Below are 144,179 nucleotides of genomic sequence, written 5' to 3'. Positions count from 1 at the left end.
TCTAAATCCCAATAGTCGCAAAGCAGCTTGACAAGTACCAACCCCACGATGATCCATACAGCTTTGTAGAGTATTTTGAGAAAGTTTGTGAGGCCAATGGTCTCAACGACCTGACTCAGCGCTCTCAAGCATTTGGGCTCTGCTTAGGTGACAAGGGCAGGACTTGGTATACAAGCTTAGATGCCGCAGAGCGAGCAAATTTCAATGGCCTCAAGAATCTCTTCATTAAGAGATTTGCCGATCTTGGATACTTCGACAATTTGCTAGTACGATTGATGAATGTCAAGCAGAAAGAGAAGGAGGACATTCGCGATTACGTATCCCATGTGAGGAGCCTCTTCAAGAGAATCCCTACTGGCGAATGACCGACTGAACTAGCAGTTTCAACTGTGTTCATCAGTAGAATTTGAAACAAGGAACTATATAAGGCTTTGGTAGCCAACTCGAGCTTGCAATGAGATGTGCTAGCTAGGGTTTTTGAGGAATCCATCAGAGTTGATGATCAGCTGAAAAAGAGCGGAGCTCCAGGAGCCCCAACTCAGAAGAAGCCAACTCGCGAAGTCAAGATGTCAAGATGGAGATAGTCAAGCTGCAAGACTTGTGGAGACGACCAACGCAACCACATGTCCAATGTGTGTACTGTGGCGAAAACCATTTTTTGGCTGAGTGCCAAGACCCTCGGTCGAGACCTTGTGCTAACTATGGCAGGTTCGGTCAAGACATCGTGCATTGCAGATTGCACAGAAGACTTCCTACTCCCAACCATACGGTCATCCTTACCTAGCAAATAGGCCGCAGTCACTCTTCAAAGGGGAGTCCCATTGGCCCTTGCTGCGCCTAACGACATTAAGCCGGTTGTCCCTAGGGTGGATATAAACCTTACAGGTATACCTAGACCACCTGGTCCCTATGTGACCCATCCACCGAGTGATGCTCTAATCCACTACGTGGAAGAGCCAAACGAGGAAGAGACTTACTTATACCCTTATGTCTCTCACGATGATGAGGGCAACGCAGTCCTTATGGACTATCGACCGGTACCAGTGATGGTGTTGGGGAGGGGATGAGGTAGAGACCTAGGAGGGCAGACGTAGGATCCAATCATCTGTTTGACTTGTGGTCACCCGGGTCATGTCTCGTCACATTGCCCCGAGAGGGAGCAGCAGAACAGAAGCAAAGCTAACCTAAGGTGCGTTGAGTGCGGAATCACCCATCTCTTCGTCAATTGCCCAAAGTAGAAACCTTCTATGAGTTCAGCCAACGTACCATCTGTTCCATTGGGGTTGTTTAGTGTCGAGAACCTTGATGGGGAGGCCACACCCATCCCGTTGCAAGTCATGACCCATGCCCAGATGAAGCAGGCTGGCATATCACTACTGGGACCCAGCAACCTCAATGCAGCCTCGATAGGGAAGAAGAGCCGCAGGAAAAGGAAGAAGAGGTCAGAGGCTAAGATCGCACTGAAAACTGAGAGTGCTACAACTCTTCCTATTGGAAAGAAGGTCATAGATACAGAGGCAGAAACTTCAGCCCCCAATACGGCCAAAAAGGGAAGTGCCAAGGTAGGGGAGTACCCACATCCGAAGCGCCAACTCGAGGCCATGGAGAAAGTGAAGGACTAGGTGAAAGAGGCCCAAGAGAACTTAAGGGATGCTGAGCCCATCCTAGAGGATGAGATTGATGATCTCACCAGCATGAACACGGCGGTCTCACCCCCTTGACCAAAGTCAGGAGATGCAACCGCACCGTAGGCAGCACCCCTTAGGCCAAGCCTTGATGCTGCAAGCCCAAAAATGAGTCATGACTGTTGGCCAGGACAATCCAGTTTAGGAGAGGGACGAGCAGTTGACAGCCTCCTTACCACGCTAGTGACCACCCCTGTGATGTTAAGACTGGGAGACTTACTTAAGCAGTATCCCACCCTATGGCAAGACCTCAAGCAGTGGGTTGAGGGGTCATGAGAACAAGCCACGGATTTGCATGATCATGATGCAGAAACACAAATACTGAGTCTAACGCACTCTGTGCCAAAATCCTTGCACATTAATGCTTTTTGGGAAGGCACCGAGATGCATGTAGTGTTACCAGTCCTAGCCTTAGGCGACACAACAAGAAAGGGGATCGTAGACACGGGAGCTGGGGTTAGTGTGCTGAGCCATGCAGTACTACAGTGCTGGGGAAACCCACCTATTGAGACCTCTCGGTTTAATGTCACATTAGCAAATGGCATGAGAGTGAAGCCATTCTGGGTACTTAAAAACTAGCCAGTGAAATCGCAGGTGTCCAGTTCTCTGTCGACTTTATAGTCATGAAGGGGGTAGACTATGATATCCTGTTAGGCCGACCCTGGATGCGCAATGCCAGAGTTATTGAAGATTGGGGTAACGGCTTGATCTTCTTAGGCAACAGGACGAAAGCTGTGAGGATAGAGATGACACTTGGAAGACCTCGCCAGTTGACTTGGATGCCATCTCCGTGATGCTCCGTGATGCCGCATGATTTGTTAAGCATTGCGATGAGTGTCAATGGATGAAGGTCCTGATTCGCAAGGATCAAATGGAGTTGACCCCAATCATTGCATGACAACCCTTGGAAAAATGGAAAACCGACTTCATAGGACCCATCAGTCCCGCTGCATAGTATTCGTAGGCCAAATACATCATTGTGGCCACAGACTACCTAACGAAGTGGGCAGAGGCAAGAGCAACACGAAAGAACGATGCTCGAACAGCTACCAAGTTCTTGTGGGAGCAGGTGATCTCACGATTCAGATGCCCCATCGAACTAGTCAATAACTAGGGGACACACTTCATCAATGAAGTGATAGCGCATCTCCTATCCACCTTCCTAATTATCCATCGGAAATCCTCTCCATACTACCCCAAGCAAACGGCCACGCAGAATCCACAAATAAGATTCTTGTCAACGTCCTAACTAATGTAGTCTTTGCCTCACGCAACGACTGGGATAACAAGCTGATGGCAGCCTTGTGGGCTTACCACACAACTTATAAAATAGCTGTCGGACAGACCCCTTTTAGGTTGATCTACGAAAATGAAGCAATTCTCCCCGTAGAATTCTTCGTGCCTAGCCTGCGAATTGCACTTCAGGAGCGATTGGAAGTAAAGGAGGCATGGACGCAATGCCTAGTTGAGCTCGAATGCCTCTTGCCTTCTAGCAACTCATGCACTCATATGTGAGAAGGCACGACACAAGAGTTGGTTTGACAAGCATGTCAAGCAACGCGACTTCAAACAAGGTGACTTAGTGCTCCTATACTCAGTTAAGGGGCATAAGCAAAAAATGAAGTTTAGGGGTCTTGGACCTTTCAGAGTCTGTGCGATCAGCCGAATAGGCAACATCAAGCTTGAGACTCTAGACAGTGAGGAAATAGGCTTCTTCAATGGCAGTCGTGTCAAGAAATACTATCCTCCCACGCATCCTTTGCATGAGCCACCAATGTTGGAATCGTTTGTCAAGGTACAAGTAGCCACCATCACCGAAATCGATGATGAGGATGAGAAAACCGTGGACTTGCATACCTGCACATCACGGTCACTACCAAGCGAACACGCGTCTTCAATGCCTTAATTGACGAGGGAGCGGACTTCAATGTCTTGACTCACGATCATTGGACCCAACTTGGCAAACCACCACTACAATCCACTAATGCCAAATTAAGCCTATATGGGGGCCGCTCATACTCACTTCTCGGCAAGTGCAGGGCCGCCATTTATATCGAGTCTGAGACTGTACCAATGATCTTCTACGTGCTGCCAAACGCCAAGGATGCAGGCATGGAGACGCTGCTAGGGCAATCCTTCAAGAAGCAAACTCGTTGCAATGTTGATTATGAGTTGCAATGCATTCATCTAGCCATAGGCAACATTCGCATTGATACAGCTTTCAACAAGGGCTACGTGATCTCACCCTAGTCCGCACGGCCACCAATAGAACTATTAGCAGCCAAATCTAAGGAGAAGGGTAATGCTCGGCCACCACACACCACCTCTCAAGAACCGCTGCTCATGGCAGCAAAAGCTAAATCTCACAGCCTAGTTTTCAATGGAGGCCTAAATAGCCGAACCACCGCCTAGGAGTCGTCGCACACAACCTTCTAACACCCGAAGCTCTAAACCTAGGACACCAAGGCGCAGTTACAGAAATCGGCGCATAATCAAGCAAAGGTGGGCCCCTAAAGCCCTCCTGCATGCACAAGGCTACTATGAGGGGAATGCCTGGATATGGATCCCTAAAGCTCACAAAGCCAAGGGCACCACTCGTATGCTACCCCCAAGCCTGATCACCCGTAGCCCCATAGAACCTCAAAACCATAAACAACAGTGCTCCCCAGGCCCACATCCATCAAGCTCATCCACACACATGCCCAAGAGAGTCGAACAAGCGTATCGGCCCAAACGACAAACATTGTCACATGAGCCATCACCCGCTAGAGCCCATCCGACTATAATGATCCACTCTGAAGGCAACAGTCCATCAAAAGTAGCTACTACTTCCCCAGCCCTAAGCCAAGAAGCCCAACCACAACCTCAAGAACACCTGCAACCACAACTATCCATTGTCAAAGGCTCTAGTGCTATCAAACCCCAACCACGAGCACATCTTAAACCCTCCTATGAGCGGAAATCATTTTTGACACTGGCCTCAGATCTAGCCGAAGATACAGGGGATGGCGTGGTTGATTGCATTAGATGGCTCGATGCCACCTTCAGAGAGCTAGCTCTGAGCTACGATCGCTTGGACTTAGGCTTCTTGCCCGAGCCTTTTGCAACTGAAGTTCACACGATGCCTTATTCTTGGGAGATGTTTGAACTTGCATTTGCAAAGGCAGCAAACTCCACTGCTGTATTGCTCAACAGTGAGATCTCTAAAGAGAAAGCCCTCAAACAGTGCCTCATCATGTCATATGATCAGCGAACCACTTCTGCCACCATCACCGACCAAGAAATTGCAGAATTATCCAAACTTGCTGAGACTGAATCCCCATTCTTGAGGCATTGGTACACTCTTAGGTTGCAATGGAAAGCAGAAGGGTACTGAGTCATGACAAACACTGAGCAGCGCTGTGCAATCAAAACAGCGGAGTATGACCCCACTTATGTCATGCCAACCTCGTATAAAGTGTTAACCACTCTTCGCGACTGCCCCCTGGAAGAGCACATCAAGAGACACCCTTACCTCGATCGCCTACTAACTGAGGAAGAGCTACATATTGCTAGCCGCGTCACCTCAAGTGACTTTCTAACAGATTTTCTCACTTACATTACACACGTGGGCACTCGACCTTTTGATCTAGACCATACAACTTAGTTAGAGTACAACCCCGATTTCTACACTTAGTTCCTACATCGGTAACTCCTAGGCCCATTGCAGAATGTCCTCAACCTCCAAAACCTTCAATCCTAGGAAGGATTCTTCTCGAGCTGGGAGGGGAGGGGAGTGAGGTGAATCAAATTAGAACCAAGGAAAATCAAGCAAAATGCATAAACACGTAAACAACGAGCGAGGTAGGAAAATGGCAAGAGAACTTTGAAGTAAAGGGCAAAAAGTTAAAGTCGGAAGGGAAGATTCTACATTGCATAGGATTTTAATGCTTTTTTTCAATAAACATATAGAGTCTTTCCTTTTAAACTATGACTTTTCTTGAGAATTGTTAATGTGGAAGCACTAATGGAAACTTGGGATTATGACAGGAACAAAAGATGTCGCAGCAAGACCGCGCCCACCGACTTCTGTTCACGGAAGAGGAAAGAGCGCAATACAGAATCACTCTTGAAAGCCACGCCTACAACCAGGTTAAGTTCCAAACCATTCACAATGTAGAGGGTGTGGTGGCCAAGGAGGAAGCGGCCAAGAGAGTCATTGAACAATGCAACTTCACCAAGTACCTCGAAAATTTTTTGCAAGAACCTGACCACACAAAGTGTGTGGAGTTTCGTCAGGTCTTACAATCCTGACAATGAGTGTGGCACCGTCATGGTAGGAAGGGGAGAAAATGTCAAACAAGTACAGGTTCACTTAACCCCTGCCTAGGTGGAGAAGGCATTGGGACTGGAGCCAAAGATAGAGAAGAAGCAGAAGAGGGATGTGTACGCCATGCTGAAAATGAAAAAGGAGGATGTGCTAACTAACGACGGCATCAGCATCTAGGACATCCCTGATGTGGAAGCCAGACTGCAAGCAAAACTAGTACATGCACTCTTCTCTAGCCAACGCTACAAAGCCTTAATGCATCAAATCAGTGTGCCTGTGCTAGAGAACGTAGCGGCTCACACCCTGCATGAAGTCGACTGGAACGGTTATGTGTGCAAAACCATCGACCAGGAGCACTGGCTTTAGGAAGCACACCAAGCAGGAGGAGAGTCCCTAGCTTCTAAGGCCACGAAAAGAAAGAAGGCCTCGTCCAAGGCCTCGTTTATTGCCTATGGAAGCATTTTGACTGCGCTCATCCAGGAGGCAGTGAAAGAGACACAAGATGCAGAAGAAGGAGAAGGAGAAACACCTGACATGTCACCCCCTCACCAGGACCAAGAGAGGTCCAGTGCGATAGGATTGAGATTGATAAGGAAGGGCAGGAATAAGAAGAACAATCGGGCAAAAAGCAGGCCAAGAAACCTAAGAAGAAGACAACACAAAAGAAAAAGAAGCCGGATGAAGGCCGCAAGAAGGAGAAAGAGGATTTGGAAAAGGCAAAAAGACAATCCCTCAAGGAGGCCAAAGAGAGGGAGAAGAAAAAGAAACGGGAAGAAGAAAAAACAAAGGAAGAAGTCAACATGGCTAAAAAGGTGTCAAAATAGGAGGCCAAGAAGAGGAAAATGGAAGAATATGAAGAAAAAGAGAAACTGGAGGAAGAGTACAGGAAAGATAAAGAAGAAAGGCAAAGAAGAGTTGTTGAGAAAGAATAGGAACTAAGAAGGAAGGAGAAGGAGGACTCAGACAAAGCCACACGACGGTCCATTGAGTAGCAGTGCAGGGCTGATGATCCAGGAGCCTGGAGTCCGCTGAGGGAAGAAGGGCCTAGTTCTAGCATGCAGGTACCAGAAGTCACGCCGCCTACCGCCATCTTTGAAGGCAAAGGCAAGGCCCTTCTCCATCCTATCCCCACCCTCATGGTGCCCTCCACCGAACCAACCACCCTCACCCCTAGCATCCCCACCAGCATGGAGGTCTCCAACTTCGTGGCCTGGATGCAATATTTTATCAATAAAGAAATGGCCCAATGAAAGAGCATGGAGACCACGGCCACGGGGCAAAAGAGACCAGCTGCAGATGCTGAGTCGAGACAGGACCAGAAGCGTCCGAGAGTGGAAGCCTCGACCACCCCAACCCACACAACAATGACGCCACTAGCCAGTTATGACGAGTACGTCACTGAGTTGCTCTCCCAATTGGAGAGTGCTAAGGAGAAAAAGAGGATAGTTGTGGCTGAGTTGATGGCAGAAAAGGAGTCAGTAGCCGCTTTCCAGCTTGAAAAAACCCACAGAATAGCCATGCAACAATGACATATCTTTGACCTCAAGCAGGAGTTAAAGGCCAAGGAGGACATGGAAGAAAGCTACAAGTAGCGGCTCGAGGATGAGAATCAAGAACTGGTGCAGATGCAGCAAGAATATAAGCTCCTCCTGATGCAACATGGGAAATCAGAGGCAAAAACCGCCAACGTCGAGCAAATGATGGAGGAATTGAATGCCAAAGAAGAGGAGAGAAAGCAGGAGAGGGAGCAGCAGCAAAAGGAGATCGAGTCTATGACCGATCAACTACACTTGGCAAGGAAAGAGCATGAGAACATGAGCAAGGAACTCAAAGCCCAGGAGCAGAAGCTCGTAACCCTGGCACAGAAGCATGGGGAAAGCATGGAAGAAATGAACAAAAGAGCAAAGGAATGGGTAGCGCAGATTGAAAAAAGGGTGAAGACACTGGCACGACGCCTTGCTTCGGTGGAGAAAGAAAAAATCCTTGCAGAAAGTAAAGTAGACGCCGCCTAGACAGCCTCAGTACCCAACAACATGCCTTCAGCAACACACTACTAGACACGACCTGCCCAGAGGGAAAGGAGTCATTGGAGGTGGTGCGGAAAAAATTGAGCATCGCACGTAGATCCCTGCATGCGGGGCTACAGATGCCACCCCAACCTACGGAGGTTAGGCTGAGCCTAGAAGAGCAACAGAAGTACCTACTACTAGCTAGCCTAACCCCCCAGGAATTGGATGCACTGGGCTTTGAAGAAGGAGCGTAACTAGAAGACTGGCAGGGGGAGGAGACTGACCTTGAATTCGTTATGGGGAGAATCAGAGAAGAGGTAATCCTACAACCCCCCTCGCCGCATGTCCAAGAACAGCAATAGATTGATCCATCTGCGGAAAGACAAGCCGCACTAAGGGAGAGACGAAGAAAATTAGTTGAAGAAACCAGGAAGCAGCTAAGAGCCAAACTGGTTGTGCAGCCGTCCGCACCCCTCTCACCGTGCCCCGATGACCTCCCTGTTGGATTCCATGCGGAGCTAGTGATTTGGGAACGGCAAGAAAAAGAAAAAGACCCATTCACCTTCAGCTTCCTCATACCTAATAGCCTGTGGAGGGTCTTACCGATCAAGGTGATGGAGAAGGTGATCGCGACTGGCAGCTGACTAGGACAGAAATGGCTGGAAGAAAGGGAGAGGACCCCCACTCTATGGGGAAGGAAAGAAGCAGAGTTTTGGCAAAACAAGGTATTAGAAATACCACATATTGTACAGGGCTAAAACTGCCAACCCCTATGGAGGAGGAGAGTATGCGACATTAGCATAATCGCCTGGATGGCTTTTTGTAACACCCTGCCCTATGAGAGGAACGACCCCACATTCATGGCGTATCCTCATAGGGTAGGTGTAGATTTTGTTGCCACCCTCCATGGGCGTCATGATTTCCCCATCATCTACAACTCCAATGCCACCTCCTTCGAACATGCCCTCCTTTTCAACTCGGGAAGCCTAAATGATTCCATGATGCATTTTCTCGTGGACTTCTCTTCATGCCCCGATCGAGCCTTTATAACTACCTATAATTATCTTAGGTTACTTAAGTTACTACTCAAACATGACCCAACCCCACAAGAGCGTGGCCTACCTCCCCTCTTTTTTGACCCTGACGCCATTGACAGCTGTGCCATGGCACGTTTAATGATGAGAGCTAGCCTTCTCCCCTCCTTTTTCCTAGCTCTCCTAGAGGATATGAATGATAGCCAGTTCACTAGGTGCAACACTCCCTTCCTCTCCTCCACCTCCCTCCACGTTTGCATGAACCTCAAAGGATACATGCAAAGCCATCAATTTGCTTGACCTTGGATTCTTGGAGCTTACTTGAGTTATTTATTGGTCTGCTAGAGTTGTATCTTGGGATGTACTTGATGTCTTACATGCTTATGGATGCTACATACGGATGCTCTACTGCCTACATGTTCAGGATGTATTATTGATGTATTGTCTTGGACTTATGTCATTGGCACTGTGTCTTGCCTTGGCTTGAGATTTTGAGCTCATACATATGGATTTTGTGCTAGTGGGAGCATTCTTAAATGCTTATCAGACATTGAGCAGGTGGTACTTTTATGCATTGAGTCGTTACACGCTATTGAGCAGTTAAACAGACACTTGAAACTTTGGGACTTCTTACCTTTTGGGATGATACATCATATGTCTTGGTTCACTGTATGCTTATGAGCTAAGTCTCAGTTTTGGATCCGTATCTTTGTGAACTGACACCTACTTGTGTCAAGTTTTGGTAGTGGCAGGAACACTTTGCCCTGTTGCCTGGGGGGTGTGCCTACTCACTGGCAGAAGTTTGTATGACATACTTGGGTGTTGGATTCATGCTTATCGACCGTCATATGCTTATGCTATGCCCGCATGATGCTGGCTTTGGTCTTGGCAGTATCTGATTGCCTTGGGATCCGATTTTGGCACTATTAGCTCTCTTTTACTAAAATCTAAAATTTATTACAACAAGCATATATGTATGGACTGACATGGATTTTTCATGTTGAAACACTCTAAAATGATGTACTTTCACTAGTACTTGGTGGGCAGCAGCTTTGGTTCCACTTTCTTTGCCATTTTTCCTTGATTTTGGTGATTTTTTGGTCATTTTCTGCAGTAAATAGCAAGCAGTTTTGAACAGTCTACAGTCTTTGAGCCTGCATTATGGTGAGTTCGTCCACTGATCATGCTATTTTCAACATCACTAACCTTGATGGTACGAATTAATCTTATTGGAAGAGCCAGATTTGGCAGGTGTTGGTGCAAAAATCACAGATCAAACCTTTGATGTTAAGCGAGCATCCGCCTGCAACTATGCCAAATGAGGAATGGCTTGAGCTTGATGAGTTATGCAAGTCCACTATTGTATTGTCTCTCACAGAACTGGTTCAATATAATGTCTTTGAGGAAGAACAGAGTGCATGGCAGTTGTGGGAAAAGATAAAAAATCTCTATGATAAGAAAAGTCCAGCGAGTCAGATGTATTGGCTGAAGGAGCTTATGGATATGTGCATGAAGAAGAATGTGACTATGTCTGCTCACTTGAGCCAATTCCATGCTATACTCAAGAACTTGACTTCGCAGGACATCACTTTTGCAGAGGATGTCACTCCTCTTTTCTTGCTTGGTACTCTTAATGAGTCATGGGATGTATTCCGCACTATATTATGTGCCTCTACTGCTACCTTGAAATTATCTGATGTTGAGAGTGCTCTTCTGCAGGAAGAGGTTAACCGTAAGAATTTGGATGTCTTTCTGTGTCTCATGCTATGACAGTTAGAGGCAGGAATGATAGATATGGAAAGCATGGCAGTGGTAATGGCAGTGGACGGGATTCTCAGAAATCTCAGTCCAAGTCTCGTGGGAAGTCACGTAGCAAATCCTGTGGCAAGAATGCAGATGTTACTTGTCACCATTGTGGGAAAAAGGGCCATATTAGGCTACAATTCCATGAATTGCGCAATGAAAGGCGCAAAGATAAGGGGAAAGACAAAGTGCAGGATAAGTCTTCTGATCGCAGCATAGTACCTGCAAAGTCCAGTGTTAAAATTGAAGAGATCAATGTTATGCAGCTTGAGAATGTTGATGATGATGATTATATCCTAGCAACTTCTTCTAATGCTTCACAGATGACAGAGATACACTCTATGTATGCACAGTGTTGGCTCTTGGACTCAGGTGCATCCCTTCATGTGACACCTTGTCGAGAGTGGTTTCACTCATACCGTACTGTTTAGGTTCTGTGCGCTTGGGTGATGACGGCTCTCTTGATATTGTGGGCATTAGTGATGTTAGGCTGCAGTTTCCTTCTGGCAGCAGTTTTGTTATGCAGGATGTACGTCATGTACCTGCTTTGACATGCAGTCTCATGTCAGTTGGACAGCTTGATAATACACGATATCATGTATGTTTTGGAGACTCTGCATGGAAGATCACTCGTGTGGCAGACTTGTGATTGCGAGAGGTGCCAAGGCTGGCAGTCTCTATCCCTTGATTGTATCAACTTCTTCCCTTGATCATGTTTTGTCTGTGGGTTCTATCCCACATATATCTCTTTGGCATGCCTGTTTGGGCCATATGTCTTTGAAGGGAATGAAAATGCTTTGTGCTTTGCATTACTTACTGCCCCTTGATTATGCATGTTTTGATTCATGTGAGCATTGTCTTTATGGCAGGCAGACTAGGTCTACGCATAAGAAGTCTGGTAGGCCATGCATGAGTGAGCCCTTGGTATTGGTACATTCGGATGTCTGTGGGCCCATGCCTTGTCAGTCATCTATGGGTGGTGCAAAGTATTTTGTTACGTTCATAGATGATTTTTCACAAAAAGTTTGGGCTTATCCCATTAAGCTGAAATCCGATGTCTTGGCTGTGTTTCAAAGATGGCTTGCATTGGTTTAGAACCAGTCTGGGTATAGGCTAAAATGCCTAAGGATGGACAGATAATGGGGGTGAGTATGTCTCACGTGCTTTTGAGAAATTATGTGATGAGAGGGGTATTAAGTGTCAATTGACCACCCCCTACACCCCCCCAAAATGGTTTGGCTGAGCGGATGAATAGAACCATCCAGGAGCATGTACGCAATATGCTTAGCCATGCAGGCCTACCATAGAGCTTTTGGGCTGAGGCAGTTAGTACAGTTATGCATGTCATAAACAGATCACCCTCTAGTGGTTTGGATTTCCAGGTTGTAGAGGAGGTATGAACCAGAAAACCTCCCTCTTATGCGCACCTCCGTGTCTTTGGATGTAAGGCATTTTGCCATGTGCCCAGGGACAAGAGAAGTAAGCTGGATCCCAAGAGTGTCAAAAATGCATTTTCCTTGGTTATGGGGATGCAGGCGAGATGGGTTACCATCTTTGGGATCCGCAGGCGCGGAAAGTCATCCGTAGTCATGATGTAGTCTTCCATGAAGACAAAATGCATAAGCAACCTGAGAGAGTTGTTGAGATCCGCAGGGTCATATTTCAGGAGGAGCCGAGAGCTCCCGGACAGCCAGTTGGACAGCCTACAGCTGCAGCAGATACTCATGGTCAGGGTGTTGGACAAGCAATTGGGCAGGCAGTAGAGCCTGCCGTGAGATGGTCTACTAGAGACAGACGTCCACCTGATAGATTTCAGCCCTTGATGCATTATGTCTTGGTTACAGATGCAAGAGAGCATTTTACCTATGATGAGACTATGCGTAGGGGTGACAGTCACTCTTGGAAGAGGGCTATGCAGTCTGAGATAGACTCCCTGCATAAGAATGACACTTGGGATTTGGTTTCCTTGCCTACGGGCAAGAAGGCTTTGCCATGCAAGTGGGTGTACAAGCTAAAAAGTACCCCTGGACATCCCAAGCCGGCATACAAGGCTAGATTGGTAGCAAAGGATTTTAAGCAAGAGAATGGTGTGGACTTTGACGAGGTCTTTTCTCCTGTGGTTAAGATGACCACCTTGCACTTAGTCTTGGCTTTGGTTGCTCAGCTTGACTTGGATTTATACCAAATGGATGTCTAGACGACTTTCTTACATGGGGACTTACATGATGAGAATTATATGGAGCAGCCTAAGGGCTTTGCAGAACCTGGCAGTCAGCACCTAGTGTGCAAATTGAAGAAAAGTCTTTATGGCTTGAAACAGGCACCTAGGGAGTGGTATCATAAGTTTGATGCCTTTATGCAGCGCAGGGCTACAGTCGGAGTGCTATGGATCCGTGTCTTTACATAAAGAAAGCCCGTGATGGTTCTTTATTGATTTTGGTACTCTATGTGGATGATATGTTGATAGCAAGGAAAGCTCATGATGAGCTAGATGCTCTTAAGGCTCAGCTTAAGAAGAGCTTTGAGATGAAAGATCTGGGACAGGCTGCTCACATACTTGGTATGCACATTAGATGCGACAGGCATCAGGGACTCCTCTACTTGTCACAGAGGGAGTACATTCATAAAGTCCTTGAGCGCTTCCGCATGTAGGACATAAAGCCTATTGGCTGTCCATTGCCTTCTTATGTGAAGGTATCACAGGCTGATTGTCCACAGACAGATGAGCAGAGGGCCGAGATGGCCAAGATTCCCTATGCATCCGCAATGGGCAATCTTATGTATGCCATGATAGCCACTCATCCAGATATTGCCTTTGCAGTTGGTGTTGTGGCACGCTATATGGCTACACCTGGCAAGAAGCATTGGGATGTCGTGAAGGGTATCATAAGGTACCTGAAGGGCACTGCAGATATGTGCATATGCTATGGCAGCCAGGATACAAGAGTCATGGGGTACACTAACTCTGATTATGCAAGACATGCATATAGTAGGAAGTCTACTTCCGGCTATGTATTCACCTGGTCGTTTAGTTGCTGACCTTGGTATTGATGCTATCCCTACACTGCATTCAGATTCTATGAGTACTATTCAGTTAGCCAAGCCAAGAATTCGGTCTTCCATGCGAAGACAAAACACATTGAGGTGAGGTATCACTTCATACGTGGGGTTGCTGAGGACAAGTTTGTTGATCTTGTCAAGATCTCAACTGACCAGAATCCTAAAAATCTGCTCACAAAAAGCCTCTCTACAGAGCGCTTTGCCTTCCTCAGGAGGTTGATGGGCGTGGGATGAGATGACGTCTTTCCTCATCCCGTTGTACATGTGTACATGTTGTACTATCTTTTTTCTTTTTCTTTTCACTCCTCACTGGGACAGATTCGCCTTTAAGTGGGAGGTTGTTGGGGGTAAAGGTGCCTCTGCCTAGCCGCCTGTGTATTACTACACTGACAGTCATCGCCACTGCACACTGCAGGTGGCGAGCGCCCGTCACCGTCACTTTATTCTTTATTCTTTTAGTGATAGTTTGAATAAAGGAAGGCTCGGTCACACATTGTGACTATTGGAGTTCCCATTTCTAGTCTCTCCCTTTCTTGCTCTTGCTCTCCCGCCATAGCTCTCAAGTCCAGCCCTTGATCCATCGCTCCCTTTCACTCTTCTTCTCTTCTTCTCCTCTTCTTGCTTGTGTGTGCTCTTGAGAGAGGGAGTGTGAGAGTGTGATGGAGTGAGTGTGTGAGAGCGAGGGATCAAGAGGGTGAAGCTCTTCACCATCTTCTCTTCTCTTCTTCTCTTCTCTTCTCTTGCACGCGTGGCTATGGTGGATGGAGCTTGGAGATGGAGGAGGCTTGAGGATGCTTGAGCTAGCATCTAGGATCGTGGAGCTACCGGAGTGCACGAGAGAGGAGGCAACTCGTTTTGGCATCAAGGTAAGGTCACTGCACTTGTAGGATCGACGGCACGTCAGCTATGTGAGAGGTAGCCATTAGAGCTTGCTTGGAACACTTGAAACACTTGCAACTAACAAAATGCCCAAATCTAGTCCTACTAGTACCCCTCAAGCCTCAGAAGCCCCCTTAGTAGCCATCGTAGCCCAGCCTATTGAATAGGTGGCCAAGCCACAACCTCAAAAGCAACTCAAGCCGCAACAATCTGCTTGAAAAGTACAACCTCTCCCTTAAAAATTAAATGTATAGCCAGCTCAGATTCAAGAGCATTCACAACATCGCAAAGAGGTCGTGACCAATGAGAGGAGGCCACCATGAGGATTGTAAACTAGTGCAACCTCACCAAGTACATTGAAAAGTTCACCACACTAAGTGTGTGTAATTCCTAAGGACATATAACCCTAACAAGGAGTGTGGGACGGTATCTGTGGGAAGCATAGAAGGAATCAAGCAGGTGCAGGTCCCACTTAGTAGGGCCTTGGTGGAGAGGGCATTGGGATTGGAATGAAAAGTGGAAAAGAGGCAGAAAAGAGACGTTAATGCCATGTTGGGGATGCAAAAGTCAGATTGCAAGCCAAGGTGATCCACTCCCTCTTCTCCGACCAAAGGTGCAACTTGCTCATGCATAGGACCAACGTGCTTGTGTTGGAGAGCATGGCGGCTCATTTGCTAGATGAGGTGGACTAGAATGGCTACGTGCAGAAGACCATAGACCAATCCGCTAAAGCACTAGCCCTAGGAATCACACAAGTGGACGGGGAGTCCCTAGCATTGAAAGGAACCAATAGGAAGAAGCCTTTGTTGAGATTCAGACTCACTGACAGCCTCTTTGTATGGAGCTTCAGGGCCAAGGACATGCAGGCTTACCTATCCCATATGCACAGTGGTGCCTACTGCAGTTTCCTACTTTCCTATAAAGCATTGTACTTGCTTCCTTTTCTTAATGCAATGATAGTACTTTTTTCTTATCAGTAAAGTGTCAGTGTCATTGTCCACATACAAAGATTGTGTTTATGAGTCCAAGTCTCAATCTTGGAACCTTATTTGATTGTGTAACAAACAGTGTCTTTGTCTCCTCCATCATGAGTTTACTCTTCTCCTTTCATCCACCATAACTAACTACCATGCTCTAGATCCATGTACTTTCACAGTCTTCATCCAAAGCCTCATTTATAGGGTATGGAGAAATCTTGAATGCCCTTCTCCTCCAAGAGGCACATGGAGGAGAAGAGGGAGCAGATGAAACACCCGATAGGTCAACTCCTCATCATGACAAAGAACAATCAAGTGAGAGGACAATTAGCGAAGAGGAGGGAGAGCAAGAAGCTCAATCCAGCAAAAGGAAAGCAAGGACGCCTAAAAAAAAGACGATGCAGAAAAAGCAAGATGAAGAAAGGAAGAAAAAGGAGGTAATGGACCTGCAGAAAGCCAAGACAGAGACAAAAAGAGCCGAGAAAGAGAGGAGGAGAAAGGCCATTGAACGAGAGGAGGAGTCGAGGAAGAAGGAAGAGGAAGACATTGAGCTGGCCAAACAAAGGTCAATGGAGTAGCAAGGCCAACAAGGTGAGATGGACACCTTAAGCCCAAGGAGAGAGGAGGGCCCGGGTTCAAGCACTCAAGTACTTGAAGGCACACCAACCGCAATAGTGCTGGAGGGCAAGGGCAAAGCCCTCGTCCACCCCAATCTGCCCCTCATGATGCACACCCCCGCAACAGCAATGCCCACCCTAAGCACCCTTTCCATGGTTGATACCACCAACCTTATGGCATGGGTGCAATATTTTGTTAACAAGGAACCAGCTTAGGCAAAGAGCACGGAAACCCCGACTGTAGGGCAAAAAAGACCAACAACAACAACAACAGATGCCGAGTCAAGGCTGGATTCTAAGCGACGAAGGGTGGGAGCCTCCACAACTCCCATCCCCACAACTGTGACGCCACCCACTAACTATGATGATTACATCGCGGAGCTACTCTCTCAACTGGAGAAGGCCAAGGTGGAAAAAGGACATTAGGAAAAAAATGAACTCACAAATGGGCCTTTTAGCCCCCCTCTCTCCTCCTTAAAACAAGGAAAAGATGAGAGACGAATAGTAACATAATCCTCTTCTCTCTCCACTTTTGCAATCTCGTTTTGCCTTTTTTATATTATCTACAAAGATATAATCAGATTCCTTCTCTCTCCTCATTCAAGAAGTCTTTTTCAACCAAATTTTATATTAAAAAAGGAGTTAGTTACGAGAGTGTGGTGCTTCGTTTTCAATGAAAAATGATCAGTAGATACAAGGTAATTGATTTTTTAATCAAAAACAAGGAAAATGAAATTTTGAAAGTTCCTTTTAAGATATCTAGGAGATTTTTTATATTCTAGATTTTGGTCAAAAAACAAACCAATTGGTTGAATTTCGTGTTTTTTTTGAAGTGTTTTTGAAGGTAAAATAGAAATATCTAAAATACGAAAAGTCTTGGACATCCCTACCCTTTGAGCTATTTTCCCCCATATCTATACTCTCTCATGGCTCTATTGTGACCTCTTCTCTGTGTTTATGCAACCTTCATTAACAGAGTGAATTATGTGCACCCTCCTTTCCCTTGGCACCTTTGTGTGCCTCTCTATGCATATCCACTCTACCTCATGTGACAACCAAGTAGGCCTCGTTTCTATTAATAGTAAAATGAATAGGAAAGAAGGAGTTGCATATTGAGGTAGAGATTGAATATGCCCCATTATTCAAAAGAACCCAGCGTACCAATGTCAACCCTCAAGTTTTGCAGAGTTACATGCAAATGGGATTGAAACATGTGGATTTATGGGTTGATGGGGGAATCTACCCGATTGACCCTTTAAACAATAGACCTCCAACTTTCTCAAGAATCACAAATTTACTGAAGTATGTGTGTGAGGGTGAATGGGTTGCTCGGTTACACTAGGCAGATCAATGATCAGGCGTTCAAAGTATTTACAACGTGCCAAGCAATCATAAAAATTTATTTCAATGATCAAGACAAGTGGTATAACTGAATGACACTATAATTCAATAGAATAATCAAATTATTTCAATGTAGGACACTATCCATGATATTTGTATCTCATACGAGGAGGAAAAGGCACAATTGAACGACTTGAGAAAGATCAACAGCAAGCTAACACATGAGTGCAAACGAAAGAAGAAACCAATGAATGAGTTAATTGTGAATAGCGGCCAGTGGAATCAACATATCAAAGCATGTAAGGTAGCTCAAAAAGAGAACCTAGGTGAGGTTGAGGTTGGATCATGCATTAGTAGATTGTTGAAGGCAAGTACATTGGAAAATGCTTTGAGAAATCCTAAGTTTAAGGCTATTAAGGAAAAGGTGATTGTGTGCACATTAAAAGATGTGTCAAATGAGTTCTTAGCTATGGATGCACAATCTATTTGTGACAGGGCCGGTATTAGCACAATGACTTACTCAAAGATATTTAAATGTGTGAAGGCTAGGTTTGGTCATGTGCTAAAGAGAAATAGGATCGTGACTCTTCCTCAATCTTTAAAGTTAATAGAGGCCCGATGGCAACTTAATACAAAGGTTTTGAAGCTAATAGGAGATGCCATGCATGTTCAATGCATGGAAACATTAAAGATTGGGACCAAAAATGCATGTGAGGTGAAGTTCACCGAACTCAATAATTACTATTTAGATTTGTACAAGGTATAGTTGGTAGCAATGGTAATATACTACAATATGTCTATTAAGGAATGTAATGGTAAATTGTAGTTTATTATAAAATTAGATGAAAGTGAGGTCATCAAAAAGGAGTAAAGCTTGAAAGAGTTAGTGTAACCCTGATAAATAGAGCTTTACAATACGACAAGAACAACCCATGGAACTTTAGTGTTCAATCCAAGCGCCATGTGTGGTGGCTCGCTGCATTTGAAGTTTCTAAGGAAACATTTGAGGTGTTACAGCTGTTCTTTATGCACACAAGCATTCCAAGCATCATCGATTGTCAAGAACATGGTGAGATGCTCTCGATTGAAGAGTATGTTCAATACTTGGTTGAATATCATCTTGCAGGAGACTTGAAAACTTTAAAATGCATGTGTGGAATCTCCAATGGTGCAAATACAAAGAATCCATGCCTATATTTCTTAACAGAGAGGGTGGAAGGAAAGGATGGAAAGAAGAACTGGCAAAGCGTGACAAGTGCTGCACCGACGCGCAATAGAGAAGATCCCACTTGGAAGCCCATCTTCAACATTCCATTATATCATATTCACATTTGTTCATTGCATGTTTTTGTAAGAATCATGGAGAAACTTGTATATGAATACATTTTCTTTGCTTATAGGATGAAACTAGAAAAAGAAGTTATTGCAATGTGTAGGAATGTGGAGCGAGTGCTATCAAAAATTGGGCTACACAAGCATCAAGTGATGATTGAAAAAGATGAGAAGAGATCAAGAAAATCTGGTAACTTGCCAAAAAAGCCATGCTTTGGAGGAGCAAAGGCTAGAAAGTTTCTCTCATCACCCATCAATGAGCAAGGGAATGTCATGGTTCGTAGGCCGCAGGACTACAATGGGTGGAAAAAGTTCCATTTTGTAGTTCCTAATCGAAGTAATGGAGGAAAAACAAGGTTGGCCAAAGCTAAGGTTTGGATAAGTCTTAACAAATTGGCTCCCTCACTTCACAAGATGGTGTTTAACAATGATGATAAGCAAGAATTTATCAATCCTGTGCATAGCTTCTATGAAAATATGGTGGAAGCGTGGGACAAAAGCTCTATCACACATTACATGGTGCATACTACTAAGTTAATATTTTAAAATTGTATGAATTGTATAAACTGTTGAGCATAGTTTTACTCATGTGTGATATGTGTCTTTGTAGCATATCCTTGAGGCACATGGGCCATAGTTTGCAGAAAAGGGAAGCATCGGAATTTGGCCCACACAAGGGATGGAAAATCACATTGGATAGAGCATGGTCATACTAAAGAAAAATCCATAATGGTGGAGGGGTGAATGGTAGCAATCCAATGATCCAATTGCTATCTTGGTGGTATAGGATTATAGTAGCGGATGAAGCTAAACTCTCGCAAAAGAGAGCAAATGAAAGTGCTCACGAATTGGCTGTAGAAATTATGGAATCACGTCGTGTCACTAAAAGAGTGTGTTATGAAGCCTCAAGTGCCAAAGAAAACCATGCCAAGTGGCTAGAGACAAGGCTTCGACAAGGCAGAAAATGGGTCCGAAGAGAGCTAAGATAGTAAGATGAACAATGTGTTCAGTGTGAATGCAATTCATAGTTTAAGAGAGAAAGAGAGAGTGTGCATCTATGTAAATGAGTCTTACAGTTTAGGGTTATATAAAAGAGGGTTTCACTTTCTATCTTATTCATTGAGTTCTCACATCTCTTATACAGGAAAGATGTCTAGGTTTAAGGTAGTTGTAAATAAGCTTCCCCTCAAAGGCCCATATTGTGTTCAACCCCTTAGAGCATCTACTAGCTCAGATGCACCCCCTTCTCAACCGAACCTAACTTCCTCAAGCCACCCGCACAAGGGTCCTCCTCAGCATCCCCACAAGAAACGCAAGTGGAAGTCGGGTACAATGGTCTTGAGAGAAATTAGGAGGTATCAATGCTCTTTTGATCTCATCATTCTGAAGTGTTAACCGTTAACCATCAGACAAACAAGGTGGAAAATCTGAAAAATATAAAGCAAAAGATAAAGGCCAAGGCAAAGTGGAACGGAAGAGAAGGCATGCTAAGAAAAATATGGAAACACAAGAAGCGCAAAAAAGTCCTAAATAAGGGAAAAAGGCACACAAGGAAAAGTGCAAGTCAATACTTTTGTAAAAGAGTGCAAGCATATCATGATTTAATTTAAGGAGCGTCGGGCTCTCAACCGTGCAATTTGTAAATGTTGACGTGTGGCAGGAAGGAAGCTAGGAAGATAGGAGGACAATGGGAAAAAGGGCCTAGGCCACGGCCAGCCATGTAAAAAATGGGATAAGGGGATGACCGCCCAAAAGGGATTTAGGGTTTTGTATATAAAGTTGAAAAGTGAATGAGAAGCTCATTCTTGTATGTGGCCAAAAGTGGCTCTCTTCTTCTTCTTCTTCTTCTTCTTCTTCTTGCTTGCTTGAGCTTGTGCTTGAGAGAGAGTGTGTGAGAGTGTGAGGGAGTGAGTGTGTGAGGGTGAGGGATCGGGGAGGAGAAGCTCTCCATCTTCTCCTCTCTTCTTCTCTTCTCTTCTCTTCTCTTGTCTTTCTCGTGGCTATGGAGCTTGGAGCGTGGAGCTTGAGGATGGATCTTGCTTAAAGCTTGCACTTAGATCGTGGAGCTACCGGAGTGCGCAGGAGAGGAGGTAACTCGATCGGCACGGAGGTAAGCTCACTACACCCGTAGATATGGATGGCGCATTGGCTATGCGAGATATAGCCATTAGTGCTCGGCTTGGAACGTTTGAAACAATAAGCGGTCCGTGGGTCTTAGCAATTGAGCGAAAGCTCCCATATTTTGGTTTCGTTGTCGGGACCAATGGATTCAAGCCTTGAGCACTTGCACGCTTTGAATCGAGCATTAAAGTAGGGTTTTCCCTGAACCGATGCTTGAGGTAGATAGGTAGGAAGCGAGGGAGTTTGAAGAGGTATTTGATCTCCTTAGCAAGTAGGTTTTTGTTGTTTTGGACTTGGGAAAGTATGATGGAGTAGTATAGGTATTTTCCTTATGATTTTTTCTTGCATTTAGGAAGGATAGGAGCAAAACATTGGAGCAAACAGTAGGGTTTTTTGTTGTTTTATAACAGGCTGAAATAGGGAAAAGAAGGGCAAGAAATGAAATTTTGGGTTAAATGTTAGTAAGGGAAGCAAGATTAAGGTGAGTGCAGGCCTGGACAAGGTGATAAGGGGCCAAGAGTGGCAAGAAAGGCCACATTGTGCATTGCAGGGTTTCACGAGAGGAGAGAGGAAGAAAGCTTCATTGAGTGGATCCGATTCGATCTGGCCATCCGAGAGTTATTTGCCCAGCCTAGGTAATTCTACACCTTCCCCTACATGAGTAGGTTGGATCTGGAGCTGCTTGACCAATGGGAAGGCCTCCAATGCTCGGCGCGGCAAATTTTGTGAAGTTCGGCGAAAAAATGCGCCGCACTCAGCGTGTCCAAGTGACGGCGATTCTGGGCCGAGTCCCAAAATCGGCCCTCGAATCGCTCGAAAATTTGGCCCTCGGCCCTCCCGACTTGGCCCACTACCACTCGGACCACTTGACTTGGCCCACTACCACTTGGCCCACCTGACTTGGCCCTCGGCCACTCGACCCTTGGACAACCAGACTTGGACTGGCTGAATTTGACATTCGGACCAATTACATTTGGCCCTTTCTACTCGGCCCTCGGATGGGCCGAATTGGGCACTCGGCCCCTACAATTCGGACCTGTTGGGCCGAATTTATATTTTTTCAAATTTTAACCTGAAGTCAGTGAAAATGACCAAGAGACCATATAGAGCTGAAACCATATCACTAGGCTGAAACTTAGAGCAAGTACTTCAAAATTTGGTTATAAATGCTCTTTCAAATCACGTATGGAATTTACCGTAACGGCCCTACGGGCCGAGGGGGATTGCCCCCCCTGGACCCCTACAGAGGGGGCTCTGCCCCCTTCGCACATCCCCCAAGTAGGTTGGAGAGAAGATGTGCGTCGTGACAGGTCCTCCAAATTGGACCCTAGTGTGGTAATGGCTCTACATGAGCATGGATTCTCACTTGCAAAAGAGCAACCAAAAGCCCATACCCGAACAGAGACAAACGGAGACCCTAGAACCTCAATGGGCCAATCTAGCCAACAAGGGTAAAAAGGCCACACTACAAAAACACGTACTTGTTGCATTCGGACTGCATCTGGTCAAAGCGGAAAGCAACAACATCAAGCTACAACAGCGAGGATGACGAGATATGACAGTCCTAACAATAGATGCACCTTGAATAGCACTGCACATGCGATGCAAGACATTAGTGGAGAATCCACATCTGGTTGTGCAATTGGGGACTCAAGGGCATTTGTCAAAAGGCTTAAATTTACAAGCCAAGACCCGGAAGACGAAGACATAGTACCACCTACTTATCTTAGGGTCAAACTCACTGCGAAAAGAGAGTACACTATCGATGCTCTGATTGATGAAGGAGCAGATTTTAATATCTTGACCTATGAAGCATGGACCCTACTAGGCCAATCAGAGCTCACACCGACTAATGCAACTCTTAGCCCTTACGGGGGACACCCACAAGCACTCATAGGGAAGTGCAAAATCCTTGCAACAATTGAAACTGAAAGCTTGCCTATCCTATTTCATGTTCCTCCAAATAGTGCTAATTGTAGGAAGGAAACCCTCCTAGGAAAACCCTTCAAAAGGGCGACCAAGTGTGAGGCCGACTATGTAGCACATAGAATACACTTGACACTACCCTTGGGCAATATGTACTTGGAGTCATAGAAAAAAACAAGGTCCTCTACAAGCTGCTTAGTTGTGCACCTCTCAAAGAGCAATCTATCAATTTCAAGGTGGTAACACTTAAAAGAACCTGTGAAACTCTCAACATTTTGCCATTCATAGCAATCTGAAGGGTATACTTCTATAAATACGAGACAAGTTGTTACATAGATATCATGAAATTTGTCATTCTCAATGAGTTGCAAATACTTACTATTTGCAATGTTTCATTGAAAGGGCATAGTGGACGCAAACTTTTTTTTTTTGCATGAATACATGTTGAATATTATCCTCTGTTACAATGTGAGAATCATTAGGAAAAAAATGAACTCACAAATGGGCCCTTAAAAATAATATAGTTTAAGATCTGGGCCTTTGGATTGTCCAATAAGAAGGCTAGATGTTGACATCCATGGAGGGTGAATCTTCTCTCTCCAAATCTTGGGTTTTCTATTTAAAAAAGTGGTAGTGTGGGATTAAAAAAGGGAGAACGAATAATACACAAAATTTGAGTTTCTCTCACCTCGTATTTCCTCCCTTTTTTTGGAGAATTTTCAATTTCGATTTTTTCCCTCTCACAAAATCAGTTTGACCCAAAAGTTGAGCAACAGACCACTTTCCCTCTCTTCTCTATACTCATGAATCTTCGTCTCCATTGAAGCTCCCTGCTGAGAGTAATCAGGGTTTTGAGCATTCTGTTTACCTTTGCATTTTCTTCTCCATGCAACTCCAGATTTTGGGCAAAACACAGGTGCCCATCTCTCTTTGCATTTTCTCTTGTTTGCTATTTTTTCAATAGGGTTTAATGTCGTTTCTTACTGTTATTGTTGTTTTATTGCAGAGGTTGTTTGGGGCAGGAGACAAAAGTGCTCATCTCTCTCTCTCTCCCCTTTCTTTTCCCCTCTCTCTATGTGTTGTTTCTCTTTTATGTTGTGTTTTCTATAGAATTTTATGTTGGTTCTAATTGTTATTTTCTTGCAGTGTTTATTTGGAGCAAGAGGCAAAGGCGTTAATCTCTCTCTCTATTTGGTTTTTTTTTGTTGATATCTTTTCAATACAACATAATGTTAGTTCTAACCCTTGTTATTATTTTATTGCAGAGATCATTTTGGGTGGCATTGCATAAGTGCTCATCTCTCTCTCCCTCTCTCTTTCTCTCTGTGTGTTTCCTCTTTTCTATTGTTTTTTTAGTATACCTTCATCTAAATACTAACTCTTGCTATTGTCTTTTGCAGAGATAAATTTGGGAAAGATTGGATAGGTGCTCATTTCTTTCTCTCTCCCGTGTACACACACTCTCTCTTTCTTCCTCTCTGCATTATCCCTTTTCTACTATCTTTACAATAGGGTTTGATGCTAGTTCTAACTTTAGGATCAATTGTTGTTGCAGCACTTAACACAAGGTAGAGCAGAGATTCTATAGCTCAATTTATAGGTAATTCTGCCATATTTTGTGGTGCTAAAATTTATTCATTTAATTAGTGACTTTTATATTTGATGGGATTGATGTTTTCTTATGTCCATCATTTGCAATGGGTTTTGATTAGTAATGATTCAATCTTATCCTCAGCAGATCAGCTTATAGGTAAATTGGCCCTGTTTTGTATTGCTTCTATTCATAATTTTTTTCCTAAAAGAGATTCACGCAAGTATTTTTATTAAAAGGGATTCATGCAGGTGTTTTTTTGTACATGCAAGTATTGTACAAGGTTTAGGTGAAGCATATAATTCTCGATCGACTATTTTAATGTGTCATTCACATACCACACATTATTGTCACACTTACACAATCACAAGTACAATACTATGCATTGAATTATGTTAACGTATGCGAATAATAAATATTTATTTATAGGGACAAAGTAAAGTATCTTTTATTCATCAAGAAAAATAAATGTGATGGCTGCTAGTGATGGTAGATACAAAAAGCTAATAGCCAACAAGAACTCTCAATCCTTCCTTGACTTTTTCATTGGTGAAGAGGAGGGGCCAACTTCCGATGAAAATATAAGTTCCTTCTTTGCTTCAAAAATGATGTGCTTCCCCTTTAGCTCTTTCTCTGGAGAAGGTCAAATTTCTAACTACCATATATTTTTATGCGATGAAACTTGACAGTAGGGTGTGTTGAGTCTACTGGAGTCCACTGGTGAAATCTTGGCAAAAAATGATGCATGTAACTACCCTGTCTGAAGTTTGGCATCTGGGGACACTTTCTGGACGCTAAACTTCAAACAGGGCAGCTGCAGGCATCATTTTTTGCCACGATTTCACCGGTGGACTCCAGGGGATCCAACGCACCCTAGCATGAAGTTTCATCGCTTTCTAATAACTCTAGGTTAGTCGCTAAGTATATTGTTTGATTTGACTTTTCCATTCAGGACATACTGTATATAGATGAGTTTGCATCAAGGCAAGGAGGAGCTCGACATGCGGATCAACGGAAGGATTTAGCTCTGAAGGAGTACATTGGCAACCTTGTTGCAAGTTTAGTGGTCTTGCATAAGAAGTGCTCACCAGGAGAATAAGAAATAATCATGAAAATTTGAGCTGCTTTGACCAAGTTTGGACCTTTTCCAGCGATACCTGTGACATCTAGCTTGGAGAAGGTGGTGCTTATTAAGCGGTCAAAGCTTCTTTACTTGTTTGACCAAACATGTGGTGGAGCAATATGTGTGCTTGCTACATTAGGTGACCTTGCTAAAGTGTCAGATATCTTCATTTCCTCGTGTGTCAGGGAGGCACCTCTTTGGGCAGAGGGATCTACAAACTCGTTGCTAGGAAACTGGGGCCTTGGTCCCAACAAATCATGCTGTAGTGCTTCAAATTCAGCATCCGGCACAAGGTAATCTTCTTTAACCGAGGTAATATGCTCATGTGCTGCTATGATGGCACTCACAATACCTAAGCTTGTGCCATCATATCTTCCAATCTCTACCATTTTCGGATGCACATCCATGTAATCATAATCAATCAGGTCTTCCATCGAATCCCTGACTAGGGTGGGAAACAACTCTTCTTCCTTCATTTCCAAGTATTGCAGCACATCTGATATAAGCAAGTATTATACACCATCTACTTCAATGGCCATCAAGGAGGCAAGGCTGGGTTTGTCAACTTGTGGCTGTTTTGAAGAAGATGGCACCATGAGAGCCAACCCTTGCTCTGCCACCACTTGATGTTCCTCTTCAACATTTATGAGCTCTTGAATTGGTTCTTCTCCCGTGTATGCGATAGCAACAACCTCTAGAGTTGTATCTTTATCACTCTCCTCCTCAATGGGTGTATCCAATGCAAGGAGGTAAATTGCCAATACACAATCACACTCCACGAGATCCAAAGGTGATGTACCTAGTGCACTTCCCATGGAACAATGCATACTATGTGCGAATGATCCACATGGGCCAAACACCTATTCACCACTTTTTGGTGATACTTCCCTGCCTGAAATACCATGAGCTTTTCCAAAGGCACCCAAGTCATGTCGGATCCCTCGATGGAGTATGTACAGGTAGCAATGGTGCTCACAAAGTCTTCCGAAACCTGAAGGAGGGGATCCAGCAATGAGAGCACGCTTTCAAGATTGAAGTTCTTAGAGAAAACTTGGAATATCTCATCACCCTGGTTGGCAAAGATAGTCTCGTGGATCCACTCATCAAAGTGTGCACGAGCATCCATCATAGCAGGTAGGAGGAATGTGGTGGATATAAAGAGATGAAGAGAGAAAGTGTGAAATGAAACAATGAAACAAGAACTAAACTAGTTCTACCTTAAAAACCTTAAGTTTTAAACCATTAAGGGTTGCTCGCATACAATATTTAGTTATGGTTTTACTTATGTCTTTGTAAAGTTTACATGCATATGTAAATGTGTTGATATGGAAAGTATATAACAAGTGTATGATTTTACCATAATTTTTAAATATTGCAAGTTTGCAAGCGATAATATTCTATTGACCAAAAAAATCCAAAAATTTATAGGTGTTGGATATTACAACTTGTGGTGTTGGGATTTTTAAGGAGACTCTACAATTTCTAAAATATGTGGAGCCACACACTTTCCACTGGTAACTGTATCCTCAGCTCAGCTTCGAATTTTTCTGCCATCTAGTTTAAAATAGAAGCTAACAGGTGGATTCTGCATTAACATTGTAACATCCTGGCGCATTATACTCAAGGGCCAATCATCCTCCATTTGCAACACTTGGGGCTTGTGGCCCTCACAAATGACAATAACATCCACAGCTGCACTTTCACCTATGTCTTGATCAAGGCACAACCATTTACCCTTGAGCATCCTCCATTTATGATACTTGAACACTAGGCATAAAGCCTGTCGTGTGACAAAGTACTTGTAATTGGAAAGGAAAGTTAGCCAATTCATCCCAAAGTAAGATAATAGTCAACTAAGAGAGAAAAATTTTACCTGAAAGCCATGTCCCTTGTTGTAACTCAACACTCCACTGTGTCAAAACTATGAGTTATTTTTTATGTCCAAGTTTTGCCTAGAATCCTTGTTACATAAACCTCTTACAAAGCAATCTACCAATTTCGAGTTGGTAACACTTAAAAAACCTGTGAAACTCTCAACATTTTGCCACTCACAGCAATCCGAAGGGTATACTTCTGTAAATATGAGACAAGTTGTTACATAGGTATCATGAAATTTCTCATTCTCAATGAGTTGCAAATACTTACTATTTGCAATGTTTCATTGAAAGGGCACAGTGGGCGCAATATGTATTTATTTTTTCATGAATACATATTGTAGAAACGCCTCTGTTACAAGGTGAGAATCAACATTCCTTTATCTAAAAGCTAAAATTTTACCCTTCCAATGCTTTGATACATCTGCAATTGCAAATGCTTTCACCCTGAAAGCTCCCTTCATACTTGGATGCATATATACCCAAGATGAGCAATGATACGTATCAGTGATCCAATTCCCTTCTTCATCTTTTCTATTATATACTTCTATCGAGAGAATGCTGGTTCTTCTCTCAGGCATTATAACCTATGCATTAGATGTAAAGAACTATGTAGTAACCCTTAAATAATAAGCATTTTAAGTCTATCTAGTAATCACCAATATGCCATACAAATCAACATGGCATTAAGAGATGTTTACCCTTTTATAAAAAGACATAAACATTGATATCGAAATACATGTGGATACATACATCAACACAAAGTATAGATTCAATTTCAAGGCATCACTTTAATCATACCATTTACATGAAATATAATGAAAAGAATAGCACAAGAATACTTAGAGAATTTTGCCAAAATAAATTTTATTATAATGAAGAGGAGTCTGATTTGACTCAATACATTGTATGAAATGTGGGTATTATAGAGTAATTGTTACAAGGATAGCAGCCACATGGCATGCAAATCTTAATAGGCACATTGGATTGATACCTGAGATATTCTAAGACTCAACAAATTTTGTGTTATATGGATGATATGATACAAGAGTTTCATGGATCATTGCCAATTGGCATGGAGATGGCAAATGGACACATAGGACCAACAAAATAAAAGGATTTTTGAACCATCGACTTCCAACAGATCCATATTATCCAGCACAAAGGAATCACTCAGCACATCCACATGCATTAACATAATTCAACGTGTAGTACTGCACTTGCGATTGTGCATAAGCAATAACGTAACTTGTATCCGTACGTATTACTACTTTCGATGCATTCATACGTTAAACAAAAATTAAGAGTCATGCGTTTCAAGAAACAAAACAAAACAACTTTACTCAATTATTTGAATTCATTACACATCGCATGAGATATTATGTATATATAAATAAATATTTCAATGTGGCAGAGTATACAAAATTTTTTACCCTTCCAAGATGCTATGGTGCTATAACACTCATTACAAACCTTGCATCATTAATCTAGTAAACTATGGGAGAGTCCCCTTGCAATGTCGAAGCCTAATGATAAATTTCATGTCTTTATCTGTGATTGTGACACGCTTTGCATGGATGGCTGCAAGTTGTGTATCATCGAACAGGTCGATGAGAAACCCCTCTGCAACTATTTGTAGGGCTTCCATAGCTGTAGCAATCCACCTTCCTTCTAGTGGGCCATCCCGCACTCGCGCCCAAAATCTTCCCATTCCTTTCAGCTTCAAGTCTTGCATGACTTTCTGAACAGCCTTACGAAAAGAACTTTGCATAATGAGAAGCTCGTATCCGCGTTGGATTCTCCTTATCTCTCGAAGAGCGACAATGCCCAGTTTCCATCTCTTCTTCTTCTATGGTGGTCCTTGTGCTTTATGGGGAGCACCTGTTGCTACACTAGAGGAGGCTCCACCTTGTGCTCTAGGTGGCGGGCCTTGGCGTGAGGTCTTCCCGGGGCCAAAACGGTGACATACTTGCTTGGTGCGTGCCATGCAAGCTCCAGGAGGGCAAGACGGAGAAGAGACAGAGATTGGGGATGTGAAAATGGAGGAAGCAAAGAAAGCAAGATGTGAAAATGAGAAGAAAAATAAAAATTTTAACCCATTTAAACCCCAAAATCAGTTTAATACAGCTTCATACGCATTGTCCATCATGTGATCGTAAATCCATTACCTTTTATCGAAATACGACGAAACTTCACAGCGTACTCGTTAGGTGGCGAAGAGCCCAAATTATTTTTTTTTGAAAAAAAATGTCTATAGACCCTTGGGTGTTTGGAGCCAGGCAGACCCGTGGTCCGAATTTTGGCGTCTGGACCCACTTTCCTACCAAGAAAGTGGCTCCAGATGCCAGACTTTGAACCAGGGGTCTGCATGCATTTTTTTTTAAAAAATAATTTGGGCTCTTGGCCACCTAACAAGTGCGCGTGTGAATTTTTATCGCATTCCAATACAGTTTAGTATTTTAAAAATTATCCCACAATACCAAAATTATAGATGGATTGATAATTGAGAAATCAACATCGCGACTACTAGCCCTTAGAAACTTTTCACCACATAGACTATACAAAGGCATCAGGAGTAAAGTCTGCAACAAGAAATGGAAAATTTTTGCATGTTTTTCCTATTGAAATTGATAGTGCTAACAAAAACTATAAGTAAGAATTGAAAATAAAGCAAAGATGCACAGTCAAAGTTGAGAGCAAATGACAACTCTAAAATTTTAATTCATATTTTAAGGCCGCATACAATAGTTTTGCACTAGGGCATAGTCATATGTCCAACGCACGAGGATAACACTATGCCAAAAAAGATAACATTACAAACTGTGTTCATTCCATTGGAACGAATGCATCCTTCACTGCTTGAAGATTTCTTACAAGTTGGAAGTCATTAGGAGTTACAGTGATGCGCTTTGCATGTATTGCACAACGTTGAGCATCATTCATCAAGTCAACTAAAAAGGCCTTTGTAGCAGCACACTGTAGAGCATGAAGACATTCTTTTGTGAAGCAATTAGGTCTATCCTGACCTTGTGCCAAAAACCACCTCCTGATTTCTGTGTGCTAGAGGTCTTGCATTATCTCGTGAACAAGTCTCGAGAAGCTCGCCTTCGGAATGATGAGATCAAAAGAGCATTAATACCTCCTAATTTCTCTCAAGGCCATTGTACCTAGCTTCCACTTGCATTTCTTGTGGGGATGCTGAGGAGGACCCTTGTGAGGGCAGCTTGAGGAAGGTGGGTTAGGTTGAGAAGGGGGTGCATCTGAGCTAGTAGATGCTCCAAGGGGCTGAACACGATATGGGGCTCTAAGCGGAAGCTTATTTGCAACTACCTTAGACCTAGCCACTTTCTTGCACAAGAGATGTGAGAACTCAATGAATAAGATAGAAAGTGAAACTCTCTTTTATATAACCCTTAACTATAAGACTCATTCACATAGATGCACACTCTCTCTTTCTCTCTTAAAGTATGAATTGCATTCGCACTGAACACATTTTTCATCTTACTATCTTAGCTCTCTTTGAACCCATTTGCTGCCTTGTCGAAGCCTTGTTTCCACTTAGCATAGTTTTCTTTGGCATTTGAGGCTTCATAACGCACTCTTTTAGTGACATGACATGATTCCATCATCTCTGCAGTCGATTCATCAACATTTTCATTTGCTCTCTTTTGCGAGAGTTTAGTTTCATCCGCTACTATAATCCTATAGCACCAAGATAGCAATTGGATCATTGGATTGCTACCATTCACCCCTCCACCATGATCACTTTTTCTTTGGTATGCACCATGCACTATCCAATGTGAATTTCCCATCCCTTGTGTGGACCAAATTCCGATGCTTCCCTTTTCTGCAAAGTATGGCCCATGTGCCTCAAGGATATGCTACAAAGACAATATCACACATGAGTAAAACTATGCTCAATAGTTTATACAATTCATATAATTTTAAAATATTAACTTAGTACGCACCATGTAATATGTGATAGAGCTTTTTCCCCATGCTTCCACCATGTTTTCGTAGAAGCTATGCACAACATTGATAAATTCTTGCTTATTTTCATTGTTAAACACCATCTTGTGAAGTAAGAGAGCTAATTTGTTAAGACTTATCCAAACCTTAGCTTTGGCCAATCTTGTTTTTCCTCCATTACTTTGATCACAAACTGCAAAATGTAACTTTTTCCACCCATCATAGTCCTGCGGCCTACGAACCATGACATTCCCTTCCTCATTGATGGGTGCTGAGAGAAACTTCCTAGCCTTTGCTCCTCCAAAGCAAGGCTTTTTTGGCAAGTTACCACATTTTCCTGATCTCTTCTCATCTTTTTCAATCGTCACTTGATGCTTGTGTAGCCCAATTTCTGATAGCACTCGCTCTACATTCGTACACGTTGCAATGGCTTCTTTTTCTGGTTGCATCCTATAAGCAAAGCAAATGTATTCATATACAAGTTTCTCCATGATTCTGACAAAAGCGTGCAATGAACAAATGTGAATACGATCCAATGGAATGTTGAAGATGGGCAAAGAGGCACACAAAGGTGCCAAGGGAAAAGAGGGTGTAAGCAATTCACTCTGTTAATGAAGGTTGCATAAACATAGAGAAGAGGGCACAATAGAGCCATGAGAGAGTATAGATATGGGAGAAAATAGCTCAGAGGGTAGGGATGTCCAAGACTTTTCACATTTTAGATATTTCTATTTTACCTCCAAAAATATCTCCAAAAAACATGAAATTTGACCAGTTGATTTTTTTTTACCAAAATCTAGAATATAGAAAATCCCTAAAATATCTTAAAAGGAACTTTTGAAATTTCCTTATTCTCGATTAAAAAATCAATTACCTCGTATCTACTAATCATTTTGCATTGAAAATAAAGCACCATACTCTCGTAACTAACTCCTTTTTTAATATAAAATTTGGTTGAAAAAGACTTCTTGAATGAGAAGAGAGAAGGAATCCGAGTATATCTTTGTAGATAATATAAAAAAGGCAAAGCGAGATTGCAAAAGTGGAGAGAAGATGATTATTTTACTATTCTTCTCTCCTATTTTCCTTGTTTTAAGGAGGGGGGGACTAAAAGGCCCATTTGTGAGTTCATTTTTTTCCTAATGCAACATTCCTTTGTCTAAGAGCTAAAATTTTAGCCTTCCAGTGCTTTGATACATCTACAATTGCAGATACTTTCACCCTGAAAGCTCCCTTCATGCTTGAACGCATATGTACCCAAGACAAGCAATGATACATATCAGTGATCCAATTCACTTCTTCATCTTTTTTGTTACGTACTTCTATCGAGAGAATGCTTGTTCTTTTCTCAAGCATTATAATCTACGCATTAGATGTAAAGAAGTATGTATTAACCCCTAAATAATAAGCATTTTAAGTCTGTCTAGTAATCACCAATATGCCATACAAATCAATGTGGCATTAAGAGATGTTTATACTTTTGTAAACAGACACAAACATCAATATCGAAATGCATGTGGATATGTACAACGACACAAAGTATAGATTCAATTTCAAGGCATCAATTTAATTGTACCATTTACATGAAATATAATGAAAAGAATAGCACAAGTTTACTTAAAGAATTTTTCCAAAATAAATTTTACTATAATGAATAGGAGTCTAATTTGACTCAATACATTGTATGAAATGTGGGTATTATAGAGTAGTTCTTACAAGGATAGCAGCCACATGGCATTCAAATCTTAATAAGCACATTGGATTGACATTTGAGATATTCTAAGACTCAACACATTGTGTGTTATATGGATGATATGATACAAGAGTTTCATGGATCATTGCTAATTGGCATGGAGATCCAAATGGACACATAGGACCAATAAAGCAGAGGATTTTTGAACCATTGACTTCCAGCATATCCATATCATCCAGCACAAAGGAATCACTCACCACATCAAAATAGTCGATCGAGAATTATGTACTTCACCTCAACCTTGTACAATACCTGCATGTACAAAAAAATACTTGCATGAATCCCTTTTAATAAAAATACTTGCATGAATCCCTTTTAACAAAAAATATCTAGATAACTGCATGAATAGAAGCAATACAAAATAGGGCCAATTTACCTATAAGCTGATCTGATGAAGATAATATTGAATCGTTGCTAATCAAAACCCATTGCAAATTATGGACATAAGAAAACATCAATCCCATCAAACATAAAAGTCACTAATTAAATGAGTAAATTTTGGCACCACAAAATATAGCAGATTTACTTGTAAATTGAGCTACAGAATCTCTGCTCTACCTTGCGTTAGGTGTTGTAACAACAATTGATCCTTAAGTTAAAACTAGCATCAAAACCTATTGTAGCGATAGTAGAAAAGGGATAATGCAGAGAGGAAGAAAGACAGTGTGTGTGAGTACATGGGAGAGAGAAAGAAATGAGCACCTATCCAATCTTGCCCAAATTGATATCTACAAAAGACAATAGCAAGAGTTAGTATTTACATGAAGGTATACTGAAAAAACAATAAAAAAGAGGAAACACACAGAGAGAAAGAGAGAGGGAGAGAGAGATGAGCACTTATGCAATGTCACCCAAAATTATCTCTACAATAAAACAACAACAAGCGTTAGAACTAACATTATGTTGTATTGAGTGACGCGCAGATACCTCCGCAGAAAGAAAGGCAGCGCTGTGAGAAAGAAGAAATAAAAGGTGGAGGAAACAAGAAGAAAATGGAACGCCAAAAGAGTAAGGGAACTCCAAGCACCTATCCCACCATGTGAGGAAGATTCCCTAGCAAGCTTCCATGTCGACCTTGTAGTCTAGGAGAGGAAGAAACAGCCAGGAACTCCTTCGACTTTAATTTCCAATTCCCCACCACCCTACATAGAGTTTTGCCCATCAAGGTGGTGGAGGAGGTGATTAACATCCAAGGCAGACTTGGACAAAAGTGGCTGAAGGAGAGAGAGTAGAACCCCACACTATGGGGCACTGAAGATGTAGAATTTTGAAAAAATAAAGTTTTTGAGGTGCCAAGGTCTGTGCCTGGCTATGAATGCCAACCTACATGGAGAAGGAGGGTATGCGATGCCAACATGGACACTTGGATGGCATTTTGCAACACTCAACCCTTCGAGTAGAATGACCCAACTTTTATGCCAAACCCTCAAAGGATGGGAGTGAATTTTGACTCTAGTGTCCAACCACATCCGCTATGATTTTCCAATAATTTATAATCCACATTGTACTACATATGAAGATGCCCTCGTCTTCACACCAAAAAATTTGTATGATACCCTAATCCACTTCATCAATGAATTCTCTTCATGCCTTAACCATGCCTTTGTTATTACCACTTGTAATTACCTTAGATTGCTTAGGATACTCCTTAGGCAAGACCCCGCTCCTCAAGAGTGCAGCCTCCCAGTCCTCCATTTTGATCCTAATGTTATAGATAGTTGTGCAATGACTCAACTAATGATGTGAGCTACTCTAGTACCTTCATTTTGCTTAGCTCTTTTAGAGGATATGAATGATAGCCACTTCACCCACTACAATCATCCATTCCTCTCCACCACCACCCTTCAAGTCCACCTAAACCTCGAGGGGTATCTCCAAAGCCACCAATTCCTTAACAAATCTGTTAAGCCCCCTTCTCCGCCTCACTCTAATGACGAAGACTAATTTTTTCCATGACTATGTAACTTACCCAAAATAAAAAATTAAAAAAAAAACAAAGAGAATGGAAAGGGAAAGATAAATCGTATGAAGACACAACGAGTTGCACATAGATCATAGTCACTGCACCTAAGGGTTCTCAAGTTAGGCGCATCCGGTGGCCTTGGTCAGCCCACTCCGTGTCTAACCCTGTAGCCCTTTTTGATTCCCCACTACACATTCTTAAGGCACATCAAGGGCAAGACATACCTAGGGAGATAACACTTGCCTATGGTTTGTTGACTTGTCACCCTAAGCTACACGCACCGCACCTCCCGTATGCACAAACTAGGTCCTCAAGTGAGGGACAATGCCCAAGCTTGCTTGTGGATTTTGACCCAACTCCCAGTCCCACTAACATGAGCACAATGCACCACACAGCAAACTGAGCACACCCCCAAGTAGTGCACCCTCTTTTCTTTTTGGGTACAAAAAAAGGCCCCAACCACCAGCTCCGGAGGCCCCATCATCCATGCAATGTGCTTTTGGCCTTCACCACCTTAATCGGTTGATTAGTTTCTTCCCAAGATCAGATCCCCTGAGACCCCATCATCATTGACTCACATATCCACCCTTTTAAATCACCAAACCTTCATCTACTCACAACCTCAAGTGTCCTGGAACTAGCACCCATCTAAGAGGGGGTAATATTATACAACATGTTACCCTATAGCCAACACAAAGTAGAAGCAGACCAAGGCAACCCCGAAATAAAGAGGCTCATTTGGAATAGTACAGAAGAAGGCAACCATGGAGGGAAATAAACGGATCCATCCAAAATCATATTCAATTTTAAAGATGGATCCGCCCATCAACCTCTCTCCATGCAAGGATCCGTCCAACACGATATTCAATTTCAAAAACAAATCCCCTCATGGCCAACAATAAGGAGGGACCCACCCCAACTTCATCTCAAATTTCAAGGGCCAGTCTACCCAACACCAACCCCCACAAGGGCTTATATACACACTCAAAAAAGCCACCCACCGGCTACACCCATCCCTCCTTCCTACCACTCCACATCAATGCATGGGACTGGCACTATACTAGGAGGGGGGTAATGTTAACCCTAGCTTGAGATGGAAGAAAAAGAAGTAAAATGCAGAGGCAAGGGAAGAAGCAAGATGGAGAACAAGCAAAGGTGCAAGGATGGCCTCAAAAATCAAGCTGAAGGCAAAAGTGCATTTTTAAGTGAAAGGCACCCTAAAATTTTTGTAAAAGAGCACCAGGCTCCCTCCTATGTAAATTGTAAAAGAGTAGACAGTGGGCATAATCTAAAGAAATAAGTCAAGTAGAAGGGAATGGGAAAAATGACCTTGCCACAATGGTCGGTCATGTAAAAAAGGGAATGGGTGCCCATGGGATTTTAGGGAATGTATATAAAGTTTAAAAAGTGAATGAGAGCTCATTCTTTGGTGTGTGGAAAAGTGGACTCTTCTTCTTCTCTCCTTCTCTTCTCTTCTCTTGCTTGCTTGCTTGGTGCTTGAGGGAGGGAGTGTGAGTGAGTGAGGGTGTGAGTGTATGGAGGGTGAGAGATCTTGGAGGTGAAGCCCTCCACCATCTACTCTCTTCTTATTCTCTACTCTTCTCTTCTCTCGTCTACTGCGTGGCTATGGAGAATAGAGCTTGAAGGAAGAGGCTTGAGGATGCTTGAGCTTGCATCATGAATCATGGAGCTATCTGAGTGCTCGAGAGAGGAAGAAACTCAATCAAGCATCAAGTTAAGCTCACTACACTCATAGAGAGGGATAGCGTGACGGCTATCTGAGAGGTAGCCATAAGTGCTCACTTGAAATGCTTGAAGGAATAAGTGGTCCGTGGGTCTTGGTGGTTGAACGTGAGCTTGCCTCTACAAAAGGTAAAGAAACCAAGACCACACATACAAAGGTAATGGAGACTTGAGCACGTAGAGAGATAGGGCTAAAATCTTCATTTTCCTCTTCTTTCTTCTCCTTCCACACAAAAGAACAAAGTCTACAACATGATAAAAGACTAATATGAAAGTACCATAGTGTATGTACATGCAATCACTAAGTGTGACCCACTAAGCAAAGAAGAGGGGGCATAATGAATGTGCCATAACCAAGGATGGACTACATGAGTATATTCTGATTGTAGAATCATTGGCATATCCTTATGTTGGTCACCTAACATGCCAATGTTAACCCTCAGACGAACAAGGTGAAACATCAGGAAACTATAAAGCAAAGGACAAAGCCAAGGCAAAAGTGAAATGGAAGACGAAGGCACGCCAAGAAAAATATGGAAACACAAGAAGTGTAGAAAAGTTCTAAATCAAGGAGAAATGTACACAAGAAAAAGTGCAAGTCAATACTTTTGTAAAAAAGCACAACACCATGATTTATTTTAAGAGTGCCATGGGCTCCCACCTATGCAAATTGTAAAGGTAGATGGGCAGTAGGAAGGAAGCTAGGAAGATAGGAGGACAATGAAAAAAAGGGCCTAGGCCAGCCATGTAAAAAGGGGATGACCACCCAAATGGGATTTAGGGCTTTGTATATAAAGTTCAAAAAATGAATGAGAGCTCATTCTTTGATGTGTGGCAAAGTGGACTCATCTTCTCCTCTCCTTCTCTTCTCTTTGCTTGCTTGTGTGTGCTTGAGGAAGGGAGTGTGAGAGTGTGAGGGAGTGAGTATGTGAGGGTCAAGGATCAAGGAGGTGAATCTCTCCACCATCTCCTCTCTTCTTCTTCTCTTATCTTGTCTCGCATGCAGCTATGGAGGATGGAGCTTGGAGGTGGAGGTTTGAGGATGCTTGACCTTACATTTGTAGAGAGAGAGATACAATGCGTCAGCTATGTGGGAGGTAGCCATTAGTGCTCGCTTGAAATGCTTGAACAATAAGCAATCCGTGGGTCATGGTGGTAGAGCTTGTGCTCGCCTCTACATTTTGGTTCTGTTTGTCGGGATCAACAGATTCAAGCTTAAGCGCTTGCACGCTTCAAATAGAGCACCGAAGTAAGGGTTTCATCCCCAAACCAGAGCCTCAGGTAGATAGGAGATTTAGGTATGTTAATCATTGGAAACAAGTAAGTATTTTTTGGTTTGGATGTGTGGATGAGTAGGTTAAAGAAGCGTGAATGCTATATGGTGATTTTTTATTGCATTAGGTAGGATAGGATTAAAATAATGTGAGCATAGAGTAGAGTTTTGCTACTGTATAACAAGCTGAAACAGGGAAAATAAGGGAAAAAAATGAAACCCTAGGTTAAATAATGGTAAGAGAAGCAAGATTAAGGTGAATGCAGACCTGGGCATGGCAATGAGAGGCCAAGAGTGGTAAGGAAGACCGCATTTTGCATTGGAGAGAGAGAGAGAGACCTGCTAATCATAGAGGAGCTCACGTATGCTAATTCCGGTGTTTTTGATCGATTCAAGTGTGTAGGGATCTTCTTTACACGCCAATGATGTGGTCTATGGGACCTTACGTTATAAAATGTACCTTCCTTCCCTTAAATAACCCCCCTCCCAACACTCACGTGGTACCATACGATAAACCCTAGTGGACCCCTTGGGCACCCCACACAAAAATTTCTTCCACAAAAGTGCACTAGAAAATGACAAAAAGTCTAATTTTGCACCGTGCAAAACGGAACACCCAGCACTGAGTGTACATAAGTTGAGGGTTGTTTTCAATAACAAAGAGTGCAGTCAGACTTAATAACTCAAGGAACACACCAATAGGAGGAGACCCCATAACATAGTCAGATGCTTTGGAGCCCCATCAATAGGACCTTCGAAAACGGCGGTGGGACCAAAAGGATAGCAAGGTTGAGGGCAAAGCACTACTAGAGCTGCTAGGACTAATTGACAACCTTGTGGAGCAGGAAGCAGGAACGATGTCAAGAACAAACACAGACTAGGGCCAGTTGGACCTGGGTGAATTCCCAATCGCAGGTCCAAGACATGGTTAACGAATATGACATGCTAACCAGGACAGTAGTCCACGGTAGGCTAGTAGAGGAGGTAGTGGCAAGCTTAGAGGAAGAGAGGAAAGCGGTTAGGAGAGCACTACAGGGCATAGCTACCTACAACCGCGAGCAAAGAACTAGGAAGCTACAACAAGACATAGATGTGCCCGAGGCTCGATGCGTGCTAGCCTTAGTCGGCAAAAACAAGGCAGGATGACCAATCACAGAGAAAGAGAAAGCATTGGAGGTAGACCTCATGCTGAGAGAGCTTGTAACCAAGTGCCTCATCGACAATATGGCTGCTAAACAGAGTGCAGCATCATTAGCGACCTTGCTACTCTCATGCCTAGGAATTACTCAGGGGGCAAAGAGCCAATCAAAAATCCCTGCAGTAGCTAAGCAGCTGTACCAGCCTAGTAGTGACCTGTACAGTTTTGTTGAGCAATTTGAGCAATTTTGCAAGGCCAACGGTCTCACGGACCTGGCACAACACTCCCAATCTTTTTTACTCTTCTTAGGCGATAAGGGTAGGACATGGTGCACCAGCTTAGACATGGCAGAGTGAGAAAACTTTGCTCGACTAAAAGATCTATTCATTAAGAAATTCTCAGAAGGGGATACTCTGATAACTTCATAGTCCGACTGATGAATGTCAATCAAAGGGACAAGGAGGACATAAGGGAATACGTCACTCATGTGCATAGCCTCTTCAAGAGAATCCCCACAAATGAGCGACCAAACGAAAGAACAATCTCCACATGTTCATGAATGGAATTTGCAGTGAGGAGTTGTACAAGGCTTTGGCGGGTAACTCTAGCCTGCAGTGGGACGTGCTGGCAAGGGTCTTTGATAAAGCAATTAGGGTGGATGACCAATTGAGAGAGAGAAGCTCTCAAAATTTAAATCACAATAACTCCAGTCAGAAGACCTTAGAGGGGACCACCGCCTCCAGGAAGGAATCAACTCCTAGCACACAGGATAGAGGAAAAGCATAGGAGCTAGCCGAGGTGAGGATGGAGTTCGCACGACTGCAAGAATTGGTGAGGAAACCAACACAACCACATGTCCAATGTATGCATTGTGGCGGCAACCACCTCTTGGCTGAGTGCCAGGATCCTACATCTAGGCCTTGTGCAAATTGTGGTAAATTCGGCCACAATGCCATGCACTGTAGGTTGCCTAGAAGATTCCTCTATGTCCAGCAGTACAATCCATCGTACTTGGGGAACAAGCTACCAAACTTCCTTGGAAGAGGAGCCCAACTGGCGCTTCTAGCACCAAATGATGCAAAGCCCATTATCCTTAAGATAGAGATCAACCTGACAGGCATACCCCAGCCACCAGGACCCTATGTGACCCATCCACCAGGTGATGCTCCAGTCTATTACGTGAAGGAGCCTAATGAAGACAAAGCCTATGTAAGCCCTTACGTCTTGTACAACGAAGAGGGCAACCCACTTTTGATGGACTATCGACCAGTACCATTGATGGCATTAAGTAGAGGTAGGGGAAGGGGATTCACAGGGTTGACCAATCTCATGTTGGACTTGTGGTCATCCCGGCCACATATCATCACAATGTCCAGAGAGAGAACAACTGAATAAGGAAAAAGCCGACCTCAGATGTGTCGAGTGTGGCATCACTCACTAATTTGTTGATTGCCCTAGACGGAAGCCATCCCCTAACCCGAAAAATGTGCCCTTAGTGCCCTTGGGGCTGTTCGAAGTCGATTGTTCAAAGTGGAGACATTTGACAGCGAGGACACACCCATCCCACTGCATGTCATGACTAGAGCATAGACAAAGAAGGTTGGAATATCACTGCCAAGGCCCAACAATGTAGATGCAACCTCAATAGGAAAAAAGAGCTGGCAGAGAAGGAGGAAAAAGACTGAGGCAAGGGTCACTCTTAAGACTGAGGGTGCAACAACGCTAAGTGACCAGCCAAAAGGTCATGGATGTAGAGGTAGAAACTACCGTTCCAAAGACAGCTGACAAAGGGAGTGCCAAGGTAGGGGAGTATCCCCATCCTAGGTGCCAACTCAAGGCAATAGCCAAAGTCAAGGAGTGGATAAAAGAAGCCCAAGAGCACCTTAAGGATGTTGAACCTATCTTGGAGGACATCGAGGACCTCTCTAGTGTAAGCACGCCAATCTCACATGCACGACCAAGGACAAGAGACGCACCCATGCCACAGGCGGTACCACCTAAGCCAAGTTTAGATGCCACGGGCTGCCGACCAGTCAATCAAGACCCATGGCCAAGGAGCACAAACCTAGGAGAGAGGCAAGCAACCAACAACCTCCTCATGACATTAGTGACTACCCAGTGACCCTGAGTTTGGGAGACCTCCTCAGACAGCACCCCATGCTATGGCAGGAATTGAAACACTGGGTGGAAGAACCAATGGAGCATGCTGCCATTGACTTGCAAGATCATGATGCAGTCACCCAGATTTCCAGCTTAACACTACACTCAGTGTCGAAGTCACTACACGTTAATGCCTTTTGGGAAGGCACTGAAACGCATGCAATGTTAAAAATGTGGGATCTAGAGCATGGCAAATTGCGAAAGCTATGGAGGATGGAAGATGAAGAGAGAACTCACGATGACATTGACAAAGAAGACAACATTATTACACAAGTGAATTAGGTTCCAAGATTGAGACTTGGACTCATAAAGGCATTCTTATGTAGTACTGACAATGACAAGGCACTTAACTGAAAGTACAAAGCATCATGACATTGTATTCAGTCTATGTTGAAAAGTGGTAGTCAAGTACAATGCTTTATAGTTGCTGGATGGGTAGCAATCTTCCCTCTCTGTGCATATGGGATTATTGCAGCCTGCATGTCCTAAGCCCAAACTGCCTCATACAAAGAGGCTACATTAGGTGTGATTGCAAATATCTCAACACCCCTCCTCCATCAAAACTAGAAAGTACAAAGCGTGTAGAGGCTTTAGTGAAAGTAACACCTGCAAAGTGTGGGCACACCATAAACATGGCAAAACACTAGAGGTTATCGCAGAAAAGGCTAAGTGTGGGTACCACAAACATGATGGTCATCCAGAGGCTGTAGCAGGGGCCTTACAGAGGCTGTAGTACAAGGCTACATGAGGAGTTTTACAAGCTTATGATAACGATATTTGGGATAGACATTATAAGGCTAAAGAAGTCAGTAAAAAATTGGATCAAGGACCGGCAGGCCCTTGTAGTTTTCAGCATTACTCAATTCATTGTAAGTCTTCTTGTCAGAGTAGTCCAGCTTGCCCTTTTTGATCATGTACTTACTCTTCACTTTGCTTGCCGCTTCAGAGTCTTCATGATTTTTCTCCTTCTTCTTTTTCTCTTTGATCTTTTCTTTATGGTCATCATTTTCATGGACTTTGCTTACATTAGTCATCTGGTTCTTGTCTTTATGGTCCCCCTCAAGCAAAGGTACAATCTTTGAGACAGCGGAAATGTCTTCAAACTTTTGCACTTTCATGTCTTCAAGGTCTTCAAATGGATTCATTGATTTCTCTTTGGTGTAGGCAGCTCCATTTCCTTCTGCAGGTAGAGTAAGAACATCTTCTATGTCATGTAAATAAGCAACACAAGTCATTTACTCTTCATGAAGTGTATCCACATAGAAATATTCTTGATTGTCATTGATATGACCAAGAATCAGCTTCAAATCTGAGATAAATCAGTAAGAGTGTTGTACTTAAGTGTATCAAAGAATACAAGAAGAATAGTGTCAAATAACACTTGATAAGTATCAATAGATACTGTTCTTGATGAGCCTGATGTTGATGCTGGATCTTCTTGAACCTTCTTCTTGTTGATTTTGATAATTTGATTTATTGCTGAAGACTGAGTTTTGGAGCAGATCAGAGTAGCAAAACCTTCAGTTGAGTGAGAAGAGTGAGAAGGATGAGTTGGAAGAGGAGCTTGATGTGGTTGTTGCTTGAGCTGCTTGATTTCTTCAACTCTTTCAAATCTTCCAAGCACAAATCTCCCCTCCTTGATGTGATTTGATGAGAAATCTTTGTTAGAATCTTCAGTTTTAGTCAGATTTGAGTGGCAGAGGATCCTTGAGCCAAAAAATGAAGTAGAGATGAAGCTTTGATGTTGTGGCTACGGCTTCTTGTTTAGGGTTCAGAGATAAGCGACCGTGTTTTCGGCAGCAGCAGCGCACACGCTTGATCATTTGGTCAGATATTTGAGTGGAAGGAGGTTTGAACACTGCTCTTCAAATGCCCTATGGTCGCAAGTTTAATTGCAGACAGTACAGCGCGCGAACGAGGCATACAACCAGTAGGTGGCCAGATCTGGACAACGACGAGCTAATTGCACAATGCTAGGAGGTAGGGGCAGCAATGTCGTGCTGTGATGTGACAGAGAGGAGCGCCTTGAGTTGGGGAAGATTCTCCCAGAAGGAATCGTGAAGAGATATGGTCTCTATGAGGAGATATGAGTGCTCAAAGCAGGGTATGTGCTGTGTAGCTATGGCTGCCAAGCAAGGCAATGAGAAGAAAGAGAAGGAGATGAGGTCCTAGACTTGGCCTGAGCTGGATTGAGCTCAAACTGAGCTAGATGAGAGTGAACTAGAGCTGGAGGAGCAGTGCCATGCCCGTTTGGGCTCTAATACCATGTTAAAAATGTGGGATCTAGAGCATGGTAAACTGCGGAAGCTATGGAGGATGGAAGATGAAGAGAGAACTCATGATGACATTGACAAAGAAGAAAACTATTATTACACAAGTGAATTAGGTTCCAAGATTGAGACTTGGACTCATAAAGACATTCTTGTGTAGTACTGACAATGACAAGACACTTAACTGAAAGTACAAAGCATCATGACATTGTATTCATTCTATGTTGAAAAGTGGTAGTCAAGTACAATGCTTTATAGTTGTTGGATGGGTAGCAATCTTCCCTCTCTGTGCATATGGGATTGCTGCAGCCTGCATGTCCTAAGCCCAAACTGCCTCATACAAAGAGGCTACATTAGGTGTGATTGCAAATATCTCAACAGTCTTACCTATCCTAGCCCTAGGAGATGTCAAACAAAAAGGAATCATAGAGATATCGAGGTGGGAGTGAGTGTGTTGAGCCATACTGTGCTTGGGGAAACCCACTCGTCAAAACCGCTAGGTTCAACATCACTCTAGCTAATAGAATGAAAGTAAGGCCATTTGGAGTCTCTAAAAGTTGGCCAATGAATATTGCGGGTGTCCAATTCTATGTGAACTTCATTGTCATGAAGGGAGTGGACTACCACATTCTGCTAGGACAACCTTGAATGAGGAATGCTCGAGTCATTGAAGATTGGGGCAATGGTCACCTATCGACCTGGAAACTTGGAAGACAACCCCTATCGACCTAGATGTTGTCTCTTCCATGCTCAGAGGTGACACACCAATAAGGAAGTCTCATGCACCCCTAACCAAATACATCCCTTGTCCTGACAAAGAGCAAGATTGGATGCATGTACTAGCAACCATCGATCTCCCATTCTCAGACTAGGAGGAGATGTACAAATAGGCTGCAAAAACCGCAAGTGTCTCAAGGAGAGAGCCTGTAGTGCCACTCTGTATGATGGCCAGAGGAGCTCAAGTAGCCGACCTAGACCTATCCCTTCCCATGTCCCTAGCAACAGGCTAGAACTGCACGAGACCCTCGAGTATCTCACGGACAGGTTGACTGGTAATCCTGCTGCTAATCTCAAGCCCCTCAAAGACCTCCTGAATGCACCTAAGTGGAGATGGACTAAGGTGCATGACCTAAACTTAATGTACAATTGGCTAGAGACGAGAGTCTAGAGGGATCGAACAGGAGGAGCTGATTCTGATGATGAGTACGAGGACTCCTACTCCAGTAGTGAGGAGACTAGGGGGGAGGTAGACACCGTAGAATACGACACTAAAGGAAGGGTGATAGAACATATCAAGGCTGACCCCAAGCCCCAAAAAGGGAGCACTCATAGGATCAAGGGGGTGTCATGCGGATGGAATGTGATCGCTCCTAGTTGGAGCATGTGGGAGTGATCGATTACAAACAAGCAAGGATATCCCAATCACTAACAACATCCTTGCTTAGGACAGATGCACCCACCAAGGTCTGACTACCAAGGGAATCTTCTTCCTCTAGCAAGGATTGTGAGTTTAATTCTAAATCTGAGGTGAGCACAGAGAGCGACCTGGAGATACCCCGATCCTCTAAGACCAAACATACCAAGGGGGACCTACCAGTCCACCTAAGGCGTCGGCGATTGAAGGAAAAAGGAGAGAATAGGCAAAGATGGAGAAGATGGAACAACAGAAGAAACCATAAGACCTACTGAGATGCTTTATGAAGTTTAAGAAGGGTGACAGAGTAGTGGTCTTGTTGGGAGAAAAGAGACAAGGATAGACAAGTGAGATGATCAAGGGACCCGCCAAGGTTAAGGAAGTCAACTTTGCAGAGGAAGGCGAGAAGCCTCAACTGGTGTTTATAGCTGACGCCCTGACCAAGGAGGAAGAGGCTAGTCTTGTTACACTCTTGCAGGAGCATGTGGATGTGTTCTCCTAGTCCTTAGATGAACTCAAAGGCATGGATCCTAGAGTGGTGATGCATAACATACCAACAACCCCTGATGTAGTGCCAGTGAAACAACAACCGTACCCTATGAATCCAAAACATGCCCAGGCCATTAGGGAGGAAATCAATAAGTTAATGAGGGCAAGATTCATCTATGAAATAGAGCACACGGACTAGGTATCACCAATTGTCATAATCATGAAGAAGAATGGGAAGATACAGGTGTGCATGAATTATAAAAATTTTAGCGCTATGACAAAAAGGGATCATTATCCATTACCATACATAGAGCACATGCTTGAAAGGGTAGCAGGAAAAGAGACCTAGAGCTTTTTGGACGGCTTCTCAGGATACATCAACAGGTGCAAGTACACCCTGGCGATAGGCACAAGACCGCATTTGCTACTAAGTGGGGTGTTTTCGCTTACATCGTAATGCCCTTTGGGTTTATGAACACAGCTGCAACCTTTCAACAGCTAATGTGCACAATCTTCAAAGATATGCTTAGACGAGAGCTAGATGTGTTTGTAGATGACCTATGCATGCATTCTAGTTGGGAAGAACACTTGGAGAAGCTGTAATAGTCTTTGAATGTTGCAGACTTTACAACCTATCATTGAACCCCTTGAAATGCCAGTTCTGGGTCAAGCATGGATGCATCTTAGGGTACATGGTGTCCAAGAATGGCATAGCCACTAACTCTTCAAAGGTCAAGGTCATTGTCAACCTGGCACCACCAAAAGACTATAAGGGAGTTCAGTGCTTCTTGGGTCACATAGGATACTATCGGTGCTTTGTGTTGAATTATGCATTGATTGCAAGACCATTGTATAAGCTACTATTTATATTCGAGTGGACTGATGAGTGCCAACGAGCATATGAGGAGTTGAAGAAGGCTCTTACAATTGCACCCATCTTACGCACCCCAAACTAGGACATCACCTTCCACATGCATATAGATGCATCTAAGTATGCTATTGGAGCTGTCTCGTGCTAGCCAGGGGAGCATAATTTGGATTATCCCATGAGCTTTGCCAGCAGACATCTCACCGACACGGAGATGAACTACTCCACCACAAAAAGGGAAGGGTTGGCCATGCTATAAAGAAGTTCCGACACTACCTCCTGGCCACACTTTTCACCTTCTTTGTAGACCATCAAGCATTGCTCTATCTTGTAAATAAGCCATGCGCTATTGGATGCATTGCTAGATGGCTACTCCTTCTAGAATTTTATTTATCTGTGGTCATACACAAGGGCAAGTAGCACTACATGGCTGATCACATTTTCAAAGCTGATCTAACGCCATACTGGGCGGACGATATAGTCCAAGTGCTAGAGCATGGTCTCCCCGATAGACCTATCAAGAAGGCCAGGCTCGGTGGCTTGTTCTGAGGATCCAACCTTACCAATTGATGGTGGCTGGCGGTCAACTCTATGGGCTAGGGCAAGACGGGTTGCTATGGCGGTGTGTGTGCGAGCACAAAATGCATGATGTATTGAGCGAAGCACATGGAGGGATTGTTGGAGGGCACTTTAGCAGGGATATGACAGTCCGCAAGGTGCTGTAGTCTCAATTGTGGTGGCCCACCCTATTCCGTGATGCTGCTAAGTTTGTAAAACATTGTGACGAGTGCCAAAGGACTAAAGTCCCTGCCTGAAAGGATAAGATGGAGTTAACCCCTATCATTGCATGGCAACCCTTTGAGAAATGGGGAGTCGACTTCATTAGACCCATCATCCCCACAGTGCAGTATTCACATGCTAGATACATCATAGTAGCAACCAACTATCTTACAAAATGGGCCGAGGCATGAGCCACTTGGAAGAATGACACTAGGACCATGGCAAAGTTTGTATGGGAGCAAGTCATCTCACGATTTGGTTGCCCTATTGAACTCATAAGCGACCAAGGCATGCACTTCATCAATGAGGTGATTGCCCATCTGCTCTCAACCTTCTTAGTCATCCACACGAAATCCTCACCCTACTACCCTCAAGCTGATGGCCAAGTAGAATCCACAAACAAGATCTTAGTCACCATCCTTATCAAGGTGATTTCTACCTCACAAAGTGACTGGGACAACAAACTTATGGTAGCATTATGGGCTTATCGGACGGCTTATAAAACGGCTGTGGGACAAATGCCCTTTAGGATGACGTATGGGATTGAGGCAATGTTGCCATTAGAATTCCTTGTCCCTAGCCTCAAGATAGCAGTGCAAGAGAGATGGGAGGGAAGGGAAGCTTGGACCAATTGCCTCATGGAATTGGAATGACTCACTGAGACTCGGATCCTAGCTACCCACACCCTAATTTTTGAGAAAGCACATCGAAAGATGTGCTTCAAAAAGCATGTCAAACAATGCCACTTTGAGCAGGAAGACCTTGTTTTGCTCTACTCAGTGAAGGGCCACAAGCAGAAAATGAAATTTCGATGGTTGGGACCTTTTCGAGTGCACACCATTAGTAGGACGGGCAATGTGTAACTTGAAACCCTTGAAGGTGAGGGCATAGGCTTCTTTAACGACTATCACATAAAGAAGTACTACCCTCCCACACACCCACTGCATGAGTCCCCCCATGTTAGAAGCCCCTGCCAATGTTTGTGTAGCCACCATCATCGAACTAGAGGACGAGGATGAAGAGGTAGTAGCACAAGCATACCTATGCATCACGGCCACCGCTCAGTGCATGCATACTTTTGATGTCTTGATTGACAAGGGAGCTGACTGTAACATCCTAACTCAGGTGCATTGGACCCTCATTGGTCAGCCACAATTACAGCCCACCAACTCTAAACTTAGCCCATTCGGGGGCATGTCATATGCACTCCTAGGAAAATGCAAGATTGCAATCTCTATCAAGTCTGAGAGCCTATCCGTCATCTTCTATGTATTGCCAAACACAAAAGGTGTAGGTCAAGAATCGTTATTAGGATGTACCTTTAAGAAATAGGTGCAGTGCACCATAGATCATATGATCTGTAGTGTATTCACCTGGCCATTAGCAATGTTTGAATCGTGATAGCTTTCAGCAAGGGCAGCAAGACTCCATCCAATCTCGCCATGCTGGCAATAGAACTACCTAGGACCAAGCCTAGGGAGGAGGGTCGTGAGCCACCACAACCCACCCAGACTACAAAACTGCCGCCAACTAAGGCCATCCCCAAAGTCCTAGATCCTACACTTAAATGAGTGACGAAGCACAAAAAACAACCTCCCCATAGCTAGCAACCACAACCCCGCACAACTCACAACCATCATTCAAACCCTAGACAACCGACCTGACGCTATCGACATAGGTGCAGAGTCAAGCCGGGGTGGATCACCAAAGATCTGATGCAAGCTCAAGGATACTACAAAGGCAACACCTAGATATGGGTGCCCAAGAAGAAATATGCTAGAAGCACGATTCCCAACCATGCCCATCATGTGGCCCCCCATCTCTAGGAAGCCACGATCCTGCTAATGCAATGAACACTCAAAAAACCCGAGCAGCAAAGACTGCAGAACCCACGATGGCTGCGGTCAAAAAACCCCAACCAACCTATCAAACCACACAGACGTGTGATACCCCGGAATCATCTAAGGCTGGAGAGCTTGGCACTCCAATGGCTACACATGAGGCGGGAAAAGCACCGTCGGTGCCCCTGATGCCACCCTCAGTACCCCAAAGCAACATTGGTCCCACCGACTAGGCTAACGAACTACTTGTAGACATACCACTATCATGTCATTCCCCCCTCGAACCATTAATGTCTAGCTCACTTCCACCTTAACCACCAGGCCTTAGGCCTTCTTACGAGTGATGTTCATTTCTATCAATTTCCAAGGACCTTGCTGAGAATATGGGAGATGACTTGCTAACTTGCATCAAGCCCTTGGAAACCACCTTCACCACATTCGCTAGGAACTACAAAAGACTTGACCTCAGCTTGCTTGATGAACCCCTTGTCGCCGAGGTTTGTTCCTTATCCTACACTTGGGATACGAGTTTATAACTGCCCGTAACATCCCCAAAGTCTCAAAGGAGTTGATCGATAATGGTGAAATCTCAAAAGAGTATGCATTCATCAGACGATTAATAACATCCTACCGTAAGCCCCAACGGCCTACATCAACCATTGAGATTGAGGAACTTACTTGCCTCGCTGACTTTAACTCCTCGTTCCTACAAAACGGGGTTGCCAAATAATGACTAATGCTGAGCAGCGACGTGCCATCAAGACAATTCAGTATGACTGACTAATGTAGCACCAACCTCGTTTAGGGTCTTGGACACTGCTCAATCCAAACACCTAGATGACCAGGTCTTGGCCCATCCTTACATTGATCGTATCCTTACGGAATAAGAGCTACATGTGGCTAGCCGCATTGACTCGAGTGACTTTCTAACCAATGTCCTGACTTACATTACCCAAGTATGCATTAGCCCTGGTAATCTTGATCATCTTGCTCAATTGGAATACAACCCTAATTTCTATAATTGGTTGATGCCCAAGTAAGTAGCACCCTATGGTGCTCAAATGTCTTGCCTCTCCCATGTCCAATCCTAGGAAGGATTCTTCTCATTCCCAACCTATGCATAAAGGGATTTTTAATTAAAGAAGTTGTTTTTATATGTTTCACGTAATGTGGTAGGTAATTAGATAACTAAGAAACTTCATAGAGGGAAGCAAGTGGATGGATTCTCGACAAATCCATTCCTATGGTAGGGTGGTCTCAGTTAGCCAAGAGGTTTCCCCAAAAACAAACACTAGGAAGAAACTCTAGGAAGGGTCGATTTGCTGACTTACCTAGGTTTGGGTCTCAGAACTCAAACTGTAAATTATCTTAGGGGAAAGATATGGCAGTTGTGCGAGAGCACTGCAAGGGATTTCATAAATCCTTACTCTGCTACTACTGGAAAAAAGCATTGTACTCCATGAACCAAGGGTAATGGCAGTCACTCCTTCTAGACAAGAAGCATCTCAAAGGAGGACACCTCTGGATGTGAGCTAGTTTTTGATAGGTGATTGTTAGGTCAATTAAGAACCTTCAGGTCGGCAGTCCTCCGTGGGTAATGGCAAGATGCTTCCCTTGCAGGGTAGACCTAGGGTTAACTAGCTGGACAAAATTCAATCATTCTAGTTAGAGTACGGATGGAGATGGCTGAAAGGTAAACTCTGGGCAACTACTAAAAGGTTATCCGTCACGTAATCAAGGCGGGTATGTTACAATAACCATACCATCCGAGAAACAAAATAGCATCCCTGAAGCATTAAATATGCATTATGGAATTTGTTATTTATTGTCCAAACCAAAACTATTATATTTTATGTGAAATAGAGAATATAAAACATGCACAAGATCAACTCTATAAGTGCTTAGATTTGTATCTCTCATTGCATTCTTTGTTTCTAGCTATAGAATGCCTAATCTGATATCATATGCAAAAGTTATGGCCAAGATACAAGAGTACTATCAAACTTCCATAGTTGTCTATGACTTATATAGGATTCTTGGTTGGAATAAGCCAAGAAAAAGGAAGAATCAATGCATACTTGGAGGAAGAAACAATGGTTTGCCATGAAACCTTGAGCTAAAGCTTTAAAATTGAGCTGAACCAAAGGATGAAAAAGCTCCTTGAATGGTTGGCTTTGATACCAATCGAAAGGTAGAGCTTGAATGAAAGCACACAAGTAGAAGTAAGAGCAAAGCAAGAGCTATGGCGAATGGAGCAAGAGAGCAAGAGAGAGAGACACACTATATGTGGGAATTCCAACAGTCACAATGTCCCAAGCGATAATGATGAGCACCCACCACCTGTAGTATACAAGTATACGGTCAAGGTATGTGAAGTAAATACAAGGTGGCATAAGCACAGGTGCCTTTACCTCCAATAAATATGCTTTGTTGTTACGTATGTAATGCTAGCATACCCCTATGCTGGATCCAAGTATGATAAAGCTCTAATGGTCGACAGAGTTAGTATAACCAGTTTGTACCTGTGGCAACCACATTTGAAACTTGGATCCGATTATATGTGGTGACCACACTAATCTTTCCCATGCACATTAATTTTCATATGCACGTGCTTGCAAGGTCTAGGAGGACATCCAATTTGTGTTCTCACAACAATCTAAGCATGAGTAGTGGCATCGAATTCTAGCTCCTAAGAGAACTTCATTTCTCAATGATGATATTTTTCTAGCAAAATACTCCACTCTTCATCCCAAGAAATAGTGCTCGCGCTCTATCCCTAGACCTCAAGATATACACCTTAGTATCTACAAATTACCCCTATCATGCCACTAAAGCTCATATGGCGATTGTTTGTGTTAAGTCAATAAGTAGTGGTTTTACACATTCTACCTTGTGGTATCCCAATAATTATTTAGATGCTCAGGCACCATTTCCATTTCTGAAGTTTGTTGGCTCATCAGATGAGGATCCAGATGTCTTCCTAGTGTCACTTTTGTGAACAAACCACGAAGATCTATGGACCACTTATTGCTTGCATAACATTCAGCACTATGCTTAAAAAGCTTGTTGTTGGTCCAACATTCCTATCTTGATAGGCCCGGATTTGCTCTTCATGCCAAGAAGCATTCACTCTCAGAATGGGCTAGCCACAATAAGCCGTCTTTGACTTTGTCCTCATTCTTGGCTACTTATTCCTCTATTTTATCTTTCATTTGCTCTAGCCCTGGTTTTATTTTCATTCCATTAGCCAGTGTGACATTGAACCTAGCAGCCTCGACCGGTGAGTTACCCCAAGTTTGGAGTTTTTAGTATAGCCTGTTCATGGAGAGTTGTGCTTGAAGTTGGTTGTGCAGCTCTACTAGCTTCTTCATGGTCTCTTCATCTCTTTGAGTATTTACCTCATGCATCTCTTTCCTTGCCTCCTCTCTTTGCCTCTTCAACTCATCCTTTTCCTGTTCTCGAGACATCTATTTTCCTTGGAGTTGAAGGTGCACATTTCTTCTAGGGCTATGTGGTTGTCTATTTCCTCATTGCATATATTTTTCAAGCTTTCTTTTCCATGTCTCGCATTTAAGGCATCTTTCAATGCAATCATCTCCCTATTGATGACGGTCATCACCCTCGTTTTTTCCACCCTATATGTTGCAAAGGCGATCTTCTCTACTTCTAGCTCTACAAAAGTGCGGCATTTTTCTCCTTAGTAATCTTGTTGAGTGGGCTTTGAAGCTCTTTTACCAACGCATCATAATCTTCAGTGTTATGCATGGCTGAAGGCATCGAAGTAGTTAACACTTCCAAACGTGGTACCTTCGGCTCTACATAATCGGGTGTTGATGGCCTATTTGTTCCTACAAGGGGGTTTCTTCACTAGGGACAGGTGTAATTTCTTGCACTTTTCTCACTAAATACTACACCGAAGCCATAATGTTGCTTTCATTGACCGCCCTTTAGTAGTTCCTTAGGTCGAGATGATTATCGGGGTGGCCATGACTAGTGGGATTACGTGTAGAGGGGCTTTATGTAACATTTTCCTCCCCCCTCCTTCCCACCATATGACCCCCCCAAAATGAAAATTTTTTAATTGAAAAAATAATTAACCCCTGGTTACGCCACCAACTAGGGGACGGCATGAGGGGAGGGGGCTATCGTTTCGACAGACCAAAGAGGGGGGGGCTGTCGTGGCGTCAATAGGGGCTGCTGCCACGTGCCATGGAGGTGGCAGGGGGGCTACTGCCACGTGCCCTGGAGGTGGAAGGGGGGCTGCTGCCGCGTGCCCTGGAGGTGACAGGGGGCTGCCATTACTAATTTCTCCCCCCCCCCCCAAGACCCTATAAAAAGCTTAAGCGTGGGGAGATGGGGACCCTTCATGCTAGCCAAAGTGAGAGAGAGAGAAAAGAGAGGGAAAGGGAGAGTAAGAGGAGAGAGAGAGAGAGAGAGAGAGAAGGAAATTGTTTTTTTCCCTCATTGAAGAACTTGGAGCACTCCGTCTCTCTTTCTCCCCCCCCTTGGAGAAGGTCATCGTAGACTAGTCCCTTCCATGAGGAGTCGTCTCTCTCGTAATCTGGGTGCGTAGCCGCGAAGCAAAAGCCAAATCATACGATGCCTCCCAAACGAAGTAAGGTCCAACTGAACCCAAATCCCACTTCAACCGATGGAGCCACGAGGCAAGGAACCGCATCACTTGGTAATCATGTGCATTCATACACCCTACCCTGATGGGAGGTCTTAAGGACATATGCCGACTTCATTGGGAAGGGAAAGCTATTCGGTGAAAGTCTATCATAACTAACCACCATTTAGTTTACATCATTTTATCATATTGGAAATTGTGCTTACTTGCACTCTGGCATGTTTTTGAACGAGTAAATTTTACGGGAGATTTTGCATTCATGCACGCAAAAAGAAGAATCCAAGACCTTATTGATTATGCTCGTAATACTTTAGATTATGCACTAACATTAGCATGCTTAAAAATGGATTGTTAAAACGCTTATGCATATTCATCGATTAAGCAAAAATCATGCTTTTTTTTCTTTGCATCACAGAACTTGTGAAATTGGAAAGGTAGAAGTGACCGTTTGAATCAAGTACATGAAATTCCTAAATTGCTATGATGACATTTAAGTATATCTAGGCCATTGCAATACTAAAACAGGTATTAGGCCCCTATAAACCTTCAGAGGGGAATGCTCGCTTTTGCCTTAGGACTAATAACTTCACGTCCTCCACCCAAAAGAAAAAAAATACAAGTTTCTATTTGTGTTTTGCATAAGTGCGTCGAAATGAATTCCCAAAAGCAAAGGCCTACATTGCAGCATTGTATTGTCTAGGAAAGATACGCCTCCAAATTGTGTGGCATCATGATTAGTTTTAGTTGTGCTACTAGGGATTCATCTTGAAGACAACTATAAACCGCACTTACGAAATACTAAAATTTGTCCAAGAGCCGTTCAATAAAAATGAACCCTATACACGCAAGGATAGGGCTCAACTCAACTTATTAGGGTTTTGAAGAAATTAAGCCAATCTATGGTTACTTCATAGGGGGATGGAATGAAGAAATCCCCTACCCTTCGAAGGATATTGGAAATTACCGCTAAGGCAAGAAGGACAAACGTTAGGGTCAAGAGAGGGACCCCACCTTAGCAGATGTCTCGAGCATTCACCTACACCTTTGTTTGTGCTTGTAAATTTAGGAACACTGCTTCTTCTTTTTTTTTTTAAAGAGAGATTTTGTAACCCCAAACTCATAAATGAGTATAGTAAATCACGTTGAACTTTTGGAGGGTGCGCCAAACCACCCCCAGGTAGCCGCCAACCCTAGCCAAGGGGATTCTTAATAGCTGTGACAGGAACATGGACCGAACCCACCACGAGAGCTCTGGCTGTAAACTCCCTACCTCTCCGGGTCCTACTCAAACGATCAGTGTGACTTGGGATAGATTCTTGAGGGGCCTTTATTACTAGTACAAGGCAGAAACTTGTGGAAATAAAGTGCATCCTTACGGATTGCAAATATTGTCCCTTTTGAACAAGATTTTTATCTCTGATAATTTGCTAATATTAAGTACTTCCAGGGAACCTGTTTGAATTTTTTTTTGTGTCAATGCTATAAGATTACATGAACGAACCCTGTTCTCTAAAAAGGCTAATTAAGAAAGCTATTTTTACATGTCACACTTAAAAGTGATAGGGCTAATTAAACAACTAAAGTACGCCAAGTGAGGGAAGCGGGAGGGAGGAACCCCCAATGGGTCTGTTCTATAGCAAGGTGGTCCCAAAGAACTGGGAGGCTTATCACAAGGTTTTACTGACGATTGACGCTTAGAAATCGTTAGGCTAGAATCCCGACTCATGCCATTTTAGGGGACTGGAATGGGACTATGCCCTATGGGCAGAGAGGTGGAGTGCCACATCCCTCTCATTTCCCATTCTCTTTGAACCAAGTGTGGCATAGGTCTACTTTGCCTGTCCAAAACCGATGCTAGAATGCTGTCAGGAGACCTTGACCACTAGGGACTCAAGTTTCAGGTCGATCCTAGTGGGTTTGGCCGCAAACATTCCATTGCAAAGCGGACTCGAGAAACCCTAGGCGAAAAACCCCGTGACATTTCCATGGGAGTGCCAAGTGGCGTCGCTTCGACTCATCTCTCGATGGATCGCTAAAAACGTGCTTGCATGTTACACTTTACCCTTGCCTTTCACCACTGGTCTTGATTCTACCTCTTCTGCTATATTGCACTTGTGCTTGGCAATAGGCTCATCATTGCCAATTCATGAGATCAGGAGGGTTGCTCCACTAATCTCCAAATGGCCAAGGCTATCTATTCCTCCTCCTGTTGCCTCAATCCCTCTTTCTCCTTTTCTTGTTTCTTCCTACACTCCTCTTCAAGCCTTTTTTATTCCTCTTTCACCCTCTGAAATTCTCTATTTTCTTTAGAGGTGGTTCAAGTTCTTCTGATGGGGATTTTAAGAGTGATCTTTCTTCTCACACCCTGGCTTTGACTGCTCTGAGCTTTGGTTGTTCGCTGACTATCCTCTCACTCAAAGTTTCTAGTGGGTCGATTAGCTTCCCTCTCATTAGCAGCTCTTTCTATTTTGTCCTATTAATTCCTATTGAATTTTTCCTCCCCCTATTCTTCTACCAAGAGCCAAGAGTGAAATATATAGGCTTGATGGGGTGGGGGAGTAATGCTTCTCTTGGATCGATGATGATTCCAGGGTTTCTTCCACCACTTCTTCTCTTTCCACCTTCCCTAAGGCCTCCTAGATTATGGCCATTAGTACTCCTCCAAATCCTATGGTTGAAGCATTGGAAGCAGGTTTCATCCTTTCTAGCTCCACTATGGTAGGTGAAGACTCTCCCCTCCCCCCCCACCCTTGATGCCATTGCTAGTATCTTTGCTAATGTTTGTATTGTCTTTTGAACATAGATGTTCCAATTTACATCATCTAGTGCATTTGGTGCAAAGCTCTTCAGTAATGGCACTCCTATTCTATTCATGAGAGCATTGTATCTTTGGCTTGAGAAGAGGTTATGGACCATTTTTTCTTGCAGTCGAATGGTGGGGTCAAAAATGTTAGCCAAGTTGATCCCATCATTTGTGTAGACTTTATTTTTATCCATCCCCAGCATCCCATAGATGTCTCTATTTGGCCTTTTCTCTAGCTTATCTACTAATCCCAAGGCCTTCTCCACAATTTTTGGACTAAGGGCAACTTCCACTCTTTGCTACCTGATGGTTACTGTGCTAATGTTCCTTTGGGCATCAAAAGTTCTTAGGAACTCTGTGCATTTGCTATGGTTGATGTCCTACCTCACCTTCTCCAAGTACTTGGCAAGATTACATTATTCTATCATCTGCTCAATGGCCTCTTCAAATGTCACCAATCCTTCCAGATTATGGATACTGTCGTATTTTAATTGATTGAATGGGTGTATCTCCATGGCTAAGCCATATCTTCTATGCTCCTCCTTCGAGAAGGGGAGCTTGTTGGCTTTATCCTATTGACTTGCCATTTTGATTCCTCCCCCCCCACTCTCTCTAACATATGCTTAGTGTATGGTAATAGGTAGTTGTCTCTATTTGTAGTTGTGTTGATCTTCTTATAATTTACATACACTCGAATCTTCTTATTCTTCTTCATGAGGATAATTGTGGGTGATACCCAGTCTATGTGCTCTATCTTGTAAATGAATCCTATCTACAATAGCTTATCAATCTCTTCCTTTACTGTGTGTGTATGCTAAGGATTCATTACATATAGTCATTTCTTGACTGGTATTGCTTTGAGGATCATGGGAATATTATGGGTCATGATACTCGGATCTATTCCCTTCAGTTCATCTAAGGACCATGCAAACACATCATCAAATTCCCTTAAGAGATTTAAGAGATCATTCTCCTCCTCCTTGGTTAGGTTGTCCACTATGTACACGGGTCTAGGCTTGTCCTTCTCTCTCGCCAAGTTGACCTCCTTAACTTTGGCCGATGGGTTCACTTGCTTGCCTCTTCCGTTTGGCTCCTACTAACACCACTATTCGATTACCCTTCTTGAACTTTGTGAAATGCTTGGATAGGTCCTGGGGTTTCTTTTTCCATTCAACTTCTAAAGACCTTGACTGTTTTTTTTCTCTCCTCATATGCCTTAGGTGGACTGGAAGGTCCCCCTTGGTGCATTTGCTCCCAGGTGGTCAAGGTATTTCAGGGTCACTATCAAAGTTCACCTCCTCTGACTTGGTGTTGTACTCGTCATCCTCACTAAAAGAGCCTATCTATCCTAGTGGTTGCAACTCCGAAACTAACTCCACTCCAAATAATGGTGTGGTGCAAGGCTAAACTAATTCCACTTGCTCATAATCTACCACCTCTAGGCACTCTAGCCAAGATCTATCGTAATCTACCTTGGTAACTCCTTTGCTCACTTTAAACGTGTTAACCTCTTGGTCTCAGTATCTGCTCTCATTTTCTCAATCACTCTTCCATCCTTGTCATATATTCAATGGTCTCTACTTCCTCTTTGCTTTCTTCACCGATGGAACAACAATCATTGTACTCATCATTAGAATCCTTATTCTTGGACCGTGCATTGCTTGCTATTCTCAAGCTTTGTCATGCTTGTCCATGAGAGTCCAATTATTTGACAAGTTTAAGTTGTGAACCTTAGTCTATTGCCACTCTTTTCTCTCCATAATATTCTTGAGGGGCTTTAAATTGGTAGTTGGGTTACTAGCCAATTCACTTGACAGGTACTCGAGGGTTTTGCGAAGTTTCAATTTGTTAGTTGGAACGCAATAGGTGATTGGGATTGGTTGGCTAATGGGACTCTCGGTCATCATACACAAGGGCACTGTGGGTAGTTTAAAAGTGATAGCATTGTTAAGTTTTCCAGTAGCTTAGTCTATAGCTTGCCTATATTCATCCTCATCCTCCGAGAATGGGAGATCAACAGTTGCTGATACATGCATCCAGTCATGCTCATCTCCTTAAGACAAGAAATGTACCTTGTTATAGATCCATAATTGCTTCTAGCCCTTGAATCACCTTTTAGCATGGCAACGATGGCATCTAGGTCGACTAGTGAGGTTTTCCAAGTGTCCATCTCTACTCGAACTGCTTCTGATCTATTGCTTATGAATATTAGGCTATTACCCTAGTCCTATCACTCTAGATTCCTCATTCAAGGTTTTCCTAATAGGATATCATAATCCACTTCCTTCATGACTATGAAGTTCATGGAGAAATGGATTCCTGCTATCTTTAGAGGCCAATCCTTCAAGACTCCAAAAGGTCTAACCTTCATCCCATTTGCTAGAGTGACATTGAATCATGCAGTTTCCATTGGTGGATTTCTCCAAGCTTGCACAACTTTGTGGCTAAGTATACTAACCCCTGCTCTTATGTCTACTATCCTCTTTCGTGTAGCATCTCCTAGGGTAATGACAGGTAAGGCTACATGCATCTCCATGCCTTCCCAAAAGGCATTCACTTGTGGGGACTTAGACATGGGATTCAACGTTAGGCTTGGTATATGTGCCACAACATTGTGACCTAGCAAGTCTCGTAGTTCATGTTTATTACTTTGTTCTACCCCATCACTTCAATTCTTGCCATAGTGAGGGGTGTTGTTATGAGCTCGTTCTCAGCTTTGATTTTGCCTTCTCTCTTCTCATGTACCTCTGGACTCGTTCCAACGCTTGCCTCTTTATTGTGTCATTCATCAGGGGGTTGGCTTCAACCAGTTGATCTGGACTCAACAGGATAGTGTCAGAGGGAGCTTCAGTCTGTGATAGATTCTCTGGCCAACATCTCCTCTACTTTCTTCTTTTCAACATCTCTGAATTTAGCTTTCAAACCACTACAGAGGGGAAAATATTCTGTTCTAAAAGTATCGAAACTCATTCCTCTTAGGATCGTTGTTACGTCATTATAATAATGCCAGCTTCTAAGGGTTTCAACAGTGTATGTTGTGAAAAACACTCTGTCTACCAACTTCTAGTGGGTTGCTAATTGAACAAACAGAAGATTATCAGTACACCAAGCATCCCATGTATCTTGCTGTTGAGCATCCACGAACAAATTCCAACTTTTTTCCTTCTTGTCTTCGTGAACCTCTACAGACCAAGACTCCTAAAGCTTCTTCACAATCTCCCATTTGATGATGTCTTGAAACTTCTCAATGAATGTCAAATCTTCCATGGATGGTCATTCTCTCTGTTTCTACTCTTTAGTTTGTTCCCAAACAGTTTGCTACCAAGATGCAAGTTTCTGCTGCTTCAACAGGAAGAGGAAACAGTCCACCACATAGAGCATGCATCATGATGGTGATGTGTTTCCACCATTGTGGGATGAACTTCTTGTGGAAAGTGGCTTTGATAATGAGAAATTCCAACTCTTCAGTGGAAGAAGGAACTTTACAAACATCCATTTAATTCTTCTCTTCTTGGCAATGCCATTTCCTTCATTTTTAGCCTCTCCTAGTGCTTGTTGATGGCAAGGTTCCCCGGCTGTGTCTCCTAGTGAAAATTTCACCATAGTTGTTATTAGTGTGGCTAGCAATTTTCCATCCATCTTTCCCTCCTCACCCTCATGGGCTCCCTACCAATGCTCTTGAGTCATTTGCCTATTCATGGTATCCTCACTCTACCTATGCACCTATTCAATGGAGTTGTCTCTCCTGATCTTAGGTATGTGGGAGAGACTGGTGGGCTTATGGTTGAGAGTTCATTGATCCCATCCTCAATGACAAGTTCAACATCTTGCAAGTGAGCTTGTGCTTCCTTTTTCCATTCCTTGACCTTATCCACAACTGCTAGCTACTGGTTGGGGTCAAGGTATTCTCCATCCAACCTTTACACTTTCCTTCTCTCTTGTCTTAGGAGAAAATGTTTCTATTTTTGCATCAACAACCTATTTTCCTTTTGTTAACATGGTCTCACTCTCTGTCTTGAGCATTATTTTTTCTCATTTGTCAACTCTTCTTTCCTATAGAGGATACAACCAGGTTGCTAGGTCTAGGTAACGAGATGTTGGCTTGCTTTGTTTGAGCTTGTGTCATGATGTTTATGGGGATAGGTGCAGCATTTTTGACAAGTGACTTGACACAAAAGAGTTTGAGCAGCACAGATGGCACAATTGTCAAGCTAATGGAGAGTTTTTTCCTAAAACAATTGGCAAATAGGTGTGTGACTCTACATTCAGGACACATCAAGTCGGCCTTCTCTCATTTTTCTTGCTCCTTTTTAGGGCAGCAATATAAGATATGCCTTGGAAAACATGTTATAGGCTCATGGTTTTGAGCTCCTCCTAGGCCTCTACCTCTCCCTCTGCCTAAGGCCATGACCAGCACAAGTCTATAGTCCATCAATATGGGATTATCTCTTCATCATAAGAGGCATAAGGATTCACATATGAATCTTCCTCTAGTAGTTCCTCCAGAAAGTGCAATGGAGCATTGCTTGGTGGATGGGTCATGATAGGTCTTGGTAATGTAGGGATTCCCGCAAGTAGAGCCAAACAGACTGCTCTTCTGAAGTATAGTTCCCTAACTCTTGGATAGTATGGCTAAGTGTAAGATTGATAGTAAGGCAACCGTCTTGGCAATCAACAGTGCATGGTATCATGCCTGGAACTTCCATAGTTGGTACAAGGCTATGATCTCGGATTAAGACATTCAAATGGCAGGTAGTTCCCTCCACAGTACACACACTACATGTGAGGTCATACTAGCCTTTGCATTGACTCCTGTAGTTTGGTCAGCTTTGATTTTAGATTAGTTATAGCTTTGGGTCTAGTCAATGCTCTTTCCTTTTTCTTGTTTGTTGGGGGCTGCTCATTACTAGTTGTTGTAGTTCTCTTGGCCTTTCTAAATGTGATGATCCCTTGCTGCATAGCACAAGAACTTCTCTCCTTGAGCAAGCCATCCACCTATATGGCCTCCTCAAAGTCTCTTGCAAGCACATCCCTTTGTTGCAAGTTTAAATTGCTCACTAGTGCCTTATAGAGTTCTTCATTGTGGATACCGTTAATGAATATGGTAGAGATCGCCCTCTCATTGGATCGCTCAGCTGCTAAAAGTATCCTCTTATAGAGACTCTCCACATGTGTGACATAGTCTTGTATGTCCTCTTTGCATTTTTGGGTAATATTCATAATCTTAACAATGATTTTACCAAAGTATCCTATCTCTAAGAATCTCTTGATAAAGAGATTCTTCAGCTAAGTGAAGTTATTGCATTAGACATTGTCTAGACTGGTAAACCAAGTCTGTCCCTTGTCTCCTAAGCAAAGACCGAATGCTTGTGCTTGTTGAGTGAGGTCTGTGAGGTTGTTAGCCTCGCATACCTACTCAAATTTCTCGATGAAGCTATAGAGGCTATTGCTTACTTGGTACTTATTATTGAGTTGCTTTGCAACTATGGATATTTTCATTTGGCTCCTGGTATTTGGGGTGACCCCCGACCACTAGCAATGATACTGCTAAGGCTGCCCCACTTTGATCAGTGCTAGTATTGTCCAGCAATCTTTTCGTGAGGAACTCGCTCACTATAAGGTTGATCTCTAAGGCTCTCTCCCTATCGGCATTGCCTCTCCTTCTGTTCCTACCTGAGATTGCTAGGATCCTGTGAACCTTGTGGATCTCTCTTTGTTAAGGTTGAGATTGTTCTCATTCAAGTTGATGGTGCTTTGCCATGTTAAGGTCAAGGTCAAGATCAAGATCATTCCCATTTGAGGTGGTGCTTGCCATGGTGGTTGTATCTTGACCACCATTGCTTCTATGAGGTCAACTAGGCTAGTTAAATATGTATCCCTAATCTTGGCTAGTCTTTCCTTCCCCCAACAGCAATCTAATGGTTCTATCTTCTCTAAGTCTTTGTTTCTCGTGTCTTGGGTCACTCGTCTGATTCTTGGGATTGCACTCCTACTGGTGGGTTTGTTTTTAGCTTAATCCCCCTTAGTGTGTTCCTTTTTAATCCAATAGTTTGCAAATATACAACACTTATATGCTAGCAGTACAACTCGATCTGTGCGAAATTAGGCTTTTTAGCTTTCACATCTATTTTAATGTCTACAATGCAGTGTGTAACCTTTGATGAAGTCAACTACATCCAATCAGTTTCATGCCATTGCTACTTTTTTGATTGGGTTTGATTACTCCTAACAGTCAAAATTGGGTCTTTTATGGGTTGTGACCACGTGGTTTCAGCTGAGTGGGTCAACTTAGGTCTCTATCCAAGGTAGTGAGTGGCCAATGGTCAATTTTTTCAGTCATTAACCGATTGCTAGGTCAAGGTTTTTTAGTACACACAGTTCTATTATTTCACCTACTAGTCCATATTCCCCAACCTAATTGCTGGTCAGTTGTTGCTACTGGGGCAGTAGGCCCTAACAGGTCTGAAAGTGGCACAGGAAAATCAAAAATAGGGTTCTAGACAGCTTGTCTAAGTCCTAAACTCGGTCGTCCGAGTCCCAGATTCAGTCTCTGAGTGGGCTCCTAAAGGTAAGTGGCTGTCCGAGTGGTCAAACTCAGACTCTGACAAGGGGTGCCCATCTGAGCATCCAAGTAGCTGTCTACTAAGGCCCAAATTTGGTTCGAGTCTGATGGTAAAACTCTCATTTGAGTCGAACGTCCGAGTGGATCAACTTAAGTGGCTCGGACCTCCGAGCCAAAATTCAGCCATTCGAGGCTTGCAATTGCTGTCCGAGTGACATATGAAGACACGGGGAATGGTACAAATATCCACTTTAATGACTTAATAACAATATCCAATGCACCCAAGGTTATGAAGCAATGCAACAATCAGCAATAAGGACTCATAGCATACTTGGAAGGCCTAAATGTGTCAATGGTAAAGATTGTAGATGCCACTGCCTATGGACTTGTCACTTCCTGCATCTCTCTCAATAGCTCTCTCTCTCAATCTCACAAAGTGCAAAGGAGCTCTCTCTTCCCCTTTTTCACCTTTTGTGTTCTCTCTTTCTCCCCTCACACTCTATTCTCCAAATATTTTCCCTTTCTTTCCTTATTTCCCTACTCCTTCATCTTCCTCTTTCCTTGGGATTATCTTCCATTTTTTATTTTTTGACTTTTTTTCTTGGTCCTCTGAGGGTGTAACACTTCCTTAGCCAATTCAAAATGGCATGTATGGTCAATTTTTCCACCAAGTGGATCTACCCATAAGGTGGCTGTATTTGAGTCATTGATGTGGAAAGAGGTGGTGGCTTGCTCACAACAACAAAAAATAATTGAGCAATGTCTAATGATGCTTGAAGCATTCTATTACTTATTCCAACTAGCCAACCATACCAATACCCAAAAATTAAAAAGACAAAATAAGGTAGTGCCACAATTCAAAGCTATACATCTCGATTTAAAGTCTTGAGAGGACCAATGTCCAAGACATCCGAACCCAATGGCAAAATATTGCATTCTCTGTATCTACAAGACCTAAATAGGGAAGTTCATTAGGATTTAGCTATGGAAGCCTTATTTGCTAACAAATTGGATTACTTTTACTAGCATGCACTTCGCGTTGAGATATTTTTTGCCAAGGACACATCTGAAAAAGTGAGGAAATTGGTCAAACTCGCTAGCAAAACCCATCATATGGAATCCAATGACTGTAATATAAATTCAAACACCAAGGAAAAAAGTTGTAGTGAGAAGGAGAACTCTAAGGAAGCAAATGCCAAACGCCAACTAAGTCTAGGAGAAAGGACAAGGCCTACAAACCCTCAAATGGAGCTTTTAAAAATGCAGTTAAAACCCTTTGGTGTACCAAGTGTAGCAATCTAGGTCACTTGGCTACCAAATGTGATCTAAATCAATGATGGTGTGGCATTTGTCATACAACCATACACAATACCAATGTTTGCTAGTATAATGCCCCCAACTAGATGGAAAATGCAAGGACTTGGAATGCACAAGGGGAGCATAGTCAACCAATTAGAATCACCTCATACCATCTACTGCTATGGCCCTAGTAGTGTCCTATATACGATATGGCTATCCATCTTCTGACACATAGACCATGGATGAGGAGCAAATTGAGGAGGCAAAGCAGGATATTATCACCCCCCAAATAAACATGTTTCTTTTCTATATAGGAAGACCATTGGAGATTCGAATGTATCAAGGCTCAAAAATATAATGCTCAAAAGTGGCAAAGTTAGGACTAGACTCCCTTGCCATCTATCAACATAGTGGAAATCAAAGAGCTCCCTGAGCCATAGATCAATGTGATTATCCGGTCATGCAAGAAGCTAAAAGGCAAAGAGGGTAAGGCTACAAGAGTTTCTTGGGCAAAACATTAGGAAAAAAAATGAACTCACAAATGGGCCCTTAAAAATAATATAGTTTAAGATGTGGGCCTTTTGGATTGTCCAATAGGAAGGCTAGATGTTGACATCCATGGAGGGTGAATCTTCTCTCTCCAAATCTTGGGTTTTCTATTAAAAAAAGGGGTAGTGGGGGATTAAAAAAGGGAGAATGAATAGTACACAAAATTTGAGTTTCTCTCACCTCATATTTCCCCCCTTTTTTGGAGAATTTTCAATTTCAGTTTTTTTTCCTCTCATGAAATCAATTTGACCCAAAAGTTGAGCAACAGACCACTTTCCCTCTCTTCTCTATAGTCATGAAATTTTGTCTCCATTGAAGCTCCCTGCTGAGAGTAATTAGGGTTTTGAGCGTTCTGCTTACCTCTGCACTTTCTTCTCCACGCAGCTCCAGATTTTGGGCAAAACGTAGGTGCCCATCTCTCTTTGCATTTTCTCTTGTTTGCTATTTTTTCAATAGGGTTTGATGTCGTTTCTTACTGCTGTTGTTGTTTTATTGCAGAGGTTGTTTGGGGCAGGAGACAGAGGTGCTCATCTCTCTCTCCTTTCTTTCCCCCCTCTCTCTATGTGTTGTTTCTATTTTATGTTGTGTTTTCAATAGAATTTGATATTGATTCTAATTGTTGTTTTCTTGCAGAGTTTATTTGGAGCAAGAGGAAAAGGTGTTAATCTCTCTCTCTCTGTTTGGTTTTTTTTTTTGCTGATATCTTTTCAATACAACACAATGTTAGTTCTAACCCTTGTTGTTGTTTTGTTGCAGAGATCATTTTGGGTAACATTGCATAAGTGCTTATCTCTCTCTCCCTCTCTCTTTCTCTATCTATATTTTCTCTTTTCTACTGTTTTTTCAGTATACCTTCATGTAAATACTAACTCTTGCAAAATTGTCTTTTGCAGAGATCAATTTGGGCAAGATTGGATAGGTGCTCATTTCTTTCTCTCTCCCGCGTACTCACACAGACTCTCTCTTTCTTCTTCTCTGCATTATCCCTTTTCTACTATCCTTACAATAGGGTTTGATGCTAGTTCTAACTTAAGGATCAATTGTCGTTGCAGCACTTAACACAAGGTAGAGCAGAGATTCTATAGCTCAATTTATAGGTAAATCTACCATATTTTGTGGTGCCAAAATTTATTCATTTAATTAGTGGTTTTTATATTTGATGGGATTGATGTTTTGTTATGTCCACCATTTGCAATGGGTTTTGATTAGCAATGATTCAATCTTATCTTCAGCAAATCAGCTTATAGGTAAATTGGCCCTGTTTTGTATTGCTTCTATTCATGCAGTTATCTAGATATTTTTTGCTAAAAGGGATTCATGCAAGTATTTTTGTTAAAAGGGATTCATGCGTGTTTTTTTGTACATGTAGGTATTGTACAAGGTTTAGGTGAAGCATATAATTCTCCATCAACTATTTTGATATGGTGAGTGATTCCTTTGTGTTGGATGATATGGATCTGCTGGAAGTCGATGATTCAAAAATCCTCTACTTTATTGGTCCTATGTGTCCATTTGGATCTCCATGCCAATTGGCAATGATCCATGAAACTCTTGTATCATATCATCCATATAACACAATTTGTTGAGTCTTAGAATATCTCAGGTGTCAATCCAATGTGCCTATTAAGATTTGCATGCCGTGTGGCTTCTATCCTTGTAACAACTACTCTATAATACCCACATTTCATACAATGTATTGAGTCAAATCAAACTCCTCTTCATTATAATAAAATTTATTTTGGGAAAATTCTCTGAGTATTCTCGTGCTATTCTTTTCATTATATTTCATGTAAATGGTATGATTAAAGTGATGTCTTGAAATTAAATCTATACTTTCTATTTATGTATATATCCACATGCGTTTCGATATCAATGTTTATGTCTATTTACAAAAGTGTAAACATCTCTTAATGCCATGTTGATTTGTATGGCATATTGGTGATTACTGGACAAACTTAAAATGCTTATTATTTAGGGGTTAATACATACTTCTTTACATCTAATGCGTAGGTTATAATGCGTGAGAGAAGAAAAAGCATTCTCTCAATAGAAGTACGTAACAAAAAAGATGAAGAAGAGAATTGGATCACTGATACGTATCATTGCTCGTCTTGGGTACATATGTGTCCAAGTATGAAGGGAGCTTTCAGGGTGAAAGCATGTGCAATTGCAGATGTATCAAAGCACTGGAAGGGTAAAATTTTAGCTCTCAGACAAACGAATGTTGATTCTCACCTTGTAACAGAGGCGTTTCTACAACATGTATTTATGCAAAAATAAATACATATTGCGCCCACTGTGCCCTTTCAACGAAACATTGCAAATAGTAAGTATTTGCAACTCATTGAGAATGAGAAATTTCATGATACCTATGTAACAACTTGTCATGTATTTACAGAAGTATACCCTTCGGATTGCTATGAGTGGCAAAATGTTGAGAGTTTCACTGGTTCTTTTAAGTGTTACCACCTCGAAATTGGTAGATTGCTCTTTGAGGGGTGTACAACTAAGCAACTCGTAGAGAACCTTGTTTTTTTCTATGACTCCAAGTACACATTACCCAAGGGGAGTCAAGAATATGGAACCCTTGAGTCTATGCACATATCAAATCTCAATAGCATAGAATGGACATTGTGTAGTAGCGACATTTTGCACATGTGTAGCACAAAAATTTCAGCAGACATATTGAATTCGATGAAGCCAAGCACCGGCTCTAAGAATGTACATCTAAGCTGGTTCATACCAATTGCAATTTTTGCACACATGTTCAAGGAATGTAAGGGTTTGAGACGTACCAAAAGCATGTACGTCATAAAAAATACATCAGAGGATTATGTAACAAGGATTCTAGGCAAAACTTGGACATAAAAAATAACTCATAGTCTTGACACAGTGGAGTGTCGAGTCACAACAAGGGACATGGCTTTCAGGTAAAAATTTTCTCTCTTAGTTAACTATTATCTTACTTTGGGATAAATCGGCTAACTTGCCTTTCCAATTACAGGTACTTTGTCGCACGACAGACTTTATGCCTAGTGTTCAAGTATCGTAGATGGAGGATGCTCAAGGGTAAATGGTTGTGCCTTGATCAAGACATGCGTGAAAGTGCAGGTGTGGATGTTATTGTCCCCGAATGGCAATCAACACTCGAAAGGAAGTTGGTGCCACATAGGTTGGATCTCGTTGAGACCGCCATTTGGCCAATCGCTCCTCTGAGACTGTCATGATCTAGGCTCCTAGTGCAGCCATTACAACACGGTTTTCATACCAACGTTGTTCAAATTGACTTCGACCCTCTGGTAGTCGCTTTAGTTGCTCTATCTCTAAGAGATTTGGTTGGCAGAGCACATCATTGAATGTGACAGTTAAGCGTAGTTTGTCGGCTTCCTCGTCAGAGATGAGTCGCATGCATTCATACAGGAGCCTGTTATAGTGCTCGTCAAGATGTTCGTGCTCTTACCAGGATAAGGGAAATGGCAAGTATTCTTCAAGCTGCTCTTTAGGGAATGCGCCCATGTCTGCCAGGACATAGACACGTGCAAACACTTTGAGCTTAGCATCCAACTCGATTAAGCATTCTGTGACACTTCTATGTTCAACGAGGGCTTGCTCGGTTGCTATCTCATGCAAGGTTCTAGGAGTTTGCCTAGGCTTTAGCATAGCTAGGGGCTCAAGCCTAGACGAGCAGGTTTGGCCAACGCTAGGATTTCTTATGCTCTCGGGGTTTCCATGTTTCTCCTGAGGCTTTGTTATTGCGTCATGGTTCTCCTTGGACATGACTGGTATAGATTTGTCACCCTGTTGTGACAACATTGTATCCACTCTTGATTGGTCAATGCGAGTTCTGTCGTCGGTGGATTGAGTGTTGTAAGCAACTGTTGATGGTAACGACTGCTTCAATTTTTCAAAGCACATGGATGTGTCTGAGATTTCACCGCTATTAGGAGAGGCATCAATGGGGTCATTGGTGGGTGGACTCAATGCTTTATTCCTCAGCTCTCCATCACTCTTGGTGTCCATGTTCTTGGGGTCCACAACCACCTGTAACTGCTCTTGTTTTCGATGTTTTCTCCTCTTTTTCTTGGTCAGTGAAGGTGCATCTCTCAACGAATCAGGACCTTGGACTAGGTCAACCGTTGATGTGCTTGGTTGGGCCTCAGCAGTTTCTCTCTCTGGTGTGTCCTCATGGGACATACCCGTGGCCTGCTGCATAGCCTTGGTAGCTTGTGAGGGTACAACTACCTCTCTTTTTGGAGAGTCTGGCTCTTCAGCCAAATCCCTTGTGTTTAACTCCTCCAACCTAAGCTTTAGGCACTTTGGAAGTGCTGGAGTTGTCAAGGAAGTTGGTTGCGATACCTCCTTCATAGGTAAACTACTAAGGACACGTTCCACAAGGGGCATTGTCATAGCCATGGGCTGTGACTACTGTGATCCCTGATTGGATGTAGTAGCAGCTAGTCTAGTGGCCTGGCTACTCTTGGTGGATTGCGGTGTCAGGTCCCTAGGGTGATCGAAAATGGTCGTGTCTTTTGTTGCCCTTTGAGCCTTCATCTGTGTAGATCGAGCATGAGTTGAGATTTAGTCACATTAGGTTGCACCGGCATATCCTTGGGTCGAGAGATATGGCTAGTGTCATGTCCCACCTCTTGGACATTTGGAAGCTTTGATGGAGATAGAGTTTGGGAGTGAGCAGCCGCCATTGACGACCGCTGTTGTGCTTCCTATGTCCGTTTGAAAAAAGAGGGTGTAGGAGATCTAGGACTCTTAGGTGGACTTGGCACTAGTTGAATGATTTGCTTGAGGCTATTAGACGATTGCGCCATTTGCTTTGTTGAGCAATCAGCCTTGTCATGAGCAATGTCGTGCCTATGATGCATGTTATCCTCTTGGGAAATCAAAGGCTCTTTGGGCACTAATGACTTTTGTGCACGCTCAATGGCTACATATGACATCTGCTTATTAAGTATGCTAGGCTGAGGCTCTTTCTTTCGAACACTCATGTCTAGTTTGTTGCCTCGAGACCTAGAGTTTCTCTTAGATTTCCTCCTATGCTTCGTTGCTTCTGATGCAACCTGGCCTTCAGCTGATAGAGGTGGTTTAGCAGGGGATTTTGGTACCCAAATCCATCAGTTACCTGCGTAATACCCTTGAGCACGTAGCAACGCTTTGGATATCCATCGCGGCGTTGTGCTGACCCTCCATCGATGCCTTCGTCTATAAGGCTTGGGCTTCTTTTGGGGTCTTCTATGATATTTGTAAGTCCAAAGCTCGTCCTTGGCATTGTCTCTTGACCTTCTTGTTTCAGGTATGGTGTCACTCAACTGGTTCTCGTTGTTCGACATGTGCTTGTATCAACTCTTCCACCAAGTCCTTGCTCTTGTTAGCAGGCTTGACTGTTATGTCAGTACTGTCCTTGCCTTTCCCTCGAGGTTTGATGAGGTCACCCTTGCTAAAGGTTGTGACTATCCTCACACCCGGTAGTGTCAGGTGTATCCTCTGTGCTACATAGTCGGCTTCACACTTGGTCGCCCTTTTGAAGAGTCTTCTAAGGAGGGTTTCCTTCCTGTAACTAGCACTATTTGGAGGAACATGAAATAGGATAGGCAAGCTTTCAGTTTCAATTGTCGCAAGGATTTTGCACTTCCCTATGAGTGCTTGTGGATGTCCCCCGTAAGGGCTAAGAGTTGCATTAGTCGGTGTGAGCTCTGGTTGGCCTAGTAGGGTCCATGATTCATAAGTCAACATATTACAATCTGCTCCTTCATCAATCAGAGCATCGATAGTATGCTCTCTTCTCGAGGTGAGTTTACCCTAAGATAAGCAGGTGGTACTATGTCTTCGTCTTCCGGGTCTTAACTTGTAAATTTAAGCCTTCTATCAAATGCCCTTAAGTCCCCAACTGCACGACCAGATGTGGATTCTCCACTAATGTCTTGGGTCATCTGTGCAGTGCTGCTCAAGGTACATCTCTCGTCAAGAGTGTCATGTCCAGTCATCTTCGCATTTGTAGCTTGCTGATGTCGCATTTTGCTCTGACTAGACACGGTCTGAACACAATGTCTTTGTGTTCTCGTGATGTGGCCTTTTTGCCTTTGATGGCTAGATTGGCCTGTTAAGGTTTTAGGGTCTCTTTTTGTCTTTGTTTGGGTGTGGGCTTCTGTTTGCTACTTTGTAAGTGAAGATCTATGCTTGTGTAGAGCCATTACTACACTAGGGCCTAATCCGAAGAACCTGTCACGACGCGCGTTTTCTCTCCAACCTACACCATGCGCAATTTGGAGGATCGTTTATAGCCAAATTTTGAACTACTTGCTCTAAGTTTCAGCCCAGTGATGGATCTGTGATGTGCCTTTAGCTCTACGTAGCCTTTGGGGTCAATTCAGGGTTTAGATGCGTCAAAATTTGTGTTCTAAATACCTATCTGATTTTGACAGTTTTATGTCTGATTCTCAGATGTTCGATTTTAAGAAGTCCGATTTTCAGAATCAGACGTCCAATTTTGGTTGGTCCAATCGGCCAAGTGGTCCGATTTTGGTCATGTCTGATTTCTGGAATTGGACGTCCGATTTTGACAGGTGTCCAATTATGAGAGGTCCGATTCCTTGTGTCCGATTTCCAAGGTCCGAGTGTCTGATTTTCGAAATCGGATGATCAATCAGACAAGGGTGATCCGATTCTAGGACTGTTGTCCGATTCTGGGACTGGTCTGATTCTGGGAATCGGATTGGAAGGGTGGTCCCATTTTCAGAGTCGGACGGTCCGACTCCAGAGATAGGGCAATCCTATTCTGAGACTCGGATGAATTGGTCCGACTGTGCGGCCGACGGCCCGCGAGTTGCACGCGATGCCTCTAAGCCGGCGTCTACTTCACCAAATCGTGCCGTGCCATCTAATTAGATGCAAAGCAATAGATAGAAATGCCTGGCGTACTTGAAAACGGTTGGGCACTCGAATTGATCAACATGTCAACGATCTCCCCACAGCTCTTTGTCTCTCTCGCTCTCTCCCTGGCTCTCAAGCTCGCTCTCTTCTCAGAAGGCAGGGTGTCAAATGTGGTATTTCTTGATTCCCTGGGCCTCTTATTGCCCCATCCCAGCCTGCTGTGACCTTAGAAGTTAGTCCCTCATACTCTTCCAGCCAGAAGTCTGAATCTATGCCCCTAGTCCCCTGTTTCAGCCTATCATACAGCACAAAAAACCCTATTATTTGCTCCAATGTTTTGCTTCTATCCTTCCTAAATGCAAGAAAAAATTATAAGAAAAATACCTACACTACTCCATCATGCTTTCCCAAGTCCAAAACAACAAAAACCTACTTGCTAAGGAGATCGAATACCTCTTCAAACTCCCTCGCTTCCTACCTATCTATCTCAAGCACCAGTTCGATAAAAACCCTACTTCAATGCTCGATTCGAAGCGCGCAAGTGCTCAAGGCTTGAATCCGTTGGTCCCAGCAATGGAACCAATATGTGAGAGCTTTCGCTCAACCGCCAAGACCCACTGACCACTTATTGTTTCAATCGTTCCAAGCCGAGCACTAATGGCTACCTCTCACATAGTCGACGTGCCATCCATATCTACGGGTGTAGTGAGCTTACCTCCACGCTGTTCGAGTTACCTCCTCTCCCACGCACTCCAGTAGCTCCACGATCCAAGTGCAAGCTTCAAGCAAGCTCCATCCTCAAGCTCCACACTCCAAGCTCCATCACCGCGAGCAAGACAAGAGAAGAGAAGAGAAGAGAAGAAGAGAGGAGAAGATGGAGAGCTTCTCCTCCCCAGTCCCTCACCCTCACACACCCACTCCCTCACACTCTCACACTCCCTCTCTCAAGCACAAGCTCAAGCAAGCAAGAACAAGAACAAGAACAAGAAGAAGAGGAGAGTCACTTTTGGCCACACACAAGAATGAGCTTCTCATTCACTTTTCAACTTTATATACAAAACCCTAAATCTCTTTTGGGCGGTCATCCCCTTATCCCCTTTTTTACATGGCCGGCCGTGGCCTAGGCACTTTTCCCCATTGTCCTTCTATCTTCTTAGCTTCCTTTCCACCGCCGTCCACATTTATAAATTGCACAGGTGAGAGCCCGGCACTCCTTGAATTAAATCATGATGCGCTTGCGCTCTTTTACGAAAGTATTGACTTGCGCTTTTCCTTGCACGCCTTTCTCCCTTATTTAGGACTTTTCTCCTTGTGCGTCTTTGTCTTCCGTTTCACTTTGCCTTGGTCTTTGTCCTTTGCTTTAGCTTTTCCGGATTTTTCACCTTCGTTCATTTAAGGGTTAACAACTCCAATAGTCATTATGTATGAGTGGCTTTTCCTTATTCATTAGTCACTAAAAGAATAAAGAATAAAGTGACAATGATGGGTGTCTACTACTTGTAGTGTACAAGTGTGCGAGTACTATAAGTGTAGTGAATACACAAGTGACATAGGCACAAACTCCTTTACCCCCAACAACCTCTCACACTTAAAGGCAAATATGCCTCTAATGAGGAGGTAACAAGAAAAAAAGGTGAAAAAGTACAAATGCACAAAGTACAATAGGATGAGGAAAGACAATATCTCATCCTACACCCATCCTCTTCCTAAGAAGGGCAAAACATTTTGTTGAGAGATTTCTAGTGAGTAGATCTATATAGGATTTTGGTCACTCGAGATCTCAATAAGCTTCTCAATGATCTCTCTGATGAAGTGGTAACACACCTCAATGTGCTTTGTTTTCGCATGGAAGACTTGATTCTTGGCTAGTTGGATAGCACTCATAGAATCTGAATGCAATGTAGGAACCACATCAGTAATACCAAAGTCTACCACTAGACAACCTAGCTAGAGAGCCTCCTTGTAAGCCTCAGTAAGGCTACGATATACTCTATCTTTGTAGTAGATAGGGTCATGCATTTTTGCACCCTAGACATCTAAGAAACAACACCTCCAGCAAGATTGAAGACATAGCTAGAGGTAGACATCTTATTATCTACATCTCTTGCATAATCAAAGTTAGTGTATCCCATGACTCTTGTATCCTAGCTACTTTAACATATGCACATATATGTAGTGCCCTTAAGGTGCCTCATAATACCCTTCACAACATCCCAATGCCACCTACCAAGTATATTAATAAAGTGTGCAATAACTCCCATTGCAAGTGCTATGTTAAGATGAGTGGCTATTATGGCATATATCAAAGTGCCCACTATGGATATATAAGGGATCTTGTCTATCTCGGTCTTTTGCTTGTCACACTACAAATAATTCGTTTGAGTAACATTCACATGAGAAGGTAAAGAAAAACCACTAATAGGCTAAACATCCTACATATAAAACCGCTCAAGGACCTTCTAGATGTACTCCTTCTGTGACAAGTAAAGGAGCCCCTTAGAGTGATTACCCATGATACACATTCCAAGAATATGTGAGGCATGTCCCATGAACTTCATCTCAAAGCTCTTCTTTAGCTAACTTTTCAAGGCCTCTAGCTCATCATGAGCTCTCCCAACAATCAACATTCATCCACATAGAGTACTAAAATCATAAGGCTGCCATCACGGGCCTTCTTCATATATAAATATAGATCCATATCACTATAGGTATATCCTTGTGAGTGCATGAAAGCATCAAACTTGCAGTACTATTCTCTAGGTGTATGCTTAAGGCCATAAAGGCTCTTTCTCAACTTGTACATTATGTGTTCCTTACCTTTTTCCTTAAAGGCCTTAGGCTACTGCATATAAATCTCACAATGTAAGTCCCTATCATGCTCCTGCTTAAAATCCTTAGCAACTAATCTAGCCTTATATGCTGGCTTGGGGCATCCATGCATACTTTTGAACTTATATATCCACTTACAAGGCAAAGTATGCTTTCCACTAGGCAAAGAAACCAAATTCCACGTGTGATTTTTTAACAGTGAGTCGTACTCTAATGGTATGGTCCTCTCACAAGAGTGATTCTTACCTTTGCTCATGATCTCATTATAAATAAGAGACTTACTAGCATCTACCACCATAACATAGTCCATGGAGGGCTCAAACCACTCAAGAGGATGTCTATCTCTAGTAGAACATTTCTCTTGAAATATCACCTTATGTATCTCAACTACTTTCTCATGCTGCTTATGCATTTTCTCTTCATGGAAAACATCATGGCTATGGATGATCTTCTGAGCCTATAGATCCCATAGGTGATAGCCCACCTCACCTACATCCCCATAATGAAGGAAGATGGATTTTACAAAGTTTGGATCTAGCTTATTACATTTGTCCTTGGGAACATAGCAAAAGGCCTAATAATTAAAGACACACAAATGAGCATATAATGGAGGTTTTCCAGATGATACATCCTCTACAACCTAATAGCTACCAATAGCAGTGCATAGGGATCTATTAATCAAATGTATAATAGTAGTAATTAACTTAGCCCAAAAATCTTATGGTAAGATTTCATGGCTAAGCATACTAACAGACTCTCTCCTAAATCCTCCTATTCATGCGCTCAACCATACCATTCTAGGTGGGGTGTGTTGAGGCAGTCAACTGATGCTTAATGCCCTTCTCATCAAAGAACTACTCAAAGGCTTTAGATATATACTCACCCCCATTGTCAAATCATAGGCATTTTAGCATATATTGAGACAAGTTCTCAACAAGAGCAAGCCAACGTTGAAACGTAACCAATAAATTTGAATTTACTTTATGGGGTATGCCCAAACCTTATGTGAGTAATCATCAATGAAGGAAATAAAATACTTCATGCCGCCCAATGACTGACACATCATAGGTCCACAAATATCAAAATGAACAAGAGTTAGAGGCTGATAGGCTGACCAGTGTGCATAATGCTAGACTTCTATGCGAACTGTGTATTTGCCTACCATAAAGATAATGATCATAAGAATCAAATTATTTATAGTCAAGGAGTGGAAGATATTGTATACAGGTAAGTATTTGCATTCCTTTTAATGATATATCCCCAAGGCGATAATACCATAATGATATATGTAGTACTGTAGCCATGGCCAAACATGTGGGAAATAGACTTATATACAAGTAAGGGATAAAGTAATCTACACCATACAATATGCCAATAGAAAATATGCTTTTAGTTAAAGTGAACATGGCATACATCACGCAAAGTAAAGATGCTGCTTGAAGCAAATTGCAACCATACATCTCCAATACCAACAATATACAATGCCAAGTCATTACTCAATCTGGCAGATCTTGTCATGTTGCGATAGGAATGGAACCATTTTCGATGAGGAGTAACATGAAATAAAGCCCCTGAATTAATCAGTCAATACTAAGCATAAGCAAATGAGGCATCAATCAACTATGAAATATCAGGAGAATAAGCTAAATGCGAGTATGCAATCATCATTCGAATCAGTCTACACTACGTTAATCTCTTCAATCTTGATGATGGACTTATTGGGAACAATACTGTGATCATCATTCTTTTCTTACACTTTGCTCTTTCTCTTTTCCTTGCACTTGTCACATCACACATTTTATGGCATTGTGGTCGGATATGACTTGGCTTCCCATAATAATAAGTCAATGCCAACTTACAGCCATGGGGCTTATTGTGAGACTGTCCACGTGACTGAGAACAAGACTTCTAAGAGTCTCTCACATGGCAATCATTACCACTCTTAGCATCCTTACTACCTTGAACTATCAAAGCATGAGAGCTACCGGAAGCATTGACATTCTTTTTGTTAACATCTTCATTCAATAATGCACCCTCTACATCTTGCAATTTCAGCCCATTATCAAGCATATTTGCACATGTAGTAGTATGGAATGTGTCCCATGATTCAGGTAATGTAACTAGCAAGAACATTGGTGGAAGATTCTCCTTAAAGGAAATCCCTTGTGAAGATAAGTTGTTGAAAATAGAATGAAACTCATTTAAATGAGTGGACATGAAAGTTCTCTCTTTTATACAAAGGTCTATGAGTTGCTTTAGCTAATATATCTGAGAGGTAGGACTTTGCTTAGACCTTTACATGCGAAGGTCTATGAGTTGCTTTAGCCAATACATCTAAGAGATCGGACTTTGCTTATCATAGACATTACGGATCTTCTTCCATAACTACCATGCATTTTGCCCTTCAGAGACAACATTGTAGAATGCCTACTTATAGAGTGACAAAATGATTGTAGATTTATGTAAGTCATCCAATTCAGCCCAATCCTCATCATCAAAGTTGTTAGCTTTACACCCTTGTGTCTCAATGGTTTAATCTGTAATTTTTTCACAGAAACTTGCCATATGTGTGCCTTCCAATAGCTGCAATTAGTGCCATTCAATTTTTTATTTTAAAGATAGAACTATCACTTGATCCACCAACCATCATGTCACCAAATGAAAGCATAGAACAAGAAAATAGGTGGTTGTAAATGACTGCAAATCCATCCCAAATCATAGTCAAGACAAGGCCTAAATGGAAGAAAACACCAAAGTGTAGGGTTGTCTACTAATTGCTCATAATGAATTGTCAAATCAAAACATTTGTTGTCATTAAAATACATAAACTAGCAATTACAACACTGATGTACTAAATGCAACAGTAAATCCAAGATCAATTGTGGGTAATCAATCTGGAAAATCCAAGTTCACACTACTAGGCACATCTTGCAACAAATAGGATATGTCACAACAACTAGTAGTGAAGATGCATACAGTCGGTACCAAGATTTGTCACAACATCAATGTGTCAATAAACCCTACATCCAATAGGCATAGGCATCATGTATATAGTAGGTCTCCATGGTAATAGAAGAGAATTGCCAAATGCATAACCAATTGACCAAAAGATAATGTAGCTTAATACATAGGCAAGCAGGGTGTAGATATCATTGACATCACTCTAACATAAATAGGTGTCAGGTCCAAAGCACAAATCAAATCATCCCATTGAAGAGTAACTACATTCAAGAAGCTTCAAGAGAGTATATACATATCTCAATGAGTTCCACTATCTCAATGGAAGAAGCTAAAGCTCAATGCAAATATCCAAGTGTCAAGTGACTCCCACTGGAACAAAATTGAATGCCAACTAAGCAAGACAAGCTCAATATATCATATACATGACATTTGAGCATCCAAATTACATGAAGCTTAAGCCAAGAGCATAAAACCCAATGAAATCTTCAAGCCCGTACGTAACAATTAGTGTAGCAGCTAAAGCTCCAAGACATGTAACTGAGCTTAAATGCGAAGCTCAAAGATTTTACGAGCATAGCTGGGTGCATATATAACAACCAAGTATCAATGTATCCAAATGATATACTTGTGTAGCATCAAAGAGCATTAGACATAAACTTTTCCTAGATAATGCATGTTACCCTGTTGATTATAGCAATAAAATAACCTCTAAAATCTGAGCTATTTCAGATCAAAACAGCCCACAAAGCATCTCAAGACATTGCCCAAGCATCTTAAATAATCCCTATACCAAATAGGCATCAAATTGAGCATGAATAATTATCAAACACTAAGAGTATGTTGTCCCAGACCTAATATATTACAACAAACACAAAGGTTGGGGAGCTCACAAACAATGCTTGGGAGCAAATGTGCATGTTGGGGAGTCTCCAAGATGGTTGCATTTAAGAGTGTCACGAAGCTCCAAAAGTGGTCGATTGGATTAAAAATGGGACCAACAACATGTGCAATTCACGGTGTTGTTGCTACTATAGATGGAGTAAATGTGGCACAATGAAGCTCAAGGGAAGCTCAATGAAGCCTCTGCAATGCCCTAAAGAAGGCCTTGGTTTAGCTAGGAAGTGGGGAAGATCAAATGCATACCTTGAAGGTGAAGCCATGGCAGCCATGAATGAATGGATTATAGGTATTCGAACCAAGCTGAAGCAATGGCGGGTGAAGCTTTCTAAGCTCAGCTTTGATACCAATTGAAGGGAAAAGCCAAGTGGGAGTATGAGCAAGTGGAAGCAAGAGAGGTGCAAGCTATGGAGGATGAAGCAAGAGAGCAAGAGAGAGACTCAAGATGTGGGAACTCCAATAGTCACAATGTGTGACCAACCTTCCCTTATTCGTTAGTTATTGAAAGAATAAAGAATGAAGTGACAATGATAAGCACCTATCACTCGCAGTACAAGTGTACAGGTACTATAAGTGTAACGAATACAAGTGGATCTGTAAGTTAAAGGTTACAAGTGATGCTAAATCAAATTACAAGGCAATGTTAGTAGCTGAAGGTTTTAAGTAAGAAAAAAGTATGAACTTTATTAAGATATTTTTACATGTAGTAAAATTGACTACTCTTTGCATTGTGCTTGTCTTGGTGGCTAAAAATGAAATGAACCTTACACAAATGGATGTCAAGATAGTATTTCTACATTGTGATCTTCATGATGAGATCTACATGCACTAGCCAAAGGATTTTGCGGGACATGGTAAAGAAAAGCTTATCCATAAGCTAAAAAGGAGTCTCAATGGATTAAAGTAGCCCACATGAAAACCGTACAATAATTTTGATGCATTTATGCAATCTCATTGGCTATAAGAGAAGTAAGATATTATAATAATTACTAGAAAGGCTAAAAATGAGATTGGTGCCCTAAAGAAAAGGTTAATGAAAACCTTTGAAATAAATAATTTGAAATATGCAAATCACATTGTTGACGCATGCATAACCAAGATAGGTGTAGCGTGTCAATATGGAGAGAGAGAAGGGAATTAGTATTCAAGCGCAAAAGAAAAATTCATGCTATAGCTTGCAAGAACTACTTATATAACCCTTGTGGCTTTGCTATTTTCATCTCCTTGCCTCCTAGCTAATGACATTGAAAAGGAAGCAATGGTCCTGAGGCTTCCATACTATTGTTTGAAACATTGGCTAGTTGATTTGATCATTCTCCTTTTTCCAATTGTTTTGTGTTGTGAGGCAACCTACAATTGTCATAGGGAAGATGATGATCATAACGATGGATCATGATGGCCAGATGACTACTCTTGATTGTTGCTCTCGTGGTTTATGCAGCTATAGAACATGACTAGTTCTCAAAAGTGCATTTTGGATTGTAGCTACTCATCTTATCTTCACTTCTTTAGTGGCTTAATTTGTAAGCAAGGTAATAGGAACAATGAGGAGGCATAAGCTTTTTCTTCCATGTTATCTTCTCATTTATTTGTTATATATGTTATAAGGTTGTTTATCATTAAGTTTTTTAATTAAAAATCACTTGAACCCCTTTTTCACACACATTGCCTCCCATGCTTGCTTACACACACCCATACATGCTTCGAGCCACATCACAATTGAATTAAGTCTAAGCATTAGGGTCCTCAGTTTAGCTTGGAACATTAGATTTTAGTTTTTTATAACCAAAATAGATAACAAATTCTATTTTCAAGGCATAAAAGAGAAACTAGAATGAAAATAATGCGATACAAGTTTTAGGTTGAAATTGTGTGTTTTTTTTTTTAAGGAGAGAATTTCTAGGGGAAAAACTGTCTTAAGTTGCACATGTAAATATACTCTTCCTGAAAGGAAGGTAATACCATGATGCACTGTGATTCCCTGAATGCCAGTGCAGATATCCAAATAGGCATTCCAGAGGCTGAACAAGGTTCCATCGAGATATTATTCACCACTTAATTGTATACAATTTATTAATTAACATAATTGGTGGATCTATACTTCCGATTTCATTGGAAGAAAGCCTTCACCGTTAGTAACCAGGAAGGCCAAAATGTTGAGTCTATATTGTGCCCTCCAACTTGCAGTAATCATAATACAAAAATATGTGAATGTTACTTCAGAGAATCCCTCTCCAAGATTGCTTGCATGTAAGCAGAGGACTTTTGATTCTTTGCTTAGCCTCTGACAGAACTTCATATGTATATATTTCATTGAATACAATTATTAGGTCCATGCCATTGTGTACAATCACTGAAAATGGGGATGGCAAGTACTTGTAGAAGGATTGGATAAGGATCTCTCTACTGATTTTGACTAAACATCAACAATCATGTTAACTCGTAACAACAATAAACTGGGTGAAGCTGGCACCCACACTCTATATGCTTTCCCCAGAATCCTGTCAGCTTCCAGCACAAGTACAGAAGGCATACCACCTTCATATTTCTGCACAACCACCTCCCCAGATGATGGCAAACAAGAACAAACACCATTCCAAGCCACAACATACACTCCATCGCAGAGCTTGTCACCTTTCACAATGAACTATTTTGCTGTCACTGGAATGAAGAGAAAAACTTGATCGTATCCTCAAGGCCTTCAATGAAAGCATCCACATCTGCTTTAGTATTGTAAAAGTATAAACTTGCTCTAACACTAGCATTAACGCCAAGGTGCCTATGAAGAGGTTGTGTGCAATGATGTCCCGATCTTACTGCAACTCCATGCTATATAAAACCATCCAAGAATAAAATCTATGAGATAACTCAAATAGCACAACTGTTTAACAGCTGATCTCAAGCAATAAAGTTCTGCATTGTCGTACCTGTTGGTCAAGAAATGTTGCAATATCAGTTGCATGAATCCCCCCTACATTAAAGGAGCACAATGCAGCTCGTCCACTGTCATACTCCAAGGATGGTCCGTAGATTCGTACTCTTGGGACTGCTGATAAACGTTGATATAGATACTGTGATAGCTCCATCTAAAAAAAGAGAGCATATTAATGTATCAGTAATAGCAAGTCAATCCATGGTATATAATACACAGGACTCAATTAAGGATTTTACTTCATATTCATGAATCTTTCTAGCATATTACTTCATATTCATGGATCTTTGTCATTCCAATATTTGAAAGGTAGTCGATTGCAGCACCAAAGCCAATGGCCTCTCCAATGGCAGGAGTACCTGCTTCAAACCTACCTTCGCATAAAACAATAGTGAGATTTTGCACAATATTTTTTTTTTAAAGGCAAATAATAATTGACAGAATCCAAGTCAATAACAGCAAAGTTGAGTAAGATCTTGCATTAGCACAATTAAGTGAGACTTGGCATCTGTTTTTCATCATGCACCCAGGCAGAAGTATATATTACAGCAGTTAGTAGACTTTTCTAACGAAGAGCTTTTATATATTCACACAACTCCGACATTTGGCATCAAAGAAGAAATCTGCATCACAGATACAGAGAGGGTTCTGACCCAATAACTACAACTGACACTAGAAGTGGAGGATGGGAAAATGTGAGAAACAGATTGGGAAAAAGGACCCTTCAGAGGGTACAATGGAGGCTAGAAAGGTGCATATAATGGACAACGACAGACAGAAGGATGGTGGGCCTCCTCATCTTTCATCCATCCAGTATATTAAACCCCCACCCCCCCGCCACCCAAAAAAAAAGTAGTTAATTAATGTCTAGACATACTAAAAGGTTCCCCAAAAGGTTACAAAAGTTGCCAATTCGGTGAATACAGTCAGCAAACACAACATTCTTAACTGGCTGTTCTAGAGGCTAGCATTCTGGTACAAAAGGACCGGGGTGGGGGGTGGAAGCCGAAATGGTGATATTTAAAGCCAACTACACTCCTTTGTTCTCTGTCACATCCCTAAGCCAGGGGGCAGTCCCAGCATCCCAGTCTCCAGCTGATATCCATAGTTATCCTGGGGTCTTTACCAAGATCTCTAAAGGAAATTCATGAATGAGTCCTGATACTTCATAATAAAGAGACACTGAAGTTCCTCCAATGCTGGCCATTTAGTTCATCCTCCCTAGACAGGTGCAATGCAGGAAGGTCTGCTTAGAGCATCTGGGACTAACTCTCACCAAATCTCCCCTCCCCTCTCCTCTCCTTTTCTTCTCTCTCCCATCTTTCATTCATCTCTTTCTTCACTATCTCTCTGGCCCCACCTTTTTTTTCCTTACATCTTCTATTCCTCCACAACTCTCCAACACCTGCACGCCCTACTCACCTGCAGCTAATTTTTTCATTCATATCTTCTCATCTTCCCCCCATCTCGCTGTTTCCTTATTCACATTGTTGCCTTCTCTTCTGCTCCCCATTGTGTACTTGTTATTAAGGGCATTCCTTTTAATGGGACAATTTCCTTCCTCCCAAAGCACAATCAGATCAAAACTAGTTCATCAACTCAGGTGTGCTTCTGTTGCACCACTCCATTATAACTGCCAAATTTTCAACTGCATCTTTGTCAAGCTGCAATTTTTACCTGCTGAGTAGAGCCCCGGAGTTAAGATAACTTGGATGGACACACACAGTGGTCAGCTATAGTCAAACAGGTTGACGTATTGCATAATCTAACCACTGAGCATTTGAACTCGTCATTAAGGCCAAATCTGATCTGTTTACTGCTTAGAAACCCTTTTGAGCTTATTAGACCCATTCTTGAAGCTTTGGACCTAGTAGAGTTATTGAGCTTAGTTGTTTTGCAATGCAGTGATCAGGCAGGCATGATTTAGCTATCTTTGAGCTTTAACTGTCAATGATCATCAAGCTCAAGAGAAAACAGCCCATTTTTTCTTCGAGCCAGTTCTGGGAACGATTCAAGTCAATCCAATTACATTTGGAATCAGTTAGACCCTCTCTAGTGTTCATAGGCTTATTAAACACCATAATTTCACAAAACAGTGTTTTGGGGACTCCGGAACAGTATGGTCATTTCTACCAGAAACAGCCATACCAGAACGCCATATCATGGAGGCTTCTTTCCCCCTCTTTTCCTGTAGCGCAACTAGATCACGTCTTTTTTTTTTGGTGCTCTGTTCTATGCATGGCTGCTCTTGTGTGCAGCCATATAACACCGTACACACAACCCAACCAATTCCCCCCCGCCCGCCCCCCCAAAAAAAAACCACACACACAAAGCTCTCTCTTTCAAGTTTCCCCAAACCCAACCACACACACATTGCACACACTAGGACAACACTACCACTACTACTACCAGCACCAGCACCACACACACACACATGTTAGATGATGTTCTTCGACTTGCCACTCAGCATCATTAGTTTCTTGACATTATGTATTTGGGATTTATCATTTTGATGTTATGTATGATGTAGTCCTCATATTTTGATGGTATCATGGTTTATGTCAAATTGACCATGATCTATGCTAGTATGCCTTTTCTTTGCAGATTGCAGCCTTTCTACTTATTGTTTGTTCTTCAATCTTGTAATGAGCATGCATGATGTTCATGTGAACATGAACACTTGAACTTTTGTGTAAAACTCAAGTAAATGGGTCATGTGTATTGATATATTAAAATACCTATGCATGATTTTAATGTTAAAATTCAAAAATCGTCCCCCCATTTCAAAAATCTGAAAACTCCGTTTTTTGCCATTTCCATCCCCGATTTTTGAAACTCAGTGGAACTATGTTAGACACATAGTCGCACTCTGATCATTTGCAAAGCCCTGTAATGTAAACAAATCCAGACTTGGGCTAAAAATTGAGGGTGGACCTCAAGGATCGACAGTGAATTCAGTTTAGTAGGTGCAGCACCTCTGAATCTTTTCATATCCAACTTGACGATCCTACCGGACCTAACCAGCACACAGAGTGACCCTAGAGGACCAGTACCTTGAGTCTAGAGCTTCAAGCCCTCTCTACTAAGACAAAACTCCTCTTGAGTCATTGCAAGCTTGACTTAGACCCCGATTATCAATGTCAAGAGACAGTAGTAATATGACCACAAAGCAGACCTTCAAGCCATTAAAGTCAAGCCAAGGCTTCTGATCCTTTCAGTGAACATAAAATGAAAGGCCTATACAAGAGTGGTTTATGCATTTGAGAAGCAAAGCTAGTATACCATAACTTGGGCCTCCTAGGACTTAATTTGTTTTTTTGGGTTCCTAACCTGCAACCTAATCTTTCTCTAATCTCTGTCAATCCATTTCCACTTCCTGACATAGCCAATATAGTTTCGCAAAGCTATGCCTTCTGAATAGAGAATAGAGCACTACCCAATCCATCCAAGCAACCCTAGCTTTCCTAATCCTCCAAAAAGTGAGAACATGAGCACCATGAATCAGTGTCCCAAAAGTAGAACCAAAATGTTGCGCTCAGACTAAATGTGCACAAGATGCAATAGATGCATATTATTTCATGCCTTCTCCCCCATCTACGGCTCACTTGTCTCTCACCTAGATAGCCGGCTTGTACTCTAGCTTTGGCCTTTTCTACTCCCTCTACTCTTTTCCCAAGAATACAAGAAAGCAAGAGAGAGCCCAAAACTCAAGAAGGAGAACTCACTGTTACTTTGATCTCACTTGTTGTAGTCTATCCCCATATGAGAAGCTTCAATGGTTTGACAATAATGGAAGCTCCACAATGCACACGCTCCTTCATGCCCTCAATAGAGCAAAGTGAAGACACAAGTAGATGGGAGATTCCTCTCTCACTCACTCACTCTCACAAGCTCTCTCTCCCTCAAGTTCTATCTATCACTCAGCTATGGAAGTGGAAGGAGAAGAAGATAAGAAACTAAAGCACTCAATGTTGCATACAAAAGAAAGAGAGATTTCATTAGTTTTCAATTTTTCATACATATGTTTTTATGGGCAATCACCCTCAACCCTATTTCTCTGACCATGACAATTACAACACCTATAGGCCTTTGTGGCTTCCCACGGGAATCTACCCGGCCACAATTGTCACAGGATTTCTAAATTTGCCCGCAGGTTTAGACTAAATTTAAAAGGCTCCCAATTTACCTGCAGGGACTCTACATTTAGCCCACAGATAGTTACAATTTGCAGGGGAGTGAACCCGATGCTTTGAATTTTACAACACTCTACGTACACTAAGTGTTGCTTTGAATTTTACATACCTCTATGTGCTGCAGCACTTTCAATCTGACTGCAGATTTCAGATATGGCTTGAGTAATCAAGAAAATGCACAGCCCCAGAAGCAAGCATGGGCAGGCTACAAGGTGCCAATTTCAGCATCCTGATCCTCTTCAGTTGCAAGCTTTAGGCGACTTGAACTGGTGTGATTATGATGCAAATCAGGACATCAATGGTAATTGTTCATGCATCAGTTGGTTAAGTAGCAACTGATAACTGCTACATTCCAGATGTTTTGCTTAGCAGACTTACTGCAGATTTTATGTAGGGCAGCAGCACACCATATCTGCTACTAATGAAATATGAAACAGCCACATGCTGTGCATGGCACCAGTTGGTATTGAAAGAACTTGAATTCACATATCTTATTGCAACCATATCATATGCGTTTGAATCATCAATAGCATTACTATATTAAACAAAATTGATTTTTGTCATTTTCAAACGCGACAATTGTCTGTCTTCCGGCACTTTCAAAACATTTAAGTAGTCTTGTTAAGCCCAAGCACAAACCTTGAAGGTGGCTCAGCATATGTTGAATGATCAAGGAAAACTTCAGAAATCATCTCTCCACCACCTGAAATATTCCAGGAATTATACATTAGACACATGCACAGGAGTTAGATGACATATGGTGTTATCCTTCAAGCTATTTCTAGCAAGGAGACCTAAGCCAATTAATGCAGAAATCTTGGTTTCATTTGCTGATAGAACCAATGTTCTAAATCTGCAAGGTTTCATTTGCTGATAGAATGAATCAGGTGATCCAAACCCTCACTCCCAGAAACAGGATGAGTATACAAAGACCCTAAAGAAGAGCTCAACCCTCTCCAAAACATCCCTCACAAGCTAAGATGGGAAAGAAACACAATACAAAGAAGCAATAACAATGTGTTTCAGCTGACAACACCCCAGCAAATCCTTCCAGATTCCCTCTCCACGCTTTTTTTGCTATCCAATGCCTTTTTCATTTTAATAGAACTCCCATTAAAATAGAAAAACAATTTAACAGATTGACAGTCCTTTTGAGCCTTCCTCCAGATTCTCCATCTTGGCATTTGCCAACAACAATCAAACTTAAGGCCAAGTTGAAAGAATATCTGAAATATGGAGGATGTACAAGTGAAATACTCGGTTGCATGTGCATGTAGGTGCTAAACCACTAGATAATGATGTGTTTTGAATGTGAAGCAGAATTGAGGCTAGATTTCAACCTTAGGGCTCATTAGGGCATACATGTGTGCAAATGCCCTACCTGCTATCATATGGAGAAATGACATCATTAACTGTAGCACGTCAGTCAACAGTACACAGTTCCATACTTGTCTCAGTGCATAAAGGTGTGGCCATCAGTGAGATATGTAAGCATTTCAGCTTGTAAACATCTCAACATTGATTCTGTCACAATGTGACCCCTGTTCCCAGGCCTTAGATGCATCAAATGACTTATTGCAACTTTTAGCCTTGAACAAACCCATAAAACTGCAATTTGCTTGTGGATCTACCTTTGCATTTGCCGGCAAATTTCTGCACAAGTGAGTGTGTAGCATTCTAAGGCATGATTGCTTGTTTTTGTGTGATTTTCTACATTTATAGGTGCATGTGTCAATTGCGTGCCACTTGGTAGAAATGCCTACTGGCTATCAAGGTTGGATTTCATCAATTTGACATGTCCTGTCCAAACTGAACATCAAGTGGAAAATTCGAAAGTGTAATAAAATGCTTGCCTTCTCCATGTTTTTGAACTCCTTAATCACTCTATACTAACCAACTCTTCGCCCTTATAGTAAATAAGTGTAAGTAATGCCTGCCTTCTCTATATTTCTTTGTTCCCTAGCTTTATCAACAGTTGAAATTCATTTGTCCCCCCCACCCCACGCACACAAAAAAAAAAACAAAAAAAGGGCCCCAAAAGCAAAAAAAAAAGGCCAAAACTTCTGATAGTTTTTCACATTCAAACTTTTGAAAAGAGCATTTGAAAAGTTCAGAATTCTTGAAAGTAATGTTACTGCCAAAATTACAGGTAGTACTGTTTCCCTATGATTCGTGGAATGTTGAGAAGCAGAGTCATGGATGTGGCATTACCAAGAAAAGGAGGTAGTTCTTGAAGAATATCAATTTTTCCATAAAGGAAACCAATGCCCGTCGGTCCACACATCTGATTATAAATAATCAATAATCATTTTATCAGTACCAAACCCACAAAAAAACTTCACATGAATGTAGCTACTTGTCTTACTATGTGAATCTTGTTGCCTCTATCAGTGGGGAAATACATTTTCCAAAGCCAATTCAAAAACAATATGCTCCTGTGTCATCTTACCTTGTGTGAAGAAGCTACCAAAAAATCAACGCCAAGGTCTTGAACATTCACAACCATATGTGGAACACTTTGACATGCATCGACGAGCACTTTCGTCCCATACTTCCTCGACCACTCTACTACCTTTTCAACTGGGTTGAGAGAACCTGCAAACCTTTCTATAGATTAAAAAAGTGTTTCATGCCTTTGTTTTTTGAATTTCTAGAACCATCCCCTTTCATGCCAAACAATTTATCCTTGCTCAAGCCTAATGACCACTGTAACCATATAAGTAATCATCAATACTGTAAATGTTACTTCTAGCTCCCTGGAGGTGTGAACGCATATCCATTAACCTTCAAATGAGACTTTAATCCACAATCTACCAGACCTCTAAAGCAGACAAATCTTATGACAGAAATGTTGTGATACTCAAAGGACAAAAAGCATAGCAGAAAGAATGTACAAGTCAGATATATACAAATGTTAGGAGATTAGAAACAATTCAAAACAAATGGCTTGAGGGACATTTTAAAACAGTAAAATGCCGGCTGGCTAATCTAAGCCTACTTGCAGCTGATTCATAGGCTTAGCAGCTGGTTCACTTTTCCATTTTCAACACTCTGATATACCCATATACACTTTGCCCTTCAAAAGGTTTCACTTCTTCTTTTCCATGGCCAGGATAATGAGAACAAATCTCAGCCTTTGTTTCATGACCTATTCCATAGTCATGGGATGTTTTCATACTTTGACTGCCATGTATTTTAGAGATTTACAAACCTTTCTCAACAAAACATGGTGCAGACGTGATCTTGTTTGCAATAGGACACATAAATGAGCCCTTAAGAGACACAGTGGTTCAAATAGGATCCCAATCATAGAGCTAATGAGTTTCAAGCATCAGGTTCATCCTACACACAGTACATATGGCTACACTGAGCATTCAACACAACACCAGTCTTAACAAAGTTTGGAAATTCAAGCAGACAGGGCAGGTAAGCAAACCTACACCGGAGTGCAAAACACACACACCTAGAACATTTGAAACATGGTGCAGTGCCACAAGCCTAGTTCTTTTGTTCATCAGACTCTTCAACTGATCCATGTCTACCACTTCATTTGGCAAGAGAGAGACATATTTTAGAGTCGCTCCAGTTTTCTTTGCAACTATCTGCCAGGGTACAATCATGCTGTGATGCTCTGCAATTGAGAGAATGATCTGTCAAAAGAAAAGGACAAAATGACAGTCAGATTTACACTTCTTTTTAGTAGCTTATGAGACAAAGCGTGCATACTACAAAAATTCTAAATATTTAGCTGGAAAGCAGGGGATTGCCTAAAGGGCATCATTGTGAAAGTCAAGCTCATTCATAATTGAGATTACACGCTGTTAACTAAGAAGAGGTTGCCCATATGTGCATCTTCAAAACTTTGCATGCATTGCATGAGGAAAAGGTCACAAGATAGATGATATTAATAGGTCAGAACTAATTTGCACTGTGCACAGAGTTCATCTGTCCTTGTTTGTACTCATTTAGGCCAGGTAATTGCAACCGTTCTGTTTTTTTCTGCTTGTTATTGTTTGGATCTGTTCTGACATTTTCTGTTTGTTATTGTGGAGACACTTATACTGGTACTGGCTAGTTCAGTCATATATACATAGCAATGACTATTCTGAGTCTGGTTTGTGAGGATTTGGTATATGAAGCACATGGTTGAAGTCACTGATGTCGCTGCTCTTAGCTTGTAATGACAACTTCAAAGTCAAATTCTTGGCGCTCATGTCTGACCTTTGAGCTCTATGCTTGAGAGGTTAATTAAAGCAAGCTCCAAAATACCAGCTGCCCTTTCCACTTTCTAAAATCAAAACTATAATCATTAATTTCTGTCAAAAATGGCATATAGAGGCTAGATGTGAATTACTGTTACACTGTTCCATCTCATAAATCCTATGATCTTGTATGGGTATTCAATGTTATCTCTTACTCAAATAACTGCCAGTGACTTGCAACTGGTTCTTCAACCACAAGATTACCACAAGCGAAAGGAGACCCCCCCCCCCCCCCCGCAGTTTTCCCAGAGGCACCTCCAGAAAGCGTGTCAATACACTCTGGTAGTTCTATGATTGGTCAAATGCCTGTTCCTGGTGAGCCTCCAGTCCTCATTATTCTGCATCAATATTGGTTCCTGCCCAGGCCATATATGAAAGAGCTGACAGAAGGCACTAAGATTGAGGAAGTTTGCCATGGTACCTGTCCAGATTACAAGCAAGCTCATCCAAGGCAGGGTCAACCTCCCAGCCAATGCGCCACTCGTGTTAATTCCTATGTGGATCAATCCACTAGGGCTTCCCTCTCAGAGAAACCACTTTGATCCTCCTCTAGCATGTAGAGGCACTAAAATTGAAGGCCTGCATTAACACAAAATTATTATGCGTTTTGGTCTAGTTTTAGTCCACAAAAGCAGCCCCAAAAAAGAGTTAATTATGGAATGGGATTGGATTTTATTTTTCAGCAGTAGGGCAGATGTCTGAAAAATGCAGTTGGCATCCTACCTCATCCCTCATTATTGCTTTTTCATCCATCAGCCACAGATGACTCCTCCAGCCAGCCACGGCCTCTCTAGAGCCATTGCCCACTTTAAGGAGCAGTCGCCTGCTGCTCAAAGTGCCACCCAGCCGTGCTACCACCAATTGAAGCTGTTGTCAGCCTGCCTGAACCATTGCCAGCCATCTATAGGTGCTGCCCAGCCTGTCCAGCTGCTGGCCTGCTGTTCTAAACTGTCACCATCACTCCTGCAAGGCTGTGTTTCATCCAGCAGACCTTGTGTTTTACTGCCTGGACTCTAAACCAACAACCTGCAGCCCAAAGAACTGTGTTTCACTCCCTCCACTGCTGCCCACATCATCGTTCCCAATGGATTGCTGTGTCAGAGTGCTGTAATGCAGAAGCATATGATTGGACTGAAAGAAAACAGTGAACACAGAGAAGACAGAAAGAGAAAGAGACAGTAGAATGCTCAAGACTGCAGAAATCTGAATGTTGAATACAGAAGGCAATATGCACACAGAGTTGTGAGAGTATGTACAACCAAAGAGAATGCTCAAGACAGGAAGAGAGAGAGACAGTAGAATGCTCAAGACTGCAGAAATCTGAATGTTGAATACAGAAGGCAGTATGCACAACAGGTTGTGAGAGTATGTACAACCAAAGATCTCTCTATCTGCACAAAAGACAAGTGTCAGAGACTGGGGGACAGGAGGGTATAAATACCCTGAAATAAAGGTCGGCTAGTAAAAACTGGCCAACTAGCTGCTGTAGCAGCTGACCTGCCACATGGCAGGTCTGTCCTGCCCAACTGCTGCCTGTATGTACTGCATCCTGCCATGCTGACCTGGTGCCCCTATCTGCTGCCCACACTGCCCTGGCAACTGCCTAAACAGTCCAACCTGCTCCTGAGGGCCACAATGCTGCCTAAACTGCCCTGCCCACCCATCCTAGAGGTGACCGAATCTCTAATACACTCTCTCAGATCCTGGATGCAGCATGAAGCTCAAGGATATTAGAATACTAACAAAGAACCACCTCAAGAACGAATCTGCCAGATTATCCTTTGTCTTACGGTACTCCACATCAATGGTCCCATCCAAGATCTTCTCATGAATGAAGTGATACTAAATCTTGATGTGCCTTGTCCTCGCATGAAATATGAGATTCCGTGCCAAGACTACGCGACTCTCGTTGTCACATAGAAGTTTGGTGGCTTAAGATTGCTCACATCCAATCTCACCTAAGAATCTCCAAAGCCAAACAATCTCAAAAGTGGTAGAAGATATCACTTGGTACTCGACCTCTATCAAAGATAGGGCAATAGTAGGCTACTTCTTGCTACTCCAAGAAATAGTTTCCAACTTGCTACTCTGTTCTTTCTATCCCTTCTTCTGTTTGTGTTTGAGTTTTCTTGCTTTCTGTGTCTGTGTTTGTCTCGTTGTGCTTCTATGGTGATCAAACACTCTATGTTTCCTCAATGCAAACCCTAGCCGTGCCTCCACAATCTTCTTCACACCCACCCCCCCAAAAAAAATTAGCAGCCTCCTCCAACAAGGAGCAACAACCCTCCCACACCCTCGCTAGCTCTTCTCGGCTACAACCTAGGACCCCCCCTCCCCCCACCGAAACACATCATCACTATTTTTGTGGCAGTGCCAGCTCCCTGCACCTTCCCTCGCCAAGCACAACTTATGCTAGCGGAGTTCTTCCGCTATGGCCCATAGCCATACATGAGAGTGGCGGGACATGCATAGTTTCCGCTTCCCTTGGAGGTGGGGATCTTTGTGGTCTGCAAATTGAGGGGTGGCAAAGTCTAGCTACTAACACCACCAGATGGGCCAAACTATGTCTTCTTTCTTCAGTCTTCTCACTAAAAGGCCTGGTCAATATGGTGGATAAGGTCATGAGGGACTAGGTAGTAGACCATGTCTCTCTATAGTTGGAAGAGGCAGGACTAGCACTACTAGCAGAGCAATGGCCAAGATGTCAGATGGACATCATCTAGCAGCATGGGGCAAAGGTCCTGCAGCTCAACATCATCTTTGGAGCCTCTACTAGTGGATCCTACCAATAGATATAATCGAGTGCCCACTTGCCCAAGCCACTTGATTCTATTAGATGACAAAGTCTAGTCTCCCAGCTGGGCCCATGGATGCCTAATTGTGCGGACCAAAGCATTTATTACCCCCTTTGTACACCTTAGGTCTACCATAGTTCCTCTAGGCCTGCGGCAAAGCGAATGCACAGGCCCCATAGTTCCCTCTTTCTCGACTTCTTCCATGCTGAACAATGCTATTTGGCAACTACTAGCCCTATCCATGAGTTTATACCTTGCATCGTGGAATGTGAACAGCCTCCACTATAGTGGGATGCGTGGTCCCAAGAAGTTAATTGTCATGCAAGGGCTGCAGCCAGCTCTCGCCAAACAGATTTAAATCTTACTTCTTTAGGACCACAAGCTTTCCCCCGCCTAGGCTAGCAGGGTGCGAAAGGTACTCCCAAGGAGATCACACACCTATTAGGAGTACTCCATCAGTGCCCATGGCGAGAGTGGAGAACTTTGCACTTCTATTGGTCCGAGTTTATTGGCCTATGTGCAAGACCATGGGACAATTGTGGTAGGATGGGTCCTACAGGTTAGGTTTGACGTGTAGGATGGGTCCTACAGGTTAGGTTTGACGTGGAGGACTCTTGTCTTGGGATCCTCCACATCTATACTCCTATGAAGGTTCATGCATGCACTAGCTTCTAGGTGGAGGTTGCAGCAAGTCTCCCCATGGTTGACTCTTGGATTGTTGGAGGGAACTTCAACAATCTAGAGACCTTAGAGGATCAAGAATGCCATGGTAGAGATTTCCATGGCATGGTGGAGGAGAAGCAAGAGGCATGGGAGGTTTCCTTGCTTGAAGTGGGCATGTGAGATGCTTGGAGAGGCCCCACCTTATATAAGCAAGACTATTCACTAGAGTTTTCTTGGGGTTACAGGTGGCTAGGTGATACCCTCTTGGAGTGGTTGGACAAGTTTTATGTTGAGTACAAGTGCTCCAGAGGAGGGCAGGTTGGGCAATTGGTTGGGACCACCCTCTCTGATCACTTGCTCCAGTCGCATTCTAGATTCAACCTATGGACGGGAGGAGGTGAGAAGGCGAATTGAGCAACTTCAGACCAAGGATTGGGTGAGGGGTGACCAAATTGCATAGGAGGTGGCAGAAGTCTTGGGCTACCGTCTACATCGGAGCACCCTATTTGATATTGCCTCCTGCTTGCTAAAACAACTATCTGTAGAAGACTGTAGTGAGCTCCATCAGCTCCTTTGGACAAAAGTGAACCCTCCCATATTGGTCATCAAGACTTTGGATTTGGCCTCCTGATGTGTGGCTGATGCACTTGGAAGAACTCTCTACACATCATGTCCCCCTTCCACGCCCAAAATGTTGCTAAGGTGCAGAAGGAGAACTCTAACCTAGGTGCCTCTTGGAGCAAATCTCTAGATGTTTGCCACCCCTTGTGATTGAGCTGATGGAAAAGGCACTCCTTGAGCCATTCACAAAGAAGGAACTAGCTAAGGTGTTCCACAAACAAGATGGGCAAAAATGCCCCAAAGAGGATGGGTTGTCTAGAGCCTTCTTTACTACTTATTGGAAGGTGGTGAAGGACCCCCTGCTCCAAGCCTTTCAAGAGATCTTCACCTTAGGTCAGATGTTGGGTAGCCTGTTAGCAAGACTAGTCAATCTCCTCCCCAAAGGGGGAGATCGCTTGGAGCTGTCCTAGTGGTGACTGAACACCTTGTTGTCAGTGGCTTATAAGGCCTTGGCCAAGGTGATTAGCAAAATAGGCTTCGCCCAATCTCCCAGACATCATCCATGACACACAAATAGGTTTCATCTAGGATACGAGTATCCTACATAACTTTACCTTCTTTGAGGCCACTAAGTGGCCTTAGCATAGCAGCCAAAGGATGACAATGCTTCTATTGGATTTCGAGAAGGCCTGTGACAGGGTCAACCGAGACTTCCTAGAAGGCACTATGGTATGATTGGATTTCCCTTAGGACTAGATTAGAGGGGTATATGCTCTGTGCAACTCACCCACCAACACAGTACTCATAGGAGGCAAGAAGGGGAAATTTTTCATTTGAAAAAGTCAGTCTAGCAAGGCTGCCCCCTTCCCCCCTACTTCTGCCTACTCTTTGTGGAGTCAATGTCCTACTTTCTCCACTCGAGAGTTGGCACTGGGCCCTCTGCAATAGGCATTGGGTGAAACACAACATTACCGAGGCCTTTCGATGGATCTTTTGGTGGCACTTGTGGGATAGCTAGAGGCCGTAGAGAGTGTTGTATTTCCTATGGCTACTAGCACATGGAGGCTTGGTAATTGTGAGTTGGCTAGTTCAGATGCAACATGATGGAGTCAGCAAGCGCTGTCCACTACAGCGCTTGGAAACTCCGAAGCATTGCCTCTGGTCTTGTGAGGCAACGCAATTGGTGTGGAGAGGAATATGTTGCATACTTTGCCAAGTGGAGCCTAGCCTAGGTTTCATCTCCTAGAGCGCCATCTACTGGTAGGTGGTTAGCTAAGGCCACCACCTAATGTATGAGGCTAAGATGCATGATACCGTTCTTCTTATCGAGCCAAGATCCTGTGATGTGGTCAACTTGAAGGCACTACCCATCCGGTAGATACTAGAGCTAACAGCAACCAAGCAGTCAGTGTTATGAAAGATTATTCCAAGCCTCACAATTTGGCACATCTCAAAGGCACGCTATTAGTTGGTTCTGGGTAGCAAGTGCTTGTCTACATATGAGACCTTGACAGAGCTCTAGACCTCAATCATCCACTCCGTCCACGACCGTTGGAATCAAGTGCAGGGTGACTCTCGAGCTGGGCGGAAAATGGAAGGTGAATGGAAAGCACAAAAACTCATGCTCAAATGAAATAGAGGATGACAAATTACCTTGAGGAATATCTCTAAACATAGAGTTTTCTTCAAACCCATATTGTATTAATCTAGGTCTCCATATGACGGAAGAAGCAATATAGACAAAATCAAACTCACACAAAAATGGATTATACAAACTTGCCACTGGGCTTAATGGTGAAGAGTTTGAACTTTCAACGATGTCCCAAGTGGATTGTCTGTCCTCAATTGAGAGTGATCGGTCTCGTCAGCAAAGCGCTCCAATTACGATACACCTTGTAAAGAAGTATGAGGCGAAGAAGAGTTGGGCCTCAATGAGTGATCCTTGCAAGAAAGGTTAGCAGGAGCGTTCTCCTCCAAATCTATAATATTCCCGCCACAGCACTTCATATCAAGAAACGAATTCGAGCTTGAGGCGTTTTAAAAATTACTCATCGAGCTATCACATAAGTGACCGCACGTAATTTTCTTAATATCGAGTTTCACATTAAATCAATTCCACAATCCGACACGAGAAGATGCCTCAATGTTCCCAGCCAACAAAAAGCAAAGACCTCTCGTAAATAATATTACAATTGCTTGATCATATAATTTTTCCCGCATTATATTTGATTTGGCATTCTCGATTCCAATCAATACGTCAAAGATCGCATTGATTTTTTAACCGCAAGACAAATCGCAAAAGCATTAATCGGTAGACAAAGAACGCGCAAGAACGAGCATGATATTAAGTAAGTTAAGTATCAAAGAGTTTATAAACTAGATAAGTTATGATGTAACTTGGCCAAAAAACACCAGATGAGGTCGTTTTGAAGAAAAAAAGAGACGTTTTTTGAAAAAATTGGTCAAAATTCATGATGTTGTAGACACCTAGAGGAAGAGAAAGCATAAAATAATCATCCCCATGCCACTATCCAACAGATAGGCAATCAAAATATATTTTTAATAAAGCTCAATTAGCTCTTGACAAGCAGCCAAAAGAATGAGTCGACTGTATGCTCCCCCTCATGTCTATAAATACACCCCCTTGTTAAGAAGACTACTAGGGTTTGCACTGAGGACAACACACAGAATATACGACCACGACAGAAACACAAAGACACAGACACAAACACAGAGGGCAAAACTCAAACCCTAAACACAAAACTCAAAACTCAAACACAAAAACTCAAACACAAACAGAAGAAGGGAGAGAGAGAACACAACTCTAAAGTGAATGAATGTTGTAAATGAATGTAAGAGTGTACAGTGTGCTCAAGGGCAGAGCAATGTCAGAGTGTGACGTCCACCGAAGACGGATCCCAAGTCTGTGACCACCAGTCGGAGTTTAGGAGTGTTGAATAGTGAATGGCAGCAGGCTAGTCACCAAAATGCAGCAGTCTGGAGGCTGGAAACTGGTAAGCGCAACAATGTACCACCGATCGGGGGCTGGAAACTGTGCACAGTCTGCTGTAAACAGCAGGCTGAAACAGTGTCTGAGAGTGTTAGGGCCTGCAATGCTGAAAACGCAGGCTGGCTGACCTTAGAGATGATGGACAGCAGGCTGAACAGCAATCTGGGACAGCTTGGAGCAGTCGCCAACAGCTGAGAGCTGTCGCCTACAGCAATGGACAGACTGAAGATGATGTGGCTGCAGTCGATGATGACTGGACAGCAGATGGCTGCGGGCTGCGGGCTGCGGGCTGCAGGCTGGAAACTGGGCACCAACGACAACAGAGGGTGTGTGAGTTGCTGTAACCTACAAAACAAGGATGATGGCTGAATGGTGGCAGCCTGTCCATTTATAGATGTGGAAGGGCGCCCCAAAAATTAGGGTTTCCACTAAACTTTCTCGAACCACTCCCCGTTTTAGGGTTTCCATTGAACTCTCTCGAACCGCTCCCCATTTTAGGGTTTTACTCTAAAATAGCATTTTTAGTGTGTTTTGGGGCTGTTTAAGAGGCTAATCAGCAAGTAATGCATATTTTATCTCAACACCCCCTCTCAGGCCCAAAACTAAGCCGAAAGGTTAGGCCAGCCATGGTGATGTTTATGTACCCCAAGGCGTCCCACCCCAAAGCAGCTAAGGCATCGGACAAAGGGTGCACGTTGGCTGCCCAGTGGCCTACCAAGCCCTACAAAGGCAAATGGAACTACATGGAACTTTTGTGTGTTTTTTTTTTTTTTTTTCCGAATAAGTGTGGTAAATTTTATGGGATGTGGCCGATTGAGGAATAGTGACCCAGAAGACGGGAGTAGGGAGGGTACACCCACCACATCACAAAACAATACAAGCTAACCCATCCACTTAGGGTGTCGATGACGAGGAAAAGTAGGTGATGAGGTATCCATGTGATGAAGAAGGATGATGGTGTGGTAACAACAGCCGCCAGTGGAAACAGCTTAGGATCCGCTCAAGTGGTGCTCTGCACAATGAGATGCAAAGTATGCTACATGCTGAAGAATGCTCATGCAACAAGTGCCACTTGGACAGTGTCCCTTATGGAAATTTGTTCACTTGCCCAAGCGCCCTAGTACAAAGATGATGAAATCATGCAATGCAAAGGGTAAGATATAACAGGGGGGAGAAGCCGATGCCGAAGACAAAGTGCTGAAGCCTGTAGAATACCAAGAAGGGTAGGAACCCCCTCTCAACCTGGATGTAGATGCCGAAGAAGGAAGAGGAGCCTGATGTCGGTCTTCATGTGGTGTCGAGAACCATAAGGAATGAAGAGGAGGAGGAAGCATCCCAGCTGGAAGAGCTAGGCAGAAGTCACCATCATGATAGAATCAAGAGAGATGCTACACGATCCGCCTCGAGAGGGGAAGCCTCCATGCTGGTAGAATAGCAAACTCCAAGGATGATGAAACCATGAAGGAACGGCGCGTATCCCAAGTCTCCAGCCCAAGTAGGACTGGGCAAACCTGCATGTTAGCCCTACACTGAGAACAAAACCTGCAAAGGAGATCAAAGTCTCCAATCACAGAATTCAGTAGTGAGATGCTCCAAAAACAAAACAAAACCAAAATGAAAAGCTAACTAAAGGAACAAGTGCAAAGATGCAAACGTGTATGTGTGTGTGAGTAAATGCAACGGAAGACTTAAAATGTAGAGACAAAAATCCTATGGGCCCGACTTTAAGAGTGCGAAAAATAAATGCTAGACTGACCTAGGGTATCCGAAAGAACCTAGAGACATACTAGTCTAAGAAGGTGGCCACCATTGCGTACGTCCAGTAGCAGGGCTCTGCCAAGGGAACGCATGACGAGGTAGGGAGGAAGCTAAGATAGATGCATGAAGTGCAACGGGATCGGAACCTGCAGACCAATCAACCAGTCCCTTAGGGGTAGTGAAAGAGATGGGCTACTGAGGCTGTACTCAAGCCACATGTCCAACAGCAACAACAGGTGCTGAAGGAGCAGATGAAGCAGGAGCGGAAGGCGTAGCCCCGCTGGACTATGGAGTTGCAGCGGCCTGCTGAGGCTTTTTAGGTGAAAGACCTTGAGCCTTGAAGCGACACTCCTCATCCACATGGCCTACTCTCTGACAGTGTGTGCAAAACCGGTTTTTCTTAGGGAGTTACTGTCAGATAGGTCTTGATTCTTTGGTTCCATCGGAGGAAGAGGAGTCACCCTTTAATTGGCTTGCCTTCGCATCTAGCGAGTTATTGCCACTGGTGGTTTTCCCTCCCGAAGAAGAAGCAACCAACCCCCTCTGCTCTAAATAAGGCTGTGATGAGGATTTCTTGTGGACTTGATCATGTAGCCTTGCGTAATGCAAGAACTGGCACTCAAACTCGTAGAAGGTTGGCAATCGAGGTTGGGAGATGATGTGTTGAATGAAATTGAAGTATTTTGCGGGCAACTTATTCAAGAAGAATGTAATCTAATCGTCATCTGACTTTGGAGAGCCAGTAGTGGCGAACTCGACAAGTAACCGCCTATAGTTAGCTAGCTTGACTTTCAGATCATCCCCTTCCTTAAGAGAGAACTCTTGAAGCTGAAAGTCAAGATTGATGCACCGAGTACGATCACGAGCCGCATAGCGGTCGAGAAGGCGACTCCAACGCTCTGACGCGTGCGGGAAGTGCTGCAACTGAGAGTGAAACTCAGGAAGCAATCCTTGCATCAGCTCAACATTGGTTGTAGCATTGCAGACTCTCCATTGACGGATGTAGTCAGGGTGAGCTAATCGAGGGTCCGACATAGGCTCTAGACCAATAACGAGGTCCCAAAGACCCTTAGACTCAAGTACTTGTTACATGAAATTCGACCAAGTAGTGAAATTTGACCCGTTAAAATGTGTCTTATCTGTGAAGGCATTCTTGGCCGTTGCAACAGGAGTGGTAGTGCTCGGAGATTGATAGTGTGAAAAAGTGTAGTGGGGGTAGGATGGGGGAGTGGAGTACACTTGGGAATGGGCCCCAGAGTGCCCACCAGGCATGCGGGTAGTGTGCAAGGTGGATCATAGGTAGGGATGGGCTGACTAGGCATGGGCATGGTAGCCACATGAGGAACCCAAGGAGGTGGGATGGGAACACTGGGAGCAGAAGATGGGAATCCCTGCGTAGGTGTAACCCAAGGAGAGTGTGAAGACACACCATAAGCTGAGAATGGAAACCCCTGCGTATGAGTGGTTATGGGAGATGTGAAGCTGGGGATAGTGAAGGGGATACCCATCATAGTCGACCCAGGAGTTATGGGTGTGCTCATTTGCTAAAAGGTGAGAGGTACTGTGTTAAAGGGTGGCATTCCTCCTAACAAAGTACCATGGTGCAAAGAGGTAGAGAATGGGGTGGAGAAGGAAAATGTGCTAGGAGCGGAGATGGTAGATCCAACCCCTAGGGTGTGTGATGCAGATGTGAAGTATAATCCAAGATTTTGGAAAGATAATGAGAGATGATAAAGGTGTGATATAGAAGAGGGTGGAATGGGAGGGAAGTGAGAAGTGTGTAATATGCTCAAATGAAACAGAAGCTGTAGATGTACCTGAATTTCGTCTGCTTCGTGAGGCCCCTCTTCAAACACAAAAAATCAAACACAAACAGAAGAAGGGAGAGAGAGAACACAACTCTGAAGTGAATGAATGCTGTAAATGAATGTAAGAGTGTACAGTGTGCTCAAGGGCAAAGCAATGTCGGAGTGTGACGTCCACCAAAGACGGATCCCAAGTCCGTGACCACCAGTCGGAGTGGAGTGCTGAATAGTGAATGGCAACAGGTTGGTCACCAAAACGCAGCAATCTAGAGGCTGGAAACTGGTAAACGCAGCAATGTACTACCGATCGGGGATTGGAAACTGTGCACAGCCTGCTATAAACAACAGGCTGAAACAGTGTCTGAGAGTGTCAGGGCCTGCAATGCTGAAAACGCAGGCTAGCTGACCCTAGAGATGATGGACAGCAGGCTGAACAGCAATCTGGGACAGTTTGGAGCAGTCGCCAGCAGCTGAGAGCTGTCGCCTACAGCAATGGACAGGCTGAAGATGATGTGACTGCAGTCAATGATGGCTGGACAGCAGATGGAGGCGGGCTGCAGGCTGAAAACTGGGCGCCCACAGCAACAGAGGGTGTGTGGGCTCGTGTAACCTGCAAAACAAGGATGATGGCTGAATGGGGGCAACCTGTCTATTTATAGATGTGGAAGGGCGCCCCAAAAATTAGAGTCTCCACTGAACTTTCTCGAACTGCTCCCCATTTTAGGGTTTCCACTAAACTCTCTTGAACCGCTCCCCGTTTAAGGGTTTTACTCTAAAAGAGCATTTTTAGTGTGTTTTGGGGCTATTTAAGAGGCTAATCAGCAAGTAATGTATATTTTAGCTCAACACCCCTCTCCTTCCACAAAAAAAAAGCAAGAAGGAAAAGCTCCTAATGATGGAAAATTTTTTCTACTTTTCTTTTCCATTGAAGCTTGAGCCTTGAAAAAGAAAAATACCCCCCTTTTACCTCATTTTCATTTTCTCTACCCCCTCGTTACACCTTCATCCCATACGACCATACCGCTAAGCGAAACGCTGGCAAAATTTTTCTAGACAACCACAAACTCTCCTTGAACTACCACGTCAATTTTGCCTAACATCCTATGGTCGCAAAAATTCAAAAAGCCCATTTGAAGCAAGGGAAGCAAGGAATGCGGCCGATGGAAAAAATGACGTGGTAAGAATTGGCAAAACCCCCGTTACAGCAAATCTGAGAGAGGTAGCATCTCGTCGGTTTGGAAAAAAATAATGTTTTATAAGCTTATCGTTATATTTGGCTTTCAACGATTATAAACGCGTTTTAAAGAAAATGCATATGAATTGTCACTTAGAAAAATAACCTAAGTAATATAATAATTAGCTATTCATTGAAAAGAATCTTTCACTTGAAAAAAGATTATATGCCTGTCATTAAGAAAATATCTTAATTATGGTTTATTTCGCAATATTTATTATTATTTCATTAATGACGCATATAATCATAATAACAAAAAAAAATAGACATTGTTAGGGAAGGGAATATTTTATAATTTTTCCTTGAAAGTGACTATCTCTATTTTATTTTGATAATGATAAATAGACGCATATGAATTTTATAATAATTTATGAAAAATCATTTAGATAATATCGTCAAATAATCAATGTATTAAATCAACAAAAAATTGTATAGAAAAATATATACTAAACGCATATAAATTAGATACGTGAAAAAATAACTCAATATTTGAAAGATTTTAAAAAAAATTGAACTTATGATTTTTGCATTGCTCAGAATAAAGTTTTCAAAAAAAACAATCAACATTGCACTTAGGACATAGCTAAATGAAAATTGATCTTTCTAGATAACATTGAAAGTTTGACAAATATCAGACATTGTCGATTAAACCATAGAATATGAGTAGAATAAAATAAAAATTATTTTCTTGTTGAAAACACACGTAATGTTAATATTAATGATTATATTAGCAAGAGCGTCAATATCATGAGTTGACCCACGTATGAATCAATGAGAAAACCTAACCTAAAACATCGAGAATGTTGAAGGAAAAACAACTATGAAATACTCAACAATCTTGAAACTATCAATATCAAAAAATTAAATAAATATCGGAAGTCTGTAGTAGAACTTATTGGACATTGATAGGAATTTGTCGATACAAATTCTAAAGTCTAAACAGTCTTGGAAAAACATTTGAAATCCTACTAAGCACGGGTTAGGGTAGGGCCGTACTTGAATTGCCTGCCATAGGTATAAATGCCCATATTATCTTTTAGAGAGAAAATAAAAAAAAAATTCATAAGGATAAAATAGACTTCAGATTATCGAAATAACTTGCGGATCCCGAAAAGAGTTGCAAGTAGGAAGGGAAACCCTAGGAATAAGGTGGGACCTTAAAAGAGAAACCCTAGATTTGGGTGGGGCTACTTCCTATGCTAAAAACCCTTACTGTTGTTTCTTTTTTATTTGTGCATGCATTGATGGTTACACAAGAAAGATTAATTGTGCTTACAGCAATTAGATCTAATTGTAAATATATAATCAGGACATAGTAATAGGGGACGGAGGGGACGGCAGCGTGGGACGGGGGGATGCAGTCCCAGGGACGGGACCGGGCGGGGACCTTACGGAACGGACGGACGTCTCGTCTCCGAGTGGGGACGCCAGTGAGCCAAGCGGGGACGCACACATGCGTGTCAGGGATGGCCTAGGGAGCCGTTGGGCCATTTTTGAAAAAAAAAAGATTTGACTGTTTGGCTGCCAACGGCCATTTCCGCCATGCTCTTGCCAATGTTTCCTATATAATGCTCCACTCTCAAGCTACACTCACACTCCAAGGCCAAGAGTCTCGACTCTCAACTTCTCAAGGCTCTTTCTCTCCCTCTCAAGTCTCAAGTCTCAAGTCTCAAGTCTCAAGGTTAAAGGCCGGCGTGCTCAAGGCTCTTTCTCTCCCTCTCAAGTCTCAAGTCTCCACTCTCTCCTCCCTTGGGCCTCAAGCCTCAAGGCTCAAGGCTACCCTCTACATTATACAAGCTTTCTCTCTCTCTCTCTCTCCCCCTCTCTTTCTCTCCCTCTCAAGTCTCTAGAGTCTAGACTCTACTCTCCCTCCCTTGGGCCTCATAATTCATTGCTCAAGCCTCAACTTTCAAGGCTCAAGGAGTCAAGCCTCAAGGGCAAACTTCAAAGGCTACTTCTCATCAAACTTTCAAAGTTTTTATTATCTATGGCATCTTCATTGGCTTCCCCATCTACAAACCAACCCACATCTACCGCGGCATCCACCTCTTCACAAAATGATAATCATGAAGGAACCACCAGCCCCACTCAAAGAAGAAGACCCGTGATACATCGATGGTCATGGTGGGATGAGGTTGATTGCCCTATGTATGGAGAAGAGGAACCGCCTTGGAGTGCATCGTGCCAATGATTTGGTCTTTGTGAGTTCCAACTTGCGAATGTTTTGCAAAGGCATGGTGAAGAAAGAAGATTCATTCACCGAATGGGAGCAGGCACAACACGATCTAGAGGTTGACCCACTTCACATAGCTGAGATTTTGGAGGACCTTGAGGGCATAGGTGAGGAGGAGCCAAAGGTTGTCGAGGACTTCACAGAGTCCGTGGACATTCCGCTTCATCCCACTGTCCGACCCACTACTTAGTCTCGACTCTCGACTCTCTAGAGCACTCTAGACTCTTGAGCCTTACGATTTACCCTCATACTTAGCATTTGCCATTATGTCATGTGGCATTTTGACATTTTGTATTTATTTTTGGCTTTAGTATTTACACTCTCCTCCCATCTTCTATGTACATTTGTCATTGTAGTTTGAGCCTTGGCTATTGACTCTTGAGTAACGAGTGGTCACGAGTCTTTTGGATATGCTCTATTTTCTTCTATTTGGTGCAAATGTGTCCTTCAAACGTTCCTCTCTTAGAGTAGATTAAGTATGATTTTAAAGTACTTTTAAAAATAACTTTTTAATTGCCGTTTTTTCCCCCGTCCCCAGGACAGTCCTTTACCCAACCCCATTCCCATTCCCCGTCCCTGTCCCCGTTCCCATTCCCATTCCCCGTCCCATGTTACTATGAATCAGGATAATAAGAGCAAAGATCGCACTATGCCTCTCTCACGGCTAGACGCGGAACCCTGCTCCAAGGGGGATTGTTTTGTACCGCCGTGAGGAGCTTTGGACCGGCCTCGATGACAAGAGGTCGCTCGGTGAGGAATCTGTTAGGTAGGAGGAGGCGGGAGTGCCAGGGGGGCTCTAGCCGTAAATCTCTCAATTGCTCCTAGAAACTGTCTGATCCTCGCACAAATCAGGATGGGATCTTGGAGTCCCGAGTACTAGTGAAGAAACGGAAATCTTAGAGGGTTTCTTTTCTTCTGCGCAGACAGAAGGGATTTTCCGGTGAACGGAGGTTTATTTTCTGCGTAGGCAGAAGGGGAAAATCATTGTAAATAACTTTGTGAAATAATAAATAAATATGTTTTGCCAAAAGACTATTTTCTCTGTCTTTGTGTTGTGCCATAAAATTACGCGAATGAACTTGTGATAACGAGTTAATTAACGAAGTTGCTTTTATATACTATAACTTAATGTGATAGGTAATTAGAAAACTAAAGAAAACCATTTGTGGAAAACGAGTGGGCAAGATTCCCGACGAATCCGTCCTATGGATGGGTGGTTTCGATAAGTTGGGAGCTTCTCTCAAGAGATTAAACGAAACGTTAATTAGGAAAAATTAGGTAGAGCAGAGCATTGACTTACCTAGGGTCAGGTCTTAAAACCTTGATCAGAAATTATCTTAGGGGAATGGTGCGGCAACTGTGCCAAAACTCCATTAAGGTTTCCTAAATCCTAACCTATTTCTGAAAAAAAGCGTTGCACTCCATGAACCAACAGTAACTACAATCGCTCCAGTCGGACGAGAAGCCCTTGTGGAACACCTCCGATGAAGCCAATTGATGTATTGAGACCTCAGTTGTCAAATTAGGACCCCGAGCTTGCAGGTTGATCCTCGTAGGGACGGCCGGTACCTTCTGTTACGCGGTGGGCTCTAGGAAACCTAGACGATAGACCTCGTGCATTCTTGTGAGTGCCGGGCGAAGTCATCTAGAATAGTTTCCCGATGGACCACTAAAACGTGTTGCCAAGGAATTGTTAGGCAAGCACGTGATGACATCAAGACTATAATGTTTCCTCAAGCCCTCCATTGAAAGAGTAGTTGAAGAAAGCATCAGAGGATCCAAAGATGGAGTCGTTTGAGCGATCGTAAATCAATTACCTATTGTTCATGTATCTCACACAACATCAAGCTCTCCACAACAGCCACAAGATACTCTTTAGAAGAGCACCCCCTCTAATACCATGTGAAGATATGCTAGGGTTTGCACAAAGAAAACACACAATGTAAAAACACTACTAATACACAATAACTCAAATAATAATGCAATAAACACAAATCCTAAATGCAAAACACAAATACAAACAAAGGAAAAACTGAACTCTAAAGTGAATGAATCAATGTTGTAAATGAATGAGAGAATGTACAAAATGCTCAAGGATAGAGTTATCCAATAGCTTGTGGCTCTCATGAGAGTGAGCTGAGACAAGTGTTGATGTGTGTCATCTACCGAAGACAGATCCCAAGTGTAGTAACCACCAATCGGCAGAGGTTGATGAAGAAAAGTGCCGAAAACACAAAAATGACCTTTTGCAGATGCAAATGCGAATCAAGCCAATGTTGGAAATGGAAGGATGTAACATGCCTTCCTCCTTGGATAGGGTGGTAAATCCCCGATTACAACTTATTACAACAACAAACAATAAATGCAAATCTGCAAATTACAAATTTACCTACTGATCTTGGACAATGCACACTTGATTGGCCCAAAATTAGCACCCCTTTTGGTATTTCTTTAGCTTTATTGAAGAAAAAGTTGATTTACAATGGGATTCTCCCAATCCCCTTCGCAATCCAAACTCCCCTTGCTGCCCAAAGTGACCAGCAAGTCTTCAATCTGATTTTCCCCTTGATTCGAGCACTTAAAATTGGCCTTCACCCACTTCATAGATGATGGAAATGCCCCAAATTCAATGGCTGACTAGTCCTCCACCTGAATTTAGCTGAAATTCACCTTCAGCCCTAAAAAATCCAAGTCTTGGAGCTTCCAATTTCTAGCACACTTCCCGAGGCTGTTGCTAAACCCTAATTTCTGCTACAAATTAGAGTTTACAGCAGAGAAATCTGAAATTTCTTAGCCTCTGGTGATCTCAATGCTGCAATCTTTGGAGCAAGGCTGTAGAAAGACTGGGAAATGAGAGAGAATGCTAAGGAGAGAGAAAATTCAGACTTTCTTCACGAAAAATTGAAGAAAATCTATCATTTATTGTTGTTGTCCTGTCTCAACAGCTTGTAGATGCAAAGAACTGAAGAAAATCAGTCATTTACTGCTGCTGCCCTGTCTCAACAGCCTGTAGATGCTGTCACCTGCCTATTGATTGGTCTTCTCCTACACCTGGCTGCCTCAGAAAGTCCTCCAATGGCTGCAAATCAGACCAACAGCATCTCCTCCCTCTCTCTTGCAAGCTGAATACACTTAAAATGCCTCTCTTCAGCCTCTAAAGACGTTTTTTAGTCTCGCATGGGCATTTTTAACAAGTAGCAGCCTTCCCAAATGGTTTTTCCAACATTATCCATAATTAAATATTAATTTTCACTCTTTAATAACTAAAAATTAATCTAGTAATTATTTTAGTGCCCTGAAAAATAATCTGATTGACCAATAATTAAATTGGCTAGGCATCTTCCACTCTCAAGTGTCTGCATCATCTTTGACCATCAAATTGGCATTAGATACCACTTCTCTAGTGTCACCAACTCACACTTACGGCCAAATGGATGACCTATGCCAACATCTGGTACCAAATACCACCAAGTACCTATGCGGCATAACTTATAGCAACTTTTGCCTTTGATATCCCGTTATTTCCTCAGGTCCCGGGCTCATAAATTTACTCTAACCCGAGTTGCACCTCACCTGTGCAACATTTACTTAATCATGTGATTAAAAATTAATCCACATGTTAAGTGAGGTTTCAAAAATACATGTCCTCATGACAAAGGGTAGCAAGCTGGAAACCAGATCGTAGCTAGGCAATAGTTGTAGACAATGTAGCAGTAGTCGCTAGTAGGGACTAGACAGCTGAATAGTTTCACAAATAATCACTCTTATCTCAAGAGATGTAAAATGATATGCACATGATTTGCATGTTCCTCAAGAGACTTACTAGAGAAAGACAACTATTCACTTTCCCGAATATGGATGAAACAAACCGTCTATCATCTATTGGAAAGTTGTGTAAGCATTTGTCAGCCCAAAAGGCAAGACACACGCGAAAAGCAATTTATAATACATCCTTAAGAGACAAAAAATATCCGTGTTTGATGATATCCCGACCTAAGATCAATCTCAGTGAAGTACTTTACACCATAGAGTCAATTAATAAGGTCATTCATCCTAGGTAATCATTACTTGTCATAGTCACCAGGGATGGGGGGGGACGGGGGACGAGGGACGGGGGACGGGGATGGGGGACTAGGACAACGGGGATGGGGATGGGGATGGGGATGGGGATGGGGATGGGGATGGGGATGGGCACCTAAAAAATATATGTTTTCTAGACATAATAGAAATATCTATGAAGAAACTAGACAAATACAATAGCTTAACTCAAAAACCTTCTAAAAATATCCCATAAAAGTTTCAAAAAATACATGAACCATGAAAGTTAAAACATAAATAAAGAATGAATAGTCAAATTGAAGAGTAAAATTGTCAATGCCAAATGGTGGCTGAGAAATGTTGTGTGACTTAAAGACTAAAGTCCAACAGTAAACACTAAACGAGAAACAATACAAACTGAGAAATATACTAAAAGTCAAAACTAAGGAATCATAAATGCCATATGGCATAAAGACTAAAGTCCAACGATAACCACCAAATAATGAGTCCTCAGACTAAAGACTACAAGAAACAGTACAAGTTGAGAAATAATAAAACTAGTGGACTAAAGACTACAAGAAACAGTGCAAATAGTACAGACCCTATGACACATGGCATCCACTGCGTCCCATCCGACACGTCCTTGTCAGAGATCATAGCCTGTTTTCAGGCAGGCAGCAGCAGGCAGCAGCTGCACAGTCCAGCTGCACAGTCGGACTGTGCAGTCGGACTGCCACGTGGCAGTCCGACTGCCTGCAGCTGATTTTTATCAGGCTGCGCCCTATTTTGGCGCCCCATCCTAGGCAGATTTTCGCCTATTTATTGCTGACGTTTTCAGCAGTCTGGCATTCATTCTCTGTCGCAGATTACAGACCGGTGCCGTGCAGATCTCTGTCTCTGTTCGCAGATTTCTGACAGCAAACAGTGCAGACTGCAGCAGACTTCGAGGTGGACAGCAGGTCGCATCGTCGAGGTGGAGACACGCAGTCCAGCGCACTGCGCCCGTGTATATCTTTGTATTCAGCATTCTTTATACAGCAGATCTTCAGTGTACACTGTCTCTTTCTCTCCCTTCTCTCTCTGCGTTCTCTCTCTCTCAGTCCTACGCTTCCGCACCGCTGCACTCTGACATGGTATCAGAGCAGTGTTTGAGGGCTGACTGAGCGCAGAATCAACCTGAAGAGGAGTTTCCATCGCGACACAAATTTGCGTTTTTTGCGTTTAAGGGCAGACAGGAGGGCTGCGCCTTGGAACAAGGCTGAAACGAGTGTGGGCGCACAGGAAAGGAGTACAGGTGGTGGATTTGCTGCTGTTTACTGCTGTTTGTCGCGGAGAAAGTTTGAGTTTTCAACCTAAAAGTGCAGGTTTTGCTCTTTCATCGCCTCCGGCGGGTGAAGAAGCTTCGGGACGCGGAAGAGCCTTAGCAGGCTGAGTGTACCCAGTCAAAGGGGGCTGCTTTTGCGTTTGAGAAGGCATTGCAGGTGAAGATGTCTACAGAGATGGACTTGGAGTTCCAGGCGATTATGGACCGGAAGGTGCCTGTCCTACCGGCTCTTCCTACAGATCAGAAGCTCGACGGAGACAACTACCGCATTTGGCGCGTTATGATGTTGGCCATTCTGGAGTCCTATGATTTGGCGGAGTTGGTACAGGAAGATATTGACCGGCCTTCGGTAAGAGATGAGTCCAAACTCTCTTCCGATGCTCGTGCGGAGTTGGCCAGGGCCCAGTCTCATTGGGACAAATTGAATGCCAGGATTCGATCCTTTCTCTTTCTATCATGCACTACAGCCGTGATCGCTCACATCGAGCACTTGACGGTGGCTCGTGAGATATGGCTGGAGCTTGATCAAATGTACAATCGGATGACCCTGATGAAGAGGGTTTCTTTGGAGGTACAGATGCGGACCTTGTCCGTCAATAAGTCTTCTTCGCTAAGGGAACACATTAACAAGCTAAGGCAGCTACAGATGCAGGTTCAGAATGCGGGGAAGCCGATCTCCTCCGAAGACATGGCGATTACACTCTTGTCCCAGTTGCCGCCACGATTCGGTACATTTTACTCTGCCCTTATTGCTTCAGGGCGAGAGTCTACTCTTCGGTGGGAGGAGTTGGTTCCTATGGTCTTGGACCAAGAGGAACAGTTAAAGGGACAGAATGCTTCCAAGACGGAGGCGTTGACAGGTCAAGCCTCTCAGAAGAAGGGGAAGGACCAAAAGAAGAAGAAGGGGGATAACAAGTCCAAGAAGGACAAGGAGAAGGACAAGGACAAAGACTCCACATGCCATATTTGTGGAAAGACTGGCCATTGGAAGAAGGATTGCCCTGACAAAGACTCGAAGGACACCAAGAAGAAGGAAACCAAGGATTCTGGAGCGGTGGCTACACCCTCATCAGCTGCATTTCTACATCTAGTTGTCATTGAGGACGCTTCACCGAATGCTTCTGATGCTGCGATGGCGGCTTCCCAATCTCGAGAGTGGATTATTGATAGTGGTGCCTCACGGCACATGACTCCTTCATCGGATGGTGTTGCCCAGCTGCGACCTTCGCGTGGGTAGGTTCTCATTGGAGACAGCTCTTCAGTTTCTATTGCAGGTCGGGGTAAGATGCAGCTTATTCCGGATGGACGAGGTGGCACCCATACCTCAGAGGTTTTGCATGTACCAGGATTGGGGTACCATCTCCTTTCAGTCCATAAGATTTGCTCCCTTGGTCTTCTGGTGGAGTTTGACAGTTCTACAGTGCGAGTCCTTGATCGTGAATCGAGGAAGGTTCTATCATCTGGATATGAGGAGAACGGCATTTACAAACTGAAGTCTTCCACTGCCCTCTCTACTCTTCTTCTTACCTCACAGTCACAGTCTGAATTATGGCATGCTAGGTTTGGTCACCTAAACTATGACTATCTTCGGCAGGCGTCACGGGGACAGCTTGTTCGAGGGTTGCCGGATATAGTGGTGAGCCAGCAGCCATGTGTCTCCTGCATACGGGGGAAGCAGCATAGAGATGCCATTCCCCATACCGCTTCGCGGCGGTCTACTTCACCAATGGAGTTAGTATCTACGGATCTATGTGGCCCTATGAGGAATGAGTCCCTGCGTGGGAGCTCGTACTTCATGCTGATCGTGGATGACTATAGCAGGATGACATGGGCCTACTTTTTGGCACTAAAATCAGAAGCTTTCTCGCACTTCAAGGATTGGCTTCTCTTTGAGGAGAACCGATCAGGCCGGAAGTTGAAGACCTTGCGATCCGACAAGGGAGGTGAATTTGTCTCTAATGAATTTGCTCGGTTTTGTGCAGATAGAGGAATTCACCAGGAGTTTGCCAATACGAATACTCCACAAGAAAATGGTATTCTCGAACGGAAGAACCGCAGTGTGATCGAGATGGCGCGCACCATGATGGAGCACCGACAGACCCCTCAGGTTCTGTGGGCCGAGGCTGTGGCTACTGCAGTCCACATCCTTAACCGATCTCCTACTTCGGCCGTGGAAGGGATGACTCCATTTGAGGCGTATTTTGGATCGAAGCCAGATGTTTCTTACTTTCGGGTCTTTGGGTGTGATGCCTATGTTCACATTCCCAAAGCTCACCGTGACAAATTCGAAGCGGCTTCCCGCAAACAGGTATTTGTTGGCTACAGCTCCCAGTCCCAAGGCTACCGACTCTATGATCCCGTCAAGCGGGATGTATATACTAGCCGTGATGTGCGGTTTGTGGAGGTTCCGGCTTCTTCAACGGGTGAGGAGCATCCCGTTCTTGGAGATCCAGGGGAGAGTTTGGCTCCTTCTACAGTTCCACTGGAGCCTGTGCCGTTTGATTATGATTCTGTTTCTGACACAGAGTCTACTGTTCCACCGGATCCTTCTGAGGAGTTACCACTGGTGGACATTCCAGAGTCTTCTACTGATGGAGAACGACGAGGGGAGGTTCGGCCTCCTCCTCGCTGGGCCCGTGACACACTCCGTGATTCAGGGATCGAGGGGGTTCCTGAGGAGTGGGGACCGCAGGATGGTCCGTGGCGGTCACGGAGGCACCAGGCACATTCTTCGGAGCTTGTGTGCTCCAATTATTGTTTGATGTCCCGTGTTATGCAGGATCGAGAGCCCACCTCCGTGAAGGAGGCTTTACAGTCCGCCCCATGGAAGAAAGCTATGGAAGCTGAGTTGGAGGCTATTGAGAGGAATGGCACTTGGTCACTTGTGCCACGCCCCCCGAAGAAGAAGGTGATTGGAGTCAAGTGGGTCTTCAAGACCAAATATCTCAGTGATGGTACTTTGGATAAGCACAAGGCTCGCCTTGTTGCTAAGGGTTTTGCCCAGCGCCCAGGTATTGACTGTCATGACACCTTTGCCCCTACAGCTCGTATGGCAACCATTAGAGCTGTTCTTGCTTTGGTTGGCCATAGGAGATGGCCTGTTTATCAGCTGGATGTGAAGTCGGCCTTCCTGAATGGTGATTTGAAGGAGGAGATCTACGTTGAGCAGCCTCCTGGCTTTGGTTCTTCAGATGGGAAAGTCTACAGGTTGAAGAAGGCCCTGTATGGTCTCAAGCAGGCCCCGCGAGCTTGGAACGAGAAGATTGATTCGTTCCTCCAGACTCAGTTGGGATATCGGCGGTCCAAGGCCGATCCGCAGCTGTATGTTCACACTTCCGAGGCTGGTTGTGTGCTGTTTGTATTATATGTTGATGATTTGATTGTCACAGGTGATGCTGCACAGCAGGTCCAGGAGACAAAGTCAGCTTTACATCGGACGTTCGAGATGACGGATTTGGGGCTACTCCATTTCTTTTTAGGACATGAGATTTTTCAGTCTCAGAGGGGGATCTTTCTCTCCCAACAGAGATATGTACAGGAGCTCTTGGTGTCTTTTGAGATGGAAGATTGTCGGGCCCTCTCTACTCCTATGGATCCGAACTGGAAGGCCACTTCCCACTCAGCTTCTCCTTTGGCGGATGCTTCCCGCTATCGACAGTTGATAGGGTCTTTGATTTGGCTTCTCAACACCAGGGTTGATCTATGTTTTGCTGTTGGGCTCTTGGCAGGGTTCATGAGTGAACCTAAGACGGTGCATTGGCAGGCTGCTCAGAGGATACTTCGGTATCTGAGGGGGACGTCTGATTTGGGGATTCATTACCCCGCAGGGACAGATGGGTCAGATCTTGTACTTGCAGGTTGGAGCGACTCGGATTGGGCCGGTGACGTGGACCACAGGCGGTCTACAACAGGTTACTGCTTTACTTTGGGTGCAGGTGTTATTTCTTGGAGTAGCAAGAAGCAGCCCACGGTAGCCCTTTCGTCTACTGAGGCGGAGTATCGGGCCGCGTCTTCCACCACATGCGAGGTTGTGTGGCTTCGGAGACTGTTGGAGGAGCTTGGGTACCCCCAGACTCGTCCTACATTGCTGCGATGTGACAATGAGAGTTGCATTGCCTTGGCGAGGAATCCTGTTTTTCATGCCCGGACGAAGCACATTGAGATCCAGTACCACTTCATCCGAGAAAAGCTTTTGGATGAGACCATCACTGTGGAGTATTGCAAGACGGAGGATAATCTTGCAGATTTGTTTACGAAGGCGCTTCCTCAGGCTCTACTTCGGCAACATTCCAGATCCCTCAGGCTTCTGCCCTGTCCAGGCTCTGAGAGGGGGTGTCAGAGATCATAGCCTGTTTTCAGGCAGGCAGCAGCAGGCAGCAGCTGCACAGTCCAGCTGCACAGTCGGACTGTGCAGTCGGACTGCCACGTGGCAGTCCGACTGCCTGCAGCTGATTTTTATCAGGCTGCGCCCTATTTTGGCGCCCCATCCTAGGCAGATTTTCGCCTATTTATTGCTGACGTTTTCAGCAGTCTGGCATTCATTCTCTGTCGCAGATTACAGACCGGTGCCGTGCAGATCTCTGTCTCTGTTCGCAGATTTCTGACAGCAAACAGTGCAGACTGCAGCAGACTTCGAGGTGGACAGCAGGTCGCATCGTCGAGGTGGAGACACGCAGTCCAGCGCACTGCGCCCGTGTATATCTTTGTATTCAGCATTCTTTATACAGCAGATCTTCAGTGTACACTGTCTCTTTCTCTCCCTTCTCTCTCTGCGTTCTCTCTCTCTCAGTCCTACGCTTCCGCACCGCTGCACTCTGACAGTCCTCCCCCTCGTCTCAAGATGCATCCCCTTGTGATGGACCACTGCATGGAAATGTACCCTTTTCGAGATGCATTGGGGATGGGTCCACTTTTCGGGATGGGATTCCTATGTTCTCGGCCCACATCCCCTACATCCCATGTAACTATGATACTTGTTCTTGATGTTCACCTTATTGAGACCTCTATAATTTACACAAAAGCACATCATGCCATCCTTCTTTTGAGTGAGAAGAATGGGTGCATCCACGAGGATTTATTAGATTTGATAAAACCCTTTGTAAGATAGTCGTAGAACTACCTAGTTGCCTAGTCCTTCTCTTTCAAGCTAAACCTAGGGGGTTTGCCAAGAGATGAGATGGCTATTGAGCAACGTCTCTATCCAATGATCTAGTGTTCCGCAAGATGTTGGACTTTCATCTAGTAACTTGAATGAAAAGACATTACTAAATTCATGCAATAATAGATCTAGATAAGTGGACAATGGAATTATTATTATCAACATTTTACCACATAAAAGAGAATTACATTGTAATAAAGAACCACTGAACTTTTTTAATGAAACACATGTAAGTTACAACATCTAAATTAAAGATAAATTTGCTCAATTCCATTGTTGATGCATCACATCAAATTTGATGGTGTTAGAGGGTAGACAGCCCTCAACCACAAAGAAACAACCATCAAATAAAAAAAATATTACATGAGATTTACAGCTTACAAAGAGAGGATGATTTATCAACGAACCACGGCATGCCAAGAATGGCAAACATGGCCTAGACACACAAGTCAAAAGTCCAAGGCTCTGTGGTACTAGTAAATCCTAAGATCCATTTGCATCACTAAAAGGATGTTAAGCTAAAAAAGGTGCATTACACATTAAACATTAGTTCGCTCATTGAAACAGCCCCAAATTCAGAAATTACCAAAGCTTTTGTGTCCCATAAGCAAACACCCAAACTTTGGGAGGATCCATATTTATAAATAGGAGCCTACACAACCACTTGCTCCATTCCTTGTTTTGCAAGTTATCCTAGTTCATTCCCTATCATTACATGGCTGCAAGCTCCTCCGAATGCTGTTGCCCACTCATTCCTCGTCATCTCCAGCTACTACTGTAATCATCCAAAGGCTGCCCACACTTGTGTTTGGTTCCAGCAGCTGCCGCTATCACTCCAGCCTTCTATTTGATTGCTGCAGCTCCTGTTTTGAGTGTTCTCAGCTGTTGCCCTAGTCATTAGGGCTTGGTGGACTGCTATGTTTTCATCCCTGCATGCTGCCTTGCTGTTGTTCGTCATCTGAGCACTTTTCAGCATCAGCCTAATCTGCATTTGCATCTGCAGAGCACGTTGTTTTCACATGTTTCAGCACTTTGCTTCATCAGCCTCTACACCGATTGATGGTTACTGCATTCTGGATCCATCTCCCGTGGACGACACACAACACCTCCCTCAGCCCGCTCACACAAGAGCCACCCGCTGTCGGACAGCTCTCCCTTGAGCATGGTATCCGTTTTCTTCATTATATAGTTGTCTTCATTTTGTATTAGTATTTAAGCTCATTGTGTTTCATTCATGGCCGTACACTCTATGTTTTCTTTTGCAAACCCTAGCGTATCTCCACATGATGTCAGAGCTTGTGCTAGTGTAAAAGGTTTTTTGTTTGTGTAAATCTTTTGGACATTCATTCAGTAATTGAGGCCCAAGGAGCTGCCACTCTATGGCCTTGGAAAACCATCATTGAGCGTCAAAAATTGTTATGAATGCACGTAAGCATTTTGAGATTAAAGCACTAATATCGCAATGAGAGAAAAAAATGTGTTGATGTGAGTGAGATCCATGTTGAGGAGAGAGAGACAAAGAGAGGGTGTTGAAGAGAGAGGAGGAGGTCAATGTAGAGAGAGAAAGAAGGATTGTTGCTAGTGGTCTTGCAAAGCACTTAGGTGGCTGAAATGGTTGTGGACAAGGTGGCTGGGGGCTCATTGCATGACCAAGTAAGCACGAGTACCAAACGAGAACTACATGTCCCATTGCACCTACCACCTACAATACATGCCTCCCAGGTTCGCTCCTCTCATCACTGGTAGCATCCCATACTACCCTATTTGAATTAAAAGCAAGACTATAAGGTAAAGACCATCACGGTCCCAAGAGCAAATAGTGGTTTTGTGGATGTTGTTGAATCTTGTGCCAAAAAACCCAAGTTGATACTCTAATATCAATGAAATGTCCCCTAGCCTCCAACGTGTGCACAAGACACAACACAAGCTGTACCCATGACATCTCAAACCAGTTTGTTGGGTGTTGCAAGAGGGGAAACACTTGAAGTGTGTGTGACTTAAGAGACGAGAAATCTCAGACAATACTTCTTCATATCTCAATAGCAAAAAAAATTGGGCCTTTCTGTACAGGCTAAGATTCCCATTTGTACCTTTGACCCTTATTCAATGTAGGAGACAGTGTGTATTCACACGTCCACTCTACACTAACACCATAAGATGTGTTCATACATAGGAGGATACATACTAACAAGCTCTTTGCTCTAACTATTACCATCAACATAAAATAATTAAGTGCATGAGAAAAGTCTAACACCACAACTATAAATGGTGTTTCTGACAGCATACAGTAAACCTACTCAATTTATACCATAGATTTCAAGCACATATGTTGTGGGAATGAATCACACTCTTGCAAGCCCTCATACATTACATATACGCAACTCCTATGAAAATATTCCACCATCTCTAAGTTTTTGTTAATAAAATGAGTCATGCTTTATTATCTTAGTATGTAAAAGAGTTTCTTTTCAAAACTAAAAATAAGATACAAATCCTCACCTCATCACCTTGTCTTAAGTGAGTCAGACCCCAAGTGTATGCAAGTAAGTTTATGGCTTCAGTCGCATTGCGAGTAAAAATCACTTCTCGAGTACTCGCTGCATTTATGAATTTCGCAACCTTCTTTCTCGCTGCTTCATATTCATCTGTTGCTTTCGCACTGAAAAAATTCAAAATCAATCTTTTGCATAAGTAGCCACGATGACCTTAGAAATGTTATTGAATTATTGCATATTGTTAATAGCCAACAACTAGGAATACAAACAATAGTCCTTCATGGCACTTGTTCTGTGCTTTCCATTTTACAAGTCTTTTAAGAGGATAATTTAGGGTTCTAGTGGCAATTGAACCCAAGAACTTGGCAAAGGCTAACTTTGGAGGTCACAGTTGGAGGATAGCCTAAATCGAGTGTCATTTGAAGGGAAAAAAGCTCAAGTTTATACTAATTTATCATATATTATTCAAAGTTCAAGAAGATTTGATTGCAAAAGACTGTGCAGAAGTCAAATTCCTTTCAATGTTCATAACCAAGAGTTTCAATGGACTCATATTATTCAAGCATATTCAAACTCCTCAACGAGCACAAGAAACATCAAAGTCACAAAGTAAAAATAAGCATCCCAAGAGGAGACCAACAACTCCTCTATGTGAAAGGGAAGAAGAGCATAGTCTGTGACTTCTGTAAGAAAACTGGGCATATTGAAAAACTTTGCTATTCTAAGAAAATGTCTCAAAGAGCATATCTTGCTACAGTCAAAGAAGATGAAGACAACATTGAAGAAGAAGGAAAAGAAGAACCCCAAGAACAAAAGGATAGGACTCACCAGTCCCTCTTTTATAGCTCATTTTCTGATAGACTTTTTTAAGTTTAACATGTGGACTTGCCTAATATTCCCACCATAAGCTCCTATACTCCTCATGTAACCTCTACACACTACAGCCTCTACACACTTAGTGAGGCCTTGTAACAACCTTTAGCTTTGTATGGTTGGTTCTTTCCATGTCTACCCTTAGCAAGATTCTACTCATGACAGCCTATGTATACTTAGTGTCTTTTCTTGGTTGTGATTGAGGAGGGGTGTTGAGAAATGTGCAATCACATCCAACATAGCCTCTTTGTATGGAACAAACAAAGCAAAGAAACATGCTAAAAATAAAGCCTTAGACTAGGTCATGTATGCATGGTTTATTAAAACCATGGTTGGTGATTACCATGGTCCCTTTCCACCTTTTTTCCACCTACCAACACCACCTACTATAAGCCTATAAAAGGCACTCATCCCCACACTCATTCCATCAATCATTATCATTCAATTGTACTTGCATTATGCTTGGATAATATTTATTCTTCTTTGTCAATGCTTCTGCCTCATTATGATTGTCTATTTGCTCATTAGTGATCCTCCATAGCATGCATTCTCAATATTTTAACAGATGTCAACAACGTTTCGTGGCTAATATTTGGAGGGGATGCCCCTCCCCCCCCCGCCCCCAATGGGTATTCTTGTGTGCGAGTCTAACAAAAAAATGTAGACCATCTCATGGGCTACACATTGATGCCCTTTGATCTATGATCCATGCTCCTTAGGCATTTCAACTATCATTAAATACACATGTTGCCCCTAGTGTGGCCTACAAAAAAAAGAATGATCATTGAAACAAGATTCCTCTACATCCATACCTCAACCTCAACGAGAGCCAAATCTTCAATAGAATACACCTCATATCAACAAAACTCAACCAAATTCTAGCATATTTCCCAAAAGTAAAGCATGGATGGCCTCAACTAATGAACTCGACTAATGGTTGCAAAACATTTGGTTTTGTGAAGACTACAACACACTCTTTTCAAAGCTATTCATCTTTCTAATGGGTCCACAAACCAGCTTGATTATCTCTTTTATTTCTAATGCATTAAAAGGCCAACTGAATTTTTGAATTTCCAAGACTAATGACTGTTGGAAACTCATTTCTAGAAGCTAAGAACTGCATTAGCAAGTGTGCCACTTGGCACATGGAGAAACAACATGCCATGCAAGGCAAGGCAACCTATGGGGGTCAGTTATGGAAGGTGGAATCAAAGATAAGGACCTATATGAGCAAACAACTGCTGTCCTAGGGTTTGCAGCAGCAACAGTGCAGCCATTTGGAGCAAGCGACACCAAATCATGTGTGCAACAAGACATGGGCAGCAGTTTTCTTCTCTGCCACGGTGAGGTGTGGCAGTAAAAAAGGAGGGCTTACCAGCCGTACTAGCTACACTACCTCGCATGCATTTTTTTATGATGTACGTGCTTTTGGTACATCTCAAACCCTTACATTCCTTAAACATGTGTGCAAAAATTGAAATCGGTATGAACCAGCTTAGATGTACATTCTTTGAGCCGGTGCTTGGCTTCATAGAATTCAATATGTTTGCTAAAATTTTTGGGCTACACATGTGCAAAATGTCGCTACTACACAATGGCCATTCTATGCTATTGAGATTCGATATGTGCATAGACTCAAGGGTTTCATATTCTTGACTCCCCTTGGGCAATATGTACTTGGAGTCATAGAAAAAAATAAGGTCCTCTGCAAGCTGCTTAACTGTGCACTCCTCTCAATGAATCTGAAGCAAATCAGCACTGTCTTGCTAGAATTGGACCTGATTACTGTTGTAATTATCATTTCTCAACTATCTTGGGGATTGTGTCCTCAAATTTCAGCCTTGTAACTGAGGAGCTGTAAATTGAAGAGATTGCAGCAGGTGTACAAGGGAATGCCCATCTACAATTGAGAAGACCTGCATGGAAATGTTCAAGACCCAATTTGTGCTCGAATGTGCATCAGAACAAGGACAATTTGGGTATTTAAGCTGTTGGTCATTTGTCACAGCCCTTCATTCCTAAATTTGTAAAAAAATTGACCAATTGGTTCACAAAAAAGGGATGTTTGGAGAGCAATCCCTCTCAAATCAAAGGCAAGGCTTGAATCTTCTTGGGATTGGAGCTCAATCTCAATGTATTACAAGATTTAAGGAATACAATCTAAAGAAATACTGGAAGGGGCACCAGCTTTGGGGCCAATGGGGTATCAGCCATCCACGATTGATTGGTAATAGTGTTTATTTCTTTTTCATTCGATGTATTGCTCACTGTAATAACTAGCTAATTAGATTATTTACCACCCTTTCCAAGGAAGAAGATTTATTAAGCTAAAAACAGCACATTACATATTAAACCTTCGTTAGCTCATCACCAAAACTCAGATTCACTCAATGTAATGTCCCATAAGCAAACTCCCCTAATTTTGGTTGGTTCCTCATCTATAAAAAGAGATTGTGCTTGGTCACTTGTATCACTTGTTTTGTAGGTTCCATCTGTTCTAGCCATCAGCCTCTTCATCCAGTGGCTGTCTAGCCTTCAGCTGCTGCCTTCTCCCATTGCTGCCCCACTGTCAGGCAACCTCTCCCTCAGCTGACAACTTAATTGCTACTGCTCCAGGCTGCTGCACTTTCAGCTCAGCAGGCCACCCTACTGCCTAGCATCACCAATATCTATATACAGCCTGCATTTTTCTGTACTTCAAGCTGCCCTACACTTTCCCGACCAACCATATGATTGTGACATTCAATAGCGTCTGATTAGTTCTAACCAATACTAGTATAGTACTAATCAGACTAATAAATCTTGGATGTACGTCCAATGCCAAAAGATTCTACGTATATTTTTAAGGCCTATACATAATGTTCATTTAGAGTCTTTACACTAGGAGTTTACATAGGAAAGCTTGAGAATTGAGAGGATAGAGAGCTAGAGAGCTTGAGGGTGGAGAAGCTTGAACATAGAGAGGATAGAAAGGGTGGAGAGTTTGAGGCCGTAAGGGGTAGAGAGGTTGAGGAAAGAGAGTTTGAGAGAGGAGAGCTTGAAATTTGAAATTGAAATGAGAGAGAGGAAGAGGGAGAGAATCTATTGTGAGAAGGTTTTTTTTTTTTAGGGGTGTGCACGTTTGTTATGGGAGAGGAAGCCTAAACAATGCCTACTGATAGAAATCAAGCTCCCGTATCTTTCGTATCTCTTATGTCAGTGTGTGAGATCGACTCCAACTAGATACAGCTGTTCATGTGTGTGTCATTGAATAAGTCGGTGTAGGGTTAATCTAACTATAGTCAGATGATTGGTTAGTTAGATCTAGAGTAACACTTACTCTTATCTTTCAGTCTTGTAGACCTAGTGTGATATAATGAAGAAAATGAATGAGAGCTAATACTCTTTGGTTCTGCTCCATTCCCTATCTCTCTCTCCTTCTCTTTTTATATGGTATCAGAGCCATGCTAGGATGGGCTCTCTGGAGCAGGAGGAAGTCAAGAAGACTTGCAGGAGTTGATAAATTGTTTTCCTTGAAGACAAGCAGGCTGCCATTACTTTTCAAAGGTATGCATTGTTCATCAAGGTCTCCATTGTACATGTCAGTGTTTGAGGCTTGTTTGGAGCCTTTGGGGAGCATCATTGAGCATATATAAATGCTCATATTCATCATTATCATCAACTTCGAGCTGCTGCACCCCAGATCTGATCTACGTGAACTACGCCTGTGTCTGGGCTGATATCATTTGCTGGAAATAATCAAGGAGATCACTTGCTGACTAATACAGAGCTTGGGTGAACCCTCTGGAAGGCATATGAAAGCTTGGAAGCATCATTTTCTGGTTAGAGCTCACATGGGAGCTGAAAGGATTGGTTGCAGATCTGACATGAACAGTGGCCTGCTGTATACTGGCATTTCACAGTATGTATGCACCTCTGATTTGAGTCTGGAGCTCTCAAACTTGCCCAAGAGTACCATTGGAGCATAGATATATGCTGGGAAGTCATATGTACTTGATGTCATGCATTGGAGCTGAAGCTTTATTCTGAAAATATTCAGATCTGGAATTTTTTAATGGCTGGAAACTGTCATTGACTGTGGGCTGCGGGCATTGTATCTTGTTGAAGCATTACATAACATTTGGTTGGCATCTGTCATATGTATGACATGGGATATGTCTGCTGAAGGCTCTAGGGATTGAGATGAACATTGAGTGCTCATGAAAGCTGAAGGTTAAGGCTGGAATTACTGCAGTGACATTGTCTTGGCTGGTTGCTAACTGTAAATGCAATCTATGACTTGGATTCATGAAGATAGGATGTCTATGGTAACCCGAAGGCTCATGTATTGAACCTATCACTTCAAAGTAAATGTATGACATGATTTGAGGCTGTTTTGGAGCTGGATAGACTTGGTTTTACTGAGCACTTGCTGACTGCAATCTATGAACAGGAGGTTTGACACTTATACTTGATGTCTATGCACTGATTTGTGCCAGTATAGTTATGTTTGGACTACTACATGTACTGGCAGATGCCTATGAAGGTTTGGGACATGTATGACATGTATATGACTCAGTTTTGTCTTTGAATAAGCTGTTGGTCCAGTTTACAGTTTTCAGACTGCATGTATGTACCCTGACAGTAAGGCTGCATGTTACAAACTTGAAGCAACTACATAGCATATGTATTGACAAATGTACCTACAGGTGGGACCACATGTTCGTGGATGTTTTTGAGTAGTTAAAGGGCTGAAATACCCTGGTTTTGATAGTAAATTTGTTGCAGAAAACTGTCATAAACAGTCAATAACTGCAACGAGTCAAGGACACTTGTTGGCTTGCAAGAAGTCAGGTATTTGACAAACATAGTCTGCTGCACCATGGCTAATGCACAGGGCACCAACAATATTACCCAAATCATTGGGATAATAAGAATTTTGCCTTGTGGAAATTCAAGATGAAGAATTTTTTAGTTGGCAGAGGTTATTGGGACCTATGCACAGGTGATGAGGCTGAACCTGAATTGCCCGAGAAGAACCCAACCAATGATCAAAAAAGGGCTCATAAGCTATGGACTGAGAGAGCATGCAAGGTGTTACACTAGTTTTCATTATGTATAACCCATGCTATGGCAATACAGATCACTGGATGTGAGTCCCCGAAAGATGCATGGGACATACTCATGAAGAACTATGAAAATGTGACACATGCATGTAAGATTCAGCTGAAACAACAGTTCAACAACATGTCTAGGAATGGCGGGAACATCTAGGCCTATACAACAGAGATTAAGACCATAGCTGACCAGCTTGCCACCATTGGATCACAGGTATCTGAGGATGATATGATTGCTTTCACTTTGAATGGACTTGGCAAGGAATACAAAGCATTCGATACATCTATATCTATTAGAGCTGAACCCCCTGACTGGAATGAGCTGGTTGCTTCGCTGTTACGTGAGGAGGTAAAGCTTGGATTGAACACAAGTACTAATCCGTCTCAGAGTAGAGACACTATTTTGTACTCTAGCCAGCATGGCAGAGGCAGCAGAGGCCGTGGCTCGTTTCGAGGTCGTGGTGATACTCGAACCACTTATGGGCAGCAGCAGCAGAGTAATTGGCATGGCATAAATACATAGGGCCAGTGTGAATCTGGCGGGTTTAGAGGCAAGGGGAGATCAATCAGAGGCAGAGATGGTGGATCTAGATCATGGCAATCGAATGATCAGTCGAACAGAGACAAGGACTATCATTACTGCAATAGGTATGGGCACATTGCAAAGGATTGTTACAAGAAGCAGGGAGATATGAAGGCAAAGGACAAACAGCATGGGCACTACGCATCTTCTAGCAGTGCTCATGATGAGTAGGTTGACAGATTGTTTACCATGTAGCATGTGTCCAAGAATGCACCTAGACAAAACAGAGATGAGAGATGGTACATTGACTCTGGAGCTTCAAACCACATGACACCTCATGAAGAGTGGTTTGATGAAATGGTTGCAGGCTCACATGGTTATGTATGTACTGGGGATGACACCCAGCATGACATTAAACACACAGGAGTTATTCTGTTGATGATGCCTAATGGCAAGAAGAAAAGCCTGCATGATGTATTGCATGTACCGTCAATAACCAAGAATCTTTTGTCTATGGATTAGATGGCAGAACAGAATCTGCACGTGAGATTCAATAAAGATGGATACTTCATTGAAGAATACAGAAATGGCTGCAAATTAATTACCAAAGGCAGAAGGGATGGCAAGATGTTTGCATTGGATGCGACCATTCCAAAACTTAAAGCAGCCATGTTTGCACATGATGAGAGTGCTATTCGAGATGTTGAGATTTGGCACAAGAGGATTGGCCATGTCAATGTACAAAAATTGAAATCTATGTAGCAGAAGGAAGTGGTACTTGGATTACCCAAATTCAAGTACAATTTTGGTCATGTATGCCCTGCATGTCAGTTTGGAAAACAGGCACAATTTCCATTCATGAGGCATGTAAAGAATAGCTCGCGACCTTTACAATTGCACTCTGATGTTTGGGGTCCGTCGCATAATGCTTCGTTTGGAGATGCACGCTACTATGTATCTTTCATTGATGATTTCAGCAGGTACACTTGGCTTTACATTCTGAAGTATAAAGATGATGTGTTTGATGCATTCAAAGACTTCAAAAAGCACGCTGAAAATGAGTTGGGATATCAAATTTCATGTCTACGATCAAATGGAAATGGAGAATATGTCTCTAATTACTTTGATAGATATCTTGCTAAATATGGGATCAGACAACAGTTAACTTGCAGCTATACACCGCAGCAAAACGGTGTTGCAGAGAGAAATAACAGGGTCCTGATGGAATCAGCTAGAGCTATGCTGAATGAGAAGAGTCTGCCAAATGGTTATTGGGCTGAAGCAGTGATGACTGCTGTCTATGTGCTAAATCGAACCTCTACAGCAGGGATTCATGATGTTACACCTTATGAGAGGTTGTATGGTCATAAGCCTGACATTTCGCACTTGAAGGTATTTGACAGCATTGCATATGTGCATATACCAGATGAAAAGAGGAAGAAATTGAATCCTAAGGCAATAAAGAGCGTGTTTTTGGGGTATACACAGGACCGGAAGGCTTATTAGTGCTATGTATCGTCTACACAAGAGACGTTGATAAGCAAAGAATTGTCTTTGACGAGTTAGCTTCCTGGTATGGGAATTCAGTTACAGTATCTACTAATGAATCAGCCAATATGAGTAATGCTGAAAATACCCCTGCAGTTAGTACTTCCATGAGTGGTCAGATAGGTGATATATCATCTACAGTGAATCCTTGGAGATTGCACAGTCGCATTTCTATGTCCACTGACATGGACATGTCAATGAGAAGGAGAGCAGATAAGGAAAAAGAAAAAGTGTTTGAGGATGTAACAGGACCACTTGTTGCAGGTTATGAGTCGTCCAATAGTGATAGTTTGAACAGTGAGCTGGGGATTCCGTCTGTCATGACACCAAGTGCTAGGCAGAATCATTATGTGCCACCTCATGAGAGGCAAGCTCAAGGTGAGCCACAGATACGGAGGTCTGAGAGAATCAGAAAGTTAGTTGATACGTTGACTTACATTGGATATTCAGCCCGTCATTATGCTTAAATGACGAAGGTGACAGTTTTTAAAGAACCCACTAAGTTTGATGAGGCAGTTGCAGATGAAGACTGGCGTGCTGCCATGGATGAGGAGTATTTAACTTTGGCTGAAAACGGAACATGGGATTTGGTCCAATTGCCCGATAGCAAAATCCCTATTGGCTGCAAATGGGTGTACAAGGTCAAGTGCAAATTAGATGGGTCATTGGAACACTATAAGACCACGCTAGTCGCAAAAGGGTATGCGCAGCAGTATGGTCTAGATTATGAGGAAACTTTCAGCCTTGTGGCAAAGATAGCAACAATTAGAATTGTCATTGCATTGGCAGCAGCTAAAGCTGGAAGTTATAGCGGATGGATGTGAAAGGCAGAAAAATGCCTTTCAGCATGGTGAGTTGCAGGAGGAAGTTTATATGGAGCAGCCTAAAGGCTATGTGCATCCAGATTTTCCAACACATGTATGCAGGCTGAAAAATGCATTATATGGGCTAAAACAGGCACCCAATGCAACCAGCCTTCCTTCTTGGAATGGGTGTTGATAACCTGATTTAAGAGTTAATTACAGCAATAAATAAATGCACATAAAATGAAATACACACTTTACCATAACATTCTTGGACAATAGACACCCTATTGGCCCCAAAATTGGCGCCGCTTGCGGTATTTCTTTAGCTTTCATTCAATTGGAAGGAGTACAACTTGAGATTCTTCAATCTCCTCCTACTAACCAATTGCTCTTGCTGTCATAAATGTCCAGCAAGCCTTTTGGGTCATTTGCCCCTTGATTCACCCAGGACTTCTTCTTCTCCAATTTGACCCTTGGCTGGTCAAATGCTGCCCCAAATCAATTCGGGATGGGCTGGCTCTTGAAATCCCTTGATAATCTTCAATTATCAGCTGCTGATTTCAGTCCCTTGAGCCTTCAATCTTTGGCACGGATCCCAAGGTGTCTGCTAAACCCTAATTTCTGCTGTAAATTAGGGTTTACTGCAGAAATTACAGATCAGCCCACCAAAAATGGCTGAAATCTCCTCCAAATGGCTGAGAATTGCTGAGAATGGCTAAGCATAGGCTGAAGGAGATGAGAGAATGTTGTAGAGAGAGAAAATTCTGAGATTTGTTGCGAAGAACTGATCAAAATCAGCTGCTGCCCTGCTATACCAGTCCCAAACGGATGCACCAACAACAATAGGAGCATCAGAGACTGTGATCTTCAGGAGAAAGTGCATCAGCAGCAATTGCCAACTTCCCAAGGTCAAGAATATGCAATCTCCATCACCAAAATGGTCTCCAATGGCTGGGAATTGGCCCTAAAAGCTGGCAGCAACAGTCCAACACCTCTTTCCAACAACTCCAAAATGAAAAAATGAGATTTCCCTCTCCCTTCAGCCCTATTTAGCCTTTCCCCCACTTGCATGAGAAAGTTTTGCCAAGTGGCAACTTTCTTAATCCATTTTCAGCAATTTCCAATCATTTGATTAATTTTCAGAATTAATTAATTCTGAAAATTAATTCAACCCTTAATCCATGCCCAAAAAATTGACCTTGCCCATCCAAAAATTAATTGGCTAGGCCATTTGCAACCCAAAGTGGTCCCATGCATTAATTGACCCTTGGACAAGCATTAATCCATTAATTAATGCCTAGTCCCTAGTGTCACCACTGACACTTAATGGCCAATTAATGGTCCTAGGGACAAACTGACACCAAAATTCACCTAGAATCTAACAAGTGTAACTTGTTACAACTTTTGCCTTTGACACCCATCTTTTTCACAAGGTCCTTCGGCCTTCAACTGTGAAAAAGTAGCTTGCACCTCACATGTGCAATACATGTGCATCTTTTAATTACACATTTGATTAATCCTTTAATCAAATGTCAATTAAACATAAGCAAAGCATCAAATTTTCACGTCCTCGTAACACTAGAGCTTGGAATGCTCGAATTAGCAGCTATTTACAGCAGCATGGGTTTAAATTGGGTGATGCAGATCATAGTTTGTTTGTGAAGAAGACAAATCATGGCAATGTGTTTCTGGTTGTCTATGTCGATGACTTGATTATTATTGGAGATTATGAAAGCGGGATTGTTGAAATAAAGTCATGTTTACAGGCTGAATTCAAAGTCAAAGATCTTGGTGAGCTGAAATATTTTTTGGGAATTGAGGTAGTATTGACACCTCAAGGCATATGGCTACTACAAAGGCAGTATGCTCATGACATATTACAGAAGTATGGTATGACTGATTGAAGGCTATGGATACACCTCTAGAGCAAAATGTCAAGCTGCAAATTGATGTTGGACATGAGATAGAGAATGTAACTATGTACAGACAGATGGTAGGCAGCTTGATCTACCTGACTATTACGCGACTTGACTTGAGTTACGCTCTGGGGCTGATTAGTCAATTCATGCAGAAGCCTCGCAAGCCACATTTGGATGCAGTCATGAGAATCATGAGATATGTGAAGAGCACGACTGACTATGGGTTATTTTATGCATATAGGAAACCCCTTGACTTGACAGGGTATACTAACGTTGACTGGGCTGGTTGTGCCTATGACAGGAGGTCAACCAGTGGCTATGCATTTGGATTAGGCAGCAGCATAATCAGTTGGCAAAGTAAGAAGCAGCCTACAGTTGCATTGTCTAGTACAGAAGCTGAGTACCGTGGTGCGGCCTTAGCGGCTTGTGAAGCTGTTTGGTTACAGAAGTTACTGAATGACTTGGGAATACACTTGGACAGCAAAGTCAAGCTGTATTGTGATAATCTGAGCAGTGTTATTGCACGTAATCTTGTCTATCATACAAGATCGAAACACATTGAAGTTCATTATCATTTCATCAAAGAAATGGTACTAGCAGATCAGATTGACCTGATGCATGTGAAGACTGAAGACCAGGTAGCGGACATCTTTACCAAGTCACTTGGTAAAGATAAGTTCATTTATTTTAGGCAGCTACTTGGAGTATTGCAGATGGTTTGAGCTTGAGGGGGAGTGTTAGAAATCAAGCTCCCGTATCTTCCGTATCTCTTATGTCAGTGTGTGAGACCGACTCCAGGTTGATACAGCTGTTCATGTGTGTGTCATTGAATAAGTCAGTGTAGGGTTAATCTAACTATAGTCAAATGATTGGTTAGTTAGATCTAGAGCAACACTTACTCTTATCTTTCAATCTTGTAGACTTGGTGTGATATAATGAAGAAAATGAATGAGAGATGATGCTCTTTGGTTCTGCTCCATTCCCTATCTCTCTCTCCTTCTCTTTTTACACCTATAACAACCCCAAAAGTAACCCCAAATGGTCACAAATGGGCAATTTAAAAGGGTCACATAGTTTGGATCGGACGCCTCATGTGGTCAGACGAGTCATTCTGGACAATACAAATCAGGCTATTCCATCCATCCATCAAACATGAACAACTATGCCAAGCTATACACTGCTGCAAGTGATCAGCTGCCCTCATGTTCAGGCAATACATTGCTGCATTTACCAGCTCTAACATCAGAGACTGCTGTGTTTTGGTTTCCAGCTTGCTACCTTTCCATTTTCAGTATCATCTCAGCTTTGACTCATGGTTACAGCCCTCAAGATCCGTCCTCGGTGGACATCACTCTCCAACTACTCCCTCAGCTTGCTTCCACAAGTCATTGGTTGTTGGACAGCTCTACTTTTGGGCATCTTGCACATTCATCCATTTATGTACAACACTCATTCATTCACTTCGGAGTTATCTTTCTCGTTTGTTTGCGTCTTTGCGTTTTTGTCTAAGTTATTGTGTTTTAGTCATGTTGCTACCAAGACCACTGCTTCTTCCTAGCTCTTCCACGTACGGTTTTTTTTTTCATCCTTCTTCACATGATTCTCGACACTACACAAAGCCTAACATCTGAATACTCCTCAAATATTGGCATCCATGGTTGAGAGGGGGTTCTTGCTCCTAATTCAGTACCTAAAGGTTTCGGGATTGTCTTCTTGTCCTCAAGCTCGGCATCCCTTCCCCTCTTAATTAGCTTTGCTTTGTTTTTCTTTGGTTGGTGCTTCCATGTTGGGTTTTGTATTTCAATTAAGATCTACTGTTGGGTTTGACTCATGCCTACGCTCCCAAAGCAATGTCAGTGATCCACAGTAGGACACTTGGGCATTTTTTTCTCTCCGTAAGAGAGGTTTTTCCCCCCAATCACATTAATCTCTATTTGTGTGTTTATGTTACACAGTTCGGTCACTTATGCTTTACACACTTTCGGGTGTGAATTCACCTTAAGGCACTTACACAACCCTAAGGTCTAAGGGTTGTACTTTGTACTTGACTTACACTAGTGAATGAATCGTGTATCGAGCTGTGTCCACTCTCTCTCTATATTGTCTACACTGTGTGTTGAGCCAATAACTGCCATCTCCATCTTCAACATTTGGTATCAAAGCTGAAGGCTCGCCAAGCTCCTCATCAGCCCCGCTGGAGGTTCGATCAGGCAGCAGCTCCCACACCAATTCCAACAACAGCCACAGCTCCGTGACTGTAGCTCCACCACCCAGCCACCCTACACAGCAGGCTGCCCCGCCTGCAGCCTACCCTGTTAGTAGCTGCTACGCTGCCTATCCTATGGCCACCACCACCTCCCTGTCCAGCAATCGCCACCCCCTACTCCTCCTATGCAGCACCTCTTCCAGCTCCACTGCCAACTCTATTCGCTAACCTGCTGCCTCTTTGCCAACCTGCCACCAGCTCATCCAGGATACCGCTCACCAACTCAAGCAGTCTCACCTGCATTTCCGGCAATCACACCTCGTGTTCAGCTCATCTTCGGCTTGTTTTCAGCCATCACAAGTATATCTCATTTATTTACTCAAAAAATCAGAGCTACAGCAAAGGGCTTCCACACAGCAAGGTGCATTTCTGCTTCAACAAGTGCTTTTGGGCACAAATCACAGAAATTTCATGGAATTCGGGTCAAAATATTTGGGGCTTTTGCATGATTGGCAAACATTGTACTGAAGATTCAGTCTAAAATTGACTGAAATTTTGCACGTTTAACAGTTAAATTTTGGGGCTTTTGCATTTTTCATGCTGCTAAGCACTGTTCGTACATTGGATAGCATGCTACTTACTGAAATCTGTAAAAATTTTCAGCACATTGGGACAGTAGTGGTCAAGTGTGACACAGCTTTGTTAATTATAGCTTGGTGTTTGCTGTAATTTCTGGAAATTTGCATATTTCCAAGTTATTCCAGCTTTGGTTATTACTCTTGTGCCTTTCGGAAGAGTGACATTTATCATGGCCAATCAAGGACAAAGCAATTATTCACTTCTTTATCTAAAGAGGATAGATTGGATGGCAATAACTATTCTCTATGGTCCTTCGTGATGAAGAATGTGCTCGTTGTTAAAAATCCTTGGGAATATGTTAGTGGTGAAGAAGTCCGTTCTAGAGTTATGGCTCTTGCAACTCCTCCCCAAGGAGAACATGGTCAGTGGCCAGCTCTAGCTCAGCCACTTCCAAAGAAGAACTACACAGAAGGCTTAAGACACTCGGGATGCCCAAGCATTGTCACTTATTGCATTGGTAGTTCCACGATCCATAATCCTGCGTATACGATCTGCTACTTCTTTACGAGTAGCATGGCTTACACTTGAGCAAATGTTAGCTGAAAAAAATGAGATACGCATTTCTTTCTTGAAAAAAGAGCTTGAAAATGTGAAGATGGACAAAGGTGATGCTATGCAGGATCATCTTAACAAAATTCAAGACTTGCATGAGCAGTTGATAAAGGTAGATGAGTATTATTCTAATGCATAGATTATCTCTACTACTTTGAATTCCTTGCCACCTTTTTATTTGGCCTTTCACACGGCATTGAATCTCACAATGAGAATTTCTCCGCAACCACTTACCTTTCTTCAATTGGTTAGTTTGTTGCTGGAAGAAAAGCAAACAAGGAAGAACAGTGAGGTGGATGTTGTAGCCTCTGGACAGGCTTTTATGGTAAGATAGAAGGGTAAGGGCAATCAGTCTAGGAATGCTCTGCAGAGTTTTAGAAGTTCAAACACTTCACAAAACAACAAGAAGCAGGGAGCACGCAAGCCAAGAAGGGCAAGTGCCATTATTGTAAAAAGCCAAGTCACTACATCACAGAATGCAAGAAACGCATTGCCAAGGAGAAAAAGGAGTCTGGGATGCCTATTTCTTCTTTAGCAAAATGTGGAATACAAGTCACGTTTGATGATGAAAAATGCATGGTCAAAGATAAAGAATTCTACTTAGTGGCACATTATGTCATGGACTCTATGAGTTGGATGCTCATTCGATTGATTAGCCAATCTATTTGGCATCTACTATTACTCCTACTATGTCACAGGCAGAGTTATGGCATGCTCGCATGGGGCATGTTAACTATGGCAATTTGATGTTGTTGCAACGTACTTAGATGTTAGATGGTTTCTCTCTCTTGGAGAGACATCCTAAGCATATTTGTGAGGGATGCATTTTGGGGAAAATGCATCGGTTCTCTTTTTCTTGTGATGTTGCTTTTAAGGTAACGGCCAGGTTGCAAATTGTGCATTTGGATGTATGTAGACCTATGCAAACAAAGTCATTGGATGGATATTATTATTTCCTCATCTTCACTGATGACTTTACTTGCTTTTGTTGGATCTATTCATTGGTCATCAAGTCAAAAGTGTATGATACATTTTTTGCTTTTACTACACTTGTGAAAAACCGATCTAGCTATAAGATTAAGACTCTTTCTTAGGACCAAGAGGGGGAATACACGTCTTCTTTGCTGAATAATTTTTTGAAGCAAAAAGGCATTGTGCATCAGTATACTACTGCATATGCTCCACAGCAAATGGGTTGCAAAAACGAAGAATTGGTCACTCATGAAAATAGCCAAATTTTGAAGAAGTGCCCTACTAAGGCATTGAAAAATGTCACGCCTCTTAAAGCTTGGAACAGCCGTAAACCTTCAATTGGTCACTTTCGTACTTTTGGGTATCTTGCATATGCTCATATTCCCAAAGTATTAAGAAAGAAGTTGGACAATAAGGCTATTAAGTGCATATTTGTGGGGTACAACGGTGAGAGCAAAGGGTACAGATTGTACAATCCTATTTCCAAGAAAGTCTTTGTCAATAGGGATGTGATTTTGTTTATGAAAAATCAGAATTATCTCTTGCTAGTTTTGGCACATATCAGGTTGCAAATGATGTGTTTGAAGGATTGCTGCCTATTTCTTTTGATGGTACAACTAGAGCTTCATTAAATGAACAAAATATTCAGTCAGTGGCTCCATTAAACAATGTAGAAATTCAGCCTATGGCTAATCTAAATATTCAACAAGATGCTAAACTTGAGGTTCATCAAAAGCATGTACATAACCAAGAGGCTAGACAAATGCCTAGATGGTACTTGCAAACTTTAAAAGACGGTCATTTGAATGCTCCTCTTGCTGGTCATACTAGAAGACAAGCACGTTTGCATGATCATGCTAATACAATCGAATTTATTATGGCAGCAAGCACACTTGATGATGTATTCAATCTATTCATGATGCTAGAGGCATCAGATTGTCACAATCCAGATATACAAGTTGTTAGCCATTTCCTTCATGATTTCATCTTCCTTTGAGTTTTGTTCTTCTATTGGCACGGAGGCTTCATCTCTTGAGGCGGATCTTCAAGTATCTCGTATTGCTTCCACAATTGTTGCTTCTCCTTGGCTCTTCCAACTAGGGTACTTCCTTTTCATCCTTCTTCACATCTTCACACAATTCTGTGTACCACACAAAGCCTAACATCAAGCTACCCCTCCTATTTACTACCCAAGATCACCTTGGGTACAACCTCCCCTACTTTTTTAAACCGACGGGAAGAGGGTGCTTCCCTGCAACTTTCCCTTCCAGTTTGAGGGTGGACGGCTTTCTCCTCTTAATAGTGATAGGTTGTTTATACTTTTTTTATTTAGACATTATATATATTGTGCTTCGAATCTTCATCCATATTGTCAAGATGACCATGATTATAAAAGGGATCTTGGCCAAGTGAACACTTCCCTTGTAAGGATTGTCCAAGTGCATCGTTGCATTGCATTTTGCATAAGCATGATTACATCTACATTGCCTCTTACATAACTCCAATGCTTTGGTATTCTATTCTTGTAAACATGCATCTATGCGCATTTATCCCTTTTCAATCTTTCGAGTGATCGACTTTAGATCCACCATCTTTGTAGCATTGCACATGGTAGTCTCCCTTGCTTGCTTAGCTTGTCTAGCTTACTTTCCACACTTCATTTTTGCCTCTCCACATACCCACCATAGATGTTTCCCCCCACATAGCTTATTTTCTTTGTCATTGACACCCAATAGTGGTTGGATAGGTTGGTTTGTTTTGAGAAGGTCATGAGGCTAACCATCCCCATCTCCCCTTAGGACGCTATTACACAATCAACTGAAAATTTTTTGAAAACACTCACTTTGTGAGAAATTCTTTTAAAAACAAAACAAAGGCCCTTTTAAAAAAAACAAAACAAAAAAAGATAATCTATTGTGTTTTCATCTACCTTTGTAGGACTTAGTAGGCCACTGGCAGCCGACAAGCATCCTTTGTCTAATGCTCTATCCTCCCTAGAGTGAATACTTGGGCTCCCTTGGTAAGATAACCATCGCCCTTGTAGTCTTGGTAGGTCACTAGGTAGCTAACGTGCACCCTTTGCCTCATGCCCTAGCTACTTTGGAATGGGACACCTTGGACAAAAGAAAAGTAAAGGGCTTGGGCTTGCTTGCAATTCCTTTCTGGTTCCAGTTTTAGGCCTAAGAGGGGGCGTTGAGCTAAATTACTATTATCTTTCATTAAACAGCCCCAAAACTCAAGCTACTTAATGAATTTTAACCTTTCTTTCAAACTGGGAGCAATTTGGGAGAGTTTCAGTGTCCCATATGTAAACCCTAATTTGGGAGGCCCTAAAGTTTTTATAAACAAACAGTCTACCCTCCCATTCACTCCAATCTCATTTTCGCAAGTTTTAGGTGCTAGAACTTTGCTACCCACACCCCCTTCACGGGAGGACATTTTAATCGAAGCTGCCCCACCCAGCACTTGTTTCCAATTTCTACCTTGCAACCCGTGCTACTTCCTGTGTTTTGTTGCAGTGTTTTCCTACTCCATTTTACTGCTTCATCTGTCACATATCTGGCATGTTGAGCTAAAAATGCATTAGCCTAACTTAAACAACCCCAAAATATGCTTAATTAATGAAGAAACCTTATTATTTTAAAATGAAATGAGATCCTAGAGAGTAGCTATGTCCCACTTGCCAAACCCTAATTTGGAGATGTCTCTTTGCTACCCACACCCCGTTCACAGAGGACATCACAATCAAAGCTTCCCATTGCTCTCTATTACCATCTTGCACCTGATTCCAACCTCCATCGCCCATATCTTATTGTCGCTTTGCTGACCCATCACTGCCAGACTTGCATTTGCTGCCAGGCGTCCATCTTCAATTGCCGATGTCATCATTCACGCTGCATTTACTGTCATCAGGGCCTTTTGGAGCTATCGCCATCATCTAGGTGGTGTCACCCACATCAAACTACCTGTGTTTGGTCTTCTCTCTCTCTCCTCCACTAGGTCATCCTCACTCTTGCCTACGCTCTGCACCCTATCGCCCACATCATACTGTTTATATTTGCCTCCTACAACAATCGCCAGGTTTGTTTGGATCATTTCTTCACACAGCATCTACTATTATGTTTGCTACTACCAGACATCTTTGGAAGTTGCCTTGCTGCATTTCAAGATCCATCAGAGTGCAATACACTCTCCAACTCATTTTCTCGATCCTCGATCCTCGAGACACGAGAGTTCGGGGTATGATATTCATTCTTTGCACAGTGTGTTTGCTATGAGCATTGTATTATACAAATTTATTCATTTTAGATTCTTCCATGTCTTCATTGTCTCTAAGTTACGTTACTGCGTTTTGTGTTTTTGCATTTATTATGTTCTTGTTTGAGTTCTTGTGTTTTAGCCGCGTTCATATGCTGTATTTTCTTAGTGCAAACCTTAGCATCACTTCACACATTCTCCTTTGCATTTCGTAGCATCTTCTATGTAGGCCATTGAGCAAAGCACCCTGGTCATTTCGGATTCTGAGCAATCTCCACCTCTGATACTTTACCTATGTACCTCTTTATACTTCTTCATGGACTCCCATGTGGTGGCTATATATATTCTCTCTTTTCTGTAATTTGCAAGCCATACTTTGCTTGGTGGTCCCTCTTCACCAGTTTCCAGCCTAAGAAGGGGTGTTAAGCTAAAGAAAGAGCATTAACATTACACCTTTTATAAAGCTCATTAAACAGTCCCAAAACTCAAATGCACAAGGGTGCTTCAAGTGTCCCATAAGGAAAGTTGTAAAATGTGGTTGGTCCCACTTTTCTATGAAAAGAGTGTGCACTAAGCAACTTTAATCCCACTCAAGTGATTCTTCACAGTTGCACCATTCTCCATCATCATCTCCTTCAGTTTCCATGTGTTATATCCTTGGACATCCACCATGGCTACTTCAGCACCTACCCAACACTCTCCAGTTGCTGCCATCTTTGTCCACGACAAGCTAATTACTCTATTGTTATTTGATCAACCAACTTTTGCTCAACTATTGGTGGTTATCTAGATGGGTTTGCATTATTCTAGTGTCGCCCTACCTACTAGTCACTCCTAATGCCTCTCAGCATCATCACACCAAGCTGTGTTTACCATTTCCATCCCTTCCTCATCCTTGCCTAGCTGCTAAGCTGTTTCCGAAGACTACTGATCCCTCAAAACCAAGTATACTCAATCTTGGGCCGCTAAAATCTGGGAAAAACCACCAAAACATGACTTAAAACAAGGTAGTCAATCACCTCCTACAAGGAAAACAATATCCTCTTGCAACTATGCATCTACCTATCCCATTGTAGAGCCAATACAATCAAGACCATCCTCCAACAAACAAATATAGCTCTATACCTCTTTATACTATTGTGTAATGCTCCGAGATCAATAAATTTCACCATAGATGATGTCCAAAAAGGCACCATGCCTAAATCTCTCATAAGAACTCAAAGCTCTCTAGAAACTTACACCTTCTCATTTGGCACAAGCACTCATGAATGTTGTCAACAAAGAGGGAAAACAAAGAAAAGAACTTGCAAGGCAAGAGGTAGAACTCCAGCTATATCATCTCTATAGGGTAGAAGGAGCATTTTAAAAAGTGAGATATGAGCAAGGTTGTTGAAGAAGACATCACAACTCAATGCAACCTCTCACCTATCAAGAAGGATGAGCCAATATCTTTCAATCACACAAAAGCGATCAACAATACTAGGCCATGAAGAGGAAGAGTCAAATCTTTGATGCTAGGCCTTTGATGTGCCAAGGAAGGCTTCCTCCAATGGATAGCCTTGTATAACATTGAGTCTAGAAGTGTTCTTGTAAGAGATGTGTAAACATCATAAACAGATTCAACAAAACATAAGAAACCTCGTGCCCATGGCATATGGTCCACACCAACTCCTTTGCAGTATAGTCCTGCTGCTTGATCACATCACTCTCCAAAGAGTATAACCTCCTAAGAATGCCACAAAGGCACAATACTAGGTGAAATTCAAGGAAAGTAGATTAACCACCCTAATCAGCTAAGAAGAATCTCTCTCTCTCTCTCTCTCTCTCTCTCTCTCTCTCTCTCTCTCTCTCTCTCTCTCTCTCTCTCTCTCTCTCTCTTTGCACCTTGGTCCTGCCGCCTCTAAAGAGGGAACCCATTCCTAACAGAGCATGATCATGGTATTCTTGAAAATACCATCTCCTCCATGACTATTTTCCGTCCTCTAGATTTTTGAATTGTTATATATTATTACCCCATACAGCAGCAACCCCTAAGGTATACCAGGCCTTTACTTCTTTATTTTATATTTTCCCACCCAGAAAGGAGGATTTTGGAAAGGCTGTCAGTTACAATGTTTGGGAGACTTCATCCAATATCAACTACAACCTTCCACTTATGCGTTGCATCAACCTTGCCCATTAATAACTTGTATATGTTCTAAAGAGGAAACACAAAAACTCACTTTCAGACTACCAATATAGTGCTACAACACAGCATGCAAAGCCCCATGGCAAAAATAATGAACGTCTCATATCAAATTACCTCACACAAACTTCAGTATGATGATTCTAACCTTAATGCATGGATGCCCCGATGAACATTGGAATTGAAAGTCTCATAATACTCTCTTAGCGCATCCAAGACAGCTATCGGCTTTTGAGAGGTAGCTGCATTGTCTAGGTATACCAATTTGCAACCATTCACTTCCTGTGAGAACAAGCACTATTATGAAAACAATAAAGGAAGGAAGAAACAATCCAAAATGCAAAAACCTTGAAGAGTAGGCAGCAGCTGAGTTATACATAGAATGTAATTGGATCCTTTTATTAGCTCCACACAAAGGTAAATGAGTGAGTTTATTAATACTTAAATCAATTAAAGAGCTGAATGCTCTTTACAATCCCAAGAATGCTATGAAAAGCCAATTAAAGAGTTGTGTAGAGCAAAGCCATTGCACAGAAACTCAGAACACAGACTTGTGCATCCTTGATCAAAAACAATATATATCTTCACATGCAAGAAGGCATATAAAGGAATTGGCATATAAAAGAAGCCTATGCACCTGGTTAAGAATTGGAAAATCTAGTCGTATCAAGTCCCCGAGTGCTGTATCCGAAGAACCGGTATTAACTGGAGCAGATACGACAGCCTTGACAAACATGGTCGCATGGTATCTCTTCCTTACGGCTCCAAGCTTGCAAAACTCCAAGCTTCTGAAATTCAATGGGGATGGAAGCACAGGAGCCTCCCTAAAATGAGGCGCAGAGAGACGCAATCTGTGTCTCATCCCCAACTCAAGGAAGGTAGCTGATTGAATTGCTGCGGACATTCTGACTGGCCAAACAAACAAACGAATGAACATCAGTACTCGAGACAAAGACTACGAATTGTAAACTCTGTGATGAGATGATCAATTTGAAGCGTCACATACATAGTTGGAGCTGATGTAGAGAACTATGGATTCTCTGCGGACCGCAGCTTCGTATTAGCCTTCACTGGCGCGACAACAAATCCATAAGCCATCGGCAGAAAACTACTTAGATTTTATCTTTACGCATTTGCAGCAAATGATGACGATGATGATGGCGATGGTAATTGTGATTGATCATTACTTCACACTAGTATTATCATCAACATTTAAAAATGTCTATTATTATTATTATTATTACCATGATTACTATTATTATTTGTACAAATCAAATAGTTTTACATGTGCTGTTTATTATATTATATAAATAATTGGCCCTTACATATAACAAGGTTTTGCCACTTTGTTGGAGCTTTTCCCTATCTTGGGTTTTTTCATGAAGGCAGGCAAAAATTAATTACAAAAAAATAATAATAGACTTACTTTCTTTCACTGAAACTTCATTTAGCGTGACGTAAATCCCAAACCTTTGTTAAGGGACACCATTATGAGTAGGTGGCTTGGATTAGCCAGTGGTAGTGAGTGATGTAATATGGTGTGGGAAGGCAATCGCAAAAATGACACCATTTAGTTCCCTTCGTTTAGGTGCCGTGACAAAATGCCTTGTGGGAAAGTCCCCTTAGCCTCTTAGCATAAAAATGTAAATGTGTTCTTGTAGGTTTGTGACATAAAGTCTCTACATATAGATGGACATACTAATTCTCCACATTAATATTCCACCTCAAGAAAGAAAACATTCCCCCCTTTCAGCACCAAAGGGCTTATTCTCAAATGTTTCCACGTCTAAGACCTATGAAATGGCTCACCTACCCCATTAATTGATTTCAACACTAGCAAAAATATTAGTCGTTAAGAATAAAAATTGCCAAAAACAGTCATTGTTGAAGTCAAAAGTGAGGCAACTTCCAATACTAAAACTAGCAAGTGGTGACTTGCAAATGGAAATAGTAGGAATAGAGGAAGGTGGAACCAATAGAAAAAATAATCATTTTCAAATATGTCTAAGGCCCTACTGTCTCTTTGAATCGCATTCCTATTCACATCCTTTGTCCCCTAACTACCCTAGAACATATTAGAGTTAGTTTTGGAAAGCCTAAAGCACATGAGAGATACATTAGAATATCTCAAACCTAGTTGAACAAAAGATTTGTTTACATGCATTTTAAAATCTTGCAAACAAGCTACAAAGGCTTGGTCTAAAGATTGGGCATTTTAAGTGGATAAGGTAGGGACAAAAGGGCTAGGGGTGCCCATCCAAGGAGACACCATGTGCATGTAACGTGTGAAAATGAATAGAGAGCTCATTCTTTGTTGTGCAAACTTTGGAGAGCCCATCTTCTCTTGTATTTCTCTTCCAAACTCATAGTTTATGAAAGTGAGATAAAGAGTATGAGAGAGTGAGAAAGAAATCCATTGTTTTCATTTTTGTTCTCCCTATGAGAGTGAGTGAGAGAGGAATCTACTATTTTCATTCCTATTTTCCCTCCTCTCTTCTTATTCTCCTCCTTCTTCTCTTCTTTCACTCACAAGAGCAAGGAAAAATGGATCAAGAAAGAGCAGGGGTTTAGTATTCATTGGTTTTGCAATACTATATGGGCCATGACTAAGGGTTAGTAGGGTTGGAGTATGGAAATGGGCACTCAAAGTTGAAGGACTATCTATGTAAACATGCCATGTTCAAGTATTAGCATATATGAGGGTGTATATGCATGCGATGTTGGTAAGCATGTGAATGTTGTTGTATCCATATCAAAATAGAATATCTATAGCAACATCCAATATTCATCAACTTCTAAACTTGAGTGTTCTATATTGCAAGAAATAGGGGGCCTTGATATAAGATTGTTACACTATATATGCATGGCACGTATACATGGAGAAAATATGTCAAGCATGGGACATGGCAGTCTTGCTTAAGATTATGTAGATGCAATACAACAGGCCATGTTACTCATGTAGAAGGATTTTGTGTGTTACTTGAGGGAACAAAATAAAAAAGGTTGTATCAAGAATCAAGTCATTACGAGGGAAAAATAATAAAAAGGAAGATTGTCATAAATTTGATGGGGTAATAAGGTTAAAGCAAGCTACAAAGGGTGCAAAATTGGCTAAAGTAACAACATGATGTAACTAAATTAGTCTAAAACACGTGAATTGTCAATTTCCAATGCCTTATTTTGCAAAACCCATTTTTCATGAAGCTTTTCATGAGCAATCAAATGTTGTCAAAGGTTGACTCTACATGATTATTTGAGTAGAGAATTGGCCCTATCAATGAGATTATAACTTTATGGGTTTGTTCAATTGGTCTATTACTTGCCCATTGGATATAATTGTTACAAGCAAATGGAAGCTTCTTGTTTTTGTCATAAGTCTTTATGATGGTGAAACCATTTTTGCAAGACAATTCCATATTGAGGAAATGTGTGGAAAGGAGATGAAATGCCCCATTTTCAAGAGGGAAAATGTGTTTTCAATTATGTTGAACTCGAATGGTGCCCCTTTGCAAATAACAAAGGAGAAGTTAAGCTTGGTTTTCATGAAGAGTGTAGGGTTGGGTATATTGATCATTACCAAAAGGTGTGAGTAAAGTGTTTGAGAATATCATATCTATTGGTTTGTGCAAGGTCTTTGCACAAATTGTTCTCAAAGTATGCGAGAAAACAAGATGCACCAAAGGGGTGAACAACCAAATCCCATCGGAATACAACAGATTTTCCTTTCAATTTTCTCTTCACGAGTGATGAAGGTATTATTTATAATTAAGGAATTGAGATGTATACAATCTTAGAGTGATAAGGAGGGATATTGCATCTCTTTCCTATTGGTCTAATGACATGTATCATTTCATATACAAAGGAAGTTTTGCCTTTTGTTTTTGAGCATCCATTTTAAGGGTGAAAGCATGCTACAATGTATCCATTTAGTAGTATTTTTGGCAATAAAAATCAAGGATGCTAAACACACATATAGTACTAAAAACAGCAAGAAAAAGAATAGAGATCTAGAATTTGTATGTGCATGGTAGTTTGTGCCACCTCCCTTCCCCCTATATTACTTTGGTGTTACTACTACATAATCCGCATTCATGCTCTTCTCATCCTCTACATACTAACCTTCATCCCTCACTCTTTTGGCTAGTTTCGTCTTGTAGCTCTCACTTCTGCCTCCTCCTCTTTGTCACTCTCCCCCTACCTCTTCCTTCTACTTGATCTCCTCCTCTCTATCGCTCTCTCCCTACCTCTTCCTTCTACCTGACCCCCTCTCTTTGGCTCTTTGCCTCCCTCAATCCCCTCCCTCTTTAGCCCTCCCACTAACATGCATGTTCTTTATCTCATTTACATATATATGGAGATATTAAACAAATGTCAACTGAGCCATACATATATGCGGGATCATCTTATGGATATTCAATGTGTTTTCATAGAAGCAAATGTGGTATTGTATTGTCTATAGTGTGCTCATAGTTTGTTACTTCCTCAACATTACTAGTAGTTTTGATGGAGAAGGACAATCAAAGATACTTGGAAGGATCTTACGGCATCTAAAACTACAATGAATCATGAAGAAGATAGTCTTCCCTAATTAGACAATTTTAGAGGTAATTGTAGAGGACATGGAGACATCACTAGGCATAGTCAAAGGTGTGGAAAGTGCAGATAAGCTAGCTGCAAAGAGAATAGCACTTTACATTGTTATAAAATGTAGCAAAAAGAAAATACAATTATAGAAAAGTTGCTAAAGCCCTTAGTATACAACCAAGAACTTTGAAGAAACATCATACTAATGTGCAAGCTAAGAAGTTCAAATGGTTAGGAGAAGGTCGCAAGCATAGGATTGATTGTCTAAGTGAAGAGGTTGTTCACTCCATCATTCAATTTGTACAAGCAACATAAGAACGTCTCCAAACAAGAAGGATGTATACAAGCAGCAAATAAGTAAAAAAAACTATAGAATTCATCCTTGCCTATACAGAGGGAGACATACTATTTGGATTGTATGCACTTTCTTTGCCATATGATCCAGGAGGGAGTGCTTGGGTTAACTACATGTTTATGTGGATGACATGTATCTAGGTTTTTGATCCTGATGGTAGTATGTTTGTGTGCACGATTTATTTGGAGACGCATAAGTGGGCTTTTGATAGGGCATAAAGTAGATTAATGTAGTTAGCAATTTTGGGGTAGATTTGATACTTTCAAAATTTGGTGTAATCATGGAGCTTTTGATAATACACAACACATCGAGCTATACTTTCACACCTAAGGAAGAGTTCTACCAAGTTTGGTAGTCAACCGAGTCAACGTGTGAAAGATACATGCTTTGGAAGGCCGATGTGTGTAGAAGATTGCGCGTAGGAAAAGTAAAGTACATGTTGCACATAGTTTTTAAAAGGTTAAGGCTTTGGGAATTTGGCTATGGTGTCTCCAAGAAACTTATGTTCCAAATAGGGATTGCAATTTTCCTTCAAAAAGCTTATCGATCTGAGTTACAAAGATCAAAATTTATGAGTGGTTTAAGATAGGGCTATCCTTATTGATAGATTTTTAAGAGTCCGGAATGCCTAATCATGGTGGATGCAATGTGCTAACCCCAAACTGTGTATGATAATGCTACCTATTTCCTCAGTGAGTTGGATGGTACATAGTTGAGGATACCAATTGCAAGGAAGTAGATCAAAATCTTCAAGAGATGTGAGTGTGATGCATATGAAGCAGAAAATTGGATATAGGTACTTCCCAAGTCAGTGTTGTGGAGGATGATGAGGATGACATTGAAGTGGGGATAAAGTAGGCTTTGAACTTGTAGAAGCATGATAGTTTGGAGGATGTGTAGGTTTGGAGGGGTAGATGTCATAGTATTTTATGTCCATACTATGAAGAGAGTTAAGATTGCGTAACTTCATCCATTTAGGGGTTTGTATATATGACATGATAGGATAGATTGTAGGAGGCTTGAGAACAAGGTTTTTATTCATTGGTTTGGTCACAAGCACTAGTGTTGAACTCAAGAGAGAAAGTGAAAGTCAAATAAGTCAATAAAACCAAGAGTTCTTATACATGCAACTTCATATAGGAATTAAGTGGGAACTTAGGGGACTTGTGTGGACAATGGAAAGTGTAGAAAAGAGAGGAGAAGAGGGCCGACAAAGGAGAGAAGGAAAGAGGGCACAAACACTCTAGAACTATCATAAAGGGTATGGAAAATATGTCTAGAAGAAGAGAACTAAAAACTCATGCAAGTAAGAGGCTTTGGTGAAGAGCAACATGGCTCGTCACTCCTTGACCTTCAACCTACTAATTAAGGCACCAAAGGAATGGTTTTGTGGCCTCCATGAACTATGGGAACATGGCACAATAGAATATTTAGGCTACATATTGTTG

The 144,179-nt window shown here is 42.5% G+C and overlaps 1 protein-coding gene across 2 annotated transcripts; it reads right to left on the bottom strand.

The window, feature by feature from the left end:
* Window positions 1-80,798: 80,798 nt before the first annotated feature.
* Window positions 80,799-138,947, bottom strand: CPNIFS (chloroplastic NIFS-like cysteine desulfurase). 2 transcript variants are annotated; one of them, XM_087681835.1, is made up of 11 exons: window positions 138,799-138,947; window positions 138,430-138,701; window positions 137,941-138,074; window positions 117,220-117,379; window positions 89,343-89,529; window positions 88,329-88,474; window positions 88,091-88,163; window positions 86,519-86,582; window positions 81,957-82,056; window positions 81,682-81,840; window positions 80,799-81,583 (listed from the first exon to the last, which is right to left on the bottom strand). In XM_087681835.1, exons 2-11 carry the CDS (start codon window positions 138,694-138,696, stop codon window positions 81,413-81,415), a joined length of 1,461 nt encoding a protein of 486 aa, XP_087537961.1. In that variant the 5' UTR covers window positions 138,697-138,701; window positions 138,799-138,947; the 3' UTR covers window positions 80,799-81,412. The 2 variants fall into 2 exon arrangements, with proteins under 2 accessions (XP_087537961.1, XP_087537962.1); XM_087681836.1 differs by having other exon boundaries at window positions 138,430-138,697; window positions 138,799-138,941.
* Between the last annotated feature and the right edge of the window lie 5,232 nt (window positions 138,948-144,179).

This window comes from Lygodium microphyllum, chromosome 7 (genome assembly GCF_053477565.2).
Source record: "Lygodium microphyllum isolate KBCC chromosome 7, Lygodium_microphyllum_v1.1.10, whole genome shotgun sequence".
NCBI classification, from domain to species: domain Eukaryota; kingdom Viridiplantae; phylum Streptophyta; class Polypodiopsida; order Schizaeales; family Lygodiaceae; genus Lygodium; species Lygodium microphyllum.
The sequence above is the reverse complement of the archived record's forward strand: the minus strand, read 5'-3'. Positions and strand labels throughout refer to the sequence as shown.

Bases quoted from the DNA above. Each gene is read 5' to 3' on its own strand.
- CPNIFS (XM_087681835.1), bottom strand. From the start codon at position 138,696: ATGTCCGCAGCAATTCAATCAGCTACCTTCCTTGAGTTGGGGATGAGA. The intron at 81,841-81,956 runs GTAATATGCTAG...CTCTTTTTTTAG, and splicing joins CAAAGATCCATGAATATGAA to ATGGAGCTATCACAGTATCT. The intron at 81,584-81,681 runs GTACGACAATGC...GGTTTTATATAG, and splicing joins CAACATTTCTTGACCAACAG to CATGGAGTTGCAGTAAGATC.